Below are 144,179 nucleotides of genomic sequence, written 5' to 3'. Positions count from 1 at the left end.
TTTCCTCACTGCTGCGATCAGAGACACACCTGAAGATCTGACCGTTCTGGGTCAATTTAACCGCCTGTTGCACCAGGAGGAGCTCGTGTTCACGTTTCTGCTGCTTCTCGGCTTTTCAGCCAGTGGGCGAACGTGACCTACTTGTTGATAATTGGACTCTTGAACATCCTCTGCTTTCCAATCCCTTCGAACTTCTCCTCCTCCCTTAAAGAAGCCATGAATAATGAAGCGAGCTTTGCGTCATCATTTGTACGGGTAACAATGTTGGCATGTCAAGCCAAGGCATCTGATCCTCTCTTCCAATGACATGATGGAATATGTTGGCCGGTGTTAGCTTTCACCAGGTAAGGCTGCAATATTGATGAAGAGGTCGAGGCGTTTTTTCCACTGCCTCAACTCCCAGTGGCGCCTCCTCTCGTCGGCTTCTCCCGATCATTTGATACGACGCTGCGCCGGGGCAGCGCCAGGGCCGCCGGGTAGATGGTCGGGCGAGTCAGACGAAGTGGAGTGGAGAAGGGAAGGGAGGAGCAGAGCGCGGCGTGCTGCACATTTTCCATCTGTCATGAAAGTGGAGCAGCTCATTATCTCAGAGTGCTCTCTACTGAGCTGACCTGAAAAGACAAGGAGAGTGTGTGTGTAGGTGCAGGTTTGAGAGAATGTACATGTATTAATGTGCCCTGGTCGTACCTTTCTGAAAGGTCAGAGTGCAAGTGTGTGTATCAAATGCTGCTGTTCTTCCACATCTATGCCTGGGTCAGTGGGTTTGAGTCATACGCCTTTATTTTTGGGATCAAGAGCCATTATTTTGGCATTTTAATCCCACTGCGTTCCTGCATCCATCATCCAGCACCAAATTAAGGCATCAAACTGACACCTTTTTTTTCTATTGAGAGGACATTGTTTTCCTCTGTTTCCCAGCTGTCCTCCTACACTTGGATAAATCATTACCGTCAAAAGTTTATAAATACTATAGTGCCGGCAGCAGTAACAAGGTGGCAAGCAGGTGAGCGGCATTGATGTGAGCAGGAGCGTGATAAATGAGATATAATTAATGGTTAAAAGAGAAAATATACTGTCTTAAATTAGTAATCTCTCTTCAGTTTGGAAATGATCATCAGGCCATTTGTGTGCGATTCCTTTTATCTTTGCATCGTGATCAATAACCAAAGCAAGGGCTAATTATCTTGAAGTATTGCTTTTCATTTGAGTTTTTTTCTGTATATACTTAGAATCTGAAACCCAAGTTGTCCTCATCTGTCTTTCAGGAGGAAGGTTTGTTCTTCTTCTTTGCAGCCTGGTAGCAGATTGAAGATGCAGGACTTGTGTCCTTTGTGAGGAAATCCACCTAGTGCATCATGTGATGAACATAAACAATTTCCAAAGGGAGAGGATATAAAAGAGCTTTCTCTGTACGGTTGATCCCTGGGGTTTAAGGTCCCAGTTGAGAATGCACCATGTCAATTTGTGACTGTGCTTGAGGGCACAACAGAAGCGGTGGCTCTGATACAGGAGGACAGACGGAGTAAAAGAATAGTGGAGCGAGAGGGTAGAACACAGCAGGGAGAGCAGGGGAGAGAATAGCAAAATAAATCTGGAGGGACCTTGCAGATTGATAATAAAGCCTCTGAGCCCAGATGTCCATCTGAATAAAAAGCTATTTCCAGTCGTCACTTTTTTCTTTTCTGTTCCTTATACCAACAGCTACACTAACAGGCAAAAGGAGCTTTGTCAGATACAATCTAGAAAAATCGCTGCTGAGCATTTTGTACTGAATTCGAAAAATGGTCCTTATTGCTGCAAAATCCAAGGTGTGAGGCCACAAACCTCAGCGAAAAATTGGTAGCTCATCGTGAATCCTTCAGCTGGCTTTACCACTCGTGCCTTGACTGGAATTAACTTCCCTTCCTCGCTCAACCACGATGATTGATTTCAAGGTCTGGCTGCAAACCTGTCCAAACTGTACTTGGCAAAAGAATCTGTTCTCAATTGCCGTTTCATAATTTGTACCCCCTCAGTTTGACAGAAAGGATCCCATAGAGGGCATAATTGATTATCTGCTGTGTCCTTGTTATGTCTACACAGCCTTGGAGCTGCAGGGCGCTGGATGGTGTGTCACACTTCCATCTATAGTGCATGACTGCTGTGTTTAATCAGAAAACAGGCCATAACCTGTTTGATGTTTCAAGCTTGATCCAAAAATGGAAACCGGAAGGGCAGCGAATATCAGAGCTGCTTTGTGAAATAATTTATCTCACAGCAGCAGCTTAAACATTAATGTTAAGCTCATCAGCAAACATGCTCATGTTGTGCTGAATATTAACGGTGAGGTTGACCGTGACTGTATATTGTCTGCTGGAGACTGGCCTCCCAAATAAAACCAGAGTCTTGTTGTTTCAAGTAGTGGTAGATGTAGTGAGATGTTCTCATAAGAGGGACATTTTTCACAGAGGCCGCTTTTCATTTAACCAGGATTTAACCGCGATTGTCCCCTAGCAGTAGTAGTTTTTATTGTGTCCATGTTGTCGAAGGTCCCCCAACCTTAATGAAAAAGTGATTTTAACCCAAACCACGATCTTTCCATGAACCTCACCGAGTTGTTTTTATGCCTATTTTATCAAACCTCAACCGTGGCAATGCAACACCATAAAGCAATTGTGTTGTTGTTGATAAAGACACATTGACTTATGATCAGTAAATTCCTCTAGGTGTTGTTCTGGAGAGCCAACAATGAACTATCATTAATTATTTTTCATTTGGAGGACTTGTCTCCTGCCACTGTTCAGCATTGTTCTGCGTTGATTGATTTGCTGTAGCTCGCAATCTGCATACTGCCTATGCAACATCTCAGGCTCACCAACAGGAAGTGAACTATAACCCAGCAAGAGCAACATCCTTTTTCAGCGTCTCAATCCTGGATTCTCTGGTCACTCTTAATCAATACTACCTGACTATTTATGGTTTTACAATGGAAAAGTAATTAATCCTTGGCCAAGAGATCTAAGTCTCTGCAATCTCTGATCCATCATTAAATATCTCATTTATTCAAACATTTCCTCCCTTTCCTTGCAATAAACCTGCATTAGCCTTCCTCAACAGGCAGGGAAAGTGTCAACAACCCACCGTGTGCTTATGAAAGACCAAAGGTGGCAGGGCAGTGAATGTGGCTCAGGGCAAAGTTTGTTTTCTTTTAGATAGGACAGCGGGTTCACTTTTTGCTCGTCACTGTCACAGGATTTCTCCTCATTTCACTATTATATATATTATCTTAAAATACAATTGCATGACTCTTTGTGTTGCACTCATTTTTGAGGAGTTTGTAGAAGGTAAAAAAAATCCTTCCCTTCACTTCACTTTTGGAGAAAAGAATGTCTGTAATGGAGATGAGATGGAGTCTGATTAAGTATGTCTGCTAATTAATTTGACTGCAGATACTTGACCTTGTCCACTCCCTCTGAAACCCCTAGTTATAAATGAGACATCTATCTGGAGTTGGTTTCTTGAAGAGACTTGCTATATCGGCCCTTTGAACTTTGATGAGCATTGTGGGGGGGGGGGGGCTGGGTTATGAGTTCAGCCTAAGCCTGAGAGCTAAATAACCTTGTTGTGCTAATACAGTATGTGTAAGCCTTTAAAAGCTAAACCTTTAATCTTCATAATTTATGAAGCATTAAAAGTCGACAATAAGCAAAAGATTTCCCTGCTGCGTCAAGTTAGTCAGTTATGTTTTAATCTGTGAGTGAGTGTGTTTGAGTCTGCAAAACGTTAACCCCAATCAGTATGGAAATAATTCTATGGTAAATAGACTAGACAGCTACAGTATGTCCTCGGCTGACCTAGTTAACCATGTGCATAATATCCCTCTGCTCCAATTGCTGTTGACTCATAGCAGGATGACGATGCCTCCTGTATGTGAGGCAAGGGAGAAGCTGAGTCTTAATATGTGACCGAACACCATGAACTCATTTAACTTTCCAAACCTCAGGAGTTCCATTTTACATCAGTAGAAGTTTGATCAAAGTGCCCTCTTTGACTTGAGAGACAGCATATTTGACCCTTATTTTCAGCTGTCCATTTTCAAGCTATGAAGTCAATCAATCATTAATCTATGGTAAAGTTATGTCATAGACATCTCCAGAAGTTTCTTTATGGTATTTGTCCTTTAGTTCAGCATGTTATGTTTCCTGTAAATACAGTATTTCACTTTTTTATGTCCAAGGATTTGTCATTTGTTACAATGAATCACACTATTTTAACATCTAGTGTTCTCTAAGTTTGAGTTTTGAGGTTTTTAAAGCAGTACTGTATCCTGACAATACATTTCAATTGAAATGAATTCAGAGCACATGTGTAATTTAGGTTCAATTATATGAATTAAGCAAAATTAATTGGTCTGAACAGATCTAGTATTGCATAATATAGGGTCATACTATAATCACATTTAGCATGTAATGTAATATGCACGTGTGAAGCAATGTGCTTCTGCTCAGCCAACAACAACAACAAACTCTGGATAAGACCAGAATCTACAGCCATGCTAGCAGTGCTATGAGGCTACACACTGATGCTTTGAGCTGAACGCTAACTTGCTCATATGCTCACAGTGATAGTGCTAACATGCTGACATTTAGCAAGCATAATGTTTACCATGTTCACTATCTTGGTTTAGCGTGTTGCCATGCTAACATCTGCTAATTAGCACTAAACGTACAGCTGAGGCTGATTAGCATGCATGTGCACGCTTGTTAGTTGGGTAGTAGAGGGTGCGTGTCGATGTAGTGGTGCTTGTGTTTGTGTGCTGCTTTATCGTATGGAGGTAGGCAGATTGAACTTTGCTGTCTTTTCCTTCTCGTTGTCTTGATTGTGCATGAACTCATTTGCTCACTGGTTACCTCTCTGGCTGAAAATATAGCTCTTGAACTCCCACTGAGTCTCCCAAACTCTCAAACTAACACACACACACACACACACACACACACACACACACACACACACACACACACACACACACACACACTTGGTCCCTGGTAGAATCTCCACTTCCTTCCCGGATTTCCCCGGGGGCTTACTGGACCCTGGCATTCTCCTCACTCAGCACTAAGAGTTTAGCTGCTCGCCTGTGTCAAGACATGACAGGCTCACCACCCCGTATGTCCCAACAGCGATACCGCTTCGTGGCAACGCGTTAACACTTGTGCCGACCCTACAAGCGCAGCATGGTGAGCCATGGCACTGAGACAGGTAATGATGTAAGCTTCCCTGCAGTCACTCCGGCCTCTGCTCGTTGTTGTGATATCATTTTCCCTCTCCGTATTTATGGATTGGTGTGTGTGTGTATAGCAATGTTAGCAACTAGACACGGGATGGTTTGAGCAGGTTGAGAGAGAGGAGGACCCAACTTTCTTTTTGTTTGGAAATTTCTAAGGGAAATGTATGTAGAAGCAGCAATTCAAGTACAGCTCACTGGGTTTGTCATAATTGGCTGTACCCAAGTATAGTAGCTCTATTGAAGTGCTTTTTATTCCTAAAGGGGAAGAAACCCATTCACAGACTTTGCTCTAATAGAATATAGTCTGTGCACAATTGGGCACTCCACAACATGAAAACAAACAGATAAAAGCAGCAAAGCATAATTGAGTTCACATTCCCTTTAGCTTCAAGGGCTGTACAGAAACTTAGCTGAGCTCCACAAGGCAAAACTTCTCGCCATAAAAGTAATCTTTACAACTTGAGTGACAGTTGATGCTCTGACTTAAGGTGTGCAATGTTTCATAGCTTTTCCCGACGTCCCAGCTGTTTCAGGGGAGCAGCTTAGTGGCCAGCAGCAGGCCGTGTTTGTACTTGGCAACACTCGGGTGTGAATGCGTGGAGTTGTGTGAAAATGAAGCGTGGTGCAGCTAAAAACAAAGCATGCATGTTTGTCCCTGAATAAATAAAACAATTCTTTCAGTGGTCTGTTTGAATGGTTTTGAAGTTCCTTTGTTGATTCATTGTACTTAACCTGGACCTCTGTATACATGCTGCTGTTTATTAAGTTGCATGGATGCCAAACCTAAGGCCACTCTTGAGATAAGAATTTGAGTATACAGGATGCAGCTTACAGACGGGAACAGGAGCACAGTGTTTACAGCAGGTAAGTTAAGTGACCTACAGTGAACTGCAGAACTTTGTATCATCAGTCATGTGAATCCCCATTTTTAAACATACAATATGTGCTCCGGATTTTATATATACTATTTTTTATAAATGTGTGCATTATGTGTGGTTTCATGGCAAGACACATGACAGTGTGTGCATGTGTACATGTGTGTGTATTTGTTGTACGTTACTGTTGCGCTAAAGTCATGGTTTGATACTTGTGATGCCTCGAAAACCATTAGAAGCTAGTAGGGCTGTGGTGGCACCGTAATCTGTGTGTGTGTGTGTGTGTGTGTGTGTGTGTGTGTGTGTGTGTGTGTGTGTGTGTGTGTGTGTGTGTGTGTGTGTGTGTGTGTGTGTGTGTGTGCGCGCGTGAAAGCAAAAGAGGGGGGAGAGAGAGAGAGAGTGTGAGGGGAGTCTAATCCTATGTGTCTGATGATGAAGGATTTATGTGTGTGTGTGTGTGTGTGTGTGTGTGTGTGTGTGTGTGTGTGTGTGTGTGTGTGTGTGTGTGTGTGTGTGCGTGTCTAGTATTCCATACCATGACTGAGTGCAATACTCTCTCTATCATGCACACACACACACACACACACACACACACACACACACACACACACACACACACACACACACACACACACACACACACACAACCAAATGCCTCTATCAAACCCCCTGCAGTCCACTATCATCCCATTCTACTATCATCCCATTCCCTGGCATGGCGCACAGCTTAGCCAACAAGTCTACTTGTGTGTTTGTGTGTGTGCTTCTGTCAGTTTCTGTTTCCTCTCTGTGACCCTCACACGTTCCTCCCCACCATATTTTCTCTCGTTCGTCACCTCTCGTTCTCTTTCACTTTTCTCACCTCCCTTCATCTTCTCTCCTCTTCTTCAGTGTATATGCTCTTTTACAACAGGGTACATGGAGTAGACAATGACCTTGCAGGCAAACTGAAGGCTTGTCAAGCTAAGAGCAAGAGAAGCAGCATGGTAGCTGGGTTAAATTGATACAATCCTCTGGAAAATTGGCAGAATCTTGTCGAAAACAGATGTGTCCAGCTAGGTGCTCTCTCTCAGACATGTGGACGTCACTGTGAGAGAAAAATAGGAATAAAAAGAGAGAACGCTTTGGCGGTGTGCAATTGGATGTTGCTATTTCTGTGATTCAATGCAGTTTGGTCCACTTAATAGCAGCAAACATGTTTCTTGATAAATTCATACAGATTCAGAGAGAACAAGGGTGAAGCTTAGTGCTACTTTTTCCATTTGGTAAGAATTTGTTCTGTTATAGGATTTACAGAACACAGGTCCATCGTACAAGCAGCACCCTTCGTCAGAACTGGAGGCTGTGTATAACTCGAGGTGGTCTAGATGACATTTTTTTTGTTTGTTTTGTTTGCAAAAACCATTTAGACCAAGGGTCTCAAACTCGCGGCCCGCGGGCCAATTGCGGCCCGCGAGCCAATATTTTGTGGCCCCCTACTTGACATCAGAGTTTAGTGTTAGTGCGGCCCGCGCGTTTTTCTTAGGTTCGCGCGCGGCCCCGTAAGATAACGTTTACTGCATGTTTCCATTAATACCTCCGTGAAAAAACGGAGTAGAAAAAAGATTCAGATGCTGCTCGACGCGCCAAAATCTGGTGGTTCCGCCCCACTTCTTTGCGTGATCATACGTGCCTCTCATAAGAGCTCACAGCCTGAGGCGTGAGATGTCGAGTCCACCTTTCACCGGGATTTGTTGATTCAGGTGTCAGTCGACATTTTGTGTGAAACTACCCAATGAACACTCAGGAAATCCCTAAGGACCTACCCACCCGACCATGCGCGACACACGACCATGCGCTGGTAAAGAGTACACAGTACACACATACATACATACATACATACAGAGTACATATGTTGTTCTTGTTCTGAAAACTGTTCTTGAAAAAACGAAACTGAAACATGCACATTGTGTAAACATTGTGAATAGTTTGTTTTTCTAGAGAACATATTTTGACTCAAATATATATATAGTAAATATTTTGTTTGAAAACAAAAACTGTTGTAATATTACTGTTTCAAGTGCACACAAGCCAAATTGAGTTTGAGACCCCTGATTTAGACTATTGACAAAAATCTTACAAGCTCTTTTGAGATTGTCCCTGGTAAAATAAAATAACCTCAACATCAGACTGGCTTCATCCTGCACTACACAACAAATCAGGTGAAATCTGAGTTTTGAGTAATCTGATTACTCAAAACTCCTGATGCTGTGTTTTATCTGTTGTTATCGGGGCATGTCCTATTAATGTATTCACTTTTGATTACATTCGGTTCAACATACTAAAGTAATGATTCATTTCATGTGCAAAATAATAATGGGCCAATAAAAGCACACATTTTATACCTGTAACCATAACACTAGAGAAACCAGAGACATTATACTAACTGAAATAGAACACCTAATCGTAAAATCACAAACATGGTGAATGACCTACAGTATGCCTTGGTACATAACTCACACTTCCATATTTTAAACTCCTGCTGTTCTACAGAAACTTCTGCATATCTGAAAGGTCAACTTTCATGCATTTAGAGAAAAACAAGTGGCGGTTAAGGCGTCACACCCACAGTTCGCTCCTCGCTCACTCACACCCACACTCTCAAACATCAGTACACCTCAGACTGAAAAGTAAATACAAGCCTCAATGTTGATGGGAAAACAATATATATTTGTCACTGTTTTATTTTGGAAAATTCATGAGAGCAAATATGTTGCAGCCGTAGGATACCTCAATGAAGAAAAGCTTTAGTTTCCTTTTTCCTAAAACAGATTGTAATTGGAATTTTAAGTATTTTTTTCCTTCCCAAGATGTGCTTTGGTACAAATTACACACACAAGTCTGGACATCTGGCCAGTGGTTTGGCAAACCTTGGTGTAAGCCGTGTGGGTTTGACAGAAAGAGAAAGAAAGAGAGACAGTCATTTATATATCACAAAAAAAAAAGAATTCAGAGATGAAATAAGAAGAGATAAGGGGATATAAATATGCTGAGTTTAACTGACAGGAACAAGTATTACAAATTGATATGCATGATAGAGCATGATAAAGAAACAAAGATATCGGAGGCAGCTGGAGCGGAAGGGAAAGACAGAAGCAAATTCGATGACATCACTGGAGTTGGTTTGTGCATGGGTTGTACTGAGTGTACTAGAGCATGTGCTAGGCAGAAGGGAGGGCTGAGAGCGAAGCAGTGACGTATTGTAATCTGGAATACTGAGAAGCCCAGCTGTGCAGAATCTGGGCAAAATCGAGGGCTTATGTTACGTCACACAAACACGCACACACACATGCACACACATGCACACATAGCCTGTCATGAGTCCTGAAGGAACACAACTGTCACTAGGGAGAAAGGTCAGGAGGGTTAGCTCACGTGTGTGTACACTGTTTGCAGTTTCTAGCCCCTGTTTTGATGTCCTCTCCACGACCAAATAGCAGTAAATATTGCCTCCACTCATCATCTCCACTTCCCCTCCTCTTCTTCTGTGCTGCCGTGCACCCTGGGAAGGAAGCAGTAATGCCAGATGGAGACGTGGTCAGCCTCATGTTGGGAGCCACAGTACATGATGGCCGATTTCGACCCCACTCTCTGGCAGCAATTTGTTCAGGGCAAAAATAACTCTCTTGAACTGGAAATATACTGCTTTTCTAATGCACCTCCACCCAAACAACCAATGGCACAATCTCTGCAAAGACCAGAGGAAAATACCTATTCCTAGCTCCATGACCATATTTGGCAATGACTTCAGAAAAAGGAAATAACTCTAACCATGTCACGCTCCCTTCTTTGCTAGTTATGTTTGACCTTCAGCCTAGAACTCCCTTAACCCCAAGCCACAATGCACTCTTTTTGATAAACATCGCTTTTATAATTCCTTTTAACTCTTAACGAAACTACTTTTATGGTGTAGAGATGCTAAGGCATCCAAGCTTCTGTAAGTGCTGAGATGCAGTCATGTACATAAATGAATCCCCAGTGGTTAACCAATTCCGCAAGTTGAGGCTATGAAAATAAATGTTTATTCACAACTTGCGCGAGGGCATTTTCACCCTCGGGGTCGTTGAGCATGGTTGCATAATTATTTGTATGCACCACACACTCCGCCCGTGTCTATTAATAGATCACATGTATAAATCCTCTGTTGCATTATGTGTCAACCTGATTTATTCATCCCATCCCAATACACCTGAGGATCATTTATAAGAGCTGACAAAAAGGTGGGAGAGGAGCTCGATCATTTGAAAGCTGGCCTTCTGATGGATGTCTCAGAGAATATTGAAGCCACCAACAGTCTCCCGCTCATTTTCTAATCTTTGACATAAAATGATACGTACATTGTGTTGGGAAAGAATATGTACATGTTTCAGGTAGTTTCTAAGCCACACCAGTCGAATGGCTCTGAGGATGACAAAGGTTCAGTCAGTTTGACAATCCAATTTAGTGCCCAATGTTTGTGTCAAATGTATACACTTGAATATCTCTACAACAGATTGCAACGACATTCGGTACACACTGTTGTGGTCCCAAAAATAACTTACTTTTTTAACATGTTTTAGACTGATGACCAAGTCCGGTATTGTAGAGCTGAAGTCAAACTTGACTTCCTGGGTAGTATTCCATGTCTCACCAATACCTGAAGCCGCACACCCCAATCCTTGTAGCCCATTGCCTTGTTTAAATGCAGGGCTGATTTCTGTCTGAACATTCACTAAAACTGCTACTCCAGAATGTTGAATTGTTATCGAATGTGCATACTGTAATGGAACTGTTCGAGCCAACACCTAATGAAATGTTCATGAAAGCTTGATCTATCACCACATTGCTTTTTTTAAAATCTGAATGTTAATTACTGACCACCCGTTATAACAGTCAACACACTTCAGAGCACCTAAGTGGGCACTGAGTGGTTGGCATGGTGCCGGCCTCGTGTCACTGCTACTCTGGCATTGCAGCCTGCCTGTTTTCCGCTGCCACCTCCTCCCCATGAGTGGGCACACTGCTGGGAGAGACCAGCTGAGTAGGTTGGTGTTGGAGATAAAGGGGCGCTGTGCCGTCTTCACTTCACACCTGACTGGCACACTGCTGTGCTTTCATATTGTGCTATAGCGACTAATTTTGCAGGGCTACTTTAGGAAAGCATTTTTTGTTCTTACAAAGTACATTTAACTAGTAGCTGCCACATTTGGGCATTGGTGCAACTGCAGAATCAGCTAAAATTCTCACCAAGTAAGTGAAACAGAAAACGTTTACAGTTCGTAGAGAAATGCTACGATTGTTCACAATGAAAATGTTAACATGCTGAGCTTGACCATAAGCAGGTGTAGGCTAAGGTTTGCCACCAGGTAATGTTTGCCACGATTACCATCTTGATTAATCATTTTATCATGCTGACATTTGCTTCTTATGACTACTATTTTCCCTTGATGATAGTGGAACAAAGCCAGAAAATGATAGATAATATATCATACGGAGTGTGTGACTGTGTTTAGCAGATATCATGTAAATCCATTCAATAGTTCTCAAGACATTTAGCTCTAAACCACATATCTGTGAACCTGCTGATGGGACAAGTGACTAGGATTTATTGTTCTGGAACCTTGAATAGGTGTGAAATTGAGTGCCCATTGATCAAGTCGATGCCAAGTTATTTGACTGAATAAGTAAAAACATTTGCCCGATTATGGCACTCGAGGAAAAGTCGCACAATTGCCACAGTCACACAGTTGCTGAGGTATTTCCGTCTGGACTAAAGTGGTGGACTGACCGGCCGATCGACAGAAAGACCAGCTGACACTAGCCTAAAGCCTAAAGCCATATAGTGCACTTACTATATAACAATTAGATGGTTCGGTCAATCAATAGCTGGGTCTCCACTCTGACGTAATCTCAGTGAATCCTTTGGTGTTTCATGACCAAATGCAAAGCCCCAACCTTCCCCATGAGACCATTAAACAGCACAGTACACTGTGTTCCTGGGTCCCTTAGATTGTCTTAGATTATCTTTTTGAAACTTTGTGTGGTCGTTTATGAACGGGATAAGAGAGGGATGAATAGTGGAGAGTAGGCCAATGTGATGCTGTGGAAGAAGACTGCATTAGTGGCAGTGGATTATAATACAGGGTCCTCAAATACTCAATGTCTCTCCAAGAAGGACCACTTTGCCCCAAAGAACTAACTGTACAAAAAGGTTGTGTGTGTTTGTTTGTGTGTGCTGCCTTTGATTCAATCGCTTACCATTCGTCAAACGTAGTTGCTGACGTCAGCGTGTTTTGTGTTGCATTTCTCCTTGAGTCTTCGGCAGGCAATAAACATCTAAAGTTGGGAGTGTTTTCCAGGAATGCAGCCTTCCCAGTACGGTGTGTGACTTTTTCCTGTGCATTATCAGCACTTCCTGTCATTAGCAGGAAGTCTGGATGTGATTGAAATAGATGGACACAGGAGTGCTATTGACATAGACATAGACAGTAAGGTCATTATCGCTTTGCCCAGAGGAGAAAGACCTCTCCCAGGTCTCTTAAGTGCTTCTCCTTCTACTTTACCATCATCTGAATCCTCTTGTCCCTGCTGGCTGTCTGGAAGACAGGCTCCATCAAAATGAGAGTGGTATTGAGATGTGTCAAAGTCGCAGCAGGAGACGCCTGTCACGGTTAGAGAGTTCTGATAGGTCGGTGTCATGGAGAATCACATTCACTGTCCCTGTCAAGTATAAGGGGATGCGAGCAGTTTATCTTTAGGAAACATAATCTGCCAGGATTCCTTCGTCCAAGACTGGGAGGTAAGCCCACATTTAGTCTCAAAAAGTTTTGAGGCTCCTCTCACTTCATTTTAGCAGAGGCATCAGCGCCAGTGCTTCTGCACGCTGCTGGAGTTTCATAACTTGAACATTGCCATACGGACGCAGTGTTTGAACCCACAGTAGTCATGCTTGACTGTGTTTGCGCTTGAAGGCTAGCTGCGTGCTCACATACCATAATTAGCGTAATGAGTTATTTATAGCCAGCTGTGGAATTAGCTGTGGTATTGCCAGGCAGCCTCAGGGCTGATTAAGCCACTTGCCAATCAATTATTTATGGCTTCCTGGAGAAGAGTAGCTTGTCCTCTTTTGTATGCAGCACCATGGCAACACAACAGGAAGCAGAAAGCCTGTGGAGAGGAAGTAGGTCCTGTGATAGAATCTGCTGTGCCATCCCCAGCTGCACCGTCTCCCCCCGTCCCTCACATTCACACCCAGCGCTCTAATCTAAACCATGTTTTTATTAGGAGTCCTCTATGAACTCCCTTAACTCAATATAAGGTGTTAATGTCCAGTATTTGAGGGAAAATAAATAAACTGTAAAAATGAAATTAGATTATTCCCAGTTGGCAAGATGGAAGAACTGAGTGAACGCGGCAAAGAAGGTCTGCTTTTTATCCAGTCACTGTGAGATCAGGTGAACTACCTTTGGGTGATAACAAATAGTTAGTTAATGAGGTTCTCATGGTCACAGCATCTTCTATTTCACACTCTCTAATTGTTTTGTGACTGAAAAGTCCCATGAGGTAGTGTATTCAAAGCGTTTGTGGTCATGAAAAGAGAGTTTTCTGTGTTATTCTGGAGAACTGTATGGCTTCAACAACAGAATATATGCCATTGCAAAATTGTTAATCTATGTGAAACTATTTCCTGTCATATTATAGTTGCCACATCCTCCCCTTGAGTATGGGTGAATCACTGGTTTGTCAAACTGGCAGCCAAAAGTAGCTGAGTATTATTATTTTTTCATAGCTTAAAGTACAGCACAGGCTGCAAAATCAGTCTTGGTTGAGAAATTCCGCTTCTGAAATGACATCTTGCTAAAGTCTTTAAAAATACACTGCTTTTACCTGTTCTTACCATTATTGGTATCCTCACTCTTCTCTTTTTGTATGTTCCTCTGCATGTCTCTCACTTTCCTTACTACCACATGAACAATTACTCCCGCAGATCAAGGCCGAAACATCCACCAGTAACAAAGTAAAATAACAGTACTTAACGGTCTAATCAAAGTGAACGCAGCCTGTGCTTTTTAGCTCGTATAGTAATGTGATGAAGTCTACCCTCTGTATGTCAGCGAGGGCAGAGCGGCTCTTTGAGACAAATTTCAATCAGTCTGTCTCACTCCTACACAGCTAGTTGGCTTCTGGCTGTGTGGGAGGCCCACAGGACATTGCCATGGGCTGTTTCTTCACATATCTGAATCTAAAATATTCTGCAGTTGTTCCTTATCCACTTTTCCCTTCCTATATGAACCTTGTTTGCAAACTAAATATGTGCAAAGTTCTCCACACAGCAAACAGCAAAAACCACGTGCACAAAATATTGTATTACGTTTATTATATTACAGAAAATTATAGACAGATTATGTGCTTTGATGTCTATCTAAAGGAGTAAATGAAACTCTAGCTAATCAGCTGCTGCTGTAGCTTCATAGTTATTGAGTATATCCCAAAATGATCAACTATTCTTTTAAATAATTATAAAACATTTATTTTATACAAACTGGGATGAACAAAGACAACCCGAAGGCCTGATTCCTCCTGTCATTCAACGGAAGTAAACTTAAACTTTGCAATGTGAAACACATTGTCATCGCACACTCCCATGTGTATTTTTTCACACTTCCTGACTCCTTTTCTCACTTTCTTTCTCACATTTTTCCTCACTAAGCAATATATTCTTTGACACAGTGGCTCTGTGAGGACATCTATTTGCCCAAGGACTCATCAATCCCAGCATGCCTGGCTGGTTGCCCGGCTCTTTTTCCTAACTGCTGTCTACTCGTTTGCTGACAGTCATCACTTTCTCATTTACAGCATTTAGTGAGAGGAGCTGATATACAGATGAACATGTACTTCACATGCGATGACACAGACATCCATTCATCAATTTAAACCCATTTATATTGTTTGTATTGTATTGTCTAAAAAACACCGTTTAAATGCAACACACATACACGTCTTGATTCACAGTGTTTTTCTTGTATTGACTGTGACTATTCAATGTCGAACCTTTTTGTGAGAAATATTGTAAAATTTTAATGTAATATAATATGCGCATATGGAGCCAACTGTGGCTCAGGCACCTGTCCCATTGCTGCCTTGAGCCAGCATAACCAACATACAGTAGGCCTGCACCTGTTAGTCTTATAGATGTGTGTCCTGGTGCTCTGCAGCTGCTATGTTTACTTTTTGTATTTTTTGTATTGAGGACCTTGCAAGTCCTGTTTGCTCTTGTCTGTCTTGTCTTGTTATTTCTATTTCTTCTTGCGTTCTCCTGCCTTCCTCCACAGTCTTATTGTTCTGTAGAGGCGTACTGTATTTGACAATTTTTTAATTTTTTTTTAAGGAATGTGTGACAAAAGTTAGAAAATGGTTTCACGTTTGAAAATTTGGACCATGCAAAAGCTCTCAATGATTATTTCATGTGTTTATTTTCTGTTGACTGATAATTGCAGCATTAATACACTTAAACGCACACTCTTTTTTTATTCATCCCTCGCACACACACACATCCTTGTTCCTCTTCTGTCTATCTTTAATTAATTTTTTTTTATATTTGCATAATCTCATTTCTGTGATTAGGCAGTCACTAAAGTATTAACTTCTATTTAAGTGGATTGACTTTCTTGTTTATTAGATGTTTAATAGCCTATATTTGCAAGCATTTAATTTGTATTGCATTTACTTTTTCCCCCAACGACACATAAGTGTCTCGTAGAGCTCCACGGGCCATTTCTAGCAATTTAGCGTCCGTTAATTACAGATCAATAACCACCAGAACAGCTTTAAAAGAGGCCTGCATGCACACCCACACACACATATAACTACACACACATAGAAGCACACATTTCCCTGCTTGTTTTAGCCAATTAAATCCATCATACAGATTCTAAGGCAAGTGTATAACATGAACACAATAAATCGGCAGTCATTATCCAAGTCGAGTTGGCCTGGTTCTCATTACCTGGAGAGCATACAGGAGCTACTAGCCCGATACACTCTCTCTCTCTCTCTCTCTCTCTCTCTCTCTCTCTCTCTCTCTAGTACTTATGGTTCTCACTAATTTGAGACCTGGTTAAAAATGTGGGAAATGCCCGATGTCAGCACAGCGGCTTGTAAAAGGTCCTCTGAATGCCTGCATCAGCAGCTGACAGGCATGCACACAGGGAGGAAGTGGGAAGTCACAAAAACATGTATTCCATATTACCTTTACAGTGTATTCTATTTCAGAAGCCACACTATGATTATATTTGTGTGTGTGCTTTTTTTCTCTCCTGCCTTGAGGCACGGTGAATCTATTGGGTTCTGTTGTGAGTGATTTCTTTTTAGCTCTGCATTAGATGGTCATGCACACACACAAATATCTATTAACCCTGACTTGTTGACCATGCGGGTTTGTTTAACCTAAGCAACCCACCCGCTGCAGGCATGTGCTCATACATACAAGGCCTACTCCAACACAAACCACAGACAGATACTACCACTCACATGTAATGTATGTAAATGTGCAACGGCCAAGACAACACACAGCCCACCGCGCACACACACACACACACACACACACACACACACACACACACACACACACACACACACACACACACACACACACACACACACACACATCTTGTAATGCATTTGAGGTGGAAAGTGAGTGGCCCTGTTCATTGCCTTGGAAACGGCAGGCTGGCCGTTGCAGGTAGTAGCTCTGCAGGGTAATGATGTTATCACAGGACCAGGGTCAGTTCAGGACAGACCCCTACTGTACACACACCCAAGCACACATAGTCATGCTGTCTCGTAATTGGCATTCTCTATGGACGGGAAAAAGGTTTCGGTCAGAATATTTGAATCTTCCCATAAAGAGTGTGTGACAGTGGGCTGCAGCTTGAATTCTTGGATGCTGTAACTGACAGGATGGAGATGGACCTTGCAAATCTATAAAGGAATATATAAAGTGCTTCTTCTATTAGTTCCCCTGAAAAGTCCTTATTTAAACTCGCACTCACATTAAAACTGTAAACAGATTATTCCTTGAGAGTGAACTACAATTTTTTACTGGTTTTGGACTATTGGTCGGACGAATCGAGCAATATGTCAGCTTGGGGTCTCACTATTTTCTTTTTTTAACAGACCAAATGGTTTATCAGTTCAAAAAGAAATAAACACATCAGATCTGGAGATGGAGTTGTCATTTTTGCATCTACTGCACTCTTGCTTGACAACACGTGTTGTCTTTTGAGGTCTGTATTATATCTGTAGTATCTCCGCTTCCTGCTGTAAGGAAACGTCCCAAAAGTGCGTTCAGTCGATACACACACACTCCGACAGGCATTATTATACACATTCATATCACAACTCAGGTAGAACAAAAAAGATGATTTTTTTATTTCGCATCTTTAGACGTCTTTTTGTCAGTCTGTCAACCTGAGAAATGAAGATGGTTGAAGTGGAAGAAACGTGTCTTCCACATTATTACCCATGATACACCTCCACCTCCGCACTGTGTGCCCATTGGCCTCTCCTTCACCCACCACCCATCCCCCAGCTGCATCATCTCCTCGCCAGTTTTCAACTCACCATCGGGGTCAATTCACATTCGATTCACTCAATTCAGAATATAAACCTGTGTTTATGTTGCTGCTCACAAGGGCATTTATTTGACATTATAGTGCCGCCTAACCGATCCCCACCCACTCGAGCCCTCATCCCTGCAATTTCACGTTCCTTCAACCATTTTCCTCCTGATCAACATTTCTTCAGTCACAGTGTCTAAGTTACACTAACCAAGATACTTCTCTCTCTTGCTCTCACTCAACACTCAATTTCTCTTTTTTCTTCTTTCTCTTCCTCCCCCTTATTAGTGTCATTCTCCTCATTATTGTACAAAGTGCCCATCCCTGTTACACTGCTGCTAGGTGAATGGTTATGGTTCAGAAAATGGCATATAAACCGTGTGCAGGTTTTTTTTTCTTCGCAGGAATGGTGTCATTTTGTGTGAGGACACACATAACGACGATCAATAAAGAAAGTAGTTTGATATTGAGTATCTGCTGTTCAAGAGTCATGAGCCAATAAATGCTTTAATTAGCCCCTTTAGCAGCTTGGCTTTTATGGATGGCAATTTCGGCCTTAACATGTTAACACGGTCACTGTGGACATGTTAACATGCTGAACGTTTGCCTCACAGAACCGCTAGCACGGATGTGGTAATCTTATATGAGAACATACAGGAACTTATTTTTGCTTTGCCTTCCTTTCGTGATAACATTAATCAATAAATGTGATCTCCATTTGGCACTTGTGTCTACCGCAAGTTAAGTAGCAAAGTCCTGATCCGTTTTTTTTGGCTCGATCCAAGTGTCTTAATATTGAAGATCAACCAATTTGTGTGCTCTGATCCAGTGTTTCTAATTTTCAACATCATGGCTTTCTATAATAATCTGTTAATTAGTGTTAGTGCGGAACGTCTGGCCACAAACAGTGTAGAAATATACAGAGTTTCTCTTTCTGTAGCTGCTCCTTCTTATTACACATGTTGACAGTTATTCATATCTTGAATGTCCTCTGTGCGCGTGTGTGCATGCATGTGTGTGTGTGTATGTGTGCGTACCAGCATGTGTGTACATACTTGTGTGTAGGAATGATAATGTTAATGAGCCATGGGCATGTGTCTCTTAGTTATTTATAAAGTGTTTTGTGCTCAAGGGTAGGCACAACATCCCACCCCCCCTATCCTGTTACATTCGTGTCCCAGTGAGGACACAGCAGCGCTCCTGTTGCTTTCCAGGGTTGCTCTGCGTCTGTCAAAAAAAAAACTGCATTTAGACATATAAACATGTTAATATGGAGATTACTTGTGTGTGTGCGTGTGTGTGTGTGTGTGTGTGTGTGTGTGTGTGTGAGACTGTGAGACTGTGAGACTGTGAGAGTTGTGAGTGAGTGACGCTACCTTTGATTATATCACAGGGGTCACATCCTCTCTACAGGCACACAGCTTCCTGTTGTGTTGCCATCGCGACGCTGCATACAATAAAAGGACAAGCTACTCTGTCCTCTTTGGAGACATAAGCTGTGTTTGCCTTGCACATCACTATATTGGAAGACAAATGCACACACACATACTCAGAAGTAGCGATCATGCACACATTTGCTCTGCAGCACATATTACATTATTGCAACACAAGAGACTCGTCTAGTTACGAGTTTGTATGATCACTTAAGCCGTGTCGGCATGCCAGCCGTGTTAACTTACTAGAAAATAGGTCACTATATTGAGATAGTCACCAATCACATCACTGTGGATTACCAGATGCAGCCACAGCATATCAGGACATTAGATATTGAAAATTAACCAGGGGGATTTATAACAATAAAATAGTTTCTCATGATGTGTCTTTTGTGACCAGAGCAGAAGCTGCAGTGTTTCACGCGTTGGGGTGCGACTGTGTTCGACACAAAAATGCTGTCGTGGCTTTTGGTCTTTTTGAAACTTGTGAGCATTCACAAGCAATCTGTTTCGCTCATTTTCCCGAAACTTTCAGTCTGTGTCGATGAACGTGAAAGATTGCAAGGAGAAAATCAAATATTTCACACAGAATAATGAATGATTTGTTGTTCTGCTAATCATAATTATTCCAGAATGTCAGCAGACAAGCACTTTTATAATCTTCAAATATCACAGATTTGCTCCAGCGGTGCTTATCGGCGTCCAGCAGTGCAAGATTTTGGCTGTAATAGATGCACTCAACTCCTACTCATATACTGTAGTATTTATATTGTACTCCATTGCTTTTTCATCAAATCCGTGTGTGTTGGGCGAGGTGGCTTCTGTATTGAGATGGCTGTGCAGGGAGCAGTTAAGCTCCGGGATGTAAAGCTGTCTCTTACGACTGAAATGAAATGACCTGTCGGGGTAAGCAGCAGTGTGTCTGTGTATTTCAGTGCGCATGTTCAACTGAGTGCATCTCTGCAGGGGCTGCATGAGTATGCTCATTTCCGACATGAGAACAGCTGTCATTTACCATGAATACGTTTAAATAAAGATTAAGATTTAAACTCAAATATTTCCAGCTCTGATGCCCCATTCACGTCTACCCACAAGTCAGCTGGCGTTTCATCTGAAGAAGAATCGACCCAAGGGTGACTCTGCCGCCGCCGGTGGGTTATTCTGCCTGTGATGACTCATCAATCACTGTCAGTAGTTACACATCCAATCAGAGGGACCTTGCCAGTGCCACGTCCAATCCGATTGATGAGAGATTTTTCATCTTCCTGTTTAATCAGACTGAAGATGTCAAATATCTCTCTAAACAAAATATTTCATCTCTTCAGGGCCAAATAAAGGCATTACCAGCGATGGAATAGTGTGTCTTCGATAGGTTCATTTAGAACAGCTAGTGTATAATTTTAAACACGTTGATGGTTCTCATATTGCACACAAATGACAGATTCTGACTTTACTGTAGAGGGTCTGACAAAGGAAACAGGAGTAGTAGTAGTAGTAGTAGTAGTAAAAAACAGTAGTAGTAGTAGTAGTAGTAGTAGTAGTAGTAGTAAAACATAATGGTTAGTTGCACCTCCTCATGTAAATACATGCAATCATTTAAAATATCACTTTGGTGACTACAATGTGCAGAGTACCCGCTCTACTTTTATATTAAAAAAGAGTAATTCGCTGATGGAAACTGGTCAACTAAAGATGTCTGAGTCAAGGCCAGCAATGATTAAAACGTAGATGTTACAAGAACTCAAATAAGCTTTCAAAATGTCAATAGATGGTGTATTTTTGCTTTTTGGTTTCGGCATTCCTGCACTATGCAACAGTACTATGTTGTGAGTCTTGTCAGTTAAAGTACTAACGAATTACATCACAAGAGGTCCATTGGGGTGCAGCCACACAATGTGTCATTCAAGACTTGGGAAATGGATTTACAGAAATAATTTCTCTGACACTGGCTTTGCAATCTGAGGGTGTTAAATGGAAGTGTGATTTCACGGCCTTGCATTATCAGTGCCGCAGCAGAAATTGAACAGAGCTTTTTTTGTGTGTTGTTCCATGAAAAACAAAATGGTTGATGTATACGGTACACACACAAAACACGAAGGCTTTGCATACTGCCAGATTCTAAGTATAGTGTTGCTGCTAGTGCTGTTTCATATGTATGCTGTTTGTTGACCTTTTCTTGAATTTAAGAGCATCCTATATGCACAGAGAATCACATATGGCCTTTCAGCCCTCGTACATGGTCGAATGGCAGAAAGCAAAGAACACTTAATAATAGTCATACTGTGGTTTATAAGGCGCAGTCTGCAATCTGAGGACTGCTATGCTACTGGTTATTATTTCTGTTTTGATTGCAATTATATAAAAAAGTAGAGCTGTAGGAGTTAGGAATCAGACATTTCTCTGGCTGTGTCAGACGTTAATACCTAAGTTGCCAATTCTACCAACGTCACTGCATTTTTGTAAAGATTTCAACCCATTATTTAGAATACACAGTAGCTCTATTCAAGTGCACCTGATAATACAAATGGACAGTTCAGGTGCCTGCATGGCTGATATCAAATGTGTATTTGCTGATGAACTTATCAGCAATCTATTGTCAAGTTTGGACAAATAATGTCGCACAATGTATTTGACTTGAGTTTATTGAGGCCGAGGTTATTGCAGATGAGTACATAATGTCTCTATCCACACAGACAACATGCACAGAGAGATGTGTACACACATCTGCTAAATTCTCACATATAAGATAACACATAAGGCACATCATACATTTGCTTTTTATGTTGGGACAAAACATTAATGTGGTGAATCTTTTTGTTTGTCAGTTACGAGCCTAAGATGTCACAGTCCTCCTCCACAGCTTTCTCTGTTCGGTTGCTTTTTTATCCACTGAGCCGCGAATGTATCCGCTTGTTCTCCCAATCTCTTTCTCATTTTCCCTGATAGTCACGCTCACTCTGTACCAAACACCTATTTCTCTCCGACTGACTCACGATTTATATGCTCACACGGTGTTATGCCGCGGGTGCATGATCGATTTTATGGCAGATTTGGTGCCTACACACCCACAGCTCGAAGCTTTGCTATGTAATCACACAAAGTATGTTGGAAATCCTTTTTTACTTTCACACATAAAGGTTCATCCGCTCTTGCCCCACTCACCGATGACATTACCTCCAGTTTTGTGCTCTGGCAGAAATCAATTGGCAGCCACTTAGAAGTGAGGGGGCTCTAATTAAATAAATGGAGTGCATCATTGCAGGAGTTGTGGAAGGGGAAGAGGAACGATGGGGAGTGCAGAGGGCAGTACAATCTGTCTTTCTGGGAGCCCACCCTCGGTGCAGCCATGAGTCAATCGGCCTCTGAAACGCCCTCCGATACACACATACACGCTTTCGTCCTCACAGTCCATCAGGTGTGTGACTAAGCATGCCATTGTCAGTGTGACTGAGGGTGAGCCTCACTAGTTCACTAGTACCCCCCACCCACCGTCCCTCCTACACGCACACACACACAGAGCCATCCCTGTTTCCCATCTGTCACCCTCTACTCAGCAGACAGCAGTGTCGCCTGTCAAAAGTGCCGGTCATTGATTGCTACTGTAAGGTGGGATGGGCCCTGTGGTATTGAATTTCGAATGACTGCAGTGAATTGTGGGGCTGGTGTGGGCAGTGACAGCTGTTTGGGTACAGTGCTCCCTTTGTAGGGGCCAGCTGACTCAAAGATCTCATCATGGACAGCTAATACTTAGCTGGTGGATCACAGGCTGATTCATCCAAATAAGCTACATTATGAAGAGTAAATTGGCTAAATTGAAGGCTGCCTTAAAGATTTACTACTACAATTCCCAGTCTGTGGACCCACAAGGAAAAAGAATAGTCCGAAATGAAGCAGCAGTATAGTATGGGTAAAGCAATGCACTTCAAACAAACTATGCAAACTTTGTTTGTTTTTTAGCATTTATTTAATTTCCTCATGGGCTGAGTATCAGAAGCTGAACAATGAGATTTGCAATAACTGATTTTGGTCACTGATTTATTTTCTTTTTTGGAGGAGGGGGTGGGGGTAGCTTAAAAAACAAAACACGCTTGCTTTTGTTTTTGGCCATCTGGAATGTTTCCACTCTCTTTTAGCTGTTTTTGGTCTCTACCAAGTATCTGGCTCGTTCGGTGCTAAATGCTCCACTGAGTTCATCGGCTGGTCGATAACTGTGTGTGTCTGCTGCTTGGTCCTGTGTAGTAGTAGTGCACAGTGGGCTTTCAGAGCTTCTTGCCAGAAAACGCTGAAAAAACAAACAAATCAGTAGCAGGCCCGGACAGCTAAACAATGAACAGAAACTCACTATAAATAATCCTTTGTAAATTCATCACAACAAGCAACTCCTTTCACATTGTCAAATATTAATTATAGCACTTTAAAGTCCCAATTTATATTTCAGTGCACAAATAATAATTACATGAACATCAGATCGTGAATTAATAAAGACAATGGCACTTCGACTTGTTTCCGCGCCTCCCCTTAATTGCAGTGTTCCCTCATAAATGTTACTCCGGCCCGCTTGTTTGTTGTAGTGCTAATATGGATTCATCTGAGTGCCGCCATGTTTGTTTTCAATGCGGCCGTGTCCGGGTGAGCATCATGTTCCGTGTTTTCTGAGAATGGTTCGTTGGCCGACAACAGGAGAAGGAGGATGATGAGGAAAAGGAGGCTGAGGCCGAAGTAAGTCTCCATGTCCCTCACATCCTCAGGTTACTCACCAGCCTCATTCATTATTGCTGGCCCTCATCCATTGTAGATGAGCAGGTACAATGCCACATGGCTCCAGAACCGACGCTCCCGACGCTCTCTCCTTCCACCGCTAACGCCACTGCCATCGCCGCGCTGCCAGAAACCTCCACCAGCCTGGAGCTTCTTTATCATCGCTCTGGGCTGTGACCTACATAAACGGGGACGACATCTCTAAGAGATGGAGCAGAGACGTGATGGTGAGGCAGAAAACATGAGGAAGGAAGTGGAGGATTTCAAATGACGCAGAGCAGTAATTCAACAGGAGGGTGATAAGATACACAGAAGCAGGAATGTATGCAGTGATTAAAACCACTCCTAAAAAAAGCCCTCACATTTATGTTCTGTCTTGGTGTTCCTATCAGTTGATCGTTTCCATTTCACATCAGCACACCACAGTTTGTACCTTGACCAAAGAGTCTATCCATAATGATAGCAATTAGCATCTACTAAAACTGGCTCTGTGACAGCTTGGAGGACATCAGACATTATGTTCCGCATGATAACATTAATGATGACTTGCAGCCTTACACCAGAGTCTCCTCTCCGTCCTTTTTTCCCTTTTATAGCAAAGAGTTCCTCGATGCTACTGCTCTGGGGAATGTATTTAGTCACTGCTCCCCTGGTTTTGACAGTCAGGAGGCACTTGTTTGACATTGGGAAGAAAACTGGGAAGAACGCATGTTTCCTTCCAGCCTGGAGCACATCAACAGTCTTGGCTAATGTTTGGCAAACAGATCTTGGAAACAGCTAGACGTGCGGTACTAAAGGAGAGCTAAAATACTGTAACACATTCAGCAGAATAATTCTCACATAAAAAGGGAAACGTCTGATATTGTAGTCATACCATCAAAGAGAAATAATACTGGCATGTTTAGTGACTTAACTATATTCAACACTGAGTCTCACATTCATAAAACACGGCCTTGTTTAAGTATTCTTTTTTACTATATTGAATTTAGCCTGGGCATGGCTTTTAGTTTGTAGAGAAATATATGAGGCCAGACTGCCCCAAAAATCTTATTATGCAGTAATATCCCATAACTTCTCACTGTCAGGTTTTATCTCTACAACTGCAGTCAGTGCTCATTAACAACCATGTGTCCTGCCAAGGTGTCCTTGAGAAAGATCCTGTAAGTCACTCAGGACAAGCTTGTCAGATAGTTGCCTGAAATATTCATGTAATATATCCCATCCCAATTCTGGCTCTCTGTGAAAACTCTGCCACCTCTTCCCTCTTCATTTTAGGGAGAGGGTATCGCTCCAGCGTTAGCTCAGAGTTGCCATTACTTATTTGGACACTGTTCTCATGGAGGGACTGACTCTTCTGAGTGTCTTTGTAACTGGGCTGTTGGCGCTGGAAGTAGGGTAGCCCTTATTAACTAGGCTATGAGTAGACGACTCCAACTAGCCTTTATGTCACTCAAGTGAGGCAGCAGAGGAAGTCTATTTTCTCTGCTTACTTGTGACATGTAGACACTTAAAGGAATAGTTCAACATTGTGGGAAATATGTTTTGTAAGTCAGATAAGGATTATTATTACCTCTCTCATGTATGTACAGTAAATATGTCGCAGGTTAACGTAAGCACTCAAAACCTAGAAAGCTAACCCTGGTCCTTCCAAAAAATGACAAAATCTGCCTGCCATCATCTTTAAGCTCACTATTTAACAACTCCTATCTTGTTTGTTTTACACGCACAAAATAGAAAAAGTGGACAATTTGCTGTTTTATGGGGGGTATTTGGCTGGATTTTGTAAGATACTGGAGTGTTCATGATATAGTCTTTTGATCATTTTACAGATTAAACAAATGAGATATTGCACGCTGATAAGTAAACTTTTGAGGTATTGCTTTTGAGGTTGTTGACTTTGGACAGAACCAGGCCAAACTTACAGTACATCACATTACATCCACAACATCATAAATCATGGTTTTGACTGGTGCAAAGAGTATATTCCTGAGAGTTTATCCGAATGAAGAGTTGATGGAAAATCATCTTCAGCTCTTCAAAATGTCACACCTTTTATTAATGTTATTTTCACCCTTTTTTTTCATTGACACTAAATGTGTGAGTGGACCAGTCATCTGCCACAGCAGTATTACTCAGTTCAGCTCACAGGACACTGCTGAGCACAAGAAACAAAGGCCAGTCTGTTTCTATGGTTTCTCACATACTGGAGATCTCAGTGGAATTTTGCATAGACAAGTCTCATGGATGGACTGCACCATTCGACATCTAACAAATACCAAGGAGAGGTTTGTGGATGGAGCCAATGCACAGATACAGTTTTGAGTTGTCACTTCGTTACATTGTGTCGCTCATCAGTGAAATGAGGCGTAGTCTTTACATCACAGGTGGAAAAAGCCTTCCGAGAACAAGCTTGGATGCCTCCTCCCTAAACAGAATGCACACAATCATTCATCCACACACACACACACACACACACACACACACACACACACACACACACACACACACACACACACACACACACACACACACACACACACACACACTCTCTCTCTGGCCCTCCCATAGGTCAAAACAGGAAGTCCACCAAAAGAGCTTTGACAAACATGCTGTCCTTTCTCCAGGCTCCTGATGCATCACACATTTCTACAGACACAGCATTGGAAGCCTCCTGCCTTGCCCTTCACATGACACCCTAACAGAGAGGAAAGTTTCTATTACCCCAAGACAGCAGCTGAAGGTTGTGACTTTAGAGGAGAGGGAAGGCTGAAGGACAAGAGGGGAGGAGGAAATATTCTAGTACAATTAAACAAACTGAACGTGCGTGAAGTGATTTGTACAGTCTGGCAAGTAAGCCTTTCTGTATTTCAGGATGGATGAAAGGAAAACCTTCACCGAGCAGTCTAACGAAAAGGTCATCTGTGCCTAAATAAATCCTAGAAAGTTTGTAATTAACGAACAGCAGATGGAAAAATGGTTAAGGACCAAGTGCTCTTTCAAATGACTGCTCGGCATCACACGTGTTATGACTCAGAGGAGTTGAACCACGGCCTTGCTGAACCTTGTCAGTCTGTTCTGTAATTTAATTGGAGGGCACGTTGTGTTCTTTTTCAACCAAAGTAGACCAAACTGACTTCATGAATTGCAGTGAAGCAGGTCAGCACCAGTGTGTTCGTACTAAAAGGCAACTGAGATTGTTCTGCTCCCTTTGAGTGGGCCTTTTAAAGAAGAGTAATCCTCGCCCAAACCACAAATTATGTTTTATTAGTCATGCAGCTGATGATGCTCCAAGAAATGGACACAGTTGGTTGTAACCTTGAACAGTTTTGTTAGGGTGGAGAAATTGCTTTAAACTGTTCTCTGTCATCTTGACAGCCATAGTAGTTGGGAATTTGTCAATTTAACCCGCAAAGTAAACAGAGTTCTTTCATTCTTTCTGTTTAACAAACGTTCCCTCTCTGTGGTCTCTCAATCAGGAACAGAGAATCTAAGTTATAACTGGCTCTGTGCAGCATTTCTGTCGCAGCGATGTCGCAAAGCAAAGTTTTCCCCAGACAGGCCCAACGTAATTGGAACAGTGGAATGGACCCTCACACACACACACACACACACACACACACACACACACACACACACACACACACACACACACACACACACACACACACACACACAGATACAGGTCATTACATTTACCACTAAGCATCTCCATAAGCCCAAGCAGGCATATCTGACATATCCATCTGCTATGGTAGGATCATACTGGATCTGCCTCCCTCTCTCTCTCTCTCTCTCGCTCTCTCTCTCTCTCGCTCTCTCTAAATCGGGGTAAGGGGGTGTGCCAATGGTAATGATGATGCGGACATGACATGTAACTAAGCAGGGCTATGATTTTACCCACATTTACAGCTCTTCTGGAGCAACATGCCATATTGGTTTTGAGCAGTAAAAAGAAAAAGACAGTTGAAGTTCTTGAAATCCTTTAATCCTATAAGTATGACTGTTTTTTTATGGGCCGTGCCTGGTGTTGCCCACATATTAAAGATCCTCCCTATTTTTCTTGTGAGTGTATCAGTTCATTTACATGTTTTGTTTAAAGCTTTAAAAATGCTTGTTTCACACTACTTGTGTTATGCTGAGTATTGTTGGATTTCTTTTTTTCTATACGATTGCCAATACAATACCTGATTTTTGTCTTATTCCATTCCCATCCCATTCTGCCTCTCTTCGAAAGCATTCACCTTTCTGTCACACACATGCTGTTTTCTTCCCTATGGTAGGAATGTCAAGGCCATTACCTACTGCAGGGCAAGGTGTGTGTTTGTGTGTACATTGTGAGTGTGTGCTCACATGTGCTCGAGGGTTCAATTGCACCAAGAATCGCTAGCCTTTCGTCTGTAACCCTCCCTTCCTCTCTTCCTCGCCCGGCCTTCTTTCCCTCCCAGGGGAAAAGCCCCCATGCGAAAGGGAAGAAATGGGGTGTAAAGGGCACTGAGTTCCCATTGGATCTACTCCTCTCTGCCCCATCTGTGCCCAGTCCATGCCACTCTGCTTTGGACACTGCAAAAGCTCTGTACTGGCTTGTGGAAGAAAACACTATTAATGTGCCTCTTCTCTGGCTCTCTGCACATGCTGTGGGTTAAGCAAAAATCAGATGTGGTACTGTAATTAAGTTGCCATTAATTGTTTTGCCTGGTCCCCGGTGGCACTGCTCACACTTTGGGGGGGAGAGAGCAGCACATTTATAGGGCTGATGGGCTCTGCGCCTAACAGAACAACTGAACGGTGAAAACGATTCTTAATTACTGCCTGTCCGAAGTCACCTCTGGCAGAGAGCTAACTAGTCCCCTCTGTCTTGCTGCGCTCAAGCACACGCGTTTCTTCTCTTTTATAAATGGCCCCTTCTATCAGTTAATCACGTCTAAACACCTTACACTGTTGCGTTTTCTCATCAAGTGTACATTAGGTCTAGCCAGCAGGTTTTTCGAGCCTGAAACGGACACAAAGCCAGCGTTTGATATTTTTGTCTGGTATATTTCATTTTCCACGTTAATTTTCGTTGGCCTCTAATGACAGCGTTTTCCATGAGTTCTAAATGTGAAATCTCAGGTGGTTTCTATGCCTTGGCCATAATTGAATCAAGACTATTTATATGCCCTACATTTTATGACATAAATGTTCACTGGCCTGAATGAAATACACTTTCCAGCTCCACCGCTAGCCAGGCTAAATGTAAATATAGAAGATATCGACGGAAAACAGGCCATGGAAAACATGTCCTAGAAGGCAGTGGCACTTCCCCCTCAACCCTGCTAACACCCTTCTACGGCTCCACTGTGACTTCACAAACACAAGTTTATATGGAGAAGGCATACTATAAGCATACAGTCTTCCACTCACACACCCTTATATTGGGCTGGGTGGGTTGCTGTCCTGACAAAGTCTAACCTCAATGGGCACTTGAGGTGAATTATTGTTTGCGAGTGGAAACTTGGCCAGATAATCTCAATGCTGCTGGCTCAGGGCTGAGTAAGACCACTGTCTTTTTCCCTGCACACACACACACACACACACACACACGCACACGCACACGCACACACACACACACACCCTATGCACACACATTGCTTTTGTTTAACCATCTCTATTTCCAGTCCACACTTATTTGCTGACTCTATTACAATAACTCCTTGTCTGTCCTGTCGGTGTTTTTGCTCCATCTTTCTCTTCCTTTTCTACAACTTCTGTTTCCCTTTTTTCTGCTTCTCTCCGCTGCTGTTTTCCCAACAACTCTGGCCTTTATCCTACAGGCCATTCACCTCTCTGTGGCTGCCCTCGCCAGTGCCTGCAGTAAATTCCAGGGGTAGTTGGAAACACAAACATGCACAAGCCTAGGGCGAGCAGTTCAGTCACGATAGACCCCCTCCTCACCACCGCTGCACCTTCCACCACCGCCTCTCTCTCAGCTTTCCTCCACACAAGCGGCCTTTGTGTGTGGGACTGCTTCACAAGGTCTCACTTCAGAACTTCTCTTAGATGTTTACCTGCATCAGAGGTGTAATTCGTGCGTCTGTGCCTGCAGTTGCTTGGCCAGTCAGCAGAGTGTGTGAATGTTAATCATATGATTGATGATTCCTCCAGCAGACATAAACCAATGTTTGGACTCTTGGGGATTTCAGAGCAAATGTGATTACAGTAATTGTGGCAGACTAATGACGTGTTAGATAAGAAAGGTTTGTGATTACAATGTGCGAGGCCCGTCCTTAATACAAACTTTGTCTGATTGATATAACAACTCTCCTGCTGGAATAATAGGTCTAACAATAAGATAATGGAGATGCACACATTCTCCAAACTAAGAAATACAAGCACAGAATTGGTTAACAACAGGACTTTAAATTCATTTGCAATTGGAAAATTCTTACACATCATCACCCCACAAGTCAGTAGTCTTTCTCGAAAATATGCAACACAATTTTCCCTCTTCCTCTTCAAAAAAAGGAAGCCCCCCCCCCCCCCCCCCCCCCCCTCCTCCTCCTCCTCCACGTCCAACTCTTTACCAATGTGCTGAGCCAGTGGAAAATCCAACGTACGTTCAAGAAGCAAAGTGGTGTTGAAAGATAGGTTGACCAAAGGAAGCAATATTCATTGTGTAAGTCAAGTAATGAAACATCTTCCCATTCGCATTTTCCACTTGCCCTGGCTCAAGAGGTACATGGTCTCCGAATGCACCATAGGCATTTCCATTGCAGTCCTATGTTTATTTAAAAAATGTTGAGGAAATAACTGATAATCTCTCTGGGGCTCAAGATGTATTGTTTCCACTTACTTTGGCTTTTCCATTGTGCATAGTTACTTGTGCAAATGTCTTAATCAGTTCACAGCAGCGTGCTATCTAAAACTGTGATAAGACACAGAGTACGCAACTAAGTTCCTCTCTCGCAGCAGACGCATTCACGCAATGCCAGTTGCTAGACACTCTTCCACTAAACCTGCAATTATTTGTCAAGTCATCTTGTCTCTTAGTGTGTGGTGCTCCACCGCAGTAATTAAAGTTCTATGTTGGGATGAACCCGCACACACACAGCACACACACAGCACACACACAGCACACACACACAAACAAGGCAATCTTGTTTGTTCTCAAATTTGTCACACTTTTTGTTTTCGGAAAACATATTTCTCTGTGAATCCATGTGTTCTCTTTCAACCAAAATGACTTAAGTGTTTCTGTTTCGAGTGCGTTTTAATAAATGCAAAAGTTACCCTGGAGGCAATATCGGCTTTTGGGAAGGTTTTGGCGTGCCTCATCATGAATGCATTCTCAAAACAACAGGAACAAGACATTAGCATGCAAACAGACTAATGATACTTGACATTTACAGTAGTGCACAAGGGGCTCCAGAGCACATGGCAAATTTCCACTGAGAAACTGAGTCAACAGCAAGACTTAGACAACAGCTGTTGGGGAAATGATTGGTCTCTCCAATTTAAGATTTAAAAAAAACTTGAAATAGGTTTTTACATAATGCTTCATTTTCTGAGATTTCTGCTACATCCTGTTGCAGATACATGTTCTTTTTTTTTTTCTCGCCGAGAAGTAGATAATTCACTGTCTCCATTAACAAGTCAAAGACCAGACAGCCCACAGAATGTTGTGTGGATACATACAGCTAAAAGGTCCTTTGTGTGGGGCTTCACCATCTTGATCACTTCTGCGGTCTCAAAGTGTTTAACTGGATTGAAGCGCAGATTAAGTGGTTTTAACTGAACAAACTGTCTCTGATGACACAAAGCAGACTACAATCTATTGTCTGTCATATTTAGATACAGAATACATATCAGCCGCTGAAGGAACATGTTGTCAGGAAAAATCTATAAGTTATGCATGAAGAATGCTGCTTTTACTTTATAGACATACATTTCATGAAATAATCGAAAAAAGCTTCTCTCTTCTCCGTTTTGCGTGATTTATTCACGTTTTTCATACTGTTGTCTTTAAATATCACTCATTTTAATGGAATAGTTTGACATGTTGGGAAATATGCTTGTTCGCTTTCTGACAGTTAAATGGAGAGATCAACGTCACTCTGGTATCTATAAATTGAACCGACGGCTTCAGCTAGCAGCTGCTTAGCGTAGCATAGCACAAAGACTGGAAACATGCTAGCACCTCTCGGGCTCACAAATTAACGCATTAAATCTTGCGTGAACCAAATTGTAAAAATGACAATTTTCCCTTTCATGTAGGCTTATGTGCCGGACTATTTCTTGGCTTGGAGCAGTTGCCAGACAACCAGCAATGCTTTTTTGTACAAATTCTACAAGGGAGTTATAACTTGTTAATTGGTGATCTTTAGCAAGGTTTAATAGTTACTGCCAGATTGAGCTAGGCTAGTTATATTAACATTCCTACCATTACATTGATGTTAAGTGTGTCTCCTGGCTTCAGCAGGATCTGAACAAGTAAGAAGGGAGAAAAACAGACTGATGGACAGTGTCATGTTAGAGGGGACATCTGCCCAGCGTTCTGATAATATAAATCCTTATATTCTGCAGATATTCTCCATTACTCTTCATGTCTATTAAAGTTCAGGTTAGCAAGGTTAGTATAACACAGCTATGCAGCTGGAGTTGGTTGTGTCTATGAAATGTCAAGGTCTCAAGGGAAGTCAGTCACACGCCTGCGCACTTCAACACCCACAACTGTTTATCAGTATATTGACATTATGGAAGCAGACTGGTCGTTGCACGTTCCAGTCTTGTGAGAAAAGATGAGAACACGGGATTCTCCTCCTCTTGACAGGATAGAGCGAATCAGATGTTAGGACGAGGCGAGACGAACCTGTGACGATAACCTGTGTATAAAAGGCCCCACTTCCATTGGTGGGGCAGTTGTTCTTGGCCCAACCTGCGTGTTGGCTGTACCACTCACTGCTTTTGCAATTGCAGCGCTTACTACTTTGCTTGTGATCATTTAGTAAATATATATAGAGAACGAGAAAAGTTGTTGAACTGAGTTCTTCCGGAGGCTACACCAGGCATCCAATAATTAGCACGCATTAACAGTTCGCAAAACGCAAAGCACCGCAGGCCGCCAATCAGGACCAAAAGTCACTGAGAGTGAACTGGAAAAATGGCGGACGTAAAAATAGGTCTTGCCTCTACTTCTGCACTTCAGGGGTTTCAAGGTCCATGGAGCAAAGCATGTTTGCCAGTCACAGCTCAGCTGAGGCCCATTACTGTTGGACGTACGAGAAAAGCATCAGCATTGAATGCGCTTGCTGTGCAACACCTCTAGTTTGAAGTTTGACAGCAGAAGATTGACTGACAGTAAAAATTTGTGAAGGGTGCGGAGAAGCATATGTGACACCCTCGACTGACTTCATCATCTCACTGGTTTGCTTTTGCAAACATTGGTCAAAATTTCACTTGTGTCACTGACATTTTTTAACCACAACAAAATGCTACCATATTACATAATCCAGGGATATATCTAATATATTATCTATCTATCTATCTATCTATCTATCTATCTATCTATCTATCTATCTATCTATCTATCTATCTATCTATCTATCTATCTATCTATCTATCTATCTGGACAGATTGTTCCTCTTTCTGCTTTTTACTTCACCAAATAATTGCACAAGTCAACTTAAATAATTTGTTTTTTTCCCCATGATTCTTGTCTTCCTTCCCAAATATCTTCTCTATCGTTGACAAAGATCTGAGTCGACAAGTTCTGAAACAAAATGTCCCAACTAAAGTTAAATTGCACACAAGGCATAAACGTGTTGTGAACGTTTCCACTGTTTACAAATCTGAAGAGAGAAAAGCTTCTGTGCACTTGAGACGGTTGTGTTAATGATAAATCCCATTATGTCAAGACAGCAAGTATATTACACTGAGGTTTGACCTCAACCTAATTTGTTTTTCTGTTTATCATCTACCACCACTCGTGTCTTTTGCAACATAGGGTCCACCACGTAGTTATAAAACTACAGAAAAAAAGGCAGTGTTTTAACTGACTTGGTTCCTGCAAAGAGATATCTGAGTATTATTCACCTTGACTGAAAAAATGCTGACACCATGGTATCGTGCACATATTGAACTTTGTATTTTTAATTAATTGATTTCTGCTCATTGGGCTTTGCACCTACTGTACTAAGTCTAAAGGAATGGTAAAAGGAAAGATTGACCTCTGCTTATAATATTGTAATGAAATGCAGTTCATTGCATTTAACTGTCGGTTGGTCCCTGTAATAGGAAGACTGATTGCCAAGTGTGTGGCTCGTTTTCAACAGGACCAAAGAATGCCAAAGAATAGGGGCATTGAATCCGCAGAAGAAGAAGGGGGAAAAAAGCGCTACATCATGGAAAGAATGACGTCAGGTTTGATTAGGCGCCCAGGGAAGAGCCGTGTGTAGCCTAGGAGGAGTTCAGGCACGCAGACAGCAAAAAACGATGCGGCAGTGAGGTTTCGGTTTGTGCTTTTTACTGGCTGCATCATATGATGGGGTTGAACTGTTGAATAATCCTGCTATTATAAATCGACACGGGAGTAAAGAGGGAGTACGGGGGGATCATGACGTAACCGTTTCCATAGGCGACTGATATGCTGGCTAAACCAATGGGAATCCACACCAGTGGTCCATACCCATCCTGCTTTTGACGTGCATCACATGTCCCCGGCGGTGTTGTGACCGAAAAGAACCGGGCGAAGCAAGATGATTCACGTCCACCTATTTCCGCCTTGGTTAAAATCTACGTCAGAGTAACTGTGCCAAGATATATTTTAGCTGGTTGCATCCAACATTATGTCCTATATCTTTTCACATGTAACGCCAAAGTTAAAAGTTATGATAGCGTTACGAGAGGAACACATCTCATTATATTTAATTATTTAAAACAAACACAGGTACTTTGGTCTGCACCTGTTCTCTGATGACATGCTATTTTATGAACGACGATTTTAATCACTGGGATTATTGAGATGAGTTAGCGTTTTAACCGTTATTACTAAACCTTTAAAACGCAGTGGTACGCACGTGTCACGTGGTTTCCGGTTGTGTGGACATGGGTTTCCATGTTTCTCAAGTGGGAGCGTAACTATCTTGACTGTTCTGGCTGGAGACTTCGTCTGTGGTTGTGACAGCGCAGTGGGCGGGACTTTACCTCAGATCAGGGGAGAGAGTCTGGTCTCTGGTGAGACTGAGGGGGAGTTACAGAGAGAAAGGGACCTGGGGTGCTCTTCAGTGAACGGAGTGAGTATTTTTTGTAATTTCTGTGCTACCGCGACAAAATGCCGCAAGACGAGAGCTGCTTCCAAGTTTTATAGATGTTGCATAGACAGCCCCTTAACGATTAAGTCTTCATTTATGTGAGCAAAGATCAACGACAGCCACCAGTGGGTAGCTGCCCTGGTTAGTTAGCTTTAAACCAAGCTAACATCGTTAGCCAATGTTATATCTTTGAGAGATACTGACATTGGGCGTCTCTTTTTACCCCAACCCAGGCACCTAGTCAGTCAGGATGCTACCATATTTTCTTTAAGTGTGCCGGGATAACATTGACTAGTGCATTACCCTGGGCTAAATTTCCCGACTTGTCAAGCTTGTAGAAATACCCTTTGTGCATTTCACTTATTTTCAATCAGCATAAGCTAACGCCAGGGAGCTAGTTGGCTAACACTGTACGCTGTAGTCTGGAACGCTTTTTTTCTTTTTTTATTGCGCTTTTGGACTCCACGCGACAGTCTCTCGTGCACATTTAGACATCGAGCCTCATCATTTGGAGACTGCGCGTGGAATATCGGTGGCAATTTACGACTCGTATAACGTCACGAGAAGGTTAACGTTACCCGCATTTCATTTGAACGTTTAAATCCCAGAGACAGTTCCGGCGGCGCGCGCTCTACGAGATGTCATTTTTCTTCTTCTATCAAACGTCACGTGGGCTCACCTTTACTGGCGGCCAGTCGGTAAGATAACGTTAATGGGGTTAACACGGTCTTCTCCGAGTATCGGACTCTACGCCCTGCGTTCACTCACGCGGACTATTAGGGGCGCTCACACAGGGGCACATTTAAGTTATTGTGTCGACTGACAGTCACCGGAGACATGTTTTAATTCAACGAATATCAGTGACGTTGTAAAGCAACCAGCAACGTCTCCTCGTGATGTAAAAGTTGAGCATCCATTCGTTATATGCGTTATAACGGAATGCATCACGTATTCTCTAACCTTTCCACCTGATTTTAGTTGATCACGTATAATAATGCTCTCGTGACCTTTTTAATATAGCTTCGCACCCGGTAATATTGCCTGCACGTTTCCAGGTTGATGTGGATTGCAGCCACTGAGTACCTTTTTTGGTGTCTATTTGAAGGGATCACTCCTTATCCAATTAAATAGCACCCGGTTTGCTGCAGCGCCAGCAGTGTCTTCCTGCGTTTGTGCAATGACTTGTGATCCCGCAGTGGTTTGCAAATAGTGTTGTAGTTTTATCTAAATACATTTGAACGGGGAATTTAGCTTGAGTTTAAGGAAATATGCTGTGATTAAATGAGACACGGTGTATAGTTATAATAGATGTATTACACAATATGGTCAGCTAAGCTTTTACACGGCCAAGCATTAAAGTCAAATTACCATGTTGCAGTATTTTCTCAATGTATTGACAGCAGGTGACATTCATTTACAGTTTTGAATAGTAATGTCTGAATTCTGTCGATTTTGCTTGAAGAGAAAACTGATTTCCTGTTTGAGCAATGAGTGATATTTCATGTCGAAACAGAATTCAGAGTTTGTTCATTGATTCAATCGAACCACTATCTGATGCTGTGTCTGAGCCCTTTGAACTCAGACTGTTGCTGTCACTCAAGAATGCCAAAAATATCCTTTCTTATTCCTTGTGCTTGTTTTTCATAATGGCAGACCATTGCCTGTACTGCTCGCCCTGAAGGATATGAGTCATTATTTTTTAAATTTGTTTTGGAAAATGGTAGTATCTCAGAGGCAAGATCACTTGATCTCCTTGGCTGTGTGGTTCAGTTTGATTGGGTTTTCCTTCCTTACATTTCTAGACTTGTAACCTTTCAATATTCTCTTTTCAGACTCTGGTTAGGGGCACACAAGGTTAATTAGCCGTGCTGGATAGTCTTATTTCTACTAATTAACATCATAGCTTGCTGTTAAAATTAGTGCTGTTTGCTTCTTATGGCATGGGAGCTTTTAGTAGTCGCATAGCAATAGTCACTGCGTAATGCAGTATACTGAGTACACTTTCTTCCAGGCAGTTCTCGCCTGTCAAGTCTGCCCCAAACTCATCACGGATGAGTCCCCCTTACAGCAGCTTGATATGTTCATTGTCCTGCTCTGCACTTCAGTCACTTACAAGCTTAGCATCCCAACAAAAAGAGTAATATTGTTAACAGCAACAATTGCTGACAATTTTCCTGCTTATGATTCAACATTATTTTAGAGACAGGCCATGATAGCTCAATAATCTAAGGTGACATTGACATGGGAAGCTAAATAAAGTCTACAAGTGCAACATATGTATGGTACTATTTACTTATGATGAAGTTTTGCTTATCTTACTTTCTTGTGTGGATTGTAAGTCCAAGGTTATTCCAAACACCATTCATTACTACTTATTCATGCAAATATACAAAGCAGTAGAAATGTACTACATGTGTGACTAAAAATAAATATGCTTAGTTGCAAAAAACAAGGTAAAACTAATTGGATAAATTGCATGCACACTAAAATAATTATAAGGCACACACTGCTAAATATCATGAATTAATCATCAAGACAGCTGGAAGGGTTAACTCTGCTACACGTCAGTCTTGCAGACCTTTATCTTAGTTTTGGCATTTCTGAAAAGATATTGGGCTTCACGGCTTGTCATGCCAAATATCAAAATCTAATTTTTTTAAGTAGAGTAGAAGATGTTGTCTGCATACTTCCAAGGAATTGAAAATAATAATTTAGGCAATTATTAAACTTAATAGCATCATTAAGTATATACAACATAACCAATATGGCTTGACTCAAAGGGGGTTTCAGTAATCTTCTCCACACATCCAAACTGTCATTGTAGCAGTTTTCTGAAACCCTGCCAGTGGAGAAAGGCCAATGGCTATCATGTCCTACTGGTCTAGTCAATGAGTGAACAATTTCAACCCATGCAGGTCTCTTAATATTTCAAAGAAATATCTTCTATGTCATTAGTTATGTTGTAATAATCAGCATGCTATCAAGATCTTGGTGACGTTACCTCAGTGTCACTAAATAAAGAAAAACAAACTAATTTTTTTTAGAATTCTTTTTTAAGATTTCCGATTGTCTTATCTTAAGAGCACATTTCTCACCATCTATAGACAAATCCACTCTTGTTTTCTGGTGACACTACCATTACAGCAGTGGCTTGAATGCAGTTTCTTCATCAGTGACAGCAGGGATGGAAAGATGGAACCCCCCTGAAGGGATAACGTTAGCCTGCTATTCAGTTTTAAAACACCAGAACACCAAAACAATACATTTTTACAGTTTTTGAATTTTTTTTAAAGCTTGAATTCAAATTATTTAAAAGTGCTGTGTAGCAACCTAGCCTTCGCCAGCCTTTGCTTTCAGACATAATTTACCTCCACTTTGGTTTATAATAGCGTTTTCCACATGTTTGGCTATTAAAAATGTCCTTCCCTACCACAGGTCTTGGTGAAGTGACTTTAATGCTCAACTCTAGTGCGTCCTGAAATTGTAATGGTAAGGACAGCAAGGTCAGACTGAGGCAGCAAATGGCAAGGCCGCATGACCTCAGGCCACTGAGCTGCTATGTGGAATAACACATAACAAAGAACACATAGAGCCTTTCATCTTCAAAGTGCCTCGATGAAAGATGCTTCATCTTGGAATATTTTCCATCCTTTGGACATGAAGGACTATGTAACGACGAAATAAAACCACCCCTGCGGCTGTTCTTTCCTCTAAAGGAAAAATAACATTATAATACTATCACAGTTTAAAGATGACTGCAGTATTGAAAGGCTGTGACAAATCAAATTAATTGTTGGTAGGTTTTATAGGATATTAAATAGTGGTTAAAAAAAAATTGCTGGTCATAATTTCAACAACAGGATAGTCTTTCAGGACTCAGCAGTGTTTGTAAATTGTTTTGTATGATTCCGCCATATGGCATTTCACCATTTTCAACGACATTGTCACAAATACTAGAATTTGTACTAATATGAAGAAAGACTGGCATACTGTAAACTTTATGTCGTGCTAAAATGCTAAGTAAGAGGTTTACATAAAAATTCCAGCTTTCACATCAGCTATTTTGTATGGCTTATATTGTGTGTATCTTTTTTTGACGGGCCCCTTTCATGGATATGTTTTGCTAATGTAATTATTTGCACTCTGCAGCAACCTGCTGGTTATTCTCGATGTGTCGATGGCCTTTTTGGGGACCAAAAGCTATAATGTATGTCTCCTCTGTGTTATGATGTAAGAAGACAAAATCCAGTTTCAGGCTAGCATTTGCTTCACCTTTTTTTATTTCATGTGTGAAAAACTGGGACAAGATATCACTGGTATTCTCTTCATATTCCTGTAAAGTATTTCTTGAAAAAAAAAGAGAAAGACTAACACATTTTGCTTTGCAAAAAGGTTCAACAGCAAAAGTACACTTATTTATTTAGTAGCATAAAACAGCTTCAGTGTTGCAAGCAGGAAACATTAGTTTGGATGTGCACTATAATTTATTTAGGAATAAATGACTTAAAAAATGGTTATTCTGAACTAAATCAAAAGTATTCTTTTAAACAGAATGATGTACACTGACTACACATTTGTGTGTGTGTGCTGCACCTTTTAGATCCAAGTCAAAAGATTATGGTTTATTATCACTTTAGATCACGTGTTCTTCCATACATGAAGGGCTGAAGAGGAAAAATATGTTGATGGTGACACCTCTGACTGTGTGTTGGCCGGAATTGGCAGCCTGACAGCATTCGAGAGCCGTGTAGAGGTCCAGGTCCGTGGGGTGAAGTAGTGCTCCCAGCTGCGAGCCATGCGGCACAAGGAGGACTGGGTGTCTCTGCTTTGTACCCTCCACATTTACATGGCCTGACCCAGTTCAGCAACGGCTAGCGGTGGGGGGAGGGGGTAGTCTCGGGGAAGCTAAAAATACCACCCCTCGCATTAGGCAGCTCCATTGCAGAGGGATCCCTAGAATTGCTATCCTCGACTTGCATCGAGTTGTTGGCACGTAGAGGTGCATAAACTGCCAGAGGGTTTCCTTAGCGTGGAAACAAAGATATGTGAATATTTTTGAGATGGCCACCACTGTACTTCGATCCATTTGTTTCCATTTTTCGTGACCTTCTTGCTGGGGGGGATTTAGTGTACGTGTGTGATAGCAGCCGTAAATAGCTCTGGTAGGGAGGAGACTTACAAGACACTGGTCCTTTGGTAAAACTACCTTGTATTCACGCTGAGCTCTGGTTTTGCTTGCCGTTGTGTGGAAAGGGTTAACCTTAGCCTCTGTCATTCAACCATATCATGCCAGCTGTTGGCTTGGAGATCCAATCACAATGATTTTCCACTGTTGTGACATCTGACCTGCTCCGCAACCCGAAACTGTCGCAGCGCAGCAAATGTTGGCACTTCCTTCATCTTGGCGTTGTTGCTGCTTGTGGGGTTAGGGGGTGTGAATGTGGCAAAGGGCTCATGGAGTAAGACACGAGGACAGGGAAATGGAGAGGGCAGAGAATCGCATTCATTACTATAGGCTGCACATGTGGTAGACAAGGGTAATGTTCCTATTCTTTGAAGATATATCCTATAGAGACCAATTAAACAATTGCAAGGCAACATGTCATTGCAAGGTGCAAGAGGACAAAAAGAACACATGACTCCTGAAAAACACTTGTCCTTTTGTTGGAATTTGTGAAAAAGGGCTTCAGTTGGGCACAAGGAACTCAAAGGCTTTGTAACAAAAAAACTCTTGTTCTTAGATGTGAAAGGGTGTTAGGATGTGTTCGCTGTGAATTGGCAATAGGCTGCTGAATCATTACAAATGAACAAGTCGTTCTTTTCTACGTTTTTATTCATTTTTCTACTTTGTATAGGGTTTTTTTTGTATCCTAATTTCATTTGAAGGAGCCAGGTTTATGTGAAATGATTAACCACACAAGCCATTGGAAATAATGGGTTTCAGTACTGCAGTAGTGCCATCGTCGTTGTTGTGTTGTGAGGCCCTTTGGAATTATTACAATTAATATTACAATAGCATGACGTTGATATTCAGTTTCTATGGAATTGTATGTACAGAAACTGACACAATACTCTCTTACACCGAAGTCTGTTGATGACAATTAATGGTTGACTCAAGACTGTGTTCAGCTGTGATGTACGCCAGCACGTATTGTATGGATGACTCCCTAATCCAAGAGATGGGAGACTTGTCTTGTTAGTCATTGGGCAGCACAAATATGTTGCATAACTGACTTACTTTAGGATTTGACAACATTTTTAACATATAATGGAAGAACATGTACGGCAATATGTCTGACTTGTCTAATAACTGTCACTTGCGCATGCTGTACAAGATGTAGTAAATACATAAGGCAAGATGTCAACATGCATTGAAGACCTCCCCCTAAACCTGGGGTCAGTACAAGAGGTAAAGAAGTATTTTCTCTTAAAATGGAGATTTCGGTGATCTCTCCCACCTCTGATACACCCGGCCCTATAATTATGCTGTGTATTAAATAATAAATTCTGTCCTGTTTTCCATGGCAGATGGCTCCAAATAGAATCTCAACATGTGACAGAATAGTTTCCAAGAAAGTCAATGGAATAAGCTGCAAGCATTCATTTGGGCAGTGAGCAATAATAAAGGCAACATTTTCTCCTTCTGCATCGGCGTCCCAGTTTAAAGTTCTGACATATTTTTAGTTTTGGTTGTTAGTATGGAGTTACATGTTTGAAGTCCTGTTTGGTGTAAAGACAGATGAATGTTTTTTTCTCAATCATCTTTTGGTATTTGCCAAAAATGCAGAAAGAGTAAAACCCCACACAAAAACGTCCCCATCTGCGTGCACTGGTCCCTTTCTTTATGGATCACATGGCTGAGTCAAGGTTACCTGTGCAGTGTGAATTATAGCTTCCCACCTGAAAGTACAAGCGTATTCAGTGTTTTTAAGAAGAATCGAGACCTCTTTAAAACATATTCCCACCTGCCATCCTTCTTCCTTTGTAATTGTATTGTTCTCATAGTTCTCTGTTTCTGTCTGAGCTGCACCGCGGCAAATTCCTATCAACTTGGTCGACATGAATGAATCAGCCTCATTGTGTTGGCTGATTAAAGCTGAATGGAGAGCAACCTCTCATTACAATGGACTCTCCCATGTAGAGGACCATGGAGCTCCCTGATGCCACAGATAGTCTTAATTAGATTAAATGGAAGGCTTTTCCTGAGGTAATCAGTCACTTGGTCACTTGGTCCTGGCTTACTACGTTAAGCCGTGACCTTATGGATTTTTCTAAATCAGTGACACACCTACTGTATGTTGTTTGACATGGCTGTGATACAAGCTTCATCTAAGTATTTATTGAAAGGATTTGACTGTAATATTTTACTTAACACCTGGTTGTACTAGAAAAGGAAATTGCTGTTCCTGATCATGCAGATTGACTATGTAGTGTTTGTAAAGTAAATCTAATTTTCCTCTCAGTATTGAGAGAGAGGTAGAAAGAGGGGTTATTAAAATATTCAAATGATCAATATATATCTGACAACATATGTTACGGTACAAATCAAGTTGGGGAGTAATAATTGCTTAATGAAATATTTTATTGGTTTAAAAATCATATTATTACTTCCGCTGAAAGGAGTCCTCTCACCGTGAACGGAGATCAGAACTGCGTCCATAGCAGCTGGTCTGTTATTCATAGCTGCGGTCTGCCATGCAGAAATAACAGACCGTAGGATGCCTTAATTGACCAATTAGAATGCAGTATTCAACAAAGCCTACATGGCCACCTCAAGAAAAAGGTGCTGCATACAGCACAGGCCACTCCGAGCGCTACTCGCTGAAAATCTCTCAGCTTTTCAGAGAAGCGCTGGTGACGTCACTGTAGAAAATGGAGGAAAAGCTTATTTTGGCCGTGTCAGACAATATAGTAACAAAAGCCCATTTTTCGAAACAGATCAACCGGGTTGACACAGAATGTTGCTGGTGAGTGGTGTGCTTTTATAATTGTAGGTTGCAGCTCCGACATTTAGAGCTTGTTTTTAGTTTTCTAGCATTCATATCAGACAAAAGAATATTAAATTGAAATGAGAATATGCTTGCTTTTGTTTAGCAGGTATACTTTTGTCTCATTGTTTGCTGGGTGTGCTACTGTTAAAGGTCCACGAGTAGGTTTCCTACTCACCAGCAAATGAGTTTGGACCAATCTAGCTTCTTATGTGCATCCTTATCAGAAATTAATATTTGCCTAGATCTCAGTGAAACATCTTGAATTTTTATTGCATTTCATTTAGCTGATGCTTTTATCCAAAGAGACTTACATTTTTGTTCTATACACCGTAGACACAGCAACGGGGAGCAATTAGGAGTTCAGTGTCTTGCTCAAGGACACATCGACATGGACTAGCAGAGCCGGGGATCGAACCTCTGATTGAAAGACGGGCATGCTAACCACTGAGCCACAGTCGCCTATCTGTATTATTATCATTATTATTATTATTATTATTATTATTATTATCATTATTATTAAGCAATTACAATCAAACAGAGTAAGTCAATTACAATCCAACGAACACAAAAGGCAAGCAACGGGGAGATGCTGTGGCTTTGTGTGAAACAGCTGCCAGAAGTTTTTATCAACAGTAGATGAACGTTGCAGAGGGGAAAGGACTACAGTTTCCTTACATTTTCTATGCAGGGAACACCCCGGGAGCAGCTCCGAGCAGATTGATTACTGAATGCTAATGTTCCGCTCTGCTCACATACTGAGAGCAGAGTGCACATTACCTGATAAGAGTTTGTTCCAGACGACAAAACTATTATTATTTTATTACAACTCAAGTACAGCTAATCCAAATCTCTTGGCAATGGCTCTAGGCAGTTTTGCAAATGACTTTGCTAATTGTCTCAGCAGCCAAGTGGTTTTGTCTAAGGGTATCCATGTTTGCTCTAATGCAGAGTAAAAAGCTTCAACAAAAGTGTCTGTGCTTGTGTACTTTAATGAAGTGAAGTAAAATAAATGGTAACATACAATTATTGTTAAACACACTACATCAAAACATTGCATCACGAAATGTCAGGAAAAGGCCACACAAGAATTTGCTCATTATAAATGTGTCTTCCATCTATATAGAGCAACATTTGTTTGTATTCGCCAAAAATCCTTTCATTGCAGGCCTCCTAAAATCACAGCATTGTGGGCTTGCTTTTGCTTGTGAGAACACAGCTGTTCAGATATGATGCATAATCCAGCCAGTGTGTCATAAGACATGAAATGAAGTTTGCCTGGACAGTTTGTGCAAATACCAGTCATGAGTTGTCAGTGTGATATTAGCAAATGCACGGGGAACCCTGCTGAACATGAAATAACATTTAGTAAGGTTACTGACACTTTTTTTTGTATGTTTGCTCTTCTCTTTCAGATCTGCATTCATGGTGATCTCCGCCTCTGTGGGTGATCCTCAGTCACCATGAAAGACTAGGAACTCGGCTCTCCAAGGGAAATGGCTTGTTTTGTAATATCCCTGCCCTGCTACCTGCCGTATGACTCCAGCTGCCTCTGAAGAGCCTGTCAGCTGTTTATGGGAACTACCACTGCGTTCGCTCTCTTGAGGATTTAAGCTTTTCCAGGACAACATTTTTTTTTTTTTTAACCCCACTGTTGAGCCAAAGCAGCAACGCTTTTAGAGAGGGGAAGCGGCGAGACAATGGCGAACAACTCGTACAGCGGGGTGAAGAACTCCATGGTGGAGGCCAACCATGATGGAGAGTTTGGCTGCACGCTCAAAGAACTGCGCTCCCTTATGGAACTGAGAGGCGCAGAGGCGATAGACAAAATTGGGGATTCTTATGAGGATACTCAAGGACTCTGCAGCCGGTTAAAAACATCACCTATAGATGGTAGAGTAATGTTTCCCCTATACTCAATTTAATGTCTGTTGTTTAATTGGATGAAATGCAGCATGTTTTCACCTCCGTGCTACTAGCGAGTGCTGTCGGAATGCTAATGGGGTGCACACATAGCTTCGGAGGCGTGTCATTGGCCATATCATCCACATTGTGGATACCTTGACATCACTTCCTTGGAAAACTCATATGCCAGACAGGTGGCCGGGCAGGCTGGCTCTGACCTGGGCCAGTCCTGCTCTATTTCAAGGCCTCTAGATATGTCCCTCACACCCTCCCTCCCTCCCTTTCACCTCTGTGTCTGTGTGTGCGTGTCTGTGTGTCTCTGTGCTTCAGACAGACCAGCTGTCTGCCTGGGCACAGCACCAGGCTGCAGGCAGGTCAATGTCCCACATGTGGCGGACAAAACGGGAGGCTGTAAGGCTGGTTAGTAATGACTTGAACATGTTCAAGGGAAGGAGTGAGTTCATCTTTTGAATGACTCCTCTGCGTAACTCTTACACCACCAAAGTCTTCACCACGAAGATAGAAGGGAGTTCTGGAAAAATGACTAGTTATGCTGCAGAAGAAACTCGCTAAAGCAGTGGTGGTTGACAGCTGACAGCCCCTCTTTTTTTTTTTCGCTTTCTACCGTTCTTTATTTCTCTCTCTCTCTCTTAGTTGTTCCTCTATAGACAGTCCGCCTAATCGCCAGAATGACCTTGACTGAACTCTTATGGGAGGGGATTTTCAGTTTGATCCCAGATTAAAACGGCACCGCATATTCACTGTAGCAGCAGTAGTCCTCTGTATGCAGTGTCTCAAAGCAAGCAAAAAATGTCCTGGGCTACATCGTATCAAAAGGAAAGCATTGAATGCCAAACTAAATGACTGCTCAAAGAATCTCTCATTCAAGAATTACTACCTCGTGGTTTAATTCTTGACCTTTAATTAATTGAGAACATGTACAAGGCACCCCATGCAGTCTCCTTTGCTGCTTTCATTGTCTGTTATACAGGCCAGTAAACCAATGCAACTGAAGAGAAATTTCCAAATATAGTTTTTGGCAGTTGAGAGATAGGGTGTGAGCTGTCCAAACATGCATGAGCTGTGTCAAGTTGTTGAACGCAGAGTCCTGTCATATTTGTAGTATGAGTGACAGTGGTGATTTCATTAAGTGCGAGTGTACTTGTCCTTCGCCGCTCATTCAACTGAGTCTGTGCTACAAAAACAAAGAATGTAAATTGTTGAGTCTCATCAGTTTTTTTCCGCATTTTGATATATAGCACAAAGCAACCTTGGCACATAATTGGATGCTGAGTAGGTGGTAGAGTAGCTAAGATAATTGTGCAAACATGTTTGGAATGTAAAACTACTTTCAACCGCTGCTATAAATGTACACTCTTTATCTATATTCTGCATATCCTCAGTCTGTATACATCTGCAGATCATCAAACATGTTTTAAGAGAATATTAGATTGTTTCTAGATTCCTAATGAGAACAAATCTTTTGATAAAATGGTCTGCTACTTTACAAAGCCATGGCAGCTTTTAAAAAAAGGATTTTTTGTTGTTATTTACAGCTGTGCTTTACTGATAAGCTTGAATAGGTCCACATTTAGCTTCCGCTCGCAAAAGGTGCTGTCCCATTTGGTACGCAGCCACTGAGTTTTGACACTTCCAGTTTCAATCGGCTCATTCGTCATTAGCTTTGGAAATTAAGCCATCATTTAAGATTACAGAAGCTTGACATATTGAAAAGGGTTTTCTAATTAGTTGGTTGGTCATTTTGCGAACATCTTAAACCAATCCCTTTGCTAATCCTGCACATTTCCAAGCTAATTGTTTTTCATCCAAATAAGTTTGACTGAACTTCTCTGTTGCTGCTGTGCATGGCTGTACCACTCTACTTTGACTAGTTTTCAGCATGGTCTTTTTAGATTAGGCTTGATGTAATTTATCAGCACTGCGATTCTCCATGCTGTTTTGATATAAGGCTGGTTATCTAAAGATCTAACATCTCCCAGTTCAGTTAGATTTCAATTCACAGGGCTATGATTCAGATTTATTTTGATAATTAACATACCAGTGCTCTGAGTTTGAAAATAGTTAATTATGTGCACTGTGCTTTCTAAATTGTAGTAATGGACATTGGCAAAATCGTATTAGAAAAATACCGTTAAGTCTGTTTGACAAATGTAAACCATTAACCCAGTAACACTATTGTAGAATAATATAATAAAAGCCTGAAGGCCATTAATCACAGGTAGAAAATATTATAACCGTTTTCAAGATTATCCATTTTTAAGGCTTTTATTGCCTTTTTAGAATAGCTGGAGGGAGAGAGATGCAGCATTGTGCGACAGTCGGATGTGATTTTAAACAACTATGTGTTTTAACATTTCTAGTTTTGCTAGTGTTGTACTTCTCAAAACAAATCCTGTTTCCATAGTGGTGAGGATCCCCTTGTGTTTTGGAAAGAGAGAGCTCACCAATACCTGAAGCTCCCGCAGGTGGCCTGGTGTTATTTGTTCACATCAGTTGTGTAGCCAGACAGTTTTTTTTTTCTTTCTGGTGCTTTCTCTGCTTCAGTAAGTAAACGAGATGAAACAAGTCCCAGCTAAGTGTCAGTTTCCCCTCCCTCTGTTTAAATGTTTCTAAGATTTATATAACCGACGACACAACTAGAAGAAAAAAACTGATAAGATGGGAACCCCACCACGTTTTGACACATCAAAATCAGTTTACTCGTCATGGGGAGTACTTCTCATTTAGTTAAACGATTGTATAATGTTCTCTGTGGCTCTTGTACGAGCTTCGTCAAACAGGCATGCGGAAATAACACCATTGATTTGTCACCAGGGTTACCTTGGCGTGGGCTTGGATGTGACACATTTTAACTGGAAGCCCGCATTACGTACTTGGGGCGTGGCGATTGAAAGACATGGGTGTTTACCAGGCAGGGAGAGTCCAGTAAAAAGGCTCTATTGAGTTGCAGTGGAAAAGTGTAGCGAGAGGGTGTAATGTCAAAAGAAACGTGAAGTAGGGAGAGCTTGTCAATGACAAGTCCCACGTCAATGGAAGAAATGCTGCTGTATGGCTTCCACTTATTGTTCAAGGTCTTGCTTGATGAGTCAGGACATCTGAGCCTCTGCTGAATGAGTTGTGACCATTCTTGGGTTTTATTTTTATTTGTCTCTCGTGAGTCCCCCAGCTGCTTTTAAGAGCAATACTAAATCACTGGAGTATTGTAACAAAATTCCCATCCTTTTACCACATTTTCTCAGCATTTAATGTCACAGCTCATACTATTGAACACCAAAGTGTACCCAGATGTCTGTATTTAGGCTTGGGGATGATTTACTTTGGGCACCCAAACCAGTTGATGCTAAAAGGGGCCGTAGAGGCCCAACAATTACTAAGAAAGATACTTCCAGAAGTGGAGTCATTACAGAGGTGCAAAGCATCTCTGGACAATGAATGAAATCACGCCATAGTATCAGTATTTTCAACAAACCCTACTGACACAACAGCATTTTTTTGTTTTTCCATTGGGATCCTCTGTTTGCTCTGCATAATGAGACTTGTCAAATGGGCAAGGCCACTAGGCATCAATATTATTGACAGTGTTCCTCTATTCTTTACCTTTCATAGATATTCCCTGTTGATTGCAATATCAGTATGGTCAAATATTTGGGTTCCAGCCTATTGATCCAGTCGGCTGTGAGCTGAGAGGCTTGTACAATTGGACTGCAATTCTCAAAAGCAGACAGACTCTCTGTATCTATCATTCCAGACCCAACACTAGTTCACACTTAGTAATTTAGGGGATTGCAGTAGCTTGTCTTCATGTCTGAATTCAACATGATGTGCTTAGATGGGCTTTAGCCAGTAAGTAGATGAAGCATATGGCCCGACCCTACTCCCGTGAGTGGAGCTGTTAAGAGGGAACTGGGGTGGTACACTGATCAATTTATAATCTTTGGCTTGAAAGCTGTGATTTGTTAGAACAATTGTTTTGATTGTTTGTTTTACATTGTTTTTAGTTATTAACAATTATTGTGTTGGTGATTTTAGAACCTTCAGCTGCGAAGTAGAAAACAATCAATCATGAATTATGTTAGTTATTTGAGTAGTTTAGTGTTTTTGTAGATTCATAGCCAGGCAGAGTTTTATCTCACTCATTGGTCTTCCCAGAGTAGGGTGTATTACCCCCAAAACCCTTTTTTTTAAATAGCACGATAATACCTATTTAACACTATTTTTTTGTTAAGTAAATGATTATGCTATAGTGAGGGGTGTCACTATTGTTCACACACAAAGTCCCCTGATCGCTTGTAAATGGGAATGTGAAGTAAAGACAGTACAGGGATGATAGATTTAAAAAAGAAAATGACCCCAAAGGTTGTTTTTGTATTAACATACAAAAGTGATTTTCTAAAATAGCAGGGAAAGTGAGAGATGTACCTTCTTGAAGTGACCAAACACATTTGAGTGGACTTTGTCTCCACTCAATGTGTCTCTTGGTGCAGCATTGTTTTGTTGTTCCACTCGGTAAACTAAATATTTAATTCAGCTGCTACCCAGAAGTACCTTTGTGTAAAACCTAATAATCTGCTCTTTACATGATGATAAAAGTAATACTATAACTAGAGCAGCTATTATGGGAATCCCATAATCCAATTATCCATGTTAGATGAGTATAATATCATATTACCATACCCAGATTTGGGGTTAACCTTTTTAGCAATGTGAACATCTTTGTCTCCTTTAATACTGACAAAACACACATGAACAAATTCTTAAATGAACTAACAATCTAGTGGAGGCTCTTGTGGGAATCAAAAAGCACAATGCTTTTGTACATGTCATGACTCACTTCTGTCATTCAGATGAGGACTACATGTAGGAGAAAGGAAAGTATAGCGCACAATGTCATTTTTTTCAATCATTCTTATCAAGAGTTCCCATCTGGGGTCTGGTTAACTTCAGATTTTCTGTTGACGTCTACTAAAAGTAAGAAGACAGAATGCAGGATTTCCCTCTTTGCCACATTTTGTTTACACAAAGCAGGGTATTATGTGCATGAAACCTATTCTCTTGGAAGTGAGATTGCTTTGAAATAGTGTGTCCGGTGAGCAGTGTCGCATTGTACTGGATAGTGTGCTGGCACATCTCTGCCTGCACACAGTTATGTAACAGCAGTAAAATAAAAATTGTGACCCTGTTTCATTCAATTGTGACAGGCCCAGAGTGAAGGCTTACCTCCTTGACCCCTCGCTAAAGTTTGAAATGACAGTACCTGGAGGGGTCAGCTGGGGACAAGCATCCAAATTAAATGGTTAATGATTAGCTGCTTGACTTGAGACGGACTCCGGGTGCTAAAATGATGTGAGGGGCCAAGGCCGACCTATTTTCTGTTTGTGTATCCAATGGAGGGGCGAAGTGTTGACCGTCCTCTGTCACTTATATTTATTGCTCTAATGCAAAGGGAAAATGTGGTGTAAAATTGAATGGGGTATTAGCTGTCAGCATGTTTTCATTAGAGGTGTAGAGAATCAAAGCAGACAGTGAGAGACAGCCAGGGAGCAGCAACAGGCAGCTCTGCAGGATAAACCCCATAGCCTTTTTAATTTGCTGTGCTGGTGAGTCATCATCATTCTTCTCACCCCCCCTTTTAGAAAAGTATGTGTTAGTGTCAGGTTGTAATATCAATTAATTAAGGATTGTTTTCTTTTTTTTGATGAAGTCGACCAAAACTATTTTAAAGTGAGCATGAAATAGAGAGAGATGAAATGGAGAGACCTTGTTTTAATTTAATTAGATCTTGATACATGATAAAACATGGCATGCACCAATCTGCTGAATTGACAGAAAATGTATTAACAACAACTTTGATCATGTTGTTTAAGCTGTAGGTTAGACAAAACAACCATTTGGGGACATTTTTGCATTTATTTTTCACAATTTACATGCTGATTGATCCATATATAACTGTTGAAGTGATTAATTGGTCATGAAAATAATTTGTTGTTGCTTCCCCATTATTAATGTATTAATGTCATATTTGCTTGGTTATTACAATGATGTATTTATTATTTTGGAATTGGAAACTAGCAAAAGCATCTTCAATGAGGATTGGGTCATTTAAAAAAAAAAAACGGAATTAAGCATCAGCGTTAGATTTCGTATGTAACCATCACTTTAACATTGATTTATTAGTCCACCAGACAATCCCAAAATACACCTATACTGCAGTTTAATAATTTTACCTGGTGTCAGAAAGCTATCAAAATGTTCACAAGACAGAAGATGGAATTGATAGTTGCTTGGGTTGGATATCAGAACATACCCATAGATTATGGTCAAGAATAATATCCAGTCAATTGAAGTTATTCCAGTTCTCTAATATTGCACACTACTAGAGTGAAAGGAAGGAAGTGAGGCAGTGTGTACATATATAATTAGATAGCAAGAATGCTAAAAGTAATTATTTCTTTGATCAATGTAAAAAAAGTTTACTTATAATTTATCAACAAGTAGTTCTTCACAGTTGCAGACCGTTTCTTTCTCACTTTTCCATGACAAAGCAAAATATGTTTAATTTGCGTAAAAAAAACCCAAATCTAATCTGCAGTCTAGAGCTGCAACTATTTTCTATTAATTTACAGATCATGTTCTTGTTTAATTGTTTTGTCCTTAACAACAGCGGCGCAATGAGATGTATTCATGTTGCTTGTTTTAAAATATATTTTTTTCAAGAAAAGCAGCCAGCCTTCACATTTGAGAAGCCGAAACAGACAATTTTTCCAAGAAAAATTACGAGAGATTCTGTTGATCGACTCTCTACTCCAGTATCCTCCATCACTGGTCTAGTTTGACAGCACTACCGAAAGAGAATTGTCTCATTTGCAAACAAACGACGCGCTTCACTCCCTGTTTTCACTGCACGGACTCATTATCCAAATATGGTGTCATGATTTGCACTTTGTGTGTGTGTTTGTGTGTCTGTCCCTCTATCTGTCTGCCCCATCCCTATTAAGACGCTGCTATTCCGAGTGCAGCTTCCCTTCAGCCAACAGTAGCTCCACTCTTTATTAGTCCCAGTCCCTTGCCTCCTCACCCCCAGCCCCCACCCACCCGCATTTGCCTGTTCGTAGCAGTTTCACACAGTCACTCTTCCCTGAAACCCCCCTCCCAATTCTGCTCCACCTTCTCTCTGCCACACTACACACACAGAGCTCCATCCAGTCAACACAGCCACCCACACACAGTCAGTCGGCATGAATAGAACTGAAAAAAACTGTCACGCATCATCAAATGTGCGAAGGCCCTTTTGAATATATGACTGTGCCTCGATGTGGAGGCATTTGAATGGTTGGCCTCAGAATGCGCTCTGTGCACATGGATGAATGGGTCTCAGGCCAACCACACGTGTGATGTGTCAGAGAGATGACTATAACAGGACAGGACAGTAGTATACATAAGCACCTGAGAGTCTAAAGCTGATTCGACCTCCCTCGTCAGTTGGTCATTGTATTTGTAAAAAAGGCAGTTTATGGGATTAGATATGACCTCTGGTGTGGTTTTGCAAACCTGAAAGAGGTGAAAATGTTTGACATGCCCACAGAATGTGTGCCATTGTTGTTCAGCATTGTCGCCTCCATAGTGTGCTGTCAGAAGTGCTGATTCTTTTTGGGCATAATGTTTTTGGAGGCCCAGGGACGAGAGTACGGCTCACTGACTTTTGCTTTTTTGAGATGAGCTATCCTGTGACCCAGGCTGTGAATTTTGGATGTGAATATTTAAGCGTTGTATGTTTGTCTAACATTCAAATCCAAGACAGATTTAAAAATTAAAATCTTACCAATCAAATGCTTTTGTCCTCTGTTTTTTCCCTCTCTAGGTTTAAGTGGACAGCCTGGAGACATTGAGAAGCGGAAAACAGTGTTTGGGGAAAATATAATACCGCCCAAAAAGCCCAAAACTTTCTTACAGTTAGTGTGGGAGGCGCTACAGGATGTCACACTGATTATCCTAGAAGTGGCAGCCATAGTTTCACTAGGCCTTTCTTTTTATAGACCTCCAGATGCCGAAAGAGAACGTAAGCATCACTTCATTACAATCATGTTCTATGCTCAACAAATGTTTGTCAGTTGCTTGTCCCTGACTCATTCAGCTAGTTAATTTATTTCATGGTAAAAATCTTATGAAATGTCCTCTTTTCTTAATGTTTTACACTGCATTTATTCCTCTGAGTGTGTGCATGTAATTGTGCCCGAGTGATGGGACGATGTGATAAGAGAGGGTGATTTATGGGAGAGTTGTTGGTGAACTTGTATTAAGATTGTCCCTTGTTCCTCTGCAGACTGTGGAAGGGCAGCTGGCGGTGTGGAGGATGAAAATGAGTCAGAAGCAGGATGGATCGAGGGTGCCGCCATTCTTCTGTCAGTTGTCTGTGTCGTGCTGGTGACAGCATTCAACGACTGGAGTAAAGAGAAGCAGTTTAGGGGCCTACAGAACCGCATTGAGCAGGAGCAGAAGTTTACTGTCGTCCGTGGAGGACAAGTTATCCAAATTCCTGTGGCTGAGCTCGTGGTCGGCGACATTGCACAAGTAAAATATGGTAAGAAGATAGTGATTTGTATTGTCATGTTTATGTTTAAGTCATGTTTATTTGTATTTGATGGATAGAATGCTTAGGGTTAATACCATGTAATCCAAGGTTGATAAAAAAATAACTGAACAATTCTCGCTTTTGTGTACACTGTTGATCTTCCAAATTAAAGATGTCTTTTTGCGTGTGCGTTTCAGGTGACCTTTTGCCTACTGACGGAGTCCTGATCCAAGGCAATGATCTTAAGATTGATGAGAGCTCACTCACAGGGGAGTCGGACCTTGTCAAGAAAACGCAGCAGAAAGATCCCGTGCTGTTATCGGGTAACACAAAGCCTCAATTTTAATTTGCATGAATTAAGTTATCTCCTTGCTGGTTGTCAACGGAAGACAATGAAGTTTGTGATTTTTGAAAGGGGGTTTGATTGAAAACATCACATTGACTGTTATTTTGCCAGGCATCTTAACATGCTACTAATTCATTTTTATAATGAATGATCCATCTGCAAAACTGAGTGAGCTGAATTAATTTAAATAATTCAATACACATCGTCAGTCTGGCTTTATGGGACTCCAGTCTTTATTTGAATTAAATGACAGATAACCTTTGTGCAATATCATCATATCAGAATTTAGATTTTTTTTTAAATATTTGATCTGCTTTCCTCAGCTTCCTTAATATACCTATAATCGACTGAGGCATTCTGTTAGTGAGATCATTAGACATTATCATATTGAATTTCACACTTACATTTCCAAACAGTGTTTATTATTTAATGATCACCAATAATCTTTCAATATGTATAACGCTACAAATTGAAAAAATAATAGTTTTTATTCATTTTGAAAAGAATTAACAATACATGATCATTTGCAGCTGCAGATTGAAAATGATTGAACCCCAAGAACTCATCAGTATTCTGTACACACCTCCTGCTTCGATGTCAATTTGCATGGCTTTAGTGACATACTGGATTAGAATTGAAAGTTATATTGGGTCCCTATCCTGCTGCTCAGTGTTCACTTAGCAGCCATACAAAGCTTCCCAGATGTAAAGCCGTGATAGATTCAGTTTAGCTGTGATGAGAGTCCGTGTCCACAAAGCTCGTTCAACTCTGTTTGTGCTGTCGCATAGCTTTGTTTTCACTCCACTCAGAACCCGAGAACACGTGTGTAGGAATTCTGCGGAAACACTTCTTGTTTGGTTCATCTGGTTCTTCACTGGCACAGCTTCAAGAAGGGAGGAGTGTCCTCTTTTGTGTGTGTGTGTGTGTGTGTGTGTGTGTGTGTGTGTGTGTGTGTGTGTGTGTGTGTGTGTGTGTGTGTGTGTGTGTGCGCGCATTGCTCCAACACTGCTTTTTGATTTCCCTTAAGACAGGCTATATCCCTTCTGCAGTCACTCTCACGAATGAAAGGAAGGCATCCTCTAATTAACAGAGGCATGAGAGAACTTTTAAATGCTTTGTACTTTTCCGTCTCTCGCTCTGTTTTCACTCCCTTTTCGTCTGACTTCAGCGTGTTTTCTCTTCTGTCGTTTGCCTTTTCTGTATAAATCGATAAGATTTTCCTGTGTTCTGAAAATGAAGCAGACTCGCAGATCTCTGGAGAGTCCAGTTGCAGCCTCTCAGATTCCCATTAATTCACCCAGACTGACAATTGGCTTTTGATTAAAAGCTGTTGATTAATGGTTTGGAGGATATTTGCATCAGAGACCGTTTCTTTTTCTATTTATTTTCAAGTGCATCATTCCTTTTGTATTTATTGCCTCTATTTGAAAACCTATTTTCTTGTGTGTAGCTGTATAAGCCACTTGAAAGTCTGGCTAAACCACCTTCTCAGTTAGCAAGCAAGATTTAGTCTGAATCAAAATGAAAAAGTCAAAACAACAAATAAAATCTTGTGATCAAAGTGGCAGTCAGATACTGTACGTACTCCTTCCCTCAATGACTTACATTTTATTTTCCTCCTCTGTCCAAAGGCACCCATGTAATGGAAGGCTCAGGGAAAATGTTGGTCACTGCTGTGGGTGTCAACTCTCAAACTGGAATTATATTTACTTTACTTGGGACCTCTGAGGATCAGGAGGAAGATGAAGAGGAAAAGAAAAAGGAAAAGGAGGAGAAGAAGAAACAGCGAAAAAGTTAGTATCCTTTACTTATTTCCCTTCCTTGTTCTGTTGTGCATTTTGTATAAAAGGTCCATCATTACAGCAGTAGATTCAAGGCCCAGAGCTGAGCTGAAGGAGATCCTGCAGTTACTTTTCATTATTGAATTATATGACGACTTTTCGTCTTAAAACTTTGAAAATGCCCTTTTCTCATTTCCAACAGTCCAATTTGATGCTAAAAAAGGGTTGTCATACAATCACAGCAGTGCTTTTTGCTTTGCAAGAATTATCAAAGCCAACTGACATAATTATCCACATAACATACATACTATTTGAAGTAGTGGCTAATAGTACATTTACTGTGTATTGCCCACCAATTGTTTTTGAAGTACTACAACTGACTAGACAGTGCATTTTTCCACAGTCAAGAAGCAGGAAGGAGCTGTGGAAAATCGTAAGAAAGGTAAGTTGCTTGCCCATGCATGCGCGCACACACGCGTACACACGCACACACGTATATACATTTGCCTTAGCAAGCTTAGCAGTTACCTTCATGTGTTAGTCTTCATATTTATCAACGGCTCCCTCCCGTTATCAGCACTGGATATTAGTCAAAGCCTCAATTTGTTTATAATTGGCTGCAGTGGTTTCATGCAATTAATGAGGAGTTGCATGTTTTTGCACGTTAGTTTATTGGTACTGGCTGTTCTTGCCTATCCATTGTACTGTCTGGCCCTCCCTTCTGTCTCCTCTCCTCTTTTCTCGTCCTTGCCTGGCACATTGCGCTTTGAGCAGCAGGTGCTACTGAATCCAGTTATAGCGATTAGTGATGAGGAGATTAAAGCCATGCAACAATTCTGGAGCCAGAACATCTGCTTTCCCACCCATCTCTCTCCCTCAGGCCCCCACAATTGTATTTCTATTGATGCCCCAATCTGAACTATTCAGAATCAAGCCGTAGGACTTGCACAATTTCAGACTGACAACAATGATAATGAGGCTGTTTAGTGGTAACTCAGCCAGCTAGCCGGGCTTGTAGTCCTGCCGGGACTCTATGATCAGTTGTGCTTGGGTCTGTGACCACAACCCTGGCGCGAGTCCCTGGTGCACAGATTCCCTCTGCCTGCCAGGAATCAACAGTAATCCTTTAGACTGAGATTACACAGGCCATGTAAAAGCAGAACAAGCCGCAGTCCACAGCAGCTGCAGTAGCCCAGTGTTAATGCCCTACCTCTTCCTGCTACATACATTCACGCACAATATCATGCAGCTGTCGTTGTAAATAGAGCTGTCAGCATTGACAAATTGGGCATGTTCATAAAAAAAACAGGAGTCTGGGAATGACACCCAAAAAGTAATAATTTCAGCAAAAATGAGAGATGGAAAAGTGGCAGTTGTCCTGCACCGCTAGTGCCCGGCAGAGCTAATGATTTTATCGTGGTGAGTGACACGACAGAGACCAGCCCCTGCCGGCCTATCAGCTGCCTCTCCCCCCTCCTTTGCCATTAGAGGCTTTGCGTTTCCAAGGTTACCTGGTGAGATGTGGGTTTGGGATTCCTGTCAGTTCTGCACGCGAGGGATGGGGGTCCTGAGGGATGTTGAGAAAGAGATGAAAGAGATTTATGGGAATTTCACTGGCAACAACGGCTGTGGTTGCTGTCGATTTGAGGAAGCGATTCCTCAGACAGATCCCAATGCTACTAGCTAGTTAACCTGTTCTTACTTGAATCTGGAGGTGTCAGTTTGGTAATTACACTTCCAAGTCTTCCAGCTAATTACTGTGCAGTCAGATCACTGCAAACATAATTAGAGTGACATTTCCCCAAGTCTTATGGATAAAAGGGAAGCAAAAAAAAAAGGATGCTAAATGTTTGAGTGCTGTCACATCTCTTTTACTTTTGGAAGTCTTTCCTGGTAATATAGTGCTTTGTTGTGTTGTACAATATTTTTTTCATACTCTGCTGTGACTCTGCTAAATCAGATAATGAAATAACTTTGAAGTCAAATCTAGTTCCAACCTGTTGTTGATAAACGTGTTCTTCTTCACACAACAAGTATAGGAAGTATAGAAAATTCGAATATGAATATTAGTTGTTTTTTTACTTAAATAAAGTATAAAACTATTGTGTTTGCGAGTTGAATACATACAGTTAATTAATTCCCTGGTGTAACAGCAACGTTTTTATTTCCGGTTTTGCGAATGTAAGCAAATAGGCAAATCTAAATAGGCTGATTGAAGGCTGCAGCTCTGGTGTGTTCTTTTGCTTACGCTGATAACTACCAGACTGTTTTGCTGCTTTTTATAAATCCTGGACTCTGTTTGAATATGAAGATAAAAATCTACTTTTATGCATTCAAATTGCGTGCATCACTGGATGCCACTACAATGTCCTAGCTTATGGTGCAACTGTCAGGTCGTTTCATTTGGCAACATTTATCCCGTTCTTTGCTGCAGCTAAAGCACAGGACGGTGCTGCAATGGAAATGCAGCCACTGAACAGTGACGAGGGAGGCGACGCAGAGGAGAAGAAGAAAGCCGGCCCGCCAAAGAAAGAGAAGTCTGTTCTCCAGGGCAAGCTGACCAAACTAGCCGTACAGATTGGCAAAGCAGGTGAGTTGGACAAACATATGTGATTGTGGCACAGCTGAATGCTATGTGCTTGTATGCTAGGATCCCCCTAATTGTATTGTCTACATCTCAAACGTTCTATATTGTTTGATGTTCTCAGCCGATACATTTGTCCAATTGCCGAACCCTAGTGAATGAAAATAATATGATTGATTGATCCTCTTCTTTTCTTTCTTCTCCATTCTTTTCTCTCTTGTTCTCTCATTCCCCTCAGGACTGGTTATGTCAGCCATCACTGTCGTTATCCTGGTGGTGCTATTTGTAGTAGACACCTTCTGGATCCAGAATCTGCCCTGGGTCAAGGACTGCACTCCCATTTATATTCAGTTCTTTGTGAAATTCTTCATCATTGGCGTCACCGTTCTGGTGGTGGCTGTTCCCGAAGGCCTACCACTTGCTGTAACAATCTCCCTGGCGTACTCCGTTAAGGTAAAGTCTCCTAGCCAAGTAACTTGTGGCTAATGCTGACCAGCTTACACATCAGCCTATTACAACTAGCCGGCCAGGCTGTTAAGACAAGGAGACTTTGCTAACTGATACCCTAAAGCCAAGCTATGATCCCTTGTGCTGAGGTTCTAAGCCAATAAGGGCTTCATCCAATCAAGGAACTACTCATTTCAATATTGTAGCCTTAACACACATTGCTTTTGCCCCAGATCTAAAAGTTTTGTCCAGCGCAGATAATATACTGTTAAATTTCTGCTTAGTGATGTTGAATTTAGGTGTGTTTAATCATTTGATTCATTGTTTTATATTCCCACAGAAAATGATGAAAGACAACAACCTGGTACGTCACTTGGATGCCTGTGAGACTATGGGCAATGCTACCGCCATCTGCTCTGACAAGACGGGCACGCTCACCATGAACCGCATGACTGTGGTGCAGGCCTTCGTCGGTGAAAAGCACTACAAGAAGGTCCCTGAACCAGAAAACATCCCCGCCTCCATTTTAGACATCCTGATTCTGGGTATCGCGGTCAATTGCGCTTATACTACTAAGATCATGGTAGGCCTGAAGAAAGCTCTGTAATTTATATTTCATCAAGACTTTTGCCTTGTATTTTGGCTTTAGGACCATACTTACTGTCGTCCTACCTTTTCCTTCAGTCTCCAGAAAAAGAAGGAGGCCTGCCACGGCAAGTGGGTAACAAGACCGAATGTGCCTTGCTTGGCTTTTCAACTGACCTGAAGCGCGACTACCAGGCTATACGCAACGAGATCCCTGAAGAGAAACTGCACAAAGTCTACACCTTCAACTCAGTCCGCAAGTCTATGAGCACTGTGCTGAAGATGGCTGATGGCAGCTACCGTATGTTCAGCAAAGGGGCCTCTGAAATTCTCCTAAAAAAGTAAGAAATATTTGTTATCTTTGTTCTATGTATTGCGTTGTATGGTTTTTGTTTATATCTGTGTGTACCTGGATTTTGAAACTGAAGATACCGATGTTATGGTCCTGGGACAGAGGATGTCGTATGTGTGATTGTAAGGTGTTCTGAGGCAAATTTGTGATTTTTGGCTATGCAAAATATATTTAATTGATGAAATATCAGTTCTGTCCACATACATTATTTTTCTCAATTTAAGGTTGTACCAGTGATTTATTATTATTTATTTTTTTAAATGTGTCTTTGTTCCAGCTGGCCACATTTTGCAGTAAATTATATGTGTGATGGCTTAAGCAGCTAAGAAGTTCAAGTGCATCCCACCCAAGCCCCTTAAAAACGGGCTCTGAGAAAATGAGCCGGTAACAACTCTGTAAGCCTCTTAACCAAGCAGGCTTCTTTTTAACCCACAGAGGGCTTAGTGTGAACTCTTATTACTGCAGCTCACTAACGCTTTGTCTTCTCCGCTGTCATCTAAATTATTTTATTAATTTAGGATTCAGCACACATCTCCTCCTTTAGCCATATTACTCAACTCTCTCCCAATGCCTTTCTTCGTCTGGATATCTTTTTTTACCTGCTTCTCTATTAATATAAGATATTAATATCCCTGTTTCACCTATCAGGTGCTGTAAAATCCTGATAGCAAATGGCGAGGCCAAGGTGTTCCGCCCTCGAGACAGAGATGACATGGTTAAGAAAGTGATCGAGCCAATGGCCTCAGAGGGCCTGAGGACCATCTGCCTTGCATACAGAGATTTCCCCGTCTCTGAGGCGGAGCCTGACTGGGACAATGAAAATGATATCCTCTCTGGACTGACCTGCCTCAGTGTGGTGGGCATTGAAGACCCCGTAAGACCCGAGGTTAGTGGCTACACGTGTAAGGTTGCTTACATCACAATTGACTGTGTACAGAGAACAGCAGCTTATATACAACCTGCTAGTGGGTACACTGAAAGTGTGTGAATATCACAAATACATTTCACAGATGCGAGTTCCGCGCTAAAGATAAAACCTTTAGTGAAGCAAAATGCTTAGACATGCAGGAATTGACTGCTTTTTCAGCTGCACAAAGTGCTACTGGATTTTGGGCCTCATTCTCTCCTAAAAGGCCTTCATTCGGTGATGGAAGTAGTTGTGTCACACTTGGCCAATTGTGGCTTGATATAGGTGTGAATGACTATTTTGGAAAATTAAAGGAACATTGGTACACTGCTCCCCATATTCTAACACCAGAGAGGTGTGGGGGGAGAAGGTTTCCGAAGCTATTTGACTATCTGACAAGCGCTGTTGACGAAGCATACTGGCAGCTCAATGGGTTAGCTTGCTTCATTGGACTGTTGGGAAACGAAGCTTTCTGAGTAAAGCAAGATAATTGAATGACAGGAGATGCTGCATCAGCCGTTTCTAAACACGAAGAGTGGCTCCACTTTGGCACAAGCATAAAATTCTGAACCAATACAAGCATGATATTGAGTCAATGTGACAACTAGGTGGATGTGTGAATTAGAACTGGGTCATTAGCTTGCTAGATGCTCAACTTTCTCAACTCATTTACTTTGGCTTTTTGCCATTTTGTGATGGGCAGATAGCATACACTCGACTTGTTTGCTGGAATCAATTCCCTGTGGTTTTTAAGGGGCTGATAAGAGCAGTGAGACTCCAGAATACAGTCCTTACATAAATCTAAACCTGTGCAGAAGATATGTATCGAGATAACGGCGGCATAAAGCTGCAGCTTTTGATGTTACTAATGACCACTTCACAAAACCTGAACTTTAATTTAAATCCCCCCCACTGATATGCAAAACATTTCCCTTTTAATCATCGTGTTTTTGCTTTTTTTCAGGTCCCAGACGCCATCAAGAAATGCCAGCGTGCTGGTATCACAGTGCGGATGGTGACTGGGGACAACATCAGCACAGCACGAGCCATCGCCAGCAAATGTGGCATCCTACTGCCTGGAGACGACTTCATCTGTCTGGACGGCAAAGAGTTCAACCGAAGGATACGCAATGAAAAAGGAGAGGTGGGCCTCAGCAAAATACTGTCCATCAGTGACTGTTGAAAATGTTCTGTTGGGATTCTATTCAGGTTTTGTCTCGTGTTTCTAGATTGAACAAGAACGCATTGACAAGCTTTGGCCCAAACTACGAGTACTGGCTCGCTCTTCCCCCACAGACAAACACACCTTAGTGAAAGGTAATAATAATCATGATAATAATAATAATAAAGGTCTGTTATTCTTGTTTGAGAGAATTTGTTTTATTGTGACTAGTTTATTGTTTTGGGCTTCATGGTTTAATTTTGAATATTCATGTCATACTTTTCCAGGTATTATTGACAGCGAAGTGTTAGAACAAAGACAAGTGGTGGCAGTGACAGGAGACGGTACTAATGATGGTCCTGCCTTGAAGAAAGCTGATGTTGGCTTTGCGATGGTGAGTTTTCTCTGTTTTTACTTTTAATTAGACTAGATGTCTCGTGAAAAGGATGATTTTAATATGTTGTGATGAGATGCAGGCATATTCTTGATCATCTTTTTTTGTCTACAGGGTATTGCCGGAACTGATGTCGCCAAAGAGGCATCTGATATCATCCTGACCGACGACAATTTCTCCAGCATCGTCAAAGCCGTCATGTGGGGACGCAACGTCTACGACAGCATCTCCAAGTTCCTTCAGTTTCAGCTAACTGTCAATGTGGTGGCTGTCATCGTAGCATTTACAGGAGCCTGCATCACACAGGTTAGCACCTACAAAAAACGATAGACTGATGCAGCTATTTAATAGTAATATGCCAAAAATTATGCAGATATGTCTTAACTATTTCTCCAACCTAACTGCCTTGATTTACATAAACATCCTGTCTTGCAAGTCCTTTTCTGATCATTTGCATGTGTGTACAGAAACCAAACGGCTGACAGTTGTGCTGCAGACAAACACATCATTTGTTTCCCACATGCAACATGTCAAAAATCTCAAATACATATTCTGCATTTCCATTGTGTTTTGAGATTTGTGTGACAGTGATATGTTTGTTTTATTTGTATTCCTCAGTCTTTCCCCCATTCTTCTCTACCTAATTTGGTGCCTATCTCTCTCTCTGCCTCCAGGACTCTCCGCTAAAAGCAGTACAAATGTTATGGGTCAACCTCATCATGGACACCTTTGCTTCACTAGCCCTGGCCACAGAGCCCCCGACAGAAGCCCTGCTGCTAAGGAAGCCATATGGCCGCAACAAGCCTCTCATCTCTCGCACCATGATGAAGAACATTTTGGGTCAGGGAGTGTTCCAGCTAATCATCATCTTTACTCTGCTCTTTGCGGGTAAGAAGCTGCTGTTCTTCATGCACACGGAGCCAGTGGACTTACTGTGCACTTCTTGAATACATCCATCTGTTTATTTGAACACATCTTCTTTCTGATTGTTCCTGTAGGAGAGAAGATTTTTGATATAGACAGCGGCAGAAATACACCCCTCCATGCCCCGCCTTCTGAACACTACACCATTGTCTTCAATACCTTTGTACTGCTGCAGCTTTTCAACGAGATCAATGCTCGCAAGATCCATGGTGAAAGGAATGTCTTTGAAGGCATCTTCAACAACCTTATCTTCTGTAGTATTGTCTTTGGTACCTTCATTATCCAGGTAAAGTAGAATGCAGACTTCTGTGGCTCACTTGTAGGGTTTGTGTGAATGTTCTTGATGACTTGTATGGGAGGGAAAAAAAGATAATCAGTCCCACGAGACGTGTGGCTTGCAAATGTTAGATCTAAATGTGTGTTCTCTAATTAATTCCGCCTCTCTTCCTGCTCCTCTAGATCGTCATAGTGCAGTTTGGTGGGAAGCCGTTCAGCTGTGTGGCTCTGAGCATAGACCAGTGGCTATGGTGCACTTTCTTAGGCTTTGGCTCTCTACTATGGGGACAGGTATGATGTGACTATACAGCTGAGCTTCACCTTCAGTTGGCCGGAGACAGAAAATATGGTATGACACTGCCCCCCTGTGTTGGAGTTGGCGTAGTGGGTGACAAATGGTGGCAGGTTTAACAATACAGTATGTTCCATTGCTGTGAGGAGACCGGTTAACTCCTGAATTTGAATTCGTAACAGCTCATATGGTAGTTCATAGCTAGTTTAGTTGTTTATTTTTTCACCATGTCAAAGATATTTTACTTTCATGGAATCTTTGCTTTTTTTCTCCCTTGTGAACAAAATTCATATACACATATTTTATTGAAATTTTTTTTTTCAACTTTTAGAATTTACTAAGTTTAATTATTCCACTTTGTTTTCCCTATTGTGCATAAAACCTACTTTTCTGTTTGTAATTCTTGGCAATTAGAGATCAAGGGTTGCTGACAATGACAGAGTCAAAATAAATGTTTGATGTACAGTATTTATAGTTTGCTCAGACTGCCCACACTCAGCAGTCCACATATGTCATTATCTACTCGTCAATTCATCAAGAATGGTGTCTGCAACATATTTTGACAAGGCACAAATAAACAGGGCCGAGTTTATGTGTGTATACATTGCTGTAGGACTGCCACTGTGGCTGTTTTGCCTCAGCTTTTAGTAACTCAATTCTGAAACTTTGGTTATCTATTAAGTCTATAACTTCACTGTGGGAGGATCTTGGAGACTTTCAGCAAACCTAATGGCATCAAACTGGCTCTCTCACATCTAGCTTTGGCAGCTTATTGCAGGTTAAATGGCTGCCCAGAAACGTGGCTCGTTCTGCCGCGATGAGATGCCACTTTGCCATTCTGAGGAGTGTGACGTTGGTCCTAAATCATTGCTGCTCACGTACATTCTGATGTCTTCCAGGTAATCTCTTCGATACCCACCAGCCGCTTAAAATTCTTGAAATCAGCTGGCCACGGCACTCAGAAAGACGAGATCCCAGACGAGGAGTTGGATGAGCTGGAAGACAACGAGGAGATCGACCATGCTGAACGGGAGCTTCGCCGAGGCCAGATCCTCTGGTTCCGAGGCCTCAATCGCATCCAGACTCAGGTAACAATCTACAGACAACCTTGCGTACCACCGAGCACGACACCCAAACACCAAGGGAATCAAAAGCCATAAACCCATTAACTCTATTGCTCTTCCAACTTAAAATATATGTGTTGTTCTATCTCTCTCCATTCTTAAAGAACGGCTTGTGCCCTAAGAACAAAAGCCTTTTCTTTATTTTTTCTGTTCTGCTTCTGAACTAAAGCAGGTTCCTTTGCCTGTTTCTGACTCGGTCTGAATCTATCTGCTAAAACGCGACGAGTTTGAAGGTACTGATGAGATGCAATTGGATTGGATGGGAAGCACAATAGAGCAGCTGAATGTTCAACGAGTATTGGCATGGCTATAGCTGGAAGTATGGAGGGATTCTGCAGAGAAAAGAGTGAAAGTGAGGTCAGAGCTCCCTCCGATCAGTGCCTTTAAACCCAACATCCATTTTTTTCCTCTTTCTCTTAAACTGTAATGCCTAAATCCAATTTCCAAGTGACATTTTTTCGTACTGGTGCTTTTTCTTTATTATTATTATTTTCTCTCTTTTCTCTCTCCTCTGGCTGTGTTGTGTTTTCTTTCCTCTGGGCTTTCTCCTGTCATGCTGTCTGATTCTTTACAGATGGATGTAGTGAGTGCGTTCCAGAGTGGAACTTCCTTTCAGGGGGCTCTAAGGCGGCAGGCCTCCAACTCCAGCCAACAACAGCACGATGTAACCAATGTTTCTAGCCCTACACATGTAGCCTTTTCTACTACTACCACTACTGCCCCTGCCGCCAACACCGCTTCTGCCACTGTGGGGTGTGAGTGCGTGTTCTCCTCTAGTGCATGAGACTTTTTTTTATCTCTTCTGTTCTTCTAACATCTTCCTCCTCCACTCTTCTCACCTAACGTTGACACTTTTACTCTCTCATGCCTCTTTTAATGTCCCCCTCTTGTGTACTGTTAAAACCAAAAAATACATCTTCCATATTGCTTTGATAATACTGCTGTATATATGTGTACCCTGTAACAGGTCGCTTCTAGTGTCAACGGTGTTTTCTCTGTGTCATCGTGTTTTCTGTTGTGCTTCTGCTTCGGTCTCAGAAATGAAAAAAGGTTTTTTTACTGTTATCTCAGTAGGATGATGTGTATCGATTTGACCAAAAATGATTTTCTGGATTGACCGTAACCAGGTGTGTCTGCAGCTGCCTCAGTCTGCTCTGTGCCCATGCAGTACCCATGGGTCTGTGTTGCAGCTCTCTAGTCGTGTAAATGTTTTGAGTATATGCCCATGATCACGGCCCAAAACGATATAGACAAACTATGACATGGACCTCTGTGAGAAAATGCATTGGAGTGTCAGTGGATGTCTTGTCAGTCAGTACAATAATGGCATTTTCTCCTCCAGCTGTGGCTGTTTCTGGGAGTTTGTTGTGAAAGTGTGTGTGTGTGTGTGTGTGTGTGTGTGTGTGTGTGTGTGTGTGTGTGGGTGTGTGTGTGTGTGTGTGTGTGTGAAGAGAAGGGGTGGCACGTGATGGGCTCCAAAAGAACCCTATAAATGAGCAGCTGCAGTTGGTTGGTATGTTTGAATGCCTAGTTTTTAAAAGGTCTGACAGCCTTCATGCCAGTCGTCCATTCAGCGTAGAAGATGACTCCGTCGAGGGCGGACACGGATCATTTGATGATGGTATTTCCAAAGGCCTTCCTCCTGTGCCCTTACAAGAGCTGTGTGGCTGTTGACTCGTTTTCTCTTTCAGATCTTCCCAGGCAGGCCATCTGACCAGCAGGGGATTTTAAATGTCTAACAGATGTCCCGAAAGGAGCTTAATGGAATAAATGACTGTGCTCTTGAATGTAAACATGTGGGACTTTCCCAGACACATTTACAGCAGACCCAATGTTGTTCTCTCCTGGCATATTGAAACATTATGCAATGCTGCAGTAATGTTTAGCTCTCTGTCTCAGGTGGTGCTCCTTGAAATCTCTTTGACCTGACGGCTGCTTCGCTTCTAAACTCTCAACTTTTCTTTTCAGGTTGCCCTTCAAAAGAGTCTGCACTTTGTCTTTTTCTCTGTGAATACTGATTGTTGGCAGAATGTGTCCACCTGGCAATGTTCTGCCTGAAAGAAATGAATACCACTGACTCCCCACATATTCTTCTTTAGATTCTGTGAAATGTGTCATGGGCTATACTCAAAGGTTTACTACCATTGAACACAAGGTAGCGCCACGCTCTGCATGGGTTCAAAGTCTCTGGTCTCGTTTGTGAGTTTTTTCTCTTTGTGCTGTTTTTGACATGTATACCAGCTTGTAGAAAATGCTTGGCTGCCGCAGCTTTTTTTGTTTTTACTCCACAAACATCAGCAGTAACTGACCATCCCTTTTCTTTCTGTCTTTCTTTCTGATTTCAGTCTCTCTCTGTCTTTCTCTTTCTGACTTTCTGTCTCTCTCTCTCTCTCCCTGTCTTTCTGTCTCTCTCTTTCTCTCTCTTCCTGTCATGACTTTCTCTCTCCTCACTTTTTCCTGAGCATGTCCAACAAAAGTAAACTTGTGTCCAGCTTCTGTCCTTTTTTTCTCTTCTCTTTGGATGTGTTCTTGTCTAAAGAACAGCATTCCTCTTGTCTCGGTTTGGCATTTTGATTAATCAGACACAGGCCTCTACCACGTGTTTTGTGACATACTACTACTGTACTCACAAAAGAAAAAAGAAACATACATTGCATTGGGTTTGACACTGGTTTGTACCCTTCCCAAGACATTGGCTGATTTACTACATGAATCTTAAGAATAGTTTCTCGACAAGCACAAAGTCAAGTACACGGTTTGTCTCCACCGGATGCAACTCAAGTTTTCCATTTCTCTGAAACACTGCGATAAGAACGTTCAGTCTGTCGCACACTACCTGAAGTCTTTTTATGGCTTAACTAACTCCTGCTTTCACTTGTAGTCCAGATAGGGTTTAAATACGGTGACAATATTTAGATGTTCTATATATTTGGTACAGAGTAGAACAAGGTGAATTGGAGAAACAGGAAGTGACACAGACAGAAGTTCAACTTAAATTTAAATGAAGAATATCAGCTGCTCCTGTTGACACTTGTAAGCTATACTTGGATGAATTTCCAGTTGTTTTCGAGGTGAACATAGTCCAGACATTGTGTCAAACTATATGTCTATAGCTTGGTATTACACGTTGTGAATTTACAACTCAACACAACTGCACACCTGCACGAGAGTTTTCCCTGTCACCGATTTTTGCCCCTAAAACTCACCTATTATTGACCCAATAAAACCTGCGCCCTCACTTGTTATCGCTGTCGTTATCCAGGTGCGCACATTCAAAACGCACATCTGTCATTGCTGAACGTGACTAAAACTCTGCTCCCTGTCCCTCCTCCCTCCCGCCCCTCCAGATCCGGGTGGTGAATGCATTCCGCAGCTCCATCTCCCTCTATGAGGGGCTGGAGAAGCCCGAGTCGCGATCATCGATCCACAACTTCATGAACCACCCTGAATTTCGGATAGAGGACTCTGAGCCCCATATTCCCCTCATTGATGACACCGACGCAGAGGACGACGCTCCCACCAAGCGCAACTCCGCCAGCCCCCGCAACGCCACGCCCACGCCGCCCTCGCCCACCACCGCCGCCGTCGTCCCCACCACGCCCGTCTCTCCCTCCCCAAACCAGAACAATAATGCTGTGGAGAGCAGCAACCACCTCCTCCCAGAGGGGCCCAAATCAGGAACCCCCTCGGCCCCGGGGAGCCCCCTACACAGCCTGGAGACCTCCCTCTGATCTGACCCCGACACCACCACCACTTTTCTACCCGCCACCAAGGAGCTCAACGCAAACAAAATGAAGGAACACTCGGAGAAGAGAGAGACGGAGGGCGAGACGGAGGGCGGAGTCTTGTGAGCTTGGCTTGGGCTGGACTAAAAGAACAGCAAACATTCAGAGGAATGTACGGCTTGGTGTGGATGCTTTGGTCTTCTCTTCTTTTTGGTTCTTCTTCATACCCGCTGCAACGCAAGGACTCCGTCTCCACTCCTCCCTCCTCGGTAACTTTTGTTTTTCTCTGTAAACAAGAGGTGATTTTAAACTCAGATTGAAAGTGACCTGTTTTTATTATTCTATTAATATTATTATTATTATTTTAATTGAGAAGGGGAGGTCCTCCTCCCGGCTTGAAGATCGTCTGTAAGAATTAAGAAAGAACCTTTTAGCTTCTCTTTTATCTGAATGGTGTTGTATATTTATCTCTTTGGCCCTTGCTCATTCAAAACTTATTTCCGCTCCATTGGCTGTTAATATTATGAGTTATTTATGTTTTTGGAAAAAGCAGGTCTGTTTACAAAGTTTGTAGATACTTTTTTTCAGTTTGTAGGCAAAAGAGCTTCCTGATGTATGATGCAGAAAACTGGGACAAAATAAAAAATGAATGAGAGGATTATTTCAGATACTGCTGTATTTTCAGGAGAAAAGGGTGTTTCTATTGAAACTTAACTATTTTTGCCTGCAAGTTTTATTTGTTATATATTTGTAGATAAATGTAGAACCTTCTAGCCAAACCGATAAACACTAAGGCTTGTATAGAAAAGAGGTCCACCAGGGGAGGTGTTTTCACAGGAGATGGGACGGGAAAGACAACTAGGGCCTCTGTCCACTAACATTGCTATAAATATTTACTTCTTCCATTTCTTCGATAGTTTTCATGTGCACAAAAACCTTCTGGAGTTCTGGATTCTCTTTTCATTCATTATGTTGTGTTCAAAGATTTCCACATGTTGAAAGGTTCACTAATTAAAGGGAGTTGAGAATATATCCGGGCCCGTATTTAGCAAGCATCACAGACTGACACCTAGAATCAAGCTGAAACAAAGTCTTACCTCGGAGTCGGACACGCGGTCCTGATGAAGCCTCCTACAGTCGCTTTCAGCAGGAAGTAGAAGTAGAGTTTTGTGGTTTTACAACACTTTGTATCGTGAAAATGTCTTGTAGTAGTTATTAGTCACATTCAAAAGAGGCTGATGGAGATTATTTGATGCAGGGAACACTCATGAGTGTATTGGTAATTTATGCATGTTAACGCTTCAAATTAGTTCTTGCCAAAGCTCATAAACACTAAAATGACTTAAAGTTTGTCGCTGTTTTGTATTGCGACCATTTGAGTAACGCTATAGTTAGCCAGTGCGCCTATTTATTTTTCAATAAGAAGTTAATATAGACTTAACGTGAATGTGCCTTGGCTCTAATAACAATTTAGGCGATGCTTTGTCCCTTCATTTTCCACCTGCAGGTAACTCCTCACAGATAATATATACACTGTTACTCCTACAGCTAAACGTAGGACCAAATAAGCCTCATTTTGATCCTACTTGGCCAGTTGTGAACGTTTCTCTCTCTGGATGCTTGATAAATATGGACCCTGGTCATCATTTTTTTTTTTTCATTGGTGCATTTCATTTCTGTTTTTGTTTCTCTCAGCAAAACAGCCCCCTGCCAATGTACAATATTGACATTTGTTTACTCAGGCATAGAAAAAGTATTTAATTTACAAAAGGAATCTTAAAAAGAAAGAACCTTTTAACTTCAGACTTTGTGTATTTAGATAGTGAATTATTGTCTTGGTCAAAAAAAAAAAGTGATTTATTTTCACATTTAATTTAATCTTTTAAATTCATGCCTTCGGGAATACTTAATTTTACTCCTCCGAATTCTAGTTTGTTGACATTTTAAAAATCAAAATACCTGGAGGAAAATAGGCTTTTTTTTCTTCTTTTTTTTCCAACCCTTTCACCATGGATAAATGTTGCTGCATTTGATTTGTTTGTAAAATATTTTTGACACCTGATGTACTGGAAACGCTAAAGAATTGGACATGTGCATTTTTCAAGAATAAAGACTAGGCATACACTGGTATCTATCTGCACAGGGTACTTTATTTCATAGCGTTCCTTGGGGAAAAATAATTTTGATACAAATCATAATAAAAAAAGTGTACCTTTGTATTTTTATGACAATACTGATGATACCTTTCGTCGTACTAAACCAATTTTGGATGATTTGACACCAATCACGTTATATGGGGAGGGTTTTGGCCACTAAAATGTGTGTTCTGGATATTCATCTCAGGGTGCAAAATGGTGTGAAAGAAAACAAGCCTCCTTTTAGTTTGTACATTACCACACTTAATGAAATGTCTGGGATGGCGCTTGTCGACCACACGGGAGGAATCGGGCAGCAGGCTGCACATTCTTCCTGCAGCCTTCTGGCCGTCTTCACCTGAAGGGCCGTGAAGGGGGAGGAGCTTGAGATGCTAACTCACAACGTCCCCTGGGGCAATACTTGGTTTTACAGATGACAAAATAGCAGCTAGGATTGCATACAAAGTGAGAAATTGAAAAGGCAAGCAGAATCCATAATGAGGAGTTTGTTCTGTAGCTTTCTTCCTGTAATGGGAATGAATGTTTTTTTCCATCTGTTTTATGGATTATCATTTTTTTTATCTTTTAACATTTGGAAATAAAAGTACTTCATGTCTGTTTATCTTGAGCATTTTAAATGGATATCGTGATTGGATTTACATTTGAAACTTGTCGAGTAATGTGTATGGTTTTTAAAAATAAAAAATGTATTTAGCCTAACTGCAGGGCTATGTTTTTCATTTACCATGCAGTATTTATTGGAATGGAGTTATGTGTTTAAATGTGGACCCTTACTTTCTGCAGTGAAGGCAAGAAAACATCCTGCAGAAAATCCAGAGCTTGCGTGAGGGAAGAAAGCTGCTTTTCTGCATAACTGCACAATTTCCAAACGTAATACATGCATTAGATTATGGCTATATGACAGAGTAGCCAAACCATTGTTAAATATAGTAAAAACACATTCTCTGAATAGCCCACTGAAGCAGACGTGTCATTGTAAAGAAAGAAGTTGGAGCTTTTTGTTAGATTCGGATAAAGTGATAACTGGACACTGGTGCAGGGTGGCAGAGTGTTGCACAATGCAGCATTTTTAGGGAGTGTTTGGCCCAGTTTCTCTCTGTCTCTGTGCAGAGGGGAATCAGGTAAATAACTGGAAATGTATTATTCTATCAAATCTATCCTGTTGGATAAATGCAAGAGTGAATAAAGACTGGCTGAAGCCCCTGCTCCACAATGACATGCCCAAAATGAATACAGGGCATCATGGCAACTAAGACGTCTGAGCTGGCGCTTCTGGAATTTGACAGAAGGGTCTTCTGAGTCGTTGGTGTGGAGGGAGAAGAGCAGAGGAGAGAGAGCACACACCCCTGTGGGTCTGTGTCTCTCCCCAGCCTCACCTGCTGCCTCCGGTCCTTCAGGAGGTTTGTGATCCACAGACAGGTGGAGGCTGGGACATAGAGCCGGGTGAGATTAGAGCAGAGAGTGTGTGCCATGATGGTGTTGAGCGCCAGGCTGAAGACAACAAACAAGTCATCCTGCATGTCCCTGCAGGGTCGAGGTGCTGAAGGATGGAGAGCAGCAGTCCCCCCACTTTGACACCCACTGACCTGTTTGCCTGTTAAGGTCCAGCAGCATCTGATCTTTTCTTAGGTAACGGTAAAACTAATTGAATTGTATGTGCATGCCACTATATGTAGAGGATTGATTCCATTCAAATACAACTTTGTGGGCTTTGTTTAGAAAACAATAACAGTCTCTATTATGTCAGACTCTATACATTCCCATTCAAAGAAATCCACAACCCATTAGATGAGTGCAGTACCTCGATCCATCCACCAGATGGAGGCATAGAGTGTGTCTTCACATGGGAGTGTGACGCTGGAAGAAGAATGCAAATGCACCTCCATGCCATGCAAATACAGAAGGCTGGAATCAACTCCAAAATTACGGGTTCATGGGAATAACTGAAGTTTATTCTTTCTCTTCTTAGGCTACCATTGGAATTTGTGTAGCCTCAGCTTTCATAATGACAATCATTGATGTAGGTAGCATTAAGTAGCAAAGTATTGGGTGTTGTAAAACATCATAACAAAGGTAATTGTATGTTATGTACAAAAAAAAAGATTCATAGTACAGTGTTAAAAAAAAAGTACAAAAAAATCATCATATGTTTTGTCGAAAAGATTCATAGTGTATTATGTCGAACAAATGCCAGTAACCTTTCTAATCGATTCATAATTTCGGGAACGTCAACACTACATGTCGTTTCACAGCCGCACCAGCAGGGGGCAGTGGATCTTTTAGCGTCTTTAAATTAAACAAAGATCGTGTATTGTTGAGGTGCGTCACTCAGTCTTGGTTTCTTGACGGATTTAAAACGACCTCAACAAGGTACGCCGCTAGTATTTCTCACCTGGCAGCATTATTGTAACTCGACGTCTTTATCGCGGCTTACATTTTGATAAACGGGTGAGGAACCCGGAAGTTGCAACAGAGTGATACGTCCGTGCGCTTCCTTCTCGGTCCTTTCCGCTCTGCATAATGCCTCTGCAGTAATGGACCCGAAACACTGGGCGAAGGTCTACTAACCACAAAGTCGCATCATTTCTGTAAGTCCTGCAGTCTTCTACAGTGTCCGCCTCCCAAAACACACATAACCTGCAGTCGAACCCGCGTGGTGGAGCATTGCAGCTGTGATTGGCTCTCGTTTATCCTATTTTATTCTTAAATCGCTCAGTTTTTAAGATGACTTTCTGTAGCTTTGGCTCCTTAATTGGGTGACCGTGATCTCAGCCATGCACATGAGATTAGCATGCTGTATATTAATGCATCACTGTCAACAATGCATGTTTGGAGGCAGCGTCCCTCCCAAATACTTACTTATGCTATACTGTCTTGTGTGGGTTGCTCGTGGCTCCATCTCCCAGAGGCAGGAATGAGACCCCACCGCTGAGCTCAAGATGAGAGAGTGGTGGGTCCATGTGGGCTTGATCTGCATCCCTCTGGTGGCCGTCTACCTGCACATCCCTCCGCCTCAGCTGTCACCTTCCCTGCAGAAGTGGCACAATGCCGGGGAGGTGTTTCACTTCAGAGGCAGGGAAATCTTCTACAGGGGTACGAGTTTAAGTTTCCTCCGTGCACATTAGTACTGCACAATTACACCCAATGACAATAGTACATAATTTTTTCAATTTCACTTATCCTGTAAGAGGCGACCGTGACATCATCTAATTGCTTGTTTTGTGACTTACATTCAACCATAAGAGGACAAACTAAGAACAACAGGAATCAAGAAAGTACAATTTCCTCAATAAAGCCACACATGAGCTTTTCGTACATGCGTTTCTCTTTTCTCCTCAAACCAGATTCCTACGGTGCTTTGGGAAGCTCTGATGTCATCATTCTGCTCCATGGCTTCCCTACCTCCAGCTTCGACTGGAACAAGGTACCCGCTGCATACGCTCAGTAGCTAGTAAACACACTTAAGCACCATTAAAAAAATAAAATAAGACGTCTTCATGTGACTACGTTTTGATTTTTTTGTCCATGCAGATCTGGGAGCCACTCACTCAGCGCTTCCATCGAGTCATTGCACTTGACTTCCTGGGTTTTGGCTTCAGTGACAAGCCAGTGAGTACATTTTGTGCCAGTTTAAATGTCTTTGTTTTATATGTATTAATGTTCTTATACTTCCTGCATGATGCTCTGTTACTCCTCGGGCTCTTACCCCTAACTCCTTTTTTTCTTCTCCTGTGCCTGACCTTCCCAGCGACCCCACACATACTCCATCTTCGAGCAGGCCAGTGTGGTCGAGGCCCTGGTGGCTCACTTGGGTCTGAGCAACCAGCGAGTGAATCTGATGTCCCATGACTATGGAGACACTGTGGCCCTGGAGTTGCTCTACAGGTGTGTGTGTGTCACTACATTCATGTATATGTGAAAAAAAACTGAGTATAAATAGCTAACCACTCCTCCTTTCTGTTGTTTTTTCTGTTTCTCCCTAACAGAAGTGACCAAAACCGCACAGGTCACATGATCATCAACAGCCTATGTCTCTCCAATGGAGGTACAGTGCCGTCCGTTGTCTTTGGGTCATGTTGTACATGGCAGGTCGGTGCTGACTCTTTTATTTCCAACAGGATTATTCCCAGAAACACATTACCCACGTTTGCTGCAGACGGTGAGTCATCGTTGTTTTCTTCATCCTACTCTTCAGCTCATGTGGGATTGTGTAATGTTATATTTTAAAAAGTTAAATTTGGTTGATTGGCTGTCAAAGTTCTCACCGAAACCTCTTTGTTTTGCCATCAAAAGCTTCTGAAGGACTCTAGTTTTCTGGCTCCAGTTCTGACGCGTCTCACCAACTATAAGCTTTTCCAAAAAGGGTAAGAGAGCCAGAGTTTTGTTTCAAATTGGGAGATTGAAATATATGTTTGTACAAGTATTCAAGTGCATGAATATATTTGTTTGATATTGTTTTAGGATTGGAGACGTGTTCGGTCCGTACACGCAGCCCACAGACGCTGAGTTCTGGGACATGTGGACAGGTTTACGCTACAACGATGGCAACTTAGTGATGGACAGGTGTGTGTGTGTGTGTGTGTGTGTGTGTGTGTGTGCGCGCTATGTATTCAAATGGCCTTAATTATCTTTGTTGCTCTTCATCTTTGTTCACTCGTGTTGTCTTCTTCGTCTCTCTCAGTATTCTGCAGTTCATCAACCAGAGATCAAAACACAGAGATCGATGGGTGGGCACCCTCACTTCCACCATCATCCCACGTGAGTTCCCAGTGTCGTCATGACGTTGTGTGTTGATGAACCAGAGGGTGTTTTCTCTTTTGTGAACACTCCCTGAAGGTGTATTAACCCAGCGGCCTCAGCCAGAGAGCCGCTGATTCTAAGCTGCTTAGCCTGCAAGGAGAAGCTTTCTCGTCCATCTGTGTAGGAGGGTTAAGTCGGGGACAAGGTGTGTGTGTGTGTGTGTGTGTGTGTGTGTGTGTGTGTGTGTGTGTGTGTGTGTGTGTGTGTGTGTGTGTGTGTGTGTGTGTGTGTGTGTGTGTGTGTGTGTGTGTGTGTGTGTGTGCGTGTGTGTGCGCGCGCCTGACACAGACCTCATGTCAGATGCAGCCAAAAGACATTAGCCAGGGTCAGTCTCTGTGCCGGTTCTGAATCATTGTGTCTGTGAGTAAATGTGGAGGCTGGTTAAGAAAATAATGTCATCCTGCAGTATATAAATGCTCAGATCAAATTATATCTGCACCAAGAGTCCAGAGTAGACATAAATTTCCAAATATGTTACTTATCTTCAATTTTCAGAACGATCCGCTCTCCCTTTTGTATCATTCATTTCTCCGTGTTCCTTCTTTCCCTCTATGACCCTCATGCCCCTCTTTGTCTTCCAGTGCACATGATCTACGGACCTCTGGACCCCGTCAACCCTCATCCTCAGTTCATCCGTCTTTACCAGTGAGTGCCCCCGCCTCCTTATTCTTTAACCCCACTCAGATCATCGGAGGTACTCTCATCTCCTGGCAGATCTGCATTCAGATCACTCGCTGAATTTCAATGGGCACAATTTGCAGGGAAAGTGTATCTTTTCAGATGATCTGATCTCTTTTTTTCTTCTGTTCTTTCTGTGATTTGAGCTTATCAACGGGCAGTGCACTTCATTTAAAGTCTCGGTATAGCTTAAAATATCTTTCTTTTTATAAATTATTTAGGTTTATGTTTCAATTACAGAAACGCTATCGTAAAAAAATATTTCACTTTAGGCTTTTTTTAAATCCTACCCTGCCTTCTTGCAGTTACATTTATCTAAATATCTTTTATGCTCATTTGGGAATTTCATCTGAGTCTTTTCCTCAGCGCCCAACTGAGTGTTGAACCTGCACCCTTGGCCCGAGAGGCACACACTTCTCTGCTCAGCCGTCTTTCGCTCATCTATCAAAACTAGGTTTTTCTCCTAAAATGCAACAATGCAATCAGATGTCCACTACACCACAGTGAAGACTCTGTTCCAGTTTGTTTCGGCTTATGAGCCAACACAATTTCCACTAGACCATGGTGGAAACGTAGAGCTCTCATGTACCTATCTCTGTCACATAGAATCAGTCAGAAATGTAAACTATTTGGTTGAAATTTTGTGTTTTCTACTAATTGTTGGAATGAAAATAATGATGCAAGTTTGTTTTACAAGTAGTTTTCCTCTAGTTTGTATCCGCCACAAATAAATGGTGGCATTGTAGTCGTGAGATAACAAAAAAATTCACATACAACAAAGGTCCCCCAGACTAACGTGAACCTATAATGTTCTGTATCCCTTTGGGGATTAATAAAGTATCTATCTTGTTCCTGCAGGCACCTGGTCCAGAGGTCGACGATCACCATTTTGGATGAACACATCAGTCACTATCCTCAGCTGGAAGATCCCACCGGCTTCCTCAATGCATATTTCAATTTTATTCACTCTTTCTGAGAGGTTACCAAATGCGACGCCCCGAGTTCGTGAATTAATTCAGACTCTTAACACGCTGTTTGGAGCTTTTGCAGCATTTATTCAAAGTGATAAAAGGTCACATGTGATGCAGAGACCTTTCCTGATGACGCTGTAGCTTATGCATCGGTTTGATTTAATTACCAGCATCAATTCCTGAATTGTCAATTAATACCATGGAAGTCATCCAATGTGAGCTAGAAACAAATTGTACTGAATGCAAATGACTAATCTGATGGCAACAGTGTTAATTAACGGATCATCTTTCAGCATGATACTGAAAGTTATGTTGGGTTGTGCGATTATTGAACACATCTTTGAGACATCGCTTTGATTCCCTCCATTTTCCGTCCTGCACAGCTGCATTCTGAGTGAATTATTTCTGAATGATTTTCTACATTTCTCTTGATGTCAATGAAAAGCCTAAATATCAACCTTTCTTTAAATAAAACTAGTTTTGTAAAATAAAAGTGTTTGAGTGAAACTTTATGTACTTTGACAGTCAGAATTTATTGGAGATTTGACAGAAGAATATTCTTCCAGCAAAGAAAACATGAGGACCAGCAAACAGCATGAAGAAACACTTTTCTAGGAGTAATACAACAGTTACGTTGTTGTCCAGGTTGGATGGTATCAGCATAATAAAACACAATATCATTATACATTTTACTTTTAGAGCTGTGTGAAAGAAGGAAGTGATGTCTCAAGAGAGTTTGTAGTGCAGAGATAAAAGTCTTCAGCCCACCGACGCCAGGATCACGTCGACGACCGTCTCCTCCCCACTGCGGACCGTCACCTGCATGGTGACGCCGTCAGCCAGCGCCAGGCGAGCACGAACCAACACGTCATGACCGCCCCGGAACACACCTGGGGGGTGAGGGAGGGAGAGAGAGAATCACACCTGTTAGAACCTTGATTCACCTGCACGTCAATTTAGGGATTTTTATATAAACTTGAGATTGTTTTATAGAAAGTGTTTGTAAATTTAAGGAAAGGTTTTTAAATGATTTGTGTGCAATGCCTGAGGTTAAGTATCCTCCTTATTGCAGTATTGTTAATTTAACTTCAGATAATAATCTTTAAAATTCACATAAATCTAAATTCAATCTGCTACTTGTAGTTCTGGCATTCAATGTCCAAAAACCTCTGAGTTGCATGAGAGACAACTTTATCTAATAAAGCAACTTTTTTTTTAGGACCAAACAGTGACCAAAACCATCCTGACAGCCGACACCCACCAGCGAGGAAGAGAACATGCGAGTTCTTGTTTTCGGGGACTTTGTCGGAGCGCTCGCATGGCTGCATTCCCAAGAAGCTGATGATGTTACCCACCGCCTCTGTACAAGAAGAGAACAGATGAGTCATGAAACACACAGCCTCAGTTACTGCAGACTGCTGAACATGTTTTGTAAATCTCTAGAAGCAGTTATTTGCAAAAATTCAACAAAAATAAAGTTGCATCTATTTGAAGAAATAAACCTTTCACTTTTTAAATATATGTGCATGAATTACTTACCGTCTAGAGTTCGTACAGACGCCAGGGCAAAAGTCTCTTCCTTCTCAAATTCATCTCCTACTTCCTCCCACGCTGCTCCAAAGTTCGCTTTCAAAACCTTCTGGATGTGGTCTGCAACCGTCACCTCCAGGTCCTCCAGCTAAAGAAGAGCAGGGCAGAGGACGACAAGAAAGACGGACAAAGAGGAGAGCAGTTGAAAAAAGAAACAAATGAATAAGATAATTTACATTGATGAAAATACACAGAATTGTTGTTTTGAAAGTGTGTGCATGTGCTTTGATTACGTACCACATATTCATCATCATAACCGTCATCGTCAGGCTCTCCGGTGTTGGGGTCGCAGTCTTTGACCAAGTACTTCATAGTACAACTAAACGTACAAGACACTGGGGACAGAAAGGACACACCTAAACACAATTTTCTTAAATCTCCTCATAATAAATTGATACTTTTTCACTATTTATTTAAAATATTTTGTAACTTGTAAGAAAGAAGTCATAGTATGAGCTTCTTTGACGATCCGTCACTGCTCCCACTAGCCCAATAACGTCCCAGTGTTCCTACCAGCGGTGGGCTCGTCTTCCGGCAGGCGGACCAGAGTGTAGCAGGAGCCAGGCTGACTGTAGGGGAGGCTGGTAGCGGGAATGTAGTTCATCACCTCGTAGGACTCCGATGGCTCCATCTGCACTACGACCTGATACACACATTTGCATGTTTTAGTTCACCTACTGTCTAAAATCCTGAAACTATGTCATTACTAAATACATTACTAAATATTGTGTCGACAGCAACAACTGATCAATAGTCCAAATAGAATATCAGAAAAGTACCTTCTGCAGGAGCTGGTCATTCAGGGTGTTTGTGCAGTCAAACTGGAACACCATGTGCGTGGCGAAGGTGTGTTTGACGCAGCGCACCACGTATTCCGTCTCTGCTTCCGTCAACTGCACCTGCTCAGAGGACTTGAAGAGCGGCCCGAGACCCTGGAACTCTGGGATGGCTGCCAGTTGTTCTGTAAAATGGACGAAACGTAGAGACCGATTAAAACAAAGACAGAGGACGGACAAGACTGTAATTATTTTATTCAGTTGTATCGAGTATGGAGGTGAGCATCAGTGTTTATGGGCATCATCTTGAATCTGATGCCGGACAGATAGTTCACAATCTTACCCTGATAAATTTCCTGGCGTGATGGGGTCAATTTATCTGGCAGTTTGCTGCTGGAAACAGGGGTGATATCTGGGGGGAAAACACATTAACAATCAGATGTCTGCCTGTAATAGTTTCTCAGTGGAGTACAAAACCCTGTACAGATTAGTTAATAGATATGTAGTCGTACCTGTTTTGTGTTCTGTGTTAGAAGTGGTGGCCAGAGGGACACTCTTCATGTCGAAAGGTTTCTCTGTGGGCTCCAAAGTGTACTGGTGGAGGGACTTCTCCAGTCCGGGGATAGAAACAGACAAACCTGAGAGCAACACACAAAGGAGGAGACGTTGACATTTCAGACCTGCTGAGTGTTGCACTGTGAGCTGCTTTCTTAGTACGCATGGTTAGTACATTCTGACCAGCAGCCACTATGAACCACGTACACACAGTTAGAGTGTGTGTGTGTGTGAGAGAGAGAGTTTACCGTTGAAGATATAGGCAGCATTCAGAGCCTTCTGCTTCTGCTGTAGCACGTTCATGTAGAAAGTAGCTCTGTCGCGCACTTCATCATCACTGTCCATCATGCACCTGTGAGAACAAACAAAATGTGTTTAATAGTCAGACTATATCACATTTAAGGAGTCTATCACCATGCAATAATTTGACCAATGTTTTCTTTGTATTTTATATATTGTAAGATGAAATGTCAGGGTACAGAGTCACACAAGAACAAGTGGAAGTAAATGAGTACCTCTGCATGAGAACAAGGACGCTCGGCAGCAGATCGTCGTTCTGAGCTCCAAATTTAGCCAAAGCGCTGACTGCGGCTGAGGGTGGAAGAAGAAACAAACGTTTCAACTGGTTATAAAATGCCAGGAAAATAATGTGCATATCAATAAACAAGATGCCACAAATGTGCTGCCTTGGACATTAGAAATCAGCCGCTGGAGTCGTCACAATTAAACTCTGCTTCGTCTCACCTGCACGAACGGCCTCGCTCTCCAGCACCACTCGGTTGAAGATGAAGCGGATGTACTTGGAGGGCTGCGGGGTGCGTGGGCCCTCCTTGCCCAGTAGGTGCAGGATCTTTGTGGCGAGCACCGTGTGCTCGCAGTCCTCGATGAACTCGCACAAGTGGGCCAAGCCCGTCTCTTTGCTCTCTGGGTTCTCCTCAATGATGCTGATGATGCAGTCCACGATGGCCCGCTTGTACTCGAAACCGCCCTGCAGAGAGCGGAGACGTGTTCACTGAGAGTCCCAAACACTACTGCAACATTCACTTTAGGCCTTACATGACTAATAGTAAACACGCTACATATAGGCTTCACCCACACACACAAGCTGTGGACTGAACCTTTCTAGTCCACACAGTGGACATATTTTCAGATTTGAGTCTTATTTATATTTTGCTAAAAACTATTTTTGTCGGACTATAAACTGTGTGACTCAACACTTTATCATCTGTTGTTATAAAAACACGTTCGTCAAATGTGTTTCCTTCTTCTAACATGTCAGCACTTATAAACCAGATTTAAGTCTTTTGAATACTGAAAAAAGCAAGAAAGCTCCCAAAAGGCCAACTGTGTTTACAGCATGTGTCTTTATGGATAAGGATAGAGCACTGATAAAAGAGGCTCCGAAGACCAAAGTGTGAAGGTCAGTGGTCTGTTAATGATCAACTTACGTCATCTCTGAGCATGTTGGACAAGAAGTTCATCATGACGCTGTGCTTCCTGGGATATTTCTGGCACAGAGCGCTGATGGCCTGCACCACCACCACCTGGAATAAACAAGCATCAGCGACAGATTTAGGACACTGGAAATAGAACAAAAATAAATGGATTAAAAAAGGGATTTGACCAGTGAATCTCGTATTGGAAATTAATATTTTGAGGTCAAAGAATCTGGAATCCCGAGTGATAAAAAAACAACACCTCATCATGACACATTCAACCTTTCAACAAGTATTTCGTTGCAAAGCCAAAACAACATACAGACGCAGGACAAGAACACTCTCAACGTTTAGTGCTGCCTGGTTCAGTGTCTGACCTTGAACTCATCAGAGATCTCGGAGACAAACGAGGAGATCTGTTTCATGAGTCGGTCCACGCTGCTCTCACTGCCGGTCTTGAGCAGAGTGGTGATGGCCAGTGTGGCGATGCTGCGGTTGGAGTCGGTGATCAGGTTTTCCAGGTCCAAGTTGCACGCAGTCACGGCTGATGGATGCTTCATGGCCACCTAGTGGACACAAAGTAAAATGTCAGAGTAGTTCATTCAGTGTAACAGTCTGTTTTTATCTAACAGAGTTTTGTCAAGACAGATGAATAATAAAGTAGTGCAAAGCACTTTCAGTCATGTTTTATGCATCTACATGAGAAGTAAAAAAGGACCTATAACCACGTTTATACTGCCTTCATACGTGTGCAATTTCGAAGAAAAAAAAATAATACTAATTAAAGTGATTTATTTATTCATTTAAAAAAAAATAAAACATGTGAAGGAGGGATGGAGAGTGAAGCTGTACCTTGTTGAGGGTCCTGACTGCAGCGTATCTCAAGGCTGCTTTCGGAGAGCTGCAGAAGAGCTGCAGCACTGCAGGAAGACGAATACATTCACAATGAGACTCACCAACACATCCTTCTATTCTCAGTCAACTACACAGTTAGAAATGAAAACAAATATGTAATGAGGAGAGCATAATCTACTGACCAGACACAGCAGGGGCCAGCTCCCGAGCCGTACAGTTGGGCATATGGACAATGGCAGAGGCCGCCTCATACACCACCATCTCGTTCTTGTTCCTCAGGCAGCTCTCAATGAAGTCAAATAAGGGGCTGTCGTGACTGAAAACATAAAGACAGGAAACTACTATGTAAAAAAAAAAAAAAAAAAACACACCAATCAATGCAGTTTTCACGTATCAACGTCCCTGTGTTAAGCGACACTTGGACGACAACCGATAATTCATTAGTGGGTAATCGGCTCTACAATGCAAGTACACAGATGTCCTTGCGTGGTTCTACTCAAGCATCGGAAGGTCTACTCACCCTCCCTCCGTCTCGTCCAGCAGTTTGCTGGCGATCCTGATGAGCATGCAGTAGGCAAAGGGAGACTTGAGACCAGACTTGGTGAACTTGTTGAGCATCTTGGTGACCGCAAGACGGTCGTTCTTCCTGAGGTGATACAACAGGCCCAGGGCGTGGTACTGGAATACAGGACACACACAAGAAACAGCAATGAAATTTAAGTCCTAAAAGTTGTAAACACTTCAGTATAATCTGAACGAACGGACATATTTTGTTTTCCTCTACACAATCACAATAGATGATTCAAAACACCATGAATTCACATGTCCTTGTGCATATTTATATTGCCCACCTGGACCATGATGTTGTCACTGGAAGCCGCCTCTTGGGCTTCATTCACCCAACGCTTCACCACATCGTAGCTCATCTTCACCATGTGCTGAACACGCACAAAGACAAGGGGTTACCCACCAAAAATGATATGATAAACAATCACACAACTTTATATCAAGTACACAGGAGCACAAATCGGTAATCCAGATGCAGTAAGAAAGTTTACTTTACGTCACTCTTTCATGGAATTTTTATGTTTTGGAAATACTATAATATTACTTTTGTATGGAATTTTTCAACATATTACATGATTCCTTTAAAAAAAAAAAAAAATACTATACTGTGGCTTGTGAATGACTTTTTTTCGATATACAATAACACATACTTTTAGCTTAGTAAGTAAAATATGAAACTGTAAAATGTTTTTACCAGTGAGGAGACAAGGGCTGAGCTGGAGACACTTGGCACCTTGTCAACAATAGCCTGTTTCATGTATCTCTCAATGGCCTGCAGCATTGTTGTCTGTGGAAAAGACAAGGACAACATAACAAACAAATAATTATAATGAAATAATACACTCAGGATATTGTCTTTCTTGCATGAGATGACATGGTGAAGGAAGAGATGGGGAGACAGGACAAGGAAGAAAATAAGGTGAAGGGGCACTCACATCTGTAATCCTGCAGAGGGCTCTGATAGCAGGTCCTCGGTAAACATCCTCCTTCCCGGTCATGTCTTTGGTCAAGCTGTAAAATAACACATAAGGAGTTAAAGACGGTTATAAAACCACATTTATAAAGAGTTGTTCTCCACTTTAAAAAAGAAAACAGTGAAATTGCATAACACCTATGAGAGACATCTTAATGTTGTATATACTGGATAGTCTGCATTACAACAAATAAACTACTGTTGGCAAACTGTTCCTGAGGTGGTTCCGCTCAACCAAGAATAGACACCTTTAGTTAGTTTTAGTCTTTGCATAGAGGTGATAGTCAAAGCAATTTAACGTCATGGTACAAACCTGCTAGTGACAATAATAACATCCTCAGAGATGTTGGCCATCTCTTTGATGGTCAGGTAACACATCCTTCTCAGGGTTTGCTGAGTGAAAAAGAAAGAGTATACATTTACTGTAGTTATATTTGATTAGACATACTGATGATATGAGACTTGAGCTAAAATGAAATCTAAACCTTAAAAACATTAAGTATCCAACTCATTAACTTACATCATTGGACTGAAAAAGCCTGGTCATCGCAAAGAAGGCCTCCGTGGCCTCTGTGGTCCCAAAATGCTCTCCCTATATAAACAAAGACACGTGAGTGAGGGGGACTTAAGATTGGTGGATAGACACAATCATGCCATTACAAAGCTACTTCACATGTTTTGTACCTGGTTGAGGAGGTAGATGATCTTGGTGAGAATGTGGAGGCATCGTCTTGGGTTGATAGGGGTCTCATTGAAGATGCGCGCCTGTGAAGAAGAAGGAACACATCATGTCAGTGGTTAGGACATCGTTTCTTTTGCTGCTACTTGCTGTTTTCTACATGTGCAGAGCGTGTTTTAAAACAATATATCAAGTGCAGACTTTACCTCCTGCAACACAGCACTCTTCTCCAGATGTTGGAAAGGGTTCGACCCGCTTCCTAAATGTCAAAACAGGAGAGTCAGACGTCTGTGCAGTTAACGCTTAAACCCTTGTGTTACTTTACTGAACGATGTTCAAAGGCTAAACTTGAAGGCAGATCTAATCTAAAGCAAACCACCACTGCAGAACGATTCATCCATCTGTACTTTGAGCTCCTGTTCGGATAGGACTCGTCTTATATCGAGCAAAACGAACATCACAACATCCAGCTGGCTAGCTTGCGATGCTAACGCTGAGCTTTGCTTGAGCAAGGTGTTAGCTGATATTATCGTGACATTAAACACGACCGGTAACATATTCCAATGCAACTGTAAAACGGGTTACATTTGACCTGCATAACCGGTTAAATAAATATAAGTTAGCCTGCAAGCCACGATTAACGAACCCGTATTAACGAAACTTTAGCTAGTCAGCTAACTAGCTTCCAATGCGTCCAATAGCTTGTCATTCCAGACATTATTTCCATTTTTTCAAAGCTGTCAATGTTTTAAAATCATAAATATCCAATCTCACCAGACTCCTCGTCCTTCTTGTCGAACTTTTTAATCATTATGTCGGTGGGAAGCAGACGATTGAGGACAACTGCTGCACTCAGCCTTGATCATAAGAGAAGCCACTTCCACGTAGCCAAAATGAAAACTCACTTCCGGTTAGAACGTCCACGTCAACGGAACAAACGTCAAAACCGTTCCGCGCCACGTCCAGCAGGGGGCGCTGCTGACAAGAAACCAAGAAACATAATGCAGTACAAACACGATCCGCTATGTTGCTCAAATGAAATGACGTGAAAAGCAAACCAACATTAAATGAATCAGGAAATATTTGATCAGGATTTAGCAAAAACATACTTGAGTTTTTCTTTCCCACTGAATGTCCATTCTCTGTGCGTTATGTATGGGTCTTGTTGCATAATAAATACCAACCAGGTGCAGAGCTCATTGGACTATGGCAGGTTCATTGATAAATGTTTAAACACTCTGCACTGCTATGCTGCAATACATACCTGTCCCAAGTTGACTTTGTTTTGTTTTGTTTGCAGTGATGGGGGAATAAGCACCGTGTAAAAATTAACGAAATGCATGACTTTTATTGTTCATTTCAATTTATGTTTGATTGTTGTGTTTCCAAACAAATGTGCAAGTAATCTAACAGAACTTGGAGCATTCGGACCCCTGATTGTTTGGCGTCCCAGAGCTGTTGCCCACTTTTGAGGAGGACAGTATTGACATGTTATTATGAATACATAACATACACTTAAATGTATTCACCAGATCAGCAGTGACCTGTAGGATGCACATCTGCAGAGCTGACTCACAACCTGATGTGTTTTTAGGTCAAATGGCCACAAGATGTCGACAGACAGAGGAACTACATGAGCAGAGGTCTAGAGGCAGTAATAAACAAACTTCTCATCGACTGACAGTTGTTGGTGTTTATATTTGAGATATTTAAGTCGTATAGGATATTTTAATCCTCACAAACAAATAACATGGACTTTTCTGTTCTGTAATGTTCAATTACAACTATATATATATATATATATATATATATATATATATATATATATATATATATATATATATATATATATATATATATACATACATACATATATACACACACACACACACACATCATATAAATGATAAGCTTGGTCAATAACACTGGTGGTGTATCACTCACTCTAATTAAAGGAATTCTAATGTATAGGAATATTGTATGGATCCCATTGTTCAAAATGATGAAGCCAATGCTGTCATTAGTTACATCTGCTTTATTTGCGGAAAAATAATCCTTTATTTTGAGTATAAAAATAACAGACATCTGATGAACACATATATTCTCATGCACTTGCATTTTCACGTATTTCTGGTTCTTGCAGTTGGTTTGTACAGTATTTGAGTCAGTGTGATGTTGTTGCCACTGCCAATGTTTCCCACTAGAATCTGGAATCATTATAGGCTCCCATGTGAACCTCTGAACAGCAAACCTCTTAAATCAATTAAGCAGCTTTGATATTCTTGTTTAGTCCAACAATTAAAATGTGAAATTCTAAGGGCTTGTCTTTACTGAGAGCTGTCCTGCTTTGCTGCATGTTCATCTTGACAGTGAAAATCTAAAAGTCCATGAGCTTTAAAACCTTCTTTTCAGATTTGAAAGGAATATGCCAAAGGGTGAGACAATTTCACCTGTTAATGCAAATCATGTTTCATGTTTTCTTGCCGGAAATGCTCTCTTGATTCAAGTAAAATAACTCCTTATTGTTCTTGACCTTATTTCTTGATTGAAAATATTTAATTTGTTGCTCCAGCATGAGTGATACGAAATATATTATTCCCACCACAAAAATGGTTTCTACCAAAACTGTAGACTCTAAATGCAACTTAAAATAGTACAATTAAGCATAAAGAACTACATTTTACAGTTGTACTATATGTTTGCAGACAAATATTGTATAATTTCTTAGTTTAATCCTAAATTGTGCAAAAACATAAACACAAATTCAGATATCATCATCCAACTTATAGTCACAGAGTTTCATTAGCTCACATTATTAATTGTCCAGAATGTTTCCCCAGTGTTAAAAATAAATAAAGAAGACTTTCGAAGCACCTTTAACATGAGAGCAACTCAAATATATTTGAAATGCTTATTTTACCTGTAATGTGTGAGTGGAAATAAAAATAATCTCCCCCTGGAGAAACAAATCAATACCAATGTAAAAGTGAATAGGATGTCATTCATTACATTTGAGTAACGAGGAGGCCAACACTGGTCATGGCTGTTCAATAAGTTCTGCATGTTCACTTTCTCCGTCCGATATGAGCCAGCAGGCGCGCGTTCTCAGCCGCCTTGGCTCGCAGGTTTTTGGCCTTAGCGACATCAAAGAGGACGTTCATGATGTTGGTCGGCACGTCAAGGGACAGGGTCAGTCTGCTCCTGCGGTCCCCTTTGCTGCTGTTGCGGAGCATCTGCCCTCTGAGCTTCGTCCGGCTCACGTAGCGGTAGTTTGCGGGACTTGAAGTCCTTTTTTCCCGGCTGGATTCGGCAGAAGAAGAAGTGGAGGAGGAAGAGGAGGAGGAGGAGAGATACTCCGCGGACTGCAGGAGGGACCCCCAGCCGTCCACGTCGCTCCGGACCCCGTCTGCCATCTGGTCGTCGCACATGAGGTTGTTGCGGTAGAAGCGCAGGCATAGACTGGAGGTCGGCGTGCACAGGACCGAGAGCAGCAGCAGAGTCTTCAGGGACGAGAGCATGCTGCGTCCTCTAGACACAGGGGAAGAGGGAGCGGGAAGAAACATGTTCACTTTATGCCATTTGGTTTCACATCCTTACAATATCTCAGTGTCCACGAACTATTTTTATTTTAACAGTCCTCAAACGCATTAATCTAAAATCAAGTGATATAAACGGGCTGAGAATTAAGTGGATCTCAAAATAAGAAGTAATCAGTCTTCACACTGCTCTCCCAATAACCAAAGATGGTAATTTACATTCAAATTGAGCGAAATAGTCTCCATAACACTTGGATATCTCCTTTCTCTCATTAAAAAGAGGGTTTGAGGAAAAACAGGATACAAATAGGGTAATATTTAGTTTCAAGATCGATAGTTCAGAGCAAGTTCAGCTTGTGTCTTGAAAAAAAGTGTTCAAGCCTTTGCACAAGAACATTTAATGTCTATTTTGGACCACAAAACAATTGTTTAAAAGGCACAAACACAGAAGCAATAATTTTCGTAAAACTTACCACTCGTGTCCTACAATAAATAATACAGTAACAAGGGTCACCCAACACGCAAAAGGAAAGAAAAAACAACAAACAGGCAGAAATACTCTGAAGCTAAAATGTGATAAGAACTCCTAATGAACAGATAATGTGTCCGGAGGTCAGCAGTGCGCACTGTCTGACCAGCAGTGTGTCTTGCTCGTCCATTCCTACTGCTTCATTTAGTAGGAGCCATCAAACTGCAGCCCTACGCCAGCAACAACGTCATCTCGATGACATTTTGAGTTTGCTCTGAGGCATCCCATTGGTTGTGACGCAGTGATGTAGTGGTAAATTAAATTAGACAAGTTAGTAAATATGACCTCCCGTCGGTCAGACATCACGACCACAGATACGAAGACAAACTGGATTTTATTCATGCATTCTTGAGTTTTTTTGGGGGGGGGGGGGGGTCTGTTTTACCCTTCACACGTGATGGGTTTTACAGCAGTAGTGCACCTCATATTCACAAATAAAGACATAAAAAAGACATGTTTGGCAGTTCTATAAGATTGCTTTTGCAACAAATGGACGGAGGTTATTTTCGGAATGCGGAGGAGATGGCATACAGTATATGTCTCTGGTAGCGCCCGACCTGTCAATCAAAGTAAACTTGTACTAAAGCATAGTCTGCTATGTATAGTTTACAAAACGAACATCATGCTGTATTGAAGAAGACTTGAAACTGAAACGATTGAGACCATAAACTCATGTTTAAAATGTTTACTGAGGTAATAAATCATGTGAGAAGTATAGGATCATTTTATAGACTTCCATAGAATCGGACTTCTATTTGCAATCGGAGGAGTCAGCCCCTGTTGGTCAGTAGAGAGAATGCAAGTATTAAGACATTTTCCGCAATGGCTTCACTCGGCAGAAACGATGGTTGCTGCCTGTTCCGAACCTCGGAGTACTCCAATTCATTTAGAACCACGGACAGTTCTATAAGCCAGAATCATGGACAACTCCATTGTTCATAACAGTGGACAGCTCCCATCCAGGTCCATGAGTAGCTCCCTTTCAGAACCATGGACAGCTCCATTGGTCAAAATCCCAGACAGTTTCATAATTAAGAACCACAGACAGCTCCTATTCAGAACCAAGGACAGGTGAATTGTTCAGGACCATGGGGAGCTCCAATTCAGAATCATCGGAAGTTCTAATTTAGAACCACGGACAGTTCCATTGTGTGTGTGTTATGTACAGCTTATAAACCTACCTTAAAATGCAACTCAGTACACCACTTCCTTTAACCCCCTTTGTATGCTACAATGTACATATTAAAAGTTACATTTACTAATCAAAGACTTTTTTTGGTGAAGTGTAAATCTGTTTAATAAAATCATAATGCCTTTTATCGGCATAACACTCCTGATATTACTCATTCCTGCATAGCACTTCAAACATGGCATTGAAACATGTCCATCACCTCTTTCAGTATGTGACAGTGTGTATAAAAGGTTCAACGCCCACCAAGGCTTTCACACTATGTATGGTTTGCATGCTGTATATAGTGAATTTCAAAAGAAGAGTGAAACCTGAAATCCAGAGCACATTGGGTTTTAATTAAAACTTTGAGTGTTCACACAGCACACGTCATGGGAACCACCTGCAGTGATCACATTACTGCATGTCAGAACCAATGTGGCAGAGGATCAAACAGTGTTGGGTCAAGCTCTAATGAGCAACTTCATTGTAGGATGAACATGACTGTAAGTCTCCACAGCAGGAGTAATCACGGCCTGTGACACACTGTGTGATAAGATGTCCTCCCACTCTTGCTTGCGCTCTGCCATTGATCTTTGAAGCGAAATGAATTGTTCCTCTTCAACGTCGATGGAAAAATTCCACTTTCATTACTTTGCTGGATTGTGTTCTTGTTAGTCACTTGACTTAGGGTATGTTAAGAATTGTGCTAAGCTTAAGTGTGAAGGGGAATTGACCCCCCCATTGTTTAGTTTGGTATTAAGTCTTATTTCTAACAAGTAGGATAAGTCTTTCTTGGTAGAGCAAAAGTTGTCTGAACCTTTTCCTGAATGTAATTGTTACTTTGAGCATTGGTCCCTTCATGAATATGAAATGTTCAAAACTCAGACAAGTTACACCCTCCCAACCCAAATTGATTAATATGTGTTTCTTTGTAGACTATTTTATTACGTTGCAGGTGCTTGTAGGTGCATATCTTGTGTCTGTGACAAGGCACCCTCTGACCGCTGGATGACTTCTATTCCCTTTGTGCACCCTATATGATTACTCCCATGCTGTTTGACTATTTCACTGTTTCGAGATTCCCCCATATCCCTTCAAAGACCAGCAGTTGTCTGTCTCTGCGGGAACCTTGGCAAATGTTGTGGGAACACAGACAGTTCTTGTGACAGTGTCAAGGTCCCCCTTGAACTTTGTCACCACTGTCCCATTAAAAAATATACTCAAACATGGGCCTGTACAGTTTCCCAGTTTCAAAATCCCCTAAAACCATTTTCCTTGATTTGATCCACACTGGTAGATCTACTATCCATCTCAATAGATACGGGTCAAATTTGACCCGAAACAGCCTCAGTGCACAACAATGTGTAGCAGCTAAAAGAATATATAATTTTCAGCTAAAAGAATAAACATGTAGGGTATTTTTTACTGCTGTCAAATTTAAAAATTGAACCAAACAGTATGTAATGCTTAAGAAAATTAATTAATATCTATTTTCATGGAACCAAGTGAGATTTTAAGCAGAGGTATATATGTTTTACCTTTAAAAAGTATATAAAGGTGTTTGCAAATGATCTGAAAGCTAACATTTTAAGCGTTCATTACTTTTTGCAGTGTGGCTTCTGTCTTTGGTTTTGACTCGTTGTGGCTGGTAGGGGGTGTGGCTTAGCAAGAACAGCCTGTCACTGTGGACTGCGTAGCCACATCTTGCAGATCAATGAAGCATGTTTGCATGTGGGAGTATATTACAGTGCAGAGTCGTGACTAATATACAGAAAGCCTCGTGAGGCTTGTTGTTGAAAGACTTTGTCAAGAATATGGCACTTTGAAGGTCATGGAATTTCAGTTTGAAATGGTGATGATAAGATAAGAGAGCTGGTGCAGCATGTTGCACATACGCCTAGCACTAAGGTATCCTCTTTAAAACATCAACCAATGACACCCTGATAATCCAAGTGGTGTTGTGTATTTTCACATGTCACACTGCCAGAAAAAAAAAGAATTTCTGCGGCCCCCACAAACACACCCACGCAGGAATCCCCTGCTACCGCTGCGTTGGTCTGATGAGAGAGTCCGTTAAACAGTCTCCCTCACTGGGCTCCTGTTGGTCGCTCATCTGGCTCCCAGCCTGACCAATAGCACCCCCTGCTAAAGGAACATATGTAGTGATGAAAGTGGCAGCAGGCCATCAGCTACAGCTTCTAATTCTCTCCCCACGCAGGATGCGGGGCAATTGTCAAAACAGAAGAAAGATGACAGAGTGTCACAGAGAGATTAGAGAGAGATGAGACGAGCACGACACAGACATACATTAAAAGATAGATTTAATATTTCAGTAGTGTTAAACAATTGATCACTTTTGACACAGTAAGTCTATTTGAGAAACATGTAAACAAATTACAAAATTCACATTTTGAATTTCAACACAATTTGTCCATAAAACAAATCAAGATCTGTTGAAATATATAAATAAATCCAATACAAAAACCACAAAATTATAACATTTTACACAGTTATGTACAACAATGATCTTCTCAATGTGGGTTGCTAGTTCCCTCTCCAGAGTGCGGTACCTGTGGATGTTTAAATATATTTGTATTACTAGGATTAAAAGGAGGCCAGAATTGTGTATTGTTGTAATGGACACTTGTATTGTACAACATCCTCTCATTCATACTGTACCACCAAAACTTTTTTTTCATGTGTTTGTACTTATCTGACAGTGTTACAATGCAGGCTATATTTCATCTGACAGGTTCTCCCTACCTCTCCTCTCCATCCCACACCAACTCTGGCACTCTTGTCTTGAGGAGAATTGGTTTTGGTTGCCACCACAGCCCCCGTACACAAACGGCCTGCAATCACCGGAACGAGGGTGGAAGTACCAGAGCAGAACATATTCTGAACAGGTCCCCTCTGACATCGGCTCCAGGCAGCGGTCTGCTGCAGACATTGCATGGGAGGTGAAAGATGAAAGGGTTAACAATACCTTACGAACTGAGATGCTGTACATTCACTATTTCCCCCCTTATTTTTAGATGTTGGATAAGCTGCAAAAATGTAGGAACAATGTGTTAGTGTGTTTGAGGAGTGGGATCACCGACTACATTATTCCTGCATGATGAAGTATTTCACTCTCTGAAAAAAATATGTATAGAGACCACTTGGGGCCACTAGTGTGCAAAATGCCGGGTACAGCTATGACTAAAAAGGGAGATATGAGAGTACGTCTGGCAAAGATTTTCCAAATGAGATGATAAACACGTGCAGTACTGTTGGGACAAGTGTTTGTGTAAAAGTGATGCTTCCTTATTTTGTTGTCCAGTCACACCCAGCTGATTTCTTTTGAATGTACTGGTTTGTTGTGATTCCAGTATTTGTGCTAAGGTAGGCCATCATTTCCAACATCTATGTTGTGGACTCAGAGACTACACTGATATTGATCTTCTCATTTAACTCTCAAGAGAAAGCGAATAAAGCAATCAGACCAACAAATCAGATCACGCCTTTAATATGAATAAGTAACTGCTATCTGACTTGCTGGATGCCATCAGTGTATTGCTATCTTTTCACACAAGGTTAAGTGTGGAAACACATTCTTTAGTGAACTTAAAAATAACCATTTCACTGCAAAAGAAGCACTTCATGAAACCCAGCACTGGCTGTCAAACATTCATGGAAGTTGTACTCTTTTTATCTTAAACCTTGTGCATTTAATGATTTCCAGCAGCTCATTAATCATAGACTGTGAAACAGACAGAGAGCAAGGAAATGGGATTTAAAAAGAGGGGAAAGAAAAGAAGACAAATCAGTTTTCTTGGTCACTCACCAGCAGTGTCTGTTCCAAACACTCCTCTTTTCTTCCTCTGTCTCCACTCTGCAGTTCCTCCCTCAAGAGAATCTGAACATGAATGACACATTTTACGGGTTGGTGGGTTCAATCATCAGAAACCAATTTGACTGGATCAACATTTAATGAATGTCAGTTGTCTTTTGACTCATCTTAAATCAGAATGATCAACAAGTTGTTGAGCTACGTGGAGCGTTCATTCTTAGTCTTTTTTATGTCTTTGTGAAATATTTCTGTACATCTGGAACAATACAGACTTAGTTTGAAGGAATTACAGATCACAAGTCATATAACTAGGGACAAAAGGAGAAACCAAAATACTTTAAAACCCTTTATAGGGCACTCATTGAAATACTTTGTGAGGGAAATGACCATATATGGTTACTTGCATGATAAAGGGCTACAATGTCATTGAAAGAGCTGGATGAAAGCAATGTACAAGCACAAGTTTCTAGTACGTTGTTTGCTGTATTGATCTCTTTTCATCTGATCAAACCACATCACTAATATTGGCCATTACCCTATAAGAGTACATTATTACTGATGCAAAGTTCCCACTAACATAGCAGAAAACCACAGCTGTTACACATACGTATGACATACGTAATCATTTAGCTGTGACACACACTCGGTCATAGTCTATAAATCTGCTGTGGACAACTGAGTACATTAGAAGATGAGGACAGCAGGGATCTGGGTATTTGGCCCATGGGCTTGGACAGTTACTTGTTTTGATGTGTAACATGGAAATGATTGTTATTACCAGTGCGGTTTGGCAGGATCGCAGGGTCAGGACGAGTCTTTGCTTCCAGTGTGTCTTCCACTTCTTCTTCTTCTTCCTCTATTCCTCCTTTATGGAGGTCATGGGCGAGGGATATCACTCCATCACCCGGGTCTTTTTTATTCTTAATCACTGCTATTGTTGCATCTGGATCCACAGACTTTACCATGAATTTGTATTCCAACCCTGTATTGATACAAAAATGATACAGACAATCATAAAAACCATATATGAATGCTGTTTTTTAAACAATTTCTTTCTTGTACTAAACGTCAGTATTCAGTGGCAAAGTTTGGGTCCATAAATCAGCCATTTCTCTGAGTCTTTGATAATCAGATTATCCTTTCAGGTATGTTATACTTCGGTTTTAGTTTCTTAGTTTATCCATTCAGACCACTTTATTTTGTATTTTATACTTTACTTCACTCTTCCTATTGCTGTGTGCTGGAAGCACTGCTACTTTATAAACAACCACAGCAGTGAAGTGGTTAAAAAACATCTTTTCACCAAATATATTGTGGTATTAGACATGTGAATTTAACAAGCAACAAATAGCTAACAGGTGGATTAGTTACTGCTGGGATATTGTGTTGATTTTCTGCAAATAATAAGTATTTGAAAAGCAAACAGGGAAACGCATGTATCTACAATGTCAAAATGTCTTCAGTGAAACAAGTTGACAATACACCTAATTGTCCTTTAAGTGTCTTGAAAGTGTGTAGTAGATTCTTAATGGCAGTCTTGTGTTTGTGAATGGCTCTACTGCTGCTGGCACCATGGTGTGTGTTCCTCTGAGAGAACATAACAGATGGCAAAACATACACGGGTGCCATGCTGCTGCTACGGGAGCTCCACAACAAACAACCACACACACACCACACACACACACACACGCACACACCACACACACACAGACACACACACACACACACACACACACACACACACACTATGTAGCCTGACTAGAACCACGCGGATATTCACACTTGGACAAATGTACAGAAAAGTACAAGCACACATGGTGGGTTCAAAATGTACAAGTGAATAATGTGACACACACACACACACACACACACACACACACACACACACACACACACACACACACACACACACACATAAACATCTTACCACACTTTTCTACCACCTCCTGGGTGACTATCTCCATCACGTCTTCAGCCTTGACACAGAATGACAAGATTCAAAGTAAGTTAATCCATTGAGCTAACTCTGTATCTGTACAGTATATATTTTAAACGTGTGTGAGTGTGATAAACACGTACTGATAGTCCAGGCTCTCCCTTCTCCCCTTTTCCTCCTTCAATACCCATTGTGCCCTAGAGAAAAAAACACATACAAATGTATGAGCTTAATTATATTTAAAGCAAAAGCTGTTTGTACAAAGCATTTTCATTTGAACAAAAAAAGAGTATAGAGACCCACCATTCTAACAACCAGCATATGTTACCAAGATTAATACCACATTCAAGTCATATTGTAGCGTAAATACAAACAGCCGAGTGAGAAAGCATTCACGCATGCACTCAGAAGAAACACCAAACTGGGACAAAAGTGGTGCTGAAGGACCGGTATATTGATCAATTCAGAACATAACAACAACAACAACAACAACACTCAAAACAATCTACATAGCCTAGTTTATATCACCTTAATTAATGACAGATAGAAAGGCAGATTCCACCAATTTCCCTTTTACACACAAAAATGGTGTGTGTGTGTGTGTGTGTGTGTGTGTGTGTGTGTGTGTGTGTGTGTGTGTGTGTGTGTGTGTGTGTGTAAGATTCTCACACTCTCTCCTCTTAGTCCTGTAGTCCCGTTTCCTCCCTTCTCACATGGCTTCGATTTGCCCCTTCTGCCCTTGTCCCCCTGTCCCAAAAATCAAAGTGAAAGTGAAGAGAAAACACGTTGTGCGTTTTAAAATTCTAAAACTAAACCTGCTGAGCATCATGAAAGACAGACCAATTAGTTACAGCCTCTGTATGTTCTCATTATAAGTTTCCAGCCACTCTCTACCAACACTGAAAGTCTGCTAATTGTAGCTGAAAGAAGCTAATTGAGTAAGATATTACTTGATAGCTGCAGACGGAAATAGACCTCTGCTTACGTGTATGTATGTGTGTTAATTAAGGACATGTCTGTGCTGTATCCAGTGCTGCATTAAACAGAGCACATGCTGCTAGTCTCTCTGAACAAGACACAGACATGGTGATGACTGTAATCAAGCTCCCCTCATCATCCTGCTCACTGTGGTCTGTCACATTCTCAGTCTCCCCTTGTAACTTGGACTTACAGAAATATAAATCTTTTTAAAGACTGACAGATGGCTGTGTTTGTGCATAAGTACCTGCTCCCATATATGCTCCCGTTGTAAAGAGGAAGTTAATACAAGGGCATTGAACTGGCATCCAAATTGATTTTATTGTACCCTAAAAGCAGATTCAATTAAAACCCTGAATCCTCGTAAAATGTATAGATGCATCTTTCTCTCCGGAGAAATACTTTACTTTACACATGTTCATAAAAACCTCTGATTTGGCTTTTCAGAGCTGCCATATCTCAAAGAAGTGACTATTTTGTGACCATTAAGCATTTTAAGGCAGCAGTAGTTAGGCTTGTTTTTGGACGCATATACTGGGCTTACCTGCGTGGTCATGGTTGATAATAATGTGTTGGGGCGTATTGTTGTGTGGTAGCAACTTTGTGTTCATGTTGAATTACTGTATTTCAAGAAAATTACTTAATAATTATTTTGTTGTATATTTATCTTTTACCCTATCTCTTTGATCACAAGAAAGAACAAGTTATTTTCTTGTCATATTAAACTGTGATTTCATAAATTAATTCGTCACTTAATTAAGTGCGCCATTATATAAAAAAAAGGTGATCTGACAGAGGCATAGATGAACGGTCGATGGGAGAAATAACATTCCAATAAATCCTTGTCAAAGTAGAACAGCTAAACTAGTCATGATCAAGAGAACAGCTTGATCACCTGATATAATGAGGTAATTAATCAATGATGTTGGTAACGAGCCCATCTTTTTCCTCCCTATTTCTTGCAATTTATCAGCACAATAAAGCATTATTAATGCAGTGTAAAATATACAAGTCAGTGTAATTTTTCCTCAATACACTGAGGGTGTAGGAATACGGTACCTTAGGTCCTGTGACCCCTCGGAGTCCTGGAGGTGCTGGTGGTCCCTCATCTCCATCCCTTCCTGGATTCCCTGGTGACCCCTTAAACCCTGGAAATCCTGCGAAGCCTGCTTCACCCTACATGGAGTAAAGAAGTTAATTTACACATAAAGACATCATTTGTGTACAAGGGAAGATAAAAACACATTGTTCTTTTTCCTGGAAATTCAACAAAATGCAACTGTGACAAGCGCATAATCAGTAAAATTAGTTGGATAATGAATGAAGATATTGCTGTTAAAATACTAACCTTGTATCCTTTCCCTCCCGGAACACCATCAACACCATTGATGCCTCCCTGTCCCTTATGGCCCTAAAATTGTATCACAAGATGAGCACAGTGAGTTTGTATACATTTGGGGAAAAGATCAAGAGAATTGTGTGCACACTTGACTGTATACCTTGCGCCCTATGAGTCCATTCAGCCCAGGTACACCAGGGGTACCGTGTAACCCCATATCTCCCTGCAAAGACAAAGTTATCGAGATTACTGGCAGAATTTATCCACATTACATTAATGTATAACAAGTGATGTTGGTCTAAGATGCTAATTTTGGCCTAACCTTTTCTCCATCCAAGCCTAGACCTCCAGTGCGTCCAGGTAAACCTCTGAACCCCTTTATTAGCAGGTAAAATAAATGAAAATGTAGCGGTATTATGCGCATAGAGAACCTGAAACTCAACAATAAGGTGGGAAAAAAAATGTGTGGGACAACTGTGGCAAATAATAACTGCTTCTACCTTTTCTCCCTTATCCCCATTGTCTCCTGGTAAGCCTGGTTCTCCTAGATCCCCCTGTGAACAAAAAGAAGAAGTTTAATCTTTAATCTAAAGGATCACAATTGGTTATATATTGATTTTCAATGTACCTGATTGCCCTTCTGGCCCAGCAGTCCTTTGTCTCCTTTGTCCCCCGTGGCCCCATTACCTCCGTGATCCCCATTGCGACCCTTAAACCACATTATATGTTTTATGTGTGTAACTTCATGAAGTTTAAACTGAATTTTGGCTCAATTTACAAACACTGAATGTGTGTTTGCTCCTGTTTGTATTGTAACTCTACCATCACTCCATCAATGCCTGGCTCTCCTGGATCACCCTGTAGGAGAGAAGAAGGATGTGTCTCACACAGTACAAGTAAAAGTGTTTAATGATTGAACTAGTGTTGTTGCTGTGTCAATATATTAATATGAAAAATGGTTTACCTTCTGGCCTCCTCGTCCTCGAGCTCCAAAGCGCCCCAATGCCCCCTTTGTGCCTGCATCCCCCTTTATGCCCTTTCAAAAAACATTTAAAATACTTTTTTTGCGGTGCCATTTATTACAAATCAAAGTGTGAAGCAAATTGATAATTGTCTATCAGAGACTTGATGATGACCAGTATAACAAAACTGTTCTGACTTCTTAGTAGTTTTCAAATGTTTACATCAGGATGTATTACCTTGACGCCAGGAGGACCATCCTCGCCCTTTTCTCCTTTATCGCCATCAAAACCTGGTGGGCCTCGCTCACCCTAAAACAAAACATCTACTCAATTCTTCATAGGTCTATTTATATGTTTACTTTATAAGTGCGTTTGATATGTTTGCAAATGTATTAAAGCATTTCCTTCAAGTGTGCAGTTGATTGTTTTAGCTTTGCCATAAAGGACGTTTATTTTCTTCTTCTCTTATTTATTGTGTGTATATTTGTCAACCTGGGTAGCAAAAGGAGTACAATTGCCCTCGTAAGAACAAATAAAGTTGCATTGAAATGTGTTAATATAATAGATGATCTCACAGCCTCTCCTTTGGAACCCTTAAATCCACGGGGTCCTTGGATTTGAAGCGTACTCCCCTGTAGGAAAGGATCAAATTGTGATTAAGCTATGTGAATTCCATGAATACTCTATATTCTTGTTTGATCTCATATGATACACAATGTTTAGTCAGCAAACAAACTGCATGCAAAGCCCCGCAAAGAACTATGGGAATCCTCTTACCTTTTCTCCTCTGACTCCAGGTAACCCATGAATACCCTGCAAAGAAAGATGCTTTCAGAACAACTTCCCAAGCATGACTATTTATATTTAAAGTGTCAAGAAAAGTACATAGAAACTTCATAGCTTTTGCTGCTATGCTGTTGTAACAGGAAAAATGCTGAGCCCACACAGCAATTTCTTAAATCCCTTCACAATATAATATAATCCAGTCCAATGTAATCCACTTTTGACAACATGTCGTGAATGGTGTGAATTTAGAGCCATTTGACAGGAATGAGTCACTTCAGTAGAGAAGAAACAAGCAAATCAATCTACTACTGTTATCTTAGAAATAAAATGCATTCTGAACGAGGATCTAGATATTCAAATTTTAGTCAAACGTTGGCCTCTTCACTGCCGATAAAAACAACCACAACAGCCAGTCATGTGTGAATATTAAGTACAAGAAGTCAAGAAGTACATTGATCATCTAGCATCTCAAAAATTGCAGCATCATTATGTACACCACAGTGTAGAGCTTTTTTAATACAGAAGCTGCACTATAAATAGAAGAAACATCAAGTTACTAGTAGCATTTCTTTGAAAGAATACACTGAAAAGGGTCAGAAAACTGCATGAATGCATGAAAATATGTATATTGCCTGCTTCATCCAAAAATCAATCTACTATCTTCCCTGTTGCCAACCGTGCGGCTTTGCACTGGTGATACAATAGTTAAGGTTTAAAAACTTGATAGAAAGAGCATCATTTACCAACACATTGCTGATGACCAGATGCATGCAGAAATGTAATTTAATTTAAAAAAAAGTTCTGTAGCGTTCTCACAATCCAATGCACTTTTTACATTTCAATTTAACTTCAGGATGAGGTGCAACAGGTGGTTTGCATGTGTTGGGTCCTCTTTCAAAATCAAATTCAAAGAATTCTAAGTCTTTTCTGCTTAATCAGTCTACAAACGTCACAGTATTCCAGTATTATAATTGCCAGTCTATGTTTAATTAAGTTGGTGAATGAAGTGAAGGAAAGCTTTTTTTTTTAAAGTGTGTCAAACTAAATTTTGACAAATCATGTCAAATAGCAGCTCACCTTTTCTCCTTTGCTGCCATGCCAGCCTTTTGGACCCTGGTGAAAAAGGATCAAATAGAAGGATTTTGGACAAAAGTGAAACTCAAATAGTCTTAAATTAAATCATAAACTCAGTAGCATGGTTTTGAAAAGCTGCTTACGAAATGTCCACAAGCTCCTTTAATACCTAAAGGGCCTTTTTCACCCTGGAAGGAAAAGAAGAGAAAGGAGTCTGCTCAACACCGTATGTCAAAAGCCTTAAAAGGTAAAACCGGTGTCACACTGACGAACAAAGTGAGTGTGTGATATTTAACATGGCATAAACAAAGCTAAACGTAGATTAAACATGTTCAACTTGTTGTTCACTGTCATAGGATTTGTCTGTGGTGAATAAGATCAACTCACCCTTCTGCCTGGGAAGCCAGGCAACCCTCTGGCACCAGGCTCTCCAGGAGCACTGTGACCCTGGTGAAGACACACAACAGGGTTATAAAGTAAGGAGCAACGGTGTTTAACACTGCACACATGAACATGTCATTAACAGTATGCTGCTGCTTAAAACATAAAACCAAGTTATCATAATGTTGTGTTTAATTCGTGGGCTAATCAAAATATACTTTATATGCATTATTTGCACCTTTTCTCCTTTTACTCCAGACAGACCAGGAGGACCCTTTATGAAAGAAAAAGAAAATATCATTACACATCTTTTCCAGTTGACATACAATCAGATACAACGTCCCTAATATCAAAAAATGATTAAAAAGAGTCAAACTATTTAAATTTTTAAATGTTTTACTCTTCATATGGAAAAAGTTACTACATATGATGCTAAGTGTGTTACATTATAAGGTTCATTTTTCAACTGAGTAAACAGCCCCAGGAAAAATAACTGAAATCAGAAACGCTTGCAAAGCTCATTTAGCTATTTGTATTTTCTTACATGAGCTCCCGCTGCTCCTCGAGGTCCAGGAGATCCAGGCGATCCATTTTTCCCCCTTTTCCCCCGGTCACCCTGCATCATCAACACACAACACCTCTTACGTCTCTATTTTAAACACCAAGAGCACAACCTTCTCTCCATTTCTGCATTCATTCACATTTCACCGTCTTCATTTGTTACACACCAAACCGAGCCAAATGACAACTTGCTAGTTTATATATGATGATGTACCTCCCTGCCCGGCTCTCCTGAGTCCCCCGGGGGACCCCTAAGTCCAGAGGAGCCCTGCATGCCTGTGTTACCACGGATACCCTGGATGCCCTGAGCACCTGGAGGCCCCGGCTCACCTGGTTCACCCTGAGGAATAAGGAGGAAGAGGAAATGGAAGAGAAAGATTGAGACAAATGAAATGTTTGGGAGACAAAACCACAGTTGAAGTTGACTTGTTTCATGCTATGTAAAAATTTAGCTTTTCTATTACTTTTGAATAATTGTTTTTATATAAAGTCTATTTTTTCCGTTATCAATTTACATGCTCAAACACAATTTTAAATGAGTGAACGGAGTCACTGAGCCAATTACATTTGCTAAATTAAAACAGCAATGAGAGGCAAAGTCAATCAATGATAATGTGATGGAAAAGACTGTGGGGATTAATTGATTTCGAAGGAATGTTATGTTTAAGAGATTGCTTGTATGTTTTTTTCTTGAACCTTCCGTCCTGGAGGACCAGCCTGGCCTTCTGGACCTCGGTGGCCGATACCTGGCTCTCCCTAAAAACACAAAATAACATGTCTATAACACATTTAACTGGCATTCCTTTTACGTAAAAACACAACAACCAAATGTCACTGTTCACAACTTAAATGAATATGTTAAATTACAGTTTACCAGAATTTACCTTTTGTCCTTCTTCACCAATTTCCCCCTGAAAAGTGTGGACAAAAAGAGTGCATGCCGGTGAGAAAGTGCATCTCAGCACATTGTTTTTCATGAGCAAAAATAAATAATAAAAAATAAGGAGAATTGTCAGCATGTTTAACAAGTGGAATTATTAATGTCTGCTTTAATCTATGTCTCCCAGTCACACAGAAATAGAGCAGAGGGTGACATCAAAGGCCCGGACTCAAATGGCTTCACTGACAGGCGAGACGGGAGAGAAGTTTTCCCTCAGCTCTGATGTCATTTACTGATGCGCGGCGGGTAGGTGGGGAGAGCAGCGAGGGTATTTTTATAGACCGGTGACACATTTCGTGTGGCGACTGTCATTCTTGCTATGTGATCTTAAGGTGATGATGATAATGATGCTTTAAATTAGTATAATACGTTAGATGATACCAGTGACTAAGTAAATCCTGGCTTTAAAATCAATGCTGCCAACATTTTAATAACATTTTGTGTTTTAAATAACAAAACACATTTTTATCATTCAAGTACTGTGATGTTAGAGTACCTGAAATCAACGCAATGTGCAATTCTTCATAATGTAACATTTCTGATTGTGTCTTGCTTTACAAGGGTGTGTTTGATAAAGTTTTAGCTAAAATATCTTAAGTCACCTTTCGTCCTGGTGTTCCATTCTCACCTGGATGTCCCTGTTGCATAAGAAATGTAGAGCACATTAGAAGCATTGCATACTTGTACAAAGGACATTTATATTGCCTACTTTTGAATGTGCAAAACACAAGTTGAGTATTTCATAATGAAGAGTGTTTAGAAAATGTTGTGCCTTTACCTTGAGGTAAAGATTCTCTGGATGGTATGGGTATGTCTGTCCAGTTTCTTCATCATAACCTCCCCCTCTCTCCCTCTCCATCTCCACCCTCCTCCTCTCCCACTCCTCCCTCTCCCTCTCTAAGTCTCTCTCACCCTCTTGCTCCTCTTTCTCCCTCTCCATTTCTTTTCTCTCCAGCTCCAACTCGGCCTCCCTCTCTTTCTCCAGCTCCTCTCTCTCCATTTCCATCCTTGCCCTCTCTCTCTCCCTCTCCGCGTCCTCCTCCTCTCCTCCTCTCTCTCGATCGACGTCCTCATCTGTCTCCCAGACGTAGTCTCCACTCCTCTCCTCCTCCCCGTAGATAGGGTCAGGGCCTGTTTCTGCATTTCCATCCGTCTCTACTCCTTTCTCCTGTTTCATTTCCCACTCCTCCACTTCGTCGACCTCAGTCGGTTCCTCTCCTCCTTGTGTGTCTGTATGAATCTCTCTTTCTGTGTCACTGTATCGGTGCGTCTCCCTCCGCTCTTGCCTCTGCCTCATGAAATGTGTTTGAAGGTTAGAGTTGTCTTGCTTCATTTGCTAGAGAAACACATGTTTTACCACAAACCTGTGTATTATAAGCCGTACCATCTTAACTTGAATTAATACTTATTTTTTTAGTATTTTTGAATGGTTGATGACAGACTTACATTCCAGCTGTTGTAACCTTGAGCTCCAGAGGACAGATGCTGAAATTAAAATGAAGGGGCAATCACATATGGTCCGCGGATGGTTACCAAGAAATTATATTTTCATACTTTATTTGATGAAATCTGACTGACATGTAGGACATTTGAATTTTGAAGACTGGAAATACATACTGTTTGTGGCTCCTTGAAATGGCTTCTTCCACCAGGGGCACCTGGCATGAACACCTAAAATAAAATACAAGATTTTTACTGCCATTTTATAATATATATCAATCTGTTTTCTACAAAATCAGGGAATACTTACCATGGTGTCGGGCCAAGGGGCGCTTTTCTTCACCCTGATTTGGAATCGAGGCACCTGTCAAATCCCCAAAGCTTCTCATGAGCAAATAAAGTGCAATTATGTTGATGTTTTTCCTCAACCAGCTGTAGTAATGTGTGTGTGCTCATGGCTCAAATGTAAGAAAGGAAGACACACATTTGCTTAGAAAGTTATTTCAATATTTTTTACTGAAGGATACATGCACTGGGAGGTTAAACACAGACAAAACAATGTAATATACAGAGAAAAATGTCACCAGTGAAAAGAGTGTTTGACCTGGCTACAGATATGATTATAGTGCCACTACATTCTGAATTACATCATTGGCGTTCAAAGATGTTTGGTGAAGTAAAAACACAACATATTTCCAAGTTTCAATAAATAAAATGTCAGTACAATTTGGAGAGATATCAAAAGTAGATATATATATATATTTAAATTGTTGGCAAAACTTTTGTGTTTCATCCGATGCGTTATTTGTTACAGAGAAATATTTGTCTAAATAAATAAATTAGGCGTTGTAGACAACATTTAGGCTACACTGGCGTTTAATGATGTGAAGAATAAAAAAATAAACTGGACATGGGGAAACAATTCATATATTTTAACAGTGCCTGATTTTCTAAGATGAACTTTGCTGTGGCCATAGGTTTGGGTGAGTGACATCGTCTCTGTGTGGAAAGAAGTTCTTCCTCATGAAACGTTGGTCAGGTTCAGGGCTCCTCACCAGCAAAACAGTTCACAGTTTATTCACACACTCCATGTAGTGTGTGCGTTCTTATGAATGCTTAACACCCTATAGTCACAGTGTCTTGGGACTTAAGAGACATCCTGTTTAAAAAAACGAGACAGAGAAAGTATTAAAAATATAACTCTCTGGAGTTGTTTCTTTGCCAGTAAATCATTCCCGAAGAATCGGACTAGGCCACTATTTCTGCTCATTCCCATTCAGGCAAGATAGAGAAATCATGCTAAAAGCATGCTGCTCAGAAATGCTCTCCTGTCTCATGCTTTGGTAATATCTAAGATGGTATATTTCCATTCCCACTGTATTAATATTAGCCTTATACAAACGTGCACTTTTTTTTGCACTGGTGAAATTTTCAGAGGAAGTAGAAAGAAGAAAAAGTCTTGAAATATGATGGCAAGTGCTTATTACTTAAATCATGGTTTATTTATGTATTTCTATATATTATGACAGAGAAAGTGAAGCCCATCTTCAATTTTGTGAAAGCACTTGTCCATCATTTCCAGGTGTCTTGTGTTAAGTGTTAATACAATACATTTGCATTCCAAGACATGCAAGGGTCTTCAGTTAAGATTCAAGCCTTTCAAATCAAATCAAAGCTCTACCTTGTCTGGTTCTTCTGTTGCGATGGGAGGTGTAGGAAGTGACACTTCATCCTGGTCATAACAACAAAGGATAGATAAGATCGTGACCGTGAAAATAGCGCCTCAAAAGTGAAGCGCAGCGTTGATTAAACATTCTATATGTGAGACCAACAAGGCCAGCCCCCCTACCTTTTCTATATCAACCGTGGTGTGAGATAGGGGCTTTATAGTTGTCAAGAAAACCTAGGGGATTAAAACAATTCAAAAGGAAGAGTTATAAAGAGAAATACAATGTGTATATATATATATATATATATATATATATTCACACACATATAAGTGTCTTATTTCAACCCATCCATCATTGCAGAAATAACCGCAGATTGCTGTTAAAACAAGGTTTATTTCGATTTGGTGATCATATGTGACATAATAATCTCCTTAAAGTTTGGTATGGTTGTAGCTAAGAAGTTCATTTTGAGAGAATAAATCAACCTTCACTCTTTGATTTGAAAAGTGGATCAATGATATCGTGTCCTGTCTTTATTTAGGGGAGCTATTCCTGTCTGAATCATACTCATTGTTCTTGGCATTCATGGATAAGTATTCTTTATTCCGTGTATATTGGGATGAGGGATATTGACCTGTTTTCTTGGTACTTGGTTGCGTTAAATATATGTCTATTATATATAAAATATGTAAGAAACAATGTCAAAAAAGTGAAGAAAAATGTTTGCGTATAAGAAATAAATCAGACATTGAGTGTAGTTTCACCTGTGCATCTATTTGTCTGTCAGTGGAGGACGTTAGAGGATGACTGGAGGCTCCCGCCAGTGTTTCTAACGGAGCAGGACTGTGTGTGGGTAATTGTTCCTCCTACAAAAGATGAAAACAGCATACATATGTTAATATTTCTCACAACTGAGCTAAGCTGTCTCTGCTTCCCTTCTATCAGAGTGCAGTCTCGCAACAGTGAATTACGTTTTGTTATCATCTGGGCTACAGATTATTCATCCGTTTGGTGAGCTGCCAAACATTTTATTCCCAATTCAGCTGAAACAGATGAAAACATGCTGTATGAAGCAAATGCACCTGTCTGTTATCTGTCCTCTCCTGAGAAGCTGAAGAGTCACTTGGGGAAAGTGCTTCCTGTTTAGAAAAAAAATAAATAAATATAACTTTGAAACTTTCACAAGCTGCAGAGGAGTGGATGATGTGCAGAGCAGATGCAGTAAGCTGTAACGACAAACTCATTTATTCTTAATGATTAATTCAGGTAGTGGGTGTGTCATTAATCAACTCTCTCCAGTGTTTAGTGTGGGCACAAATAGGGCGCTGCTATAAAAAAAATATTGAATTATGACAGGTCTGTTAGCAAGAAGCCACCCACCACGACAAAGCTCCAAATCTGTAACAACCCCTCGTCCTCAATCATCACTTTAAACTGAAGTTCCTCACAGTCCATGAATTAGTCATTCATCGTAGCAGCTGCCTACCTCGTATTCATAACTGTAGTCTTCGCTGTTATAAAACTCCTCTTCCTCTTCTTCTTGCGTGTCCTCATCACTTGTCTTTAGATAAAAAGAGAAGTGATTACAGGAAGATACTGTTACACATGTATGTTGTGTCGATGGCTGGATGATGACAATGCCAAGCGATTACAAAAGAAAACTGTTATCAAATATGTTATTAATATAACGAGAAGCACAAGGACATTAAGACAAATGCATGCTTTTAGTTTTACTAGCCACACCACCTATACAATGAAATGAATATTCTGTTTGTTACATCTTAAAAATTTTAGTTTATTATGATTTTTAGTACTAAAGTTGTTATTTACACACAAACAATGTCATGTTATTGTTATGTTAGAGCCAGTGTCAGTTAACATTTTGCAGGATGAGATGGTTGTGTTAGTTGGTTTTAATTTTATGTTAAGTTTTCAGGTTTAGTTTGAACCCCTTCAAGGACATTTACCAGGCGGTGTCTCTGCCTCTTATGTCGTCCTTTATTTCCTTTGCCCTGGTTAAGAAGTTCACAGTCAGAGAGAACAAAAATGAAAGGTTTCTCATGCTTCAGACGTTTATGATCAAGCATGAAATTATGAGGTTGATGTTGTCAGTTGAGGGTGATATTCAAAAGGGGAATAGGTAGTTAATGAATGTCAAAAATTGCAACACCTTTACATAAATACATTTTGGAGGCCTTCTTGTTAAAGTTATCAAATGGTTGAAACCTATTGTAAAGGACCATACTGGCGGTTTTGCATGTTTCTACCCATTTATTACTAATTAAATATACTTGGAGGCATTCCATAAATTGATTAGATTATCTCATTACTTTTTTATATATTCTAATGTCACTTGTTGCTGTATGCACTTTCATGTCAAGCACATTTAGTCAACCTGAAATGAAATGTGCTGTATGAATATAAATGCCTTGCCTCCAGTGTTTTCAGCGACAGTATTTGTCTGTTTTATGAAATTGTTGAACTATACTCTGAGTTGATTGTCATCCTTTAGTGGCATTAACTGAAATCAGTTAATACTTCAAAAGTAGAAAGGGTGAGCTAAAACATGCAATACTAGTATGCTCTTTAAATATGATACATTAAAGTTATCAATCAAGAAACATGATTATAACTTGTTAAAAAGTATTCTATGTTTTATGTTAAATAAAATAGATCAAACAATACTCATGCGTGTTTTTGATCAGTCAGTGTCAAACGCAGTGCCAATAAGATGTCCATGTCAGCTCTACCTTCCCACGCTCCCTGTTCTTCTTCTTTTGTCCTGAGTTCTTCTTCAGGGAGTCTTCCTGAGTGAGGACAACAGTCTCCGACACAGTTTCTGGTAATCCTGAAACCGTCTAACACGCACATTTTTGTTTTTATCCTTTTGTAAATCAGCAGAACATAAATGTCAGGCAACTTAAACTGTATCTGACACCTGAGTTTTGTCAGGTTTTCAGTACTTCAAAAATCAAAAAAACGTGGCAAAGCATGTAAAAGCTAGACACGGGCAGAGACCTGCCATGATAATCACATGTTTGGTTTCAAGGATACTAATAATGATAATTATTTTTATTTCAATGTTATCAGTCATGTAAAACACTGAGATCCCACTGCGCTCACATTTAGAAACTGCCGGGCATGAATATGCACAAATCGGTTTAATCGCATGTTGCTTAAAAATGATCTCAACCTACCTGTCGAAATAAAAAATGATTAACATGTTGAATGTACTCAGCATGTTTTCAACAGTTTAGTAAAATGGTACATTTAAAGTTGGCATACTTTGTTGTAAAATGTCCTCACCTCCTGTGTCGTAGTATAATTAAATGTCGAGTTGACTACTGTCAGATTCATTTTGAGGGAAGATATGCCTCCACTGCCCCCATCGACCACCTCCTTGCCTCTGGAGTCCTTTAACTTGGACTCAATCCTGTCGAGCTCCTGCTCTCCGTTCAGGGTGGTGACGCTCCATATAATGGGACTCTGTGCAGTTTCACTTAAAGGGTCCTTCAAACCAAAAGACAGACTGTTTTGGACTAGTAGTGTCTACCTGAGCTAAAAGCACATGAGTCACTACTTGTTCCTGATGTATACTTTTTGATTTCAAGGATTTTCTGTCATTGTCAGCTTGAATCAAGACAATGTAGCACATTACTCAAAAATAACAACGTACTCTTGCATTCAAAAACGTAAAATCCGGGAGACCAGTTGATTTGTCTTGGAAACAGAATTAAATAATCTCATCCTACAGAAAGACTTCTTAAGATTTTTTAAGATTTGAAGATTCAAGGCGAAGATTTTGAAGTTACTTACAGCTGTCAAAGCCCCTGGAAGCGGTCCATCTAAAGCAGGGCCCTCAACGGTGTCCAACTCTTTCAGCGGCTGGCTGGTGAGGTCAAACTTCACTAAACTCTGTTGAAACAAATAGACCAAAAAACATTCAATTGTTCTTTCTGCTCTTTGTTTTAAACGTTTATTTATATTTTTTCTGTATAATTAAATAAAAGTAGTGCGTTGACTGGATTGAAACGGTTATTTGAAAAAGAGACCATAGAACTGACTATTGAGAGTTGAATGAATTGAAAGTTTGTCAGTGAACGCATCAAAGTTCAGAAAGAAATCATTCCGACTTTTTAGCGTCTTTCAATGTTTTATATTGATGTTTTGTTGAACTGTTTTATAATCCCATCAGACGGGAGATGCATGACATTTTTTGAAGAACTCTCACACTTCTTCCATGGAGCGTACGTACCGTGTATTCAGTGATGACGTTGGAGGTGTGAGTTTCTGTGTTTTCTTTTGTTTTCTTGGCATTGCGGAGCACATGAAGCAGCTCCTCTATTCCATCCTGCAGCAGCCTGTCAATCAAAGCCTTCAGCAAAGGCAGCTGAGAAAAACAGTTTTCATTGAGAAGGTCAAACTGCACTGTGACAAGGGCTGTGCCATACGGCTACATATTCTATCAAACTAAAAATGTAAACAATGTCATACTGAGAGCTCACCCTTATACCGTAGGCTTCAAACATCCCTTCAATGTCCTAAATAAGAGGAAAAACACATGTTCAAAGTGCAAAACAAGAACATTTAGCCCAGAGGAGGGATTACTACACCCTGTGTTCACCTTCATCTCAATAGGTTTTCCAGGAGCTCCAGCATCACCCTATGGAGACAATACATCAAATGATCATAATGTAGTTCTCATTCCATATACAGTACATATTTTGTTTTAATGTGATAACAATGAAACACTACCGTGTTTCCTTTCAGGCCACTTTTTCCCTGATCACCCTACAAAAAAAGAAGGGAAAAAAGGACAATTGAGCTACAGAGGCAACATTTCAGTTTTTTCATAATTCAGTTTCAATATGAGCCACAACACCATCTTACCTTCATTCCTGGTGAACCCTGAAAGCACACAGAAACAGAGGAGCGAGATATGGGAACATGCATCTACAATGCATGTCATCAGGCTTGCCATATCAAATAAAGGCACGATTCATTGCAACCCACAATAAAAGCACTAAAGTCATCGCTGAATGATGACTCAGATGCCATGCAGGCAAAATATGAATTAGGCCTTCTAACATAATTAATTAACGTGTCGTTATTCATGAGCTATACATGTCTAGAAATGTGTTCTGTGTTCTCATCAAACTCACAGTCACTCCTGGAGGACCCATTGGGATTGGAAATGCTTCTCTGACCTCATCAACGGTGGCGCCCTAAAAACAGATCCATGTACAAATGTGTAAAGTTTAAGCTGTCTGGCAGTTCTAGGTGGTCCTAATTTATGTTTTTTTGAATCACCAACAAACAAAAATGAGCCATGGTGACAATGATTATGAGTACAACCCTGAATTCCCAGTTTAAATAAACTGCTTTTGAAATACATTTTAATAAGAAATCAGCATCCCTCTTCAATAAATCAATGCAGGTGGTAATCTTTACCTCTGATGTGACAAGCACCTGCCTACCAGGCAGGCCTGGAGATCCTGATTCCCCCTTACCGCCATCTTTACCCTGAGAAGGAATAAAAACAAAGTCAGTTGATACGTTTTCTCACAAACATTATGTCAATTTGTCTTATCTCAAAACCGCTTACATTTGCACCTGTGTCTCCCCTGTCCCCCTGGAATAAAAGTAAAGTTTACAATTGTACAAAAAAAAAGCTTCATAAGTGTTTAAGCTGGTTGCAATAAATTTCAGGAACCTTTTTGCCTTCATCTCCTTTCGGTGCTCGCTCTCCCTGTGAGAAGAAAATACATTTTCAATTTGAATAATTAATTTAGTAACACACTTCAAAAATCTGAAGAGTCAAAATATTACAGACATTAAGCATACACATAATCCAGTGGGAAACATTCAGCCCAGTGCTGTAATTGTTTGATGAAAATGTCTCACATCTTTTCCCGGCAGGCCTCTCTTCCCGTCAATGCCAGGTCTCCCCTGTAGAGCAGATGAAATAAAGCAATAACAACCTCTGGAGATACTATCGAGATGGATTATTATGGTGGAAAAGCAGAAGGTTCGTGCTAATTACACACCTGAAACAACAATATATTATGTTAAATTGGCTTTAATGTCACCATAAGAAATGTATAAAGGATGGATATTTATTGTTTCAGCCACAGGCACTGTGATTCAGAGCGATACTCACTGGAGTTCCCGGTAAACCAGGTATTCCAGCAATCCCAAGCCGTCCTTGGTCTCCTCTATCTCCCTTCTGTTCATATGCACACATACAAAAACAAGCTTTTTCATCAGTATTAAATAATATTATGTACTGGTGAAAAAGAAAAACACTCACAAATGTATATGCATGTATATACACACATTCGTCAAAATAAAGACTTGATTTCCGATTTGAGGAAAACATTTTTCGTCATGTATTGACAATATAAAGTGACAGAAAACGATTGGAATAACTTACCAGGCCAGGCTCTCCTTTTTTCCCTGGTAAACCATCAAGTCCATCTCTTCCAGAGCCACCCTGCAAAACAAAGAGTTTCTTGCATCAAGACAAACACATCATCGATGACACAAACAGTACCACAATTCATGCAAGTTATAAACGGACCAGAGTTGGTCCTGGTAGTCCAGGTTGCCCCTCTGGACCCTGTGGAGAGAGATCAATATTGGGATAATTAATTATAATTGTCTCCTACCAAATACAAAAAATACCCAACTATAACTTCCCAAAAACATTTAAATTACGATATAAATCAGAGAAAACAAGCAAACCGCCGGAACCAGAAAAAAAGGGCATTTTTATATTGAAAAATGACTAATAAGTATTTGAAAATGCAAAGGTTGCAGATTCATTGTCTGCCAATTAATGAATCAGTTAATGGATCGGTTGTTTCAGTACTATCTGATACTTTAAGAGATTTCACTGCTATCTATAGTAGTCGTGTATATAGTCAACAGTATATATGTTTGTGATATGTGATAGGGTACTCACTCTTGGTCCAGGCAGACCTGTTTCTCCATTCAAACCAGGCTGACCAGGTGTTCCTGCTGCACCCTGAAGGAAAGATAAGAGAAGAGGGGAGGTGTTCAATTAATAGTAAAAATATATTAAATAGAATAAAGCATGTTGCATGTTATTTTTCAAGCTACCTTAATAGCTCTGGTCAGTATGTTGTTCTCTGCGGCAATCTGGTAGGAAAGAAATCAGAAATAAAAAGTTAACTTCCTAATTGATGGACAATTTCTGCAGCTCGAGAACAGAAATTAATTTTGTAAGGTCTCAAGGGAGATTGGTGTTTTTTCTTTTGGTCTTGAATGGCTTCGTTACAACAAATGCACTTGCCAAACATGGCTGAACTGATGAGAGGCTGTCAAAAAAAGATAATAGAGGTTTGTTTACTTGTCCTCCCGGAGGTCCAGGTTTTCCCTTTGTGACAACGACAGCACAATCAAAAGAAGAGCACAATAACACAGAGTTAAAAATCTAACATGTCACACTGCTAAACACAGTCCATACTTGCAACACAAAGGAAAAATAGTAGGTGCACTGAAGGGTGGCACACACAAAAAGCCCAACTTAATTAGTAAACATATCAATAGAAATCACCAAGTCACAGAGGGATAGCTGGTTTTGAAGATGCTGATGATGACGATGATGACGACAATAAACATGCTGATTAATGAGAGAGAAAGGTGATGAATACAAACATACCTGCTCCCCTTTGTCGCCTTTCTTTCCACCAGTACCCTACAAAAACATAAATTAACAAGTTATCTTGAAAAATTGCTGTTTAAGCTGATGTTTTCCAGTTATTTTTGATGAAAATCACTCTACCGGAGAAAAAAAACAAAACAACTAAGGATTTGGTTCAACAGAGACATAACTGTGAAAAAGAAGTGAAATGATGAGTTCAAGTATTTATTCCATAGTGTATTCATCTTAATGAAATTCTTACAGACAGGCCAGGCGTCCCAGTATCTCCTTTGTCTCCTGAGTCCCCTGGTCGCCCTGGTAGCCCCAGTGGACCCTGATCAGCAACAATTAAAAATATATTGCTGTTTACATAAAAAGTCTTAGTAGATACAAAATCAGACATGTAAAATATGGGCCACTGTGAGCAAATGTGTGTATAATTGCTGCATTGGGATGTTTGTTCAGCAGGAGTCCTGGCAGACAGTGAGTGGAGTGTGCACATTTTGGATCTATTAATGACAGTGGCATCATAAAAATTAATATAAATGCAATATACACAGAGCAAATCAAACAGATAGCCAGTGTGCATTACAGTACATACAAAGTTAACACATAAAGTGACACAGTTGGTATATTGAGTGGCAGCGAACATATTGAATCAAATCCAATGTCTTTGACCAAACTGAACATCTGGTGTATGCAATGTGCAGACGCCCAACCATATTATTGATGTATTAGTCCCTTATGTGCCAGAGTGAATGCTATAATCTGTTGATGAGACCCTTCTTTCAAGGCACAGATGGTGAGTAGAGAGGTTATTAGTCAGACCTGCAATCACTAGACTTTTGTAACTTCTTTAAACACTTTTTTTTATAATACAGCTTGTTGTTATTTGTGAGTGGTATTATATGTATGTTTATGTGTTTTCTGAAGTTAATCTTTAATCCAAAATACATACCCTAATTCCCCTGTCACCAGGCTCTCCAGGTGATCCTTGCTCTCCCTGTGAAAGACAAAACAACATAATCACTTAAAGTAAGTAAATATATAATATATGATATTAATAATGAATAATCATGGAACAAGATAACCTCCTGAGCAACATTACTGACCTACAAAACAAACTGAAGCATCAATTAAACATCCTGACTGTACCTTAGTTCCTTGTCCATTAGCTCCAGATGCGCCCTACACACAAAGTCAACAGTCATTGTTGTCACTATGGTAAGGTTCATTTCAATTCATTTTCCAGTTTTCATCTGTACATATCACACAGTGTGTGTTTGTCTCATATTTTAATAAATACTATGAGCTTTCTCCTAATGTAGTGTTTACTAAATAAAACCTCATAAGGGTCATACATATGAAATGTGCTGTAGAGTACAAACAACTTGTATCATTGCTGTAATTGCCACTGAGGATTTACTTACATCTTTACCTCTTAATCCTGGTTCTCCAGGAATGCCGGGTAACCCAATGGTGCCTTTGTCACCTTTAGAGGCATCACGCCCCTGGACAAACACACAACTTTTAGTAGCTGTTTTAGTAGCATTAACAAACATGAAATAAAGCTCGTAAAGGACTTTCAACAAAATACCCCAAATCCTTTTTATACCAAAAGTTAAAAAAAAAAAAAAAAAAAAAATTGCCACTGGGGGATAAACCATCATTAGTTTCCCACAATAGGTATACCTTGAGCAGCCATGGAGCAACATAGCATTAATTTAGAGTCATGTGTTTGACCACTTGACAAAATATAATATATAATCTTATTTTAGCTACGGTTTGGTCCCTTCCAACCACTGAGGGGAAACAATCCGGTTCTTTACCTGCTAAATGCTCCACTGTGTTCACCAGCTAGCCTTCAACTTCTGTCTGTCTGTTGTTTAGTGCTGAGCTAGTTATGTACATTTAGGCTTCTATTTAGGCTTTGTTGAAAACAGCTGCTATGACGGGAAATGTAATTGATGAGCGCGGTCAAAGTGAACCAAAACAGCAAAATCTTAGCAATCACATTAAAGCTAGAGTTTAAGGCCACGAGTAGGGTCAGTACTAGCGACTGCTATCAAATTCATTTCGCATTTGAATCATTTTATATATGAAAAATATTGATTAGAGCAGCTTTAAGAAAGAAGTACTTTTCTCTTACTTTTGGTCCTGGTTTTCCAGACAAACCAACATTTCCCTGTAAATGAAATGTAAAAGGATAAAACATGAATACAATAAACCGCTGTTTTCTGCTTTAGTGTTATATGATGAGTTATTAAATGAGTGATTTCACTTCATCAGATGACTCACCCTCTCGCCATTTTCTCCCTTTGGTCCCCGCTGTCCGGGAATTCCAAAACCAGGACTTCCCTGCACACATCAAAACAAACCATACCTATATCTTTATAAACAGTTATTCTACTCTAACTAATTCATTCTTTTCTTAGTAAATCTGAAAAATGGCAACATGCAGAAATGACAATTATGATCATTATTTCTCATTATTAACCTTGTCTCCTTTGTCTCCTTGTTCACCCTTTATTCCCTGGGGGCCTGTGGGGCCGTCTGGACCAATGTCCCCCTGACAGACAAGAAATACACACACACACACACACACACGTGCACACACACACACACACACACACACACACACACACACACACACACACACACGTGCACACACACACACACGTAACGTCAACAACATGACTCTTGTCACCAGAACAAACTGTTTCAAAACAAACTTTTCACTTTAAATGGCACCCGGCAGACTGAGAGATTAAAGGGGTCCCATTCAGTGGAGCATTCAGTCCCACTTCAATAGTTAATGAGAGAAAATCTTCATTGTGTTTGATAAGCAGACCCCAAGGACCGAGTCTGAGTGTGCAATACATACCCTGACCAATTAATTAACAATGTCTCGACAGAATAAAACATTAACAGAATCACTTCCCTCCGGCTGAATGACTTATTTCCAACCAGTTAAGATACATACAGGCAAACAAGTGAGGTTGTGACAAAATTGAAAAAGGTTAGATTATGTCACTAGTTTAAATCTTTGGACTAATTGGGAAAACCAAACCAGCAAGCAACACTTTCTGACAACTCCTCAAACCCCAAATATGTAGTCAATGCAGCTCAGTGGCCAACAGATGGAGACCATTGCACTGGAGCCAAGGGTACTCGTGTTTGTTGAGTGAAACCTCAGCAGGTGGAGCCTGATATCACATATTTATATGCACCAATCAGAGTTTAGCAACATCTGAATTAAAATGCAATGACAGTTTTGGGGTTGTTTATTTATGTAAACAGGTGACTGTCAATCAAATCAAACCCACACAGTTCTGATGGATCAGATTAGCAGAGTTTGAGTGTAAATCTCTTATTAAATATTGACTTACATTTTTATCTAAACCGTGACTTTATTTGATGCCTATCATGTCATAAATATTCAATGTGATAGAGAAATACTGAAGTTTCGTCTCTTTTTACCTTAGTAGCAGCAAATAATTGTGCGGAAAACAATATTGCAACCTGCAATGAGGTGCTCCACAGCTCAGAAGTGTGGAAAAAATAAAGAGAGTCACGGTGATGGATGCTACCACAGAAACACATTTTCCTGGATTAATAATAGTTTAAAAAGTTGAATTTGATTACTTACCCTGACACCCTTTTTACCAGTTGGGCCAATGACCTGTTTTGATGGAAAAAGGAAGACTGATTGTGAGTCTCAAGTCTCTTCTTTTTCTAACGTTTAGATGAGTAAAGTAGTTTTCTTACGCCTTTGGCAGGATCTCCAGGGGTTCCCCTTGGACCCTCATCTCCTTTTAACCCCAATGGCCCCGTCAGTCCCTGGAAAGATCAAGGCAAGTAAAAAATATTTCTGAATTCTACATTGCCGTTTTTATTAGGATTATTACTTTATGTTTTGTGCCAATCGACAAATGAAATCTCTTGTTAACTTTCAGCTCATGGTCCTCATGACGTCAATTTTTTTGTGATAGTCACTTCCAAACGATGAACTGCATCAAATTAAAAATCAGCGATGCAGGGAAAATGGCCCCTTTGATAGAAAGACCCACTGAGGTATGACAATTTCGCACATGATTGTAATCATAACCATCTCTGATATGACCTAGTCTTGAAACACCAGAACAAAAAGTCTTCTTTATTTGTTCATATGTCATAATCTAAATGTCTGTTTTGAGACATCAGACAACCCTAAATATATCGTGTATCGACAGCATTTCCACCCATTTGGTCCCAGTTGAATATATATATTGCTTCTGCTTCAGGCATTATTTTTAATCAAAAATTAATTAAAAAGTGGATTTAAATATGCTCAGGTGAGTCAGTGGCAATTATGATTATGTTGGTTTAGTGGGCCATTATGACATGTTTCAGTGTGCAGGCAATATGCAAGTTGTAAGATATTGGAAGGAACATTTTGTTTCTGCGTTTCAAAATGTGCATTTATGTGTATTGTCAAGATGTAATACTCTCTTACGTTGAGTCCTTTTGGTCCTATTGGTCCCATCTCTCCTCGTTCTCCCTAAACAGACAAAATTAACAAGTATGTAAGACTGAAAACTGCACACATTCACATACACCAAAATGTTGTCCGGTTAGTTGCCGGTATTGATAAAACAAGTAGACTCTTGGCTGATTCTTTTACTTTTAAAGTAAATATTTTCAGACTAATGAAGAGAGAGTGGACATGTGTGTCGGATGAACTCACCTTGTCCCCTTGCTCCCCATTGAATCCCTTCTTTCCCTGCAGGTAAAAATAAATCATTGATTCTTACACAATAGTCACCCTTAAAAAGGTTTGCTCTTATTAGACTAAAATGTCAAATATGCATTTGAGGGCAAAATATGCATGAACTCATTGCTATCTATTGAACAGAAAATAATGATGAAATGCACACCCGAGGTCCGACGATTCCTTGGATGCCTTGATCTCCACGATCACCCTTAAAAGATGAATTACAAATGTTATTTTACATAGAGGTTTGGGGTGTTTAACCATAACATGTCACACTCAGTGTTAAAAAAAGTGATTTTTTAATATATTTTTTTACCTTTGGGCCAATTGATCCCGACAACCCAATAGTTCCCTGCAAAACAATATTTCAAACACTGAAACAAAAATGGGATTTTACATTAATGCATCTAGTGTGATCCTAACCCACCTTAAAAATCTTCCCCATAGAAAACAATTAAGTTCATTACAATGTACCTTCTCTCCCAGTTCTCCACGAGGACCTTGAATACCTTGTATACCAATTCCCTCTTCACCCTGCAAAAAAAGAATACTCATCAGGCCAGTAACCTACTCATTACTTTACTATTCAAGTATATTTAATGGAGTAGTTGAAAATTAACATTTTATTTAAAGCATTAACACTTTTACCTTCTCTCCTTTTTTGCCGGGAAATCCTGGCACCCCATCAATGCCAATGGGACCTGGTAAACCTGCAATACCCTACAGTAGTTTGTATATGAGAGAGAGAGAGAGAGAGAGAGAGAGAGAGAGAGAGAGAGAGAGAGAGAGAGAGAGAGAGAGAGAGAGAGAGAGAGAGAAAGAGAGAACGACAGCAAGAAAGGAACAAAGACGAGAGGAAAAACAATTTTCAGGAAGCATCTCTGATTTATCATTCAATTGTGTTACGCAGTGTCTTTTGCCACTTCTAATAATGTTATCAACAATGTGCTTACATCTCTTCCCGACTCTCCTTTGTCTCCTTCCACACCCTGCTTCCCACGTAAGCCCTTTCAAAAATAGAAGTATTATCAGATAAAAACGAAACAATGAATATTTCATATCTGATTCATTAGTAGACACAATGTATGATGCATGGTATTTATGCGCCAACTTCAATTTTCCAGTGCAACCTTTTAAAAAGACAAATAAATAGATGCTTACTTTTACTCCCAGCTCCCCAGGATCTCCCTGCAGAGTGTAAAGAGTAAAAACAACTCTTCAATTTGGGTTTGGTGCATTCTGTCACACTTCATACTGCTTACTGTAGGTTGTAGACTTTACTTTATGCAATATGATACCATGAAACATCACAAGATCATCATTGCAATGTTGGCTAAGGCCCAAAAACAATCACAGCTTGCACACTGAGCAGATCTTTACTTTGAATTTTAAATGTGATCCAAGTTACCTTAACAGATATTCCTGGTGAGCCTGGTGGTCCTGACTGGCCAGGTAGGCCTGGAGCGCCATTGACCCCCGATACACCAGGAGGCCCTTGGGGACCCTGCAACATGCAGTGATTAATATTTGTATTGTCCCGAAGTTAACTGTTGGAAAGCTCCAGAAGAGATTCTTTTCAGGACTCACTGAAGATCCTGGCTCTCCTTTTCGACCAGGAACAAAATTTGAATCTGCGCCAGCTATTACATATCCAGGCTCTCCCTGAGTGGTAAAGAAAAAAGAAAAAAGCATGAATCTGGATTCACAACAGATCATTTACATCCTTTTCATTGTTGTTGTTGTTGTTGTTGTTGTTGTTGTTGTTGTTGTTGTTGTTGTTGTTGTAGCACTAAATCCCTTTCACAGAAGTAGATAAATCCAGCAGGCAACGTGGCAATGAGCTCTAATCTGAGCAGGAAGCATCATTCTGAAGTAATTACACATGTTAGACTTACTCTCTCTCCTCTCTGTCCCTTTGAACCAGTGAGTCCGGGTAGACCCTACCATGGAGAGACACGGGAAGAGTCATAATTAGAGTAATTTGTATAAACATTATTGAGCGAGTCATTAATCTGATAGATGTGTAGACAATTAAATTGTTTAATGGTGAGGCTTGTTGGTGGTTGAGGGGGTTTCAGTTCTGGTGATCTGTGTTGCTCTCTACTGTCTCCAATCTCGTAAAGGAAAATATATTTAATATATTACATGACTATCTTCTGTTAGCCATTTTTTATGCTGACGTTTTTATACTTTATTGAGTCTACTGTGGAAAGGCAAAGGAAACAGATAAAACGTGCAGCAAATGTATGGGACCACATTCAATAACAGAACATCTAATTTACATAATCTGAATTTAAGGTCGCAATTTAATGCACATGAAAAAGGGTTTGTCCCCTAAATGTATTTGTCATGTCGGTCTTACCATATCACCTCGTATGCCTTGAGAACCCTGAAAAATAACAAATAACATTTTCAGTGTCAGACCTAACTTAAATAAACTTTAACCAGGTCAGTGTGAGCGTTTTTATTTTTTCTGAATTAAATTACCCGTTGGCCAGCAGAACCCGGGGGTCCAGCTCTCCCTGGTCGTCCCGGCAACCCAGGTATGCCATCTGTTGCAGGAGGCCCCTGTCGTATTAAAATATTATGGTCTATGCTGGAAAATATAATAATAAACGTGCACAGCAAAACCACACTCACACAGTCACAGCTATCAGATTGTATACAGTTCAAATGAAAAAAGTAATTACAACAATAATTTGATATACTGGACCAATGGAGACAGAGCCGTTGTGTTAATATTCACTGTAGCTGAGTCAAAGAACAAATAACAGTAAACAGACAAAACAACACTGAAACGCAGCTCTAGATGGACTGTTTTTAAAATTACTGGACTAATATATGAAATTGACTCCATCTTATTTTCTTTTCTATATTTTTTTTCTGCGATATACAATATCCCTGTCACTGACTGTGACTAATTATTTTGTTCTGGCTAATGCTCCCTTGCTTTGTAGTAGGTAGCAGCTGCAGTGCACAATGCACAAATAGGGGAACCAAAAATTACATTTACTTTTCACTGGAGGTAAAACAACACTTTTACATTCATGCTTGTTTCCATGCTGCCCACTGTATATGATATAATGTATAATAGATAAAGATTTTTAAAAAAAAACAGACATTAATGACAATGGTGGTGATGCGTTTTGTATGTGTGTGTTTCTGTTTCGTGGATGTTGATTCTTACTCTTTCTCCCCTCTCTCCTTTGGAAGAAGTGAAAGGATCATACTGTCCAGGGCTTTGCCGAAATTTCTACATAAACAAAACAAAGACTACAGGTTATTCTAAAAGTTGAATTATTAGCAATGAGGATACATTAATGCAGAACAGAGAGGGGACAGTGGAAGGAAAACTTAGTGTCTTAATGTTGAGAAGAACACTTGAGCAAACTTACCAGACCGCCAAGACCAGAACCGTCTCCCTGAACAAATAAGAGCAAGAATACATAACATGAATAACACTGCTTTTGTGTATATTCCAAATTTTTATAAACCTTAACACATTTCACACTCACCCTTTCTCCTTTCTGACCCTGATAAACAAACAAATGATGTGATTAACAGTGGATGATTAATCAAGAGAAGAATTCATTAATCAAACTATTGTTTATGTGCAATAATCTTTAAACCAGGATGCAAACACAGAAAAGACACATTGTGATGCTGTTGAATCCCTGTTTGAGAACAAAAGGCAATAAACAGATCTTATGTGTATTCACATTGAATATTCTCGTCTTGTCGTGATTTGTATCATCTTTCATATTTGGTTGCAGTGTGACTGATATGATAATATGATAATGATAGAGATGACGTAGACAATGATGATGAATGTGACGGGGAGAAGGAGGATTTAATTTCTACCAACCTTCACACACTGGGATGAGCAGGGACCCTGAGGCTTTAGCAACTCCTCTGGGTCCTCAGTCGGGGTGTCCAACTGAGCGGACTGCAAATTGACACGAGGAAAAATAAATTAATTGTGGACTGGTTGAAGACATTGTTAACTGACATCATATAGAATAGAGATGGCGGAGATGGCTGTGTAATGGCCCTGCAGTCAAACCCTCCTGTCTACTGCAGTGCCACTTCCGGACTTTGTGAGTCAATTAAATTCCCTTTTATGCAAAACGTGGTCACCGTTCATGTATAACCATCTCCAGAGGTGCTTTGGGCGTGCTCTCCAACAAGTTGTCTACATGCATTTACCTTTATGTGCAACTTTAGTATGCTGGGTATCACTTATTAAAACACATTTGTGCCAGTTGTAGAGGATGGCTTTAATCACATGAATACATTATGTTGTGATTGAAGTATAACATATCTTGGTGTAATAACAAAGAAAGAAAATAGTTTTGCTTTGTCTTGCCTCATCGTTAAGTTTGAACTCGGAGAGGACCGCCTCACTACAGATGGTATTGATAAATTCTCTTTCTATGGAAGGGAAGTCATCAAAGGTTGGCGTGTAGAAGATGTTTTTATAGCTGGTGGGTGCTGCTATCTTATTCAGCTCCTCAATGTCTGCATTAGAAACTCCAACTGCCAGGACACTGACACCTAGAGAGCAACAGACTCAAGTCAAATATTCATTTGTAAATATTTGCACATTGCCTTTTTTTCTACAGTAAAACTAATTGGAAACACCATTTTAGAGTATTTCCAATGATTGTTTTCCAACAATTTTACTGACCCAATGCACGTGCAATTCTGGAAGGTGGCATCACATCATCCTGGGCCCTTCCATCCGTAATCAGAACCAGAACATGGGCCACATCCTGCCTCATCCCCAGAGACTCATGGAACAGTTCCTGCAGAACGTAGCTGATGCCTTTTCCTGACGGTACACAGAAGTATTCAACTTTTGGTAGACTAAATGTAGTTGTCTGAACAGCACCGTTTTGAGGCACTGCAGTGATTAATCATATCGAGTGTAAGCAATCCACACCTTCAAACCATGAATATTACGTGTCACTAACCTGTTTTGGTGTTGCCTCCTCCATAACGTAGTGCTCTGAGCGCCTTGAGCACTGAGTTTCTGTCTTTAAAGTCACGTAGATTGAATTCAATTCGAGGCTCATCACTGTAATGAACCACTGCTATCTGAGAGAAAATACACAGCATCATCACGTCTAAATTGCATGCGTTGCGACTTTGAGCTCTCATTCTAAATTGCATTTTAATCATCCTCCTCACACATACTAACCCTAATATATATTGAGAAATATATACAGATATTTGCTGTATGTGCCTCTTCCTTGGCTGCCACTATTTACGATTACAATCCATGTGGTACTGTTTATCTTTACGATTACAATCCATTTTAAAAACAGTTTATCCTGTTTAAGTCTGTTTATTCCCACTTGGGCAGGTGAAATAATGGCACGTTATGCTCCTGTTAATATCACTGGCTTGCACAGGAGTCTCACTGAAGCAGTTTTCTATACTTGTAGCAGCTATTACCATTTAAAATCCAGTTTTTAATTGTTATTGTCCTACCACTCGAAATAAACTTAGGGCCAAAGAGCCATGTAATGACCAGAATCTCAAGCTGGAACAATATACAACCAAGAAAGTTTTACTGAGAAACTAACCTGTGTGCCCAGAGGACCAATGATAGGGAAGTAAGTGGCCACCCGGAATATGAAGTCTTTCATCTTGATAAAGTTGTTGGCACCGATGCTGGAGGACTCATCCACAAGGAATACTATGTCTGCTTTGGTCTTACCGCACACTGACAAAACACAAAAACACACACATACCTGAAATACATATTCACCATTTAATGTCTATAATACGTTTGTATAATGTGGAAACTGTAAACACCCTTTATTTTTTAATAGAATATTCTACCAGTACATCATAGAGCTCAAGCAATATCCATGAATGAATAAACAATACCTTGTCTTGGTGGAGCTGTTGTCTCTGCACGGCGTGTGGTTAATTGAAGAGAGGGGACTTCTGCTGCTTTTGCTCCAGGATCACTTGGCTGACCTGGAGGTTTCTTGGTGGTTATGGATTTAGTTGGTGGCACAGTGATGGGGTGCCGGGTGGTCCTTGTGACTGTGTGAGTGATAGTGTTGGAGGCAGTCGTGATACGAGGAGCGACTGTGACTGGCACAGATTGGACTGTTACCACCGGGGGCTCCTGTCCCACTGAGTTGCACAGAGACATAACATAAGTGATTAAAAGAAACTAAATCAAACTCAAGTAGTGTCTTGGTTTCAGCAAAGAAACAGGTGGTGTTCATTGTTTCCGGCAATTAGAATGATAGATTCATGATTAGAAATAGTTTTTGTTCTTACATATAATTGATAACAGATAAGGTTCATCAATGTTTCACAGAGCTAATCAAACCATTTAAGTAGTGTCTTACATATTCTCTGATACACGGTGCTTATAGGGCCTTCCACTTCTCCATACAAAGGTCTGATGGTAAAAATATAGGTTCTTCCATACAGCAAATCACTGATTTTATAGGAGCTGAAACCAGGGCCCAGGGTCTCTGTTTTAGTCTCTAACACTGAAAAGATAAACAAAGAAGAAGTTATTGTTGCAGAGCAATCATTTAAATGATTCAGTTTTCAGGAATAGGAATAATAACCTCCTGAAATAAATGTTAGTCCTAGTAATGAATGGAAACAGTGATTGTCAAATCAAGTAAGAAGATCTATATGTCATCATACAATGGTCTGTGATACGAATAATCTAATAAAAGACCAAACGGCATTAAATCGTGGACATTTATTGAGAAATGTCATTTGCCAAATGTCGTCATTTATTAGTTTTGAGAATGTCTCAGTTAATATTTAATTTTTCAAGAAAAGAGACTCAATACACATTGCAAGAAATTGTGACACACTGCATATAAAAACCCCGAAGGAAACGATGACTCATATGGCTCTTGGAATTTATTAATTAATCAAATTGATTTTCAAACCAATGCCACTTTTAAACATGGTGGGGGCTTATGCTAAGGTCCAACGCACAATTAAATACAGCTTACACAGTATGGGAATTAATCTCGTTGCGACAGAAAAATGGCATAATGGTAACATGATGATTAATTAAAGGTGAAACTTTGTCAGACCTGAGATGTGCCTCCAGGAGAGAAGGTATCCAGAAACAGCAGCCACACGTGTCCAGTTCAGAACAGTGCTGCTGGCTGTGGTGTTCAGAGCAGCAAAGCCATTTACTTTTGGAAGATCCACTGAAACAGAAAGAAACACATGGATGATGAAATAAATAACAAAAGTAAAAGTCAGTCATACAGTATGTTGAACTGATAAGAATAATGTTTGTGTCAGGTAAAAAGAGGTCAGAGATTGTTGTGATGCAAACGAATCCTCTGCAGCTCTTTGTGACCCAATAAATAAATAAGCAAAACAATGAATTTGATAATTTGACAAAGAAGCTGTTTTTGATGTGGATCCGATTTGTCTAGCTGCAAAAAACTACCGACATATCTATACTATCTGTTTGCTTTGCGTATAATTGTATGAATATCTCCCTGAAACCTCTGATTGAGAGCCCATTTTATACTGTTGCTCACTGTTGTGGGCAGGCAGGACTCACAGGTGCGTGCAGTGAGCAGGACTGGGCTTCCCTCCCTTTTGCCCACCACGGAGGACACCTGGATCTTATAAGCTGAGCTCTCCCGCAGCTTCTTGATGGTGTACGTGGTGGAAGCAGCAGATACCTCCTGGGACTTCTCATCACCTCCTGGAGCAGGGAATAATAATACAAGAGATAATGAGAGTGTGAAACAATACTGCTGTGTGCTTAGTTATAGTTAAAAGTCCAAAGAGGGATCTAATAGCAGCTATGAATAATGACCACATATGCACAAAGGTATAGTAACAAGTTGTTGTGATTTAAAAAAAAAACATATGTAAATATCCAATAAATATTTAATATATTTAGTAAATTAAATTGAAAGTGTGGGGGCAATACATTTTGTAGTTACCATTGTGTAAGTGCACATCAATCACATGCATATAAATATTCATGTAAAGCATGTAAGTATCAGGGTGTAAGCACACATGGTTGACTGTTCATGTGGTCGCTTACCAAGGAAGGGGATCCATGAGATTTTGTACCCAGAAACCCTTGGTGTTTTCCTCCACGACAGGGTGAAGGAGTTGACTCCAATGTCCACAACCTTCACTTCCCTCACTGCCTGAATTGGCTGTGAGCCTGAGACAGCAGCTACAAAATAACACCATATAACCATGTTAGGTGATTTTACACCATTCAAATATGTTTTCAAAAGTATCAAAACACTCATTTAGCCATTTAGGGCAAATCCAAATATAAAATCTCTGTGCTGGATAAGCTGGTGTTAACACACCCTATCATTTGTCGTCGTAGTAAACGTAGCACTTGGGGCTTGGTGAAACACCCTAACTTTGACAGTGATGAAGTGATAGCAGCTCTGCTGACTTGGACACAGTGACACATGCTACAAGTGACAACGACAGGAACTGTGGTTAAAATGGGAAGACCAAAGTACATGACTTGTCAGTCAAACCAAGACAGCACGAGGGTGCTGTGGTACAGGATGAGGAACTTTGTTCTCCCATTTAATTACAATGGGAGGCACAGCTGCTGCACAGAGCTATTTTGATTTAAAGACGAATCATGATCAATTAAAACAAACTGGGAGACCTCACGTCCTGTACCTGTGAGCTGAGATAGGGAGATTTCTGGTCCCTCTGAGTTGCCATAAACTGCAAAGATGGTGATCGTGTAGGTGGACTGTGGGTTCAGGTCTTTGATACGATGGGAAAGAACACTGCGATCCAGGTAATGGGACTGGGGGATGCTATCACCTGCAAGCATGCAAGTACATACACACAACACAATATTACATACAGAGTAGGGGTTATCTGTGTCACACGCACACAATTGTGTTCATTATTTTAGACACAAATATAAAGGCTTTAAAAGGGCTGACAGGTTTTCTGACAAATTTGTTTGATTGACTTGTGAAAACATATTAATAGTCCCCATATTGTGCTGGAGCAGACACACTTCAGTAAATGTAATCACCTGTGTTCCAAGTGAGTTTGTACTCAGTAGCTCCAACGATCGGACTCCACTCTACATCTATAGAGGTACTGGTGTACGACGACACCTTGAAGTTGGACACGTAGCCCAACGGAGCTGAGACAGAGGAAAATAAAACATGAGCAACCTGCAGTTGTTCTTGTATAAAAGCATGGCTAATTACATAATTCCATCTATGACATGCAACAGAAAGATTCATGACAAATGAAACAGATTGATTTTCTTCTTGGTTGCGTTTCTCTAACTGAGTTCCTGTCATTTAACAGTGTTTTTGCATTCAACACACGATGACACACATTTTGGCCTAAGAGCTGTTCAATAAAACAAGCCACCATTGTTTATTAAAGTTTCTTCCATGGCTGTGTTTATGTTCCTCTTAAATATATATTTCTTCTTTAAGAGGAGCATAAAAGCAGCGAAAAACATCTTTCAGTATTTGCTGACCTCCAGTGGTTTAACTTCTTAACCTACTGCAGTGACAAAGGTATTGGGACATTCCACACGAATGTGCCAATTATGGTAGTCCATTATAATCACTCCTAAACCTCAGTGCACTTCAGGTGGGAGGGAGACTTATTGAATACTGTTACTCACAAGTTCTGAAGGTGGCACTGATACCGGGTCCCACCACAGGTCCAAACAGCACATAGAGAGACAGGACATACTCAGTATCATGCGCTACGTTCCTCAGCTGGTACTCCGTGGTGCTGCCATTCAGAGCCAACTGCCTGGGACGGTCCCGACCAACAAACTCTGAAAATAATATTAACATTGACAGTACAGTCACGTCAATCGTTATTCCTCAATCTTCTGGCCTCCCTCTTAACTCTGGCTCAGCATCAGAGCTCCCTTCTCTGGAAACAACATCCTCCTCCCTTTTCCACAAATTTTATTTCATCAAAGTGAGTTGCCATGCCACCTGTCACGTCTCTGTGGCAGACTAGCAGGGGGGAGGTGTCCAATGTATTTCAAAAGCTCTTGTCAGAGTGAGACGGTCACTGGGTAAAGGAAACATTAGAACCAATCCTGGACATGCAGCATTCACGTATACAAACACCTTTTACCCAAAGGGCACCATTGACATTATTTATATATACAAGAGTGTACAAGAGTCCTGAGACTGAAAAATGAGAGAAAGTGGCAGAATAAATCACCTGGTGTGGGTCCCCAGGCCAGTCTGTATCCTGTGGCTCCTGGGACACTGTTCCATATGATGACAGCAGTACTGGTGCTCACAGCTGACACTTTCAAAGTCTGTACTGCGCTGCTGTCCACTGACACAGAGAGAGACAAAGAGGGCATCTTCAATAATCTAGTCTACGTCTATAATATTTTCAACACATGCATGAATTTTTGTTCTTCCTAGAAAGCGTCCAAGTTACATGTGTTGATTTTGGTGGAGGTGATGGGCCCCTCAATGTCTCCAAAGATGGGGTTGATGGTGATGGTGTAGTCAGAGGCTGAGTGGAGGCCCTGGATCATGTAGAAGTTAAAGTTGTCCCCAAGGTTTATGTTCTCTATGTGGCCATCTGAAAGACACACAGAAGCACATAAAGGCTCTGATGTCACACTTTTGGGCTGTATTTCACAAACCAAGGTTATTTCTTATTTGCTACACCCTTGAATTAAATGATGTAGCAAAGAGTGAACAGTACCTCGGGATCCCCACGTCAGGCGATATCCTGTGGCACCCTTAACTGATGCCCACCTCGCCTGGACGGTGTCTGTGGTGGCGTTTTGGACCAGGAACTTCTGAACTTGGACCAGCTTTACTGTGAAACACACACATATCCAAACAAACACGCACATATACACAGAGTCACACACGCAAATCCAATATTTAACTTTTGTTTATATAGTGTTATATCATCATAGTAATGCTCGAAAGTAAAGATATTTATTCAGATTTGTGGCAGCAAAAAAAGTTAATTTAAAGGAATGGAATGGAATTAAAAAAGCATACAAATCTCAATGAATTCAAATCAAAGTAAAAACCATATTGATATTTCTCTAGCATACCATAAAAATAATGATAAAGGAGAGTCTTACTTTATGTAATAAACATAATGCTGGTATCTTTTTTTCTACAATAACAGCACCATGCTGTGGATATATTGTAGTACTACACCTTAGCATTTGCTTCCTTTTATATTAGCTTGTCTTATACAATATTACATGACTTTTCCTGTAATTGTTGATGAGTGACAGCTATCAAAGCTCTTTTCCTGTCAGTGTTTAGTCAGTGCAGAGACTTATATACAAGGTAAATAAAATGAACTTGAGTGTGAGAAAGTTGGAAAGTAAACGTATATAATCATGCCGTATAATTATGGTGTTTTCAAGCCGATAAACTTACATGTCTTTCCCACTACTGAAACTGTTTCACTTTGTCCTTGGGGGTAAACAGCATAAATACTGATGGTATACTTCTTATCCTCCTCCAGGCTGTCAATCACGTGAGAAGAGGTGTCTCCGGGAAGCAAGTTCTCATAAGTAAATCCTGGTCTGTTGGCTGCAGAGGAAAGAAATCCATAATAATACATGAAATATACATTCAAACAACTTTAAATGATTCATCTTTACCAATACATGTCTGATTATAAATACTTCAAACACATTTTAATAATTTTTCTGCGATATGTCTGAGGTCAAATTATAATAATGAAATGGTGTAATGTTAGCATACATCTTGGGACGAAGATCTTGAATCCGTTGAGCTTCCCTAGAGGGTGCGTCCAGCCCAAGCGCAGCGAGAACAGGCCCTCCTCAATAACACGGAAGTTTGACACCTGAGGCAAAGGGGCTACAAGACAAGGATCAATTGTTGATCAGTGAAGCAAGGTAAATCCTGAACAAATGTGCGGAAGCATTTGTGTATTTTCTAAAAGGTGCATGAGCATGTAATGGGGTGTGACACCCACTTGTCTGGACGGTGATTGTTGCTGAGTCTCCTATGAGGCTGGGGTAGATGGCGTAGACAGTCAGGGAATAGTCTGTTTTAGGACTCAGCTCCGTCACTACTGCCGTGCTTACATCTGCCTTCAGATCAACCTGCCACATACAGGGAAGACAGCAGAATGAAAGGAGCTTAGTGTGTGCATGTGTGTGTGTGTGTGATAGAGAAAGAGAGAGAGAGAGAGAAAAAGACAGAGCATGAGAAAGTGAAGTGAAGGATACAATGCAATGCGAGAAACACTTCTCTGAAATGTGCACTAGAATAAATATTGTCTTAAAAAAAATCTCTTCTACCCGTTCTACCTCAGTAAACCACTTCTGTCTAATACCATCATCTCCATTTTATTCAAATTAGGTGGCATGTTGTACAAAATATTCCTCTTTTGGTGCCGTAGCATAATTCTCTGTCTGTCAAGGATCACAGTGTTATGATGAAAACAGTAGACACAAGCATAAACACAGAAGCGCTGATGTTGTTGGAGAAGTGGATATCATACTGGTCCCATTAATGCAGTGTTGTTGCGAGCTGTGGAGAGCCACACAGATGGGAATTTCACAAATTACTCAGGCTGCATTGAGAGATGACTCTCAATGACAAAAGGTGACATGCAGTTTTGGTCATTAGCAGGATGGAGAATTGAAGGATGTACTGTATTGGATGTTTTTGGGTCGGAAAATAAGACTATGTTCTGTTACAGTCCAGCTCAATTATTGTCATGCATATGCAAAATCCCTCACTTGTCTCTGTTGTAGGGGGAGGTGTCCACTGGTGCTGAGAGGGTAGACCAGGAGACGATATCCGGTGACATCTCCTGTGGCCTGGCTCCATGTCAGTCTGAGGGAACTGTGGGCCAACTCGCTAACTTGCATGTCTCTGGGACCCACCACACGTTTTTCAACTAGGATTGGAAGAAGGTGCAGGAAGAGGCATGGGAAGAAAATATATATGTTGGTCTGGATGTAAAAATTGTCAGCAAGACAAATACATCTTAGTGCGAAAAGTGCACGGCAGAGTGAAATAAGAGAAACTATTAAGCATTTTACTCTTCAAGCTATGAACCATCAACATAAATATGCAAACAGCTGTCAGTATGAGGGCAGCTTTGAGAGGATATCTAAGCGCATTATGATAGACTTTGCTTTCATACTGCGTGTGTATTGACTCACCAGGCGGGGATGTTTTCACAGGAAGTGGTGGTTCAGAGGCAGTAAAACACACTCTGCGTGACAGTTTGGAAAGGATGGTTTGAAGGAGAGCGTAGTCAGTCCCCATTAATATATGCTCCTCATGTGGCTCTGACACAATCCTCCTCAGCTCTGACTCATCAGCTCCCCTAATACCTGGTCATAGCACGGACAAAAAATGTTTACAAACACATACGCATACATACTGTCGACAAACGCAGCCTTTTTTGGCACTTATGTCAAGTTATAGCACCCGATAAAAACTCTTCTGGGAGAGTTAATTCACAATTACATTTATGTAAAATCTGCAACAAGATGTGCATTTATTTTCTTACTAGCTGTTTGCATGTACAGATACATGTTGTAAACAGCTAGTAAGAAAACAAATGTGTTATCAGTGCTATACAGGCTCCATAGGCATATTGGTTTTGCACTAGTAGTGCACTTGGAGCTTCCCTGCAGGAGTGATGAACGAGAGGAGCAAGCCGCAGTGTCAGAGGTGCAGATGGAGGACACTGAATCGTCTAATGAATAATGGCTGCGATTACCACACCATCGGCTAATGAGCAGTAATTATTGCACCGCTCCCAGCTGAGGAAAGTAAGTTGTTGGCTTGTGTGCTCATGCATGTGTGTGTGTGTAGGAGAAAGAGGGAAAGATATGTGTAAGTACACTTGTGGGTGAACAGCGGTATTCATGAGTGGGGGAAAGGCGTACTGTAGGATAAAGAAGCTTTGCTGATGCAACACATAGTATCAGAAAGTGAACTTTTACATATGCAGTATAGGAGCTGAATACATATTTAGAAGATGTTGTTGTGTTTGCGCTTACAGATACAGTGCATATACCTGCATGGGTGGACTCAAACACTAACACACAAGAATCTATCACACGTTCACAAATACCCACACTGAATCCAATGAATTCAAAATGTATGACATGAATTTCTGACTGCAAACACTGCAGATAAGCCAGCAAAGCTTGGATAAAATGTGAGAGGCCGCAGCAGTGAGGGTGTTGAAGGAATTCACAATACACCAACTTCCCCACTCACCCACTGCAAAGAGAGAAATGCCATTGTCGGCTACAGCTGTGGCTGCGGCATCGACCTGGTCGTCTGAACGTCCGTTTGTGATCATAACAGCAATCTGCACAATAGAGATAGAAACAAAAAATACTGATGCAAAATCGTTAAAGATAACATAACAACATTTTTCTCACGCAATGATGTATATCAAACAATACATTCATGATTTGCATAACAATACCAGCATGGTTAGTTTAAGTAGCTCGGTTTCTACCTTTAATTTTGTGAAACTGTGTTGTGTTTTGCTAAATCTATGGTTTGCAAGGTTTATCCTCCTTCCACACATACTTTCCTTTGGGGTAAAAAGAACATATCCTTGCAAACAGAGCTATGCCCCAAAAGCCCCCACAGGTATTTGAGATGGTTTAACTCATAATTGAATAGGTAATTAAATAAATCAAACCCAAAGACAAAGTGGAATTCAATGATGTTGGTTTGCAACTGAAACTGATAATTTGCCCATCAAGGAAAATTGACCCAGTTCATCCAAAGTTCATCCCTCCGTCAATGAAGAAGATATGATCGATATGAAAATGTAGCTACCTTTCTGCTTGCATTCTGGCTGTACAATTCAATATATCAACCTAATCCTCAATTCTCTGCCTTCTCACGTCAAGTGTGCTGCTGCAAGATGATTCACACGCACACTCAGAGATAGAGATGTGATTGGAATGCTAACCAGCTGTTTTATACTGAGACTACGCTACAGTGTTCGACTTTCAGATACATTTATCTGACAGAAATGGAGAGCTGTTGGAAGAGCAATTGGATATTTGACGACATACTTATGAGACACGTTTAATTAAGTTGATGACTATGGCAATTGGGTTGGGGCCCAAAGTTAAGATCAGTGCCAGTTTGGTGCATAATATTTTAGGATCCAAAGCAGGTTAATCTCATACCATCAATTGGACTTGTTGCGGAGTGCCTGGCACTGTGGGCACTAGTCGTCCCTATATTGACAGCCATTCAGTCGATTGAGCATGTGGAATTTATGGCAGACGCGAAACGAATTGCCTCCACCTTTTCTTTTTCTTCTTCTGCGAGCAAAACAACAAACCAAAGCCAAGCGAAGAATCCTGCCAGCTGTAACCTTCTGCCAGACACACTCTCAGTTTGTATCCCAAGTGAAAAGCAAGGCCGATTAATCAGATTCACAGTGGTGTGAAAATAGTATTTTCCACAATGTTCTTTGGAGTACACATACAGACTTCTGACTCGTCATTTCCTTTCACACAAGGCCATAACATACTACATATGCACGTCAGTGGCCAGCTGGAAGGAGTAGTGTGGGTTGTAATCCTGAATCATTTCCCAGTTTGCTTGGGTGTTCACACTTTGTCAAACATTTAACAACATTTGAGCCTTTCAGTTATTAACATGCATGAAAGTAGTCGAAGTACCTCTTTTGCCTTTGCTCTTGCTTGATATTACCTAACTGCGTAACATTAGGGGTAGTCAGTTTGTGATCATGTTTAAAGGATAAAGGATGCAATGCATATACGCAGTCACCCTAGATTGGTTTTCACGTCTCCCTGGTTGAAGCATTGTACCTTTGGGGCATGGTCTCGACTCATGACGGGGCTGAACACGGGGTCAACTAGAAACTTGAGGGCATCGCCAATCCTCCTGGATCCACCCTCATAGGGGATGTCTTTGATGGCTCTGAGAACCTCCTCCATTGAGCTGTAGTCTGTCAAAGCAATCTGCATCCTACAAGGAACAAATAACAGCGAAAGCCAAACTGGATCAAGTAGAAATAATGGAATAGCTAATACAAACATTGTTTTATGTGTATATCTTGTTCAGTTTGTCTGAATAAAGTTCCTTAGCCTCTAAGCATGTAAATGCATGGTATAATAACTACAAAAAATAAGTCAACAAAACATTTTCTTTGAGAAAAGAGTCTTTCTGATGTAAATAAGTCAGACGCAATGGCAACTGGTTAATAGGTCTGTACTGTGTGTAACTCATTGAGATGTTGTGCCCGTGTTTATGTTTGAGTTTTACCTTGGCACATCGCCAAAGACAGTGACTCCAAAGCGGACCCCCTCATTGCCCATCACATTATCCTGGAAGGAGGAGACGATGGTTGAGATGAAGTCTTTGACCCTGGTGAAGCTGGTCAGGCCCACACTCCATGACTCATCCACGAGAAACACTATGTCTGCCTGCCCCACCGTCCGGCATGCTGAGGGAAGAAGAATGCAGGAATTAGTGTGCGCACAAGTACCAAGGAGTGAGGTGCAAGGGGGTGCATGTTTGAAACATCCAGAGAGCTGTGAATGCACTTTCTCTAACCTTTTACAATCAAATAAGTTAGGACAATTCAAAGTAATTATTTTTAAGGCGGGTAATTCCAATATAGTCCTACACGGACCACCAGATGGCAGTCTTGTTCCATCAAGATTTTTCCTTTTACTTGCTTCTGTCATGCAGCCAGAGCACCGCACAAATCCCCATGAATGTTTAATGAGACACAAGTGAGCCAAAGAGACTATCAATATTCTGAGCACTCCAGCAATAAAACTTTAGTACAGCGAAGAGGAACGCTTAGAATAATAAGGTAAACACACCCAAAAATCAGGGTCAGTCCCCTCGCTCGAGCAAACAAACGTTTTTAACATAAGGATCTGCTGCGTTTGGCAGGATTCAGATGCGTTATAATGTGTAGTTAAAAAGCCAGATGCACAAAAAAGGGTATGCTGATGCATTGACTACACTCACACACACTCACACACATACATTAGCTCTTGCAACTCTGTCTCAGATGCACACCTCTGCACATATTCCCACATAGATATACAGTACGGTACCAGCAAACGCACACACTCCTCACAGAAATCTGCTGTATGTGCAAACGCCCTATGAGTCAATATTCTAGCATTACATATGCAATAAAACACAGTGACGACAGCATTGATTAGGCTCGTGAATAAGAGAAAGGCACCACTGATTGTTCTGTAAGTGATAACTCAGCTTCTCTGGTGTCCTCTATTTCATTCCAGAGCTTTTCCCGCCTCTATTATCTCGCCCTTCTTACTTTGGCTGCAATCCCAGGATTCACTGGGGGAGACATATGTCTCCAGCCCATGGCGACCTAACATTATGTTCTCCCTCACACACCTATACATCTCTGGCCACACACCAAGGAAACACAATGTTGTCGTGAATACCATTCTGGAGCCTTGTCTGGTGCTGAGCTACTATTTCGGACTACATTGAAGCTTTATTGTCATATATTTAGCAAAAGTTGTTTCATCACTGATGTAAAAACACAGTTAAAACCACTGATGCATGATTTAACAATGTTAGTCTGCTTCATCCTGTATTCGCCGCCAACAATCCTTCCATATACATGTGGCTTTTCCATATACCGGGATACATTTTCTACTGAAAAATCCTCAAAACATTGCAAAGACTTGGAGCAAGGAAGCAACTGGAGGCTGGTCCCTGTCAGAGAGACAGACTGAGGTGGAAAACAAGATAAATTATCCGGAGGTTTGTCTGTCTGGGCAGGCAGGTTAGACCACATGGCAAGGATAAGAAGACATCACATGCTAGGGGATTAGGAATGGTTTTATTGAAGGTTATCTATGCTGATATCTCAAAGGTTGTGTACACCTGTTAGACCATTGATTTACGCCTTAGATGTAGCTCACTGGATACAGCATATGCTGCAGAAAATCTGGCAGGAAAAAAAATGCCCACAAAATAATGATGCACTACTGCAAACCATCAGAGAGCACAACTCAAAGGGCCGACAGGCTCCGATTTTATCCAGATAAATAGATGTAAAAGTTCATCTAAGAAGAAGAAGAAGAAAGAAAGTAATAGGAGCAGAGAAGCTACAAAGCGTAGGACAGAAATGTTAATGAAATGTGACAAATGCGCAGTCATTCCTCCAAGATGTGTTTCCAGTGACATGTATCGGCCCCATTGGACAGTCAGGGGGTTTAAACAAGGAAGTCAATCTACCACTCTCCTCTTTATGTTGTGGTTCTAATTTGACTTTAGTGCAGTCCAGTATGTAGTTGAAAGATTATGGAGAGAACCACATAGCCACTAACCAGCTGGCTGACAATAAGTTGGATCAATGAGAGAGAACAATTCTGCATTGATTGCTGTTTCTGAACGTCTTGTGAACTGTTTGAGTCTACGCTACTCATCACCTCATGACATATCAGGAATGATGTCTTTTTTCACAAATATAGGTTGTTTCTTTCTGATTTGATTCAACTTGACTCTGAACTAAAATTATAATTTGGTTTACTCCCTATAATACAGAAAATAGCATGTTGATGGAATCTGAACTTCACATCCGCTCTACTGAGCATTTTTGCATCTTTCTAGACTACCCGCCCAGCACCAAACGGACGAATAAGAAAGTGAACAACTAGCTGGCAAATAGTGGTGCATATATTTCCTTAAGGAGTTGGTGGAGAAGAGAGAAAAGATTAGAGGAGAATGAATATTGGCTTGTTGGGTGACCAGGAACATGACTCCAAGTGAATGCTAATGTTGCTCTATGACTGCTGCATGTGTAAAATACAGTAACAGTTCGCCACAACGAATCAAAAGTTGATTAGGTGATTAGTAAGTGTGATGTTTAAAGCGTGATACTGCTGCCCAGTGCAGTTTTTAACGCACTGCACGTGTGCACATTGTGTTGGTAGGTCCTTCTGAGCGGTGGTTCTATTTGAACACAGAATTGACCCTGATTTGGTTTTCTAGGCAAGATTTCAGCAGCCAATTCCACCAACAATCATTATGTTTAGACACACATACAGAAACTTTAGTAAGTTATCAGGTCGTTATGGCTCACATGTTAAATGTCTATTATATTTACACATCCAGCAGACATGGAGTAATTCATTTGCAGTCGTGTTTATGGTCACCTGACATTCAATTTGTGCGCGGTAAAACAAACTCGCTGACCTTAAAGAGGTCAGAAAGCTCCATAGAGCTGTAGAGTTGGGTGAACATTCCCTGAAGGTTCCTCACATTGCACACAGGAATTTAATTCATTGTTGATATTAAAACATAAATAATGAATGGAACTTTATGTTGTCAGTCGGCTCATTAATTTAAAATCGACCACATGCCCCTACTTGTGTGTGGAATATGAAACACTCTGCCCTCAGGGTTGCCAGACAGTCATTTGATGATATATGATGTCATGTAAATTAACGCTGTCAAGAATAAACAATGGTTACAGTTAAATGGTAACAGTAGCTTAAAATGTGGCCGTGGGCTATTTATGTCCTTCCATAATTCTGCCCAACAACTATACCAATCACTTTCTGCCAACCACATTCCATGAAGTGGAAATCTAACTTTTGATTGGCTGATTGACCTTTTGGCGACATCCAAAAGCACCTGAGGCTATAAGGTTCTGTATCGAGGAGATGGGTTTGACAGGCTGGCAGGCAGAGTGCTGTACTGGACATGAGGCGAGCAGATGTTTAACAGTCTGGAGAGAAAGTGGAGCTGGGTTAGTGTCTGCCCCGTGTATCAATCCAAGTGTGGAGATTTAATGATGGCGGACTCGGTCAGACTGTGTTCATTGAGCACCTGCCCTTTCTTTGGCCTGAGCATTCAAGTCATCTTATTCATAGATCTGTGCACATTTCTGACAAGCAGACACATGGTGTTGACTCAGAATGAAGCAACTGAAAGTGCCAGACTGATGGCCTATAGGGCAGTATCACAAAAAAGCAAACACACAGAACGAAACAAAGAGAAAAAAAAGAAAAAAAGCTTGATGGTGCTATATGGGTGTATGAATGGAATATAGAAGAGAGTCATTTGAGGCAAATTCAGGAATCGTGTGTTTGAGTGTATCCTCTGGATGAAGAATTGTCAACCGTTACCTTCAGCTTGTGCTGTGACGCTTTGATGAGAGAGAGAAAGGGACAGTAGAAAGATCCACACAGAAGAGCGGCCCATACTCTTCCTCCTTCGATCACCTGCTCCTCCTCCCAGTTCTTCTCTTCTCAAATCCCCTTCTTAAATTCCACTCCACAATCATCAATTCCAGCTCTTCTCTCCTGTTATCTGAAAGCACACAGATGAATAGAGAGTGGAAAAATAGTCATTAGAGGCACGAAAAGATAAAATGCAATCTTCCATTTTGTATTTGTAAAGGACTGATGTAGTTTCTGAAGAGTTTCTTGCATAGCTGCAGTAACAAAGTGTCAATGTGTAAATGTATGAACACGGAGGGAAGACTTTCAGACACGCTGATAAATAAACTTTACATGTCAGGTCAATAAAACCTTTTCATGAAACTTGGCCGTACACAACTGATAATTTACAATGATATGGAATTATCCATGCTATTAAAGATGAATACAATTATTACATTTTTTTATTATGATTATTGTAATCATTTAGCCAATAAACACAAGGTTAGCACTCATTATGTGTACATTCCCTATGAACAGTTTTACAACATGCAGATTCCGATGACGCTATGGAAATAAAAGTATTTTAAACTGTCCACAACCCTGTTATTAAAAGCAGTTATTGAGAACGATAAACATTATGAACATACAGGAACGTTAAAAGTTATTAAACCGATAATCCGTTATGACTGGCTCAACTCAACCTGCAGGTTGACCTGGATGGATGCCACTGTCCACACTGTCCATTAGTGAAATGTATTTAGTTTGTTCTTTACTAAGACATAATGCTAACAAACTAACTTATGTGATTGTACACAATTTGTGAATAGCTAAAGTTTTGATTATGGACATGTTCTTAAAGATTAAGTGTCTCATCATACTTCATATATGACTGCAGAGCAGACCACTTAAGAAAGACTTTGTGCTGTTGGTGAATATACCATTTGGCAGGGCTCTCAAGTTTTTAAGACAGGTAAGAGTGACATATCCTCCTCCTCCTCCTCCCTTTTTTTTGATTGGCTGATGAGTCCAGGGGATTCGGGGGAGACGTGCTTGATTCCTCCATGGTGAGGGCAGCGCGACCAGGTCATGTTTGCGCGCTGCGGCACATTAAATAGCCTAGAGATTTTTTCAGCGTGAGAAATACGATGTGTGGCGGAGGGCGTGACTTAAGACCGAAATGCGTGACAGTCACGCTCAATGCGTGACACTTGAGAGCCCTGATTTGGACTGAAGACAAAACGTAGCTACTGGACAGCTTCCAGTTGAAGTAGCTTGAAGGGGAGAGATACACAGTCCTCATCAGTAAATCCAAGCAGTGTGGTTCAAGAAAGCTCTTGTATGAGTCTACAGGTGCAAAAGATATTTGGCCTGGTCAACCAAACCTCTGGACTGAGGATTAGCTAAACTCCCTGAGGGTCTGCAATGCCCTGGAACACACAATGCAGAGGTGATTATCTACAGCTAAGGCCGCGGCAGCATGGCTAATCGCTTCCAATGTGTAAGTGTGCTTTCTACATTGCACTTGGTCAAAAAAAATGGAGCCCCATGGCAAATCTGTAACGGACACCAAGTATCTCTGTTGTGTTTTGTGTGACGCCATAGTGAATTTGCGGTAAATAGGAACCATGTGAATTAGCTGCAATCCGAAATGTTACAGTGTTGTTTTTCTGCTTATACTGTATATATGATAATGTTTTTGAAGATTTTTCTGTATGTGTGTGATGAATGGAGATGATCTTTGGATCTTTTAGCTTTTCAAAGAAAGGTACATTTAGACGAATGAATCTCACTGGTGACAGCACAGTAAATCACAGCAATCTACTGTAGATGGAAAGAGAGTATTAGCTGTCCCAGAGTAAATGGAGGTCCAGTAACACTCTGGAATACAGAAATCCTCTTTTTATTTCATGACAGACAGAGGAAACTTCAGGTTCGCATGAATGATATTAGCCCCAAGGCTATGGCGTATGACTTGGCATAAAACACATATAGTGAGTGAATGCAATTCAGTCCTATTGAAACATTGCAGCTGCTTTACCAACATATTGTCCTGGAGACGTGTACCTTTGAAGGTGAGTTTTAAAAGCAAGTATTGATGTATACTGCATAATATTAGCATATTGTAGTGTCTTTACAGCATTTGTGCTGCTCAATAGTCCACTTCAATTCATTTTAGGAATCCGGCAGACAGAATGTGTTAAATGAATATTGAGGGCCACAGAAATGTATCAATAGAAAAGGCTAGAACAACTTTCAGTTAAGTGAGCATAATCAATGCTTAAGTAGAGTAAATCCAACACTTAAATCGCCCAGGCAAAGAACTCATGCAGCAGTAACAGTAATCAGAGATCAACACGTTCAATGCATTAACTATTCTCAGGAATAGTTTGTGCTGGGGTGTTTTATATAAGCTTGCTAACTCCCACACCCACACAAGTGTGCATGTGTCTGTGCTGTATGGGCATGTGTTTTTGCAAATTTGTAAACTAAACATCAAAGTGAAATCTGGCTTCACTATACACAAGATGAAAATATTCACATCGTATCCACCAATACATCACTTCAAATGTTTTCTTCATGAGAGCATATTTCCACCATAAGTTATTATTATTGAGCCATAAACAAAATAATCAGATTAATGTGAAACAATAAGAATTCCATAAGATTCCCAAGTAGGATTTGACCACCTGTTATGAGTCTGACAAAGCCAGAATGGCTTAAGGCTGACTAGTTTACAACCTCTGCAGATAGAAGTGAGTACCGACTGCTTGAACTCTAATGTGTCACCGCCAAAAAACTACACTCCCCTCCCTCACATACCAATGCAGATCTAAGATCTGTCTCAGCATGTATCTTATGATTAGTAAAGTGCAGAGAGAGGATAAATGTGTCTTTTGATGAATGACAGCGAGTGCAGAAGTACACAGTTACTTTCTTGTAGCTATCCAACAGCGGGATTATTAAAATAGGTTTGCATGGATGTTCATCAAAGCAGCAGGCAAATGTCTTAAATTTGATGAGATTATTTTTGAAAAGCATTTTCTTCTCATGTTGTCATAGGCTAAAGGTGGCAGAAGTTTCCTGAGGCATGCAGCAGAGCCTGGTGTTCAGCAATGTGCAATGATACTGCAGAAAATAAGAGGTCGCTTGACCAAAATGTATTTCTGAGTTTATTCAAACGATTTTGAAAAGATTTAATGAAGTAAAACATGACCCACTACTACAGAAATTGCAACAGGACTATGTGTCTGCTGCCATGCCAGCAGCTCTGCAACACAGCTGTGTTTTGAGTTAAATGCTAATGTCAGTATCCGAACATGCTAGTCCACAGTTTACCATGTTCACTGTCTTAGTTTTGCTTGTTAGCATGCTAACATTTGCCAGTAATCACTAAGCAGACAGAACGACTGAGGATGATGGAAGTTAGTTTCGCAGGTATTTTTTTTCAAACACCAAATCATTGGGCAAAAATGTTGCATTATGGCACCATCATAATCATACAATTCTACACGAAAAGTCGAGGGATAGCCAAAGTTATTGCACAACGATAGTTGTTGAGGTATTTCTGTCTGGAAGTAATGGACTTCCCAACTGACAGAAAGATTGCCATTCATAAAGTTGTGCTACAAATCCCAGCTCATTCCAACAAACACCTCAATACACCCTTCTTTGTGATCATAAGCCCAAGGCAGATAGTCAGACAACACGCCTGCAATGATCCTGCATCAAAAAGCACGTGCACAACACTGCATCCATCACTCACACCACGCTGGGATCACAAGCACTTCGTCCAGAGTATTGTGTGTCCAAGACCTTTAGTTTATCACTGCCCCAGGAGGATTAAATAATGTTGCAAAATGAAGTTTACTGTCTCTGGCCCTGATACTCCCTCACTGTTCCCTATCTCCTTTTCTTGCACGCAGACACACACATACACACACACACACACACACACACACACACACACATTCGCTCACATATCACACACCCTGCAAGTCTAACTGCACGTCAGCTATTTCTACATAATGGCATTTTCCACCTCACCACTTCACAGGATGGATTATCCCCGTAGGTGGGAAACTGGTAACAGGGAAAAGGCACACACACACACACACACACACACACACACACACACACACACACACACACACACACACACAGACACACACAGCTCAGGTCTACAATGTATGATAGCTGACGTCTTTGATGCAGTGAAATTCAGATCTACAGCTAAAATACACAAACAAATAAAAGCACACACACACATCATACTGTCTTATGCCCCTTTGCATTTGCAGTCAGCCAACGCAGACAAGTCTAAGCATGGGAAGGAAAAATCCACAACTCATTCTACATAGTTTCATCTCCTGACAACGCTCTTACAAACATCTTGGCATTCTCTTGTTATTCATGACTACACTAGAGCTGACATGACTGTAAAATGAATGATATCTCGTTTTTATGCTCCTATTGCGTTTGGAGGTGTAAAATGGTTGCATTAACTCCTGCAGAGAATCAGGAGAGCTCATGCTAAAGACCAACACACACACACACACACACACACACACACACACACACACACACATGCATTCAGGACTTCTGCACTGCATGGACATGGGCTGTGCATTTGTAAGTGCATGTTCTTAGAAGGAGTGTAATGGCACATTTGAGGCAATTACTGTACCTTATCACATAAAGGCAATTCAGGGAACAAGAAAATGGACAAACAGCAAACACTAATACCAGACATTAATGCTGTTTAAGGAGAAATTGTACTTTATGGAGCAGCAGTACCAGACACTTAGGCTGTAACAAGGGTATCTGGGCAGTTAAGAATTCAAAACTCTCAGTAAAGCACCATATTAAAGTGCAGTTCAAGTTATGGGTTTTGACTACGGACCTAAAGTGGGCCCACACAATCTCACTTACCACTGTAGACAAGTGAATCATTGTTATCTTCCCAATCCAGGCGACCTCTTGACGGTCGAAGGGGGAAAATATCCTCTAAAATACATAAAAAGGTTTCATCCAAGTCAGGGGATAAAAAAAAGTCTGCAATTGATATTGGATTCCTGCAGAAAGCGTTATCAGGGATAATCGACTGAATGGTACATGGGAATCAATGTGCGTATCTGTGTGTCTGTGTGAATGAGGAGGTGGGTGTGTCTGAATGTGTGTAAGAGTGGGTGAATGACAGAGACTTTCTTTCCTGGGCTCTACACAGAAAAGTTTGAGAAGAGGGGTGGGAGTGAAGCTGCTGCAACCTGTTGGCTCAGAGAGAGAGAGAGAGAGAGAGAGAGAGAGAGAGAGAAAAAAAGAGAGCGATAGACCAAGAAAGAGACAGATAGAGAGAGAAGTGGGAGGTTACTGATGAGCTTTGACCTCCTACTGTTCTACAGTGAATGCATTTAGTGAATGGAGGAGCAGACACAGACAGCCAAGCGTTCACCTCAGGGAGAATAAGCAGTTAAGTAAAACAATGTTTTGGGCTTTTAAGTTTGCCATTTCCCACAATCATACTGTAAATTGAATAATCATTGAGTAAAGAATTTGCAAATCCACCCATAATCTGTCTTGGCTCCACACATACTTGCGAACGGAAAACAACCCCGATACGACCTCTGCAAATAGTGGTGGAAATATAGTATTCAAGATTTGACACAGTCTTTTACTGCTTGTTTCATCTGGCTGTAATTCAAACTATGTTTGCACACTACCCTTACACAACATTCCATTAATCGAAACAAAATATTA

General features: G+C 40.9%; 5 protein-coding genes across 15 annotated transcripts; 2 read left to right on the top strand and 3 right to left on the bottom strand.

Moving 5' to 3' along the window:
• Positions 1–44,941: 44,941 nt before the first annotated feature.
• Positions 44,942–71,490, top strand: atp2b1a (ATPase plasma membrane Ca2+ transporting 1a; the record flags this gene model as incomplete). 11 transcript variants are annotated; one of them, XM_079235878.1, is made up of 21 exons in its annotated part: positions 44,942–45,134; positions 53,026–53,223; positions 53,488–53,745; positions 53,934–54,059; positions 55,714–55,875; positions 56,267–56,305; positions 58,298–58,453; positions 58,686–58,900; positions 59,235–59,477; positions 59,579–59,820; positions 60,480–60,717; positions 61,703–61,882; positions 61,968–62,055; positions 62,188–62,294; positions 62,409–62,600; positions 62,969–63,182; positions 63,293–63,504; positions 63,678–63,785; positions 64,686–64,874; positions 65,485–65,574; positions 68,258–71,490. In XM_079235878.1, 21 exons carry the CDS (start codon positions 44,942–44,944, stop codon positions 68,639–68,641), a joined length of 3,834 nt encoding a protein of 1,277 aa, XP_079092004.1. In that variant the 3' UTR covers positions 68,642–71,490. The 11 variants fall into 11 exon arrangements, with proteins under 11 accessions (XP_079092004.1, XP_079092007.1, XP_079092011.1 ...); XM_079235881.1 differs by lacking the exon at positions 65,485–65,574; XM_079235885.1 differs by lacking the exons at positions 53,026–53,223; positions 65,485–65,574.
• A 2,240-nt stretch (positions 71,491–73,730) lies between these two features.
• mest (mesoderm specific transcript) lies at positions 73,731–77,725 on the top strand (the record flags this gene model as incomplete). The annotated part of the gene is made up of 11 exons (XM_079235741.1): positions 73,731–73,884; positions 74,136–74,215; positions 74,323–74,400; positions 74,540–74,676; positions 74,778–74,836; positions 74,910–74,950; positions 75,085–75,155; positions 75,253–75,354; positions 75,473–75,549; positions 76,173–76,236; positions 77,128–77,725. 11 exons carry the CDS (start codon positions 73,731–73,733, stop codon positions 77,243–77,245), a joined length of 981 nt encoding a protein of 326 aa, XP_079091867.1. The 3' UTR covers positions 77,246–77,725.
• Positions 77,726–77,759: 34 nt separating this feature from the next.
• On the bottom strand, positions 77,760–85,555 carry copg2 (COPI coat complex subunit gamma 2). Its single transcript, XM_079236413.1, has 24 exons — positions 85,446–85,555; positions 84,878–84,930; positions 84,677–84,757; positions 84,513–84,584; positions 84,306–84,385; positions 83,955–84,030; positions 83,714–83,806; positions 83,304–83,390; positions 82,973–83,130; positions 82,635–82,768; positions 82,450–82,517; positions 81,975–82,163; positions 81,610–81,705; positions 80,906–81,149; positions 80,677–80,752; positions 80,410–80,513; positions 80,119–80,244; positions 79,950–80,018; positions 79,610–79,791; positions 79,344–79,473; positions 79,068–79,165; positions 78,780–78,918; positions 78,502–78,600; positions 77,760–78,130 (listed from the first exon to the last, which is right to left on the bottom strand). The coding sequence occupies exons 1-24, from the start codon at positions 85,480–85,482 to the stop codon at positions 78,000–78,002; spliced, it is 2,622 nt and encodes an 873-aa protein (XP_079092539.1). The 5' UTR covers positions 85,483–85,555; the 3' UTR covers positions 77,760–77,999.
• Positions 85,556–87,736: 2,181 nt separating this feature from the next.
• On the bottom strand, positions 87,737–88,189 carry ucn3l (urocortin 3, like; the record flags this gene model as incomplete). Its single annotated transcript, XM_079235898.1, has 1 exon — positions 87,737–88,189. One exon carries the CDS (start codon positions 88,187–88,189, stop codon positions 87,737–87,739), a length of 453 nt encoding a protein of 150 aa, XP_079092024.1.
• A 4,045-nt stretch (positions 88,190–92,234) lies between these two features.
• On the bottom strand, positions 92,235–138,474 carry col7a1l (collagen type VII alpha 1-like). Its single transcript, XM_079235897.1, has 106 exons — positions 138,390–138,474; positions 134,527–134,707; positions 134,070–134,229; positions 132,484–132,577; positions 131,412–131,585; positions 130,983–131,143; positions 130,211–130,340; positions 129,976–130,092; positions 129,646–129,801; positions 128,945–129,061; positions 128,672–128,818; positions 128,444–128,563; positions 127,884–128,042; positions 127,272–127,385; positions 126,902–127,051; positions 126,291–126,428; positions 125,796–125,942; positions 125,311–125,430; positions 124,597–124,743; positions 124,121–124,375; positions 123,814–123,953; positions 123,199–123,322; positions 122,913–123,056; positions 122,592–122,779; positions 122,091–122,171; positions 121,741–121,758; positions 121,621–121,647; positions 121,413–121,478; positions 120,713–120,793; positions 120,588–120,614; positions 120,121–120,165; positions 119,813–119,887; positions 119,634–119,729; positions 119,387–119,413; positions 119,179–119,232; positions 118,874–118,945; positions 118,700–118,759; positions 118,542–118,577; positions 118,389–118,433; positions 118,199–118,234; positions 117,968–118,012; positions 117,241–117,312; positions 117,122–117,154; positions 115,970–116,041; positions 115,771–115,830; positions 115,622–115,657; positions 114,903–114,983; positions 114,628–114,660; positions 114,431–114,475; positions 113,735–113,806; positions 113,491–113,526; positions 113,179–113,205; positions 112,929–112,967; positions 112,771–112,833; positions 112,387–112,425; positions 112,240–112,299; positions 111,967–112,032; positions 111,711–111,755; positions 111,520–111,555; positions 111,412–111,438; positions 111,258–111,329; positions 110,969–111,031; positions 110,697–110,714; positions 110,562–110,597; positions 110,431–110,469; positions 110,312–110,347; positions 110,062–110,196; positions 109,623–109,721; positions 109,113–109,316; positions 108,557–108,664; positions 107,774–107,818; positions 107,293–107,367; positions 106,889–106,945; positions 106,571–106,672; positions 105,818–105,868; positions 104,447–104,500; positions 104,314–104,367; positions 104,143–104,181; positions 103,475–104,032; positions 103,299–103,334; positions 102,641–102,667; positions 102,453–102,512; positions 101,971–102,096; positions 101,740–101,811; positions 101,434–101,469; positions 101,202–101,261; positions 100,958–101,002; positions 100,818–100,853; positions 99,732–99,767; positions 99,530–99,586; positions 99,192–99,263; positions 98,957–99,028; positions 98,815–98,850; positions 98,621–98,701; positions 98,493–98,546; positions 98,315–98,368; positions 98,153–98,215; positions 98,002–98,064; positions 97,713–97,829; positions 96,345–96,422; positions 95,819–95,872; positions 95,667–95,715; positions 94,518–94,721; positions 93,734–93,805; positions 92,671–92,847; positions 92,235–92,477 (listed from the first exon to the last, which is right to left on the bottom strand). The coding sequence occupies exons 1-106, from the start codon at positions 138,463–138,465 to the stop codon at positions 92,452–92,454; spliced, it is 9,000 nt and encodes a 2,999-aa protein (XP_079092023.1). The 5' UTR covers positions 138,466–138,474; the 3' UTR covers positions 92,235–92,451.
• Between the last annotated feature and the right edge of the window lie 5,705 nt (positions 138,475–144,179).

The sequence above is a fragment of the Taurulus bubalis genome (assembly GCF_910589615.1).
Source record: "Taurulus bubalis genome assembly, chromosome: 20".
NCBI lineage: Eukaryota > Metazoa > Chordata > Actinopteri > Perciformes > Cottidae > Taurulus > Taurulus bubalis.
The sequence above is the reverse complement of the archived record's forward strand: the minus strand, read 5'-3'. Positions and strand labels throughout refer to the sequence as shown.

Coding starts and splice junctions, on each gene's coding strand:
- copg2 (XM_079236413.1), bottom strand. CDS start 85,482: ATGATTAAAAAGTTCGACAAGAAGGACGAGGAGTCTG. Junction 83,131..83,303: donor GTGACAACATCATGGTCCAG/GTGGGCAATATA, acceptor CCTGTATTCCAG/TACCACGCCCTGGGCCTGTT. Junction 80,753..80,905: donor GAGCGAGGCCGTTCGTGCAG/GTGAGACGAAGC, acceptor TTCCACCCTCAG/CCGCAGTCAGCGCTTTGGCT.
- col7a1l (XM_079235897.1), bottom strand. CDS start 138,465: ATGGGCCGCTCTTCTGTGTGGATCTTTCTACTGTCCCTTTCTCTCTCT. Junction 113,206..113,490: donor AAGGCGACAAAGGGGAGCAG/GTATGTTTGTAT, acceptor GTTGTCACAAAG/GGAAAACCTGGACCTCCGGG. Junction 95,716..95,818: donor AGGGAGAGCCTGGACTATCA/GTACGTGTTTAT, acceptor TTCTGTGTCAAG/GCTGAAGACGTGATGGAGAT.